Source organism: Lagenorhynchus albirostris, chromosome X (assembly GCF_949774975.1).
Source record: "Lagenorhynchus albirostris chromosome X, mLagAlb1.1, whole genome shotgun sequence".
In the NCBI taxonomy this organism is placed as follows: domain Eukaryota; kingdom Metazoa; phylum Chordata; class Mammalia; order Artiodactyla; family Delphinidae; genus Lagenorhynchus; species Lagenorhynchus albirostris.
Genome location: NC_083116.1, coordinates 116416858 through 116538800, shown reverse-complemented (window position 1 = coordinate 116538800; position 121943 = coordinate 116416858). Strand labels below are relative to the sequence as shown.

At 43.0% G+C, this 121943-nt stretch overlaps 1 protein-coding gene and 1 long non-coding RNA gene across 7 annotated transcripts in view; both read right to left on the bottom strand.

Annotated features, from left to right (window-relative positions):
* Positions 1 to 3342: 3342 nt before the first annotated feature.
* ADGRG2 (adhesion G protein-coupled receptor G2) lies at positions 3343 to 116577 on the bottom strand. 6 transcript variants are annotated; one of them, XM_060137886.1, is made up of 27 exons: positions 116476 to 116577; positions 74837 to 74955; positions 50561 to 50596; positions 47238 to 47276; positions 47107 to 47130; positions 45405 to 45443; positions 40947 to 41000; positions 37475 to 37530; positions 36590 to 36648; positions 33816 to 33855; positions 33305 to 33342; positions 31572 to 31666; positions 30954 to 31020; positions 26669 to 27060; positions 22966 to 23137; positions 22612 to 22768; positions 20979 to 21122; positions 19986 to 20108; positions 19293 to 19338; positions 19067 to 19170; positions 18155 to 18276; positions 16539 to 16807; positions 13272 to 13371; positions 12420 to 12703; positions 9165 to 9266; positions 8015 to 8167; positions 3343 to 5100 (listed from the first exon to the last, which is right to left on the bottom strand). In XM_060137886.1, exons 2-27 carry the CDS (start codon positions 74952 to 74954, stop codon positions 4916 to 4918), a joined length of 3018 nt encoding a protein of 1005 aa, XP_059993869.1. In that variant the 5' UTR covers position 74955; positions 116476 to 116577; the 3' UTR covers positions 3343 to 4915. The 6 variants fall into 6 exon arrangements, with proteins under 6 accessions (XP_059993869.1, XP_059993873.1, XP_059993872.1 ...); XM_060137890.1 differs by having other exon boundaries at positions 9165 to 9236; XM_060137889.1 differs by having other exon boundaries at positions 36590 to 36645.
* A 4348-nt stretch (positions 116578 to 120925) lies between these two features.
* LOC132513860 (uncharacterized) overlaps positions 120926 to 121943 on the bottom strand; it is a 13598-nt gene continuing 12580 nt past the window's right edge. Inside the window, exon 2 of the long non-coding RNA XR_009538557.1 lies at positions 120926 to 121943. This exon is cut by the window's right edge and continues 2608 nt beyond it. This is a non-coding gene — a long non-coding RNA (uncharacterized LOC132513860).

Below are 121943 nucleotides of genomic sequence, written 5' to 3'. Positions count from 1 at the left end.
CACGTGAGGCATGTTTTTCTAACTGCATTGTAAGTTACTCATTGAAACAGTTTTGGTATCTCCTACCGTACCTGGTACAGTGTTGAGCATGTAGTTGTAGCTCAATTGGTACTGAATGAATGAATGAAAGAAAATAAGTCATGTTCAGCTGGGTCCCCTATGTATCATCCTTAACCAAGTTCATTTTCAAAATTCCATAACATGAATCTGTGTCACTCGACTAAAGCACCAAACCCATTATCTCACTTTTTCTTACTATTGGCCCTTAAATAATGCAGCAATCCACGTGATGTGCCTCCATGCAAAATTTGCTATGGTCTAGGGGTAAATAAAACTAGACATTAGGTTATCACCGTTAAATCTCTTGGAATGTGAATATGTACTCTTACAGAACTCTCACATATACTGTAACTAAAAGCTGGGATTATTGCTTCCTTTCATTACTGCCTTTGTTCACAGTGAGTTCTTCTTTAAGGGTCCATTTTGTAGCCATAGGGGAAAATAACTGATGACCTTTACATATTACCTGACATTTCCATCCAGGATAGAAACATTTTCAGTCTCTTGATCTCTTTGTAAATTCTGCTACACACATATACCTCTTTTGGTACATAGCCAGCCTACATTCTTAGGCTTTGGTCTGTGCTTTAATGTATATTATCATATAAGCTATATTTTTCAATAAGCTTGAAATTCAGGAATAAAACCAAAAAGAAGGAAGGCTATTACTTTTTTAGCTTTTAAATCTCCAAGCAAATTTCAGTGATTCTTTTTGGACTACAAGCTCTGCTATATAAAAATCAGACTCATATCTTAGATTTCTATGTCCCTGAGATATAAAACCTCCATATCTTGGTCCCTATATCCATGAAAACGTTCTCTGGTTGTGTCCCAATAGAAACCCATCTCCGAGTCATTTCTCAAATGTTTGTTAAGAATCAGATATGGAATGTGATGGGGTATGCTGTTGTTTCTGAAGCTGATTCATGATCTTTATAAAGATGAAAGTCTGAAACTAGACCCTTAGGTAGCACCATGTATAACTTCTCTGACCCCAACCAGAGGGTCTGCCCCTTGTCCTGCCATGGGGGGCTTCTGCCAAGGAAGTTCCCAGGGAGCCACATGTCACCATCCAAGGTGGAAACCAACAAATGTTTCTCTTGGAGGGTTCAGGTCTTTGACGCTAAAGAAAAGCACGCCATCTTTGACACAGAAGAGAGGGTCCGTTCTGAATTAATTTGCTGAAAATAGCCAATTTGCCAAATAATTTCTATGACAATTTAATTTTAGTTGACTGGAGATCATTTTGTTTTTTATCACAATATTTTAAAGAACACTGAATATATCTCTGCTCCAGCTTCCTGCAGCTAGTTTGAGACTGAGAGGTAAAGAGAGAAACGCCAGGGAGCATAAGATTTCTTCACAGCGAGGTATATATCTATAAATATTTTATTTTTATTTATTTATTTTGGACTGCATTGGGTCTTCGTCGCCGCGCTCAGGCTTTCTCTAGTTGTGGTAAGCGGGGGCTACTCTTCATTGCAGTGCACGGGCTTCTCATTGTGGTGGCTTCTCTTGTTGCAGAGCACGGGCTCTAGGCACTTGGGCTTCAGTAATTGTGGCTCGCGGGCTCTGGAGCGTAGGCTCGGGAGTTGTGGCGCACAGGCTTAGTTGCTCCGCGGCATGTGGGATCTTCCCGGACCAGGGCTCGAACCTGTGTCCCCTGCATTGACAGGCGGATTCTCAACCACTGCGCCACCAGGGAAGTCCTATAAATATATTTAAAAGAACACATTCTGGAAGAATGTATTCAATTTTTGTCCACCCCAACTTTTTTTTTTTGCAGTACGTGGGCCTCTCACTGTTGTGGCCTCTCCCGTTGCGGAGCACAGGCTCCAGACGCGCAGCCTCAGCGGCCATGGCTCACGGGCCCAGCCGCTCAGCGGCATGTGGGATCTTCCCAGACCGGGGCACGAACCTGTGTCCCCTGCATCGGCAGGCGGACTCTCAACCACTGCGTCACCAGGGAAGCCCCACCCCAACTTTTTGATGCTGTACCTAGAGACTAAGGTGAAAAGAAAAAAGAATATACTGCTAAGAATTCTTCCCGTTCAAGATGATGTTCTTATGTCCACTCAGTCTTATCTTTCTCCTGTCCGTCCTTCAGACTCCAACCGCAGTAGCGAGGAGCTGAAGCAGAGAAAAACTCAATAGTCCTTAAAATGCTCTTATGGAGACAAAGTGACAACGCACTAGTCCATTTGATAAATTGCTTGTTCAGTAAATTAGCTCTTTGTGGAAATGACCTTCAACAAACTAACCTGCCTCCTAGGTGACCTCGTTAGACACAACCCAGTATCTCCAATGAAGACATTTCACCCTTTTTACTGAGAACAATCATGATGCTGTTCATTGAAGTTAACAGAGTTACTTTGTGGGATTAATGAATGCAGTGTTTTGGGGGAAAAACAAAACGAAACAAAAAAAATTCTCGAATGTTCTGAGAAAATACTCCTTCAAATACTGGCCACTGTTGTGATACTCCTTGCCTCCTCATATTGCCACCACCTTTGTCTCCTTCAGTAGAGTCTCAGATTGTGGGACCAATTTGAAAGCCAAAGGAGGGTGCTTCTCAGGAACATTCTCTCTGTCCTGCCCCTTATCTGTCTGAAGTAAAAATACAGACGAGAATTTGGCTTAAGGACTGTAGCCAGACACAAAACACAATAGGAAAAATAAGGGGTGGGGGGCAGGACCTAAAGCTTGTCAGACATTGTGTATCCTTTTGTGTACACTTTGTTTACATAATCTGCTTTGGGAGATTTGGTTTCTGATATCTCACCCCCAAATCTAGAGTATCTCGCCACCTCTCTCATCAAATTAGTACTCAACATCTTTGAGGCAACTGAGCATCGTGGAAGGAGAGATTGCTCAGACACCTCTTGTGGAGTTGAGGCCAGCTTTCCCCATTTGTGGCTCCTATATGCTAATCAGCTCCCCAGAAACCCCAATTGCGATCCTCACCTTCTTGAAATCCTACTGTTTGATGATGAGGAAGCAGACACTTGGAGGGGATCCAAATCTGGGGCTTGTGTGAGCCCATGTCAACGTGTGTTAAAGAGATAATCTTGAAAGAGCAAGAGGAAAATGAAAAAGAGACCTCAGAAAGCAATCACGGGAGGCAGGACAATCCTTGCTCCGACTTCACGGTCACAGCATGCCTGCCGCCTGCCAAAGGATGCTACTGTTGAGTTGCCTTCCTCAGGGTGGTCCTACCGCTTCCAAGCTCCACCACCAGGGAAAGAGATCACAAATGTTTTCCTTTTGTGAAAGTTCTCGAACTTAAAGGGCTTAACTGCAAATTTATTTTGGCAATTCTAACATTTTTGTCAATTTTAACGTATAAATACAAGACAATTAAATAAATCGGAGAAGAAATATTGCAAAGACAAATCAGCACTCACAGAAGTGTATTACGTTATTACTGTGGTTAGTCTGGGATACAACATTCACTTGAAATATATGCAAGGGAACCTTGGCGAAAGACCTAACTAAAGGTTTTTGAAATGTTCCTAGTAAGGACATACTTGAGGCACTGCTCAAGCAGTTGTAGGTAGGAAGCAAGATAGACTCGCTATGACTAGGACCAATCAGGGTTTGATACATATGGAAACAATAGCATTGCAGGATAGTTCACTGTTCCCAATAGCTGCTCCCCCTTGTCACTGTACACTCATCAAGACAATTCTTTAAAAAAAAATAATTAAAGCTCTGGCTGGGCCAGAGTGTACCAGTCATAGCAATCAACAAAGTACCATGCAGTTGCTTTTTAAAGAACAGCAATATGATTTTTTTTTAACGTACATCTCTTTTAAAAAGTAATCCTACTCTACTCCCCTTTTCTGAAAGGCTCTGGGGATTTGAGAAGTGGCAGTGTATGTATCGCTTCCACATCATGATTTTTCTACCATATGGTCTAGATTACAGTTCCTTCCCTCTCGGTGACCAAGGCATTCAGCTAAACACCTTGGTGCAGCTTCCATAATCTGATGATTAGGGAAGAGGTCAGGAGACGGGTGTCAGTATCAGATGCTATGTACGGTTGTACAGGTGCCACCCTGAACAACGGTGCATCCAAGAGGGTGAGTGGGGCGAAAATATGGCCCTCATTCTGTTTGCCAAATCACGAGCCCATGGGGCTGTGTCTGCCCAGTGGGGGCACCTTTTTCTAACTCACTCCAAGGCACTATATGAGCTAATTGTGGCACTATCTGCTTACATTTTTCCAGTCTGGCTGGCGTCATTATTTCTTGATTTCAGTGAAGTTCCTGTATTTCACATCCCATATAATCTCCAAAAGGAGCTTTAGAGGTCACTGAATCAGCAAGGATTTTCTGAATTATCACATTAGACACAACAGCACAACCGTGATTCTACAAAGAAAGAAATTTACACAGTAGAAAATAAATACCAAAAATGGAGAAGTAAGATTTTTGACATGTGGGTCACTAGAATTTATCTTATTTACAACAAAGGCATGCACGACGAAACTCACCAACAGGCTGAAGCCAACAGTGGCTTCATATGTTATCAAAGATAACTTAGCATCTTTAACTGGGGCTGGAAATGAACTACTTTGATTTTTTAAAAATGAGTCTTATTCTTAGTGTGTTGTTTAAAACCAGTCTTCTTTTAAAATGAAGGATGAGAAACCAAATCACAAATGTCTAAGAACCATGGTATAACGTCTTGGTTTCCTCTTCCAATAGCAACCATTGCGCTCAATTAGCTTATGCTCCTCCAGAAGTTGCTGAGTATAAAATTAGTTGATTTTCATACAACTCACATTGTGTAAAAAATAAGATTGGACATTTTCACACTGTCAAGCAACATGCTTTGATTTTAGGAAAAGGAATCACATTTGCTCAATAAAGTGTAAGCTTCCCCGCTTTGAAGTCCTTCTTAGAGCGATACGGTTTTTACCATTGCAGGAATCTTCTTTCTCATTAAACATGTGCTGTTTTCCAGTGAAATCATGGAGGCACACGTCTCCATTCTGAAGACTGAAAGAAAAACCATTCTTCTCGGTAGAAGCATTCGCTGTATGAGGAAAAACAAAATCAGCGTCATAAAGTATCCACAGAAAGCATTTTCAGGGGACAGGAGAAGATGGCGGAAGAGTAGGACGCGGAGATCACCTTCCTCCCCACAGATACATCAGAAATACATCTACACGTGGAACTGCTCCTATAGCAAGCATTTTCAAAATAAACAAACGTCACTTTATTCTTAAGTATGCACATGTAGAGCATGTCTTTTTTTAAAAAAAGTCTGATATATTGTCATATTTTATTTACTTTTCATTCCTTTCCTAAGACCACTCAAAGTAAGCAAAACAAATTGGAGAATGATTCAGAAACCAGCTCTCTATGGCAGCTTTTTTTAAATGAAACGGTCAAAATATGAAGCAAAGCAATGCTTTTCATTTTAAAAGGCCCATTTCCTAACTCTGGTTGAACATATATTGCCTTCAAGTAGTAGCGTATGTATAATTTAACTTAAGGTAATATTCTGGTCTCTCCCAAAGGTTAGCAGAGATCCCTCACAAGGTTCTCAGTTCCCTAAGATTCCTATAAAGTAAAACTTTGTACCAGAGAAACCCAGAGTGACAACAGTCCTGGCAAGAAAAAAAATCATCTCTCATACACTAAACCAGCCCCTCTGACTAAATCAGGATAAGACTGATTCCCAGGAGGAAACAACAGAGTCCAACCTCAGAGTCCAGGCCAGGGAGCAGGTGGGCCTCCCCAATCCCAGGCAGGCCCTGAATTGTGTGGGGGGGGGGGGGGGGGCGGGGGGGGGGTGGGCACAGCTGCTGAGATCCTCTAGCTCCTTGGCACCATCTTTTTGACCGTTACACCATTTGAAGACAATGTAGAAAGCTGAATAATAAGCCCAACTGTTAGTTCATGCCATAATTATACTGATAATGACAGTGCTGAGAACTTTATAAGAATTATCTCATTTACTACCCTACGGGATGAGTGCTATTATTATCCCCATTTCACAGACGTATTAAACACGTGGCCATTTTGTTGACCTAAAATGTACCCCGCCCTCACTGTCAGCCATGGAAAATAGCTGTGCGAAATCAGCCACGTCAAACAGCTGTGCAAAATGTGCTGCCTCCATTCAATCGGATTCCCCGAAGGATGGCAACATATTGGTAGGCTAGGCAAGCGAGGCTTCGTCTCTGAGTTCTTTCTAGAATATGGAAAAATATGGCTTTAAGAGCCCCAAACACTTCTATCCAAACCAGTAGGTTTGACTGATACGTTGTGATTCTGAGGGATCTTGATGACTCAGCTCACACCTCTGATTTCTCTACTTTGAACTCGGTTTCTCCCACTAACTTATGAATCAGCCTTGACTGCCACTGCCTCTACTCTGTTTACCTGCACTGAGTCACTCCCGCTATAGCAACTTGGCATAGAGCCCAGCTCTCCCTCTGGTATCTACAATAAAGAGCTAAGGCCCCATGGCAACTGTTTCTCATCTGATACGGCAATGGTTCTCAACAACTGGGGGGTGGGGCGATCTTATTCCCCAGGGAACATTCCACACTACTGGAAGACATTTTTAGTTGTCACAGCTGGGCGGGGCGGTGAGCGGCTGGGTGCTACTGGTACCTGGTGGGTGGAGACCAGGGGTGCTGCTAGACACTCTCAAATGCACAGAACAGGCCCCACAACAGAGAGTTATCTAGCCCCAAATGTTAACTGTGCCGAGGTTGAGAAACCTTGATTTAGAGACCTCCTCTTGTATTTTATTTATTTAAAAACAATTTTTAAAATTAATTAATTAATCTTTGGCTGCGTTGGGTCTCCATTGCTGCACGTGGGCTTTCTCTACTTGTGGCGAGCAGGGGCTGCTCTTCATTGCGATGCTCGTGGGCTCTAGAGCGCAGGCTCAGTAGTTGTGGCACACGGGCTTAGTTGCTCCGCGGCATGTGGGATCTTCCCGGACCAGGGCTCGAACCCGTGTCCCCGGCATTGACAGGTGAATTCTTAACCACTGCGCCACCAGGGAAGTCCCTCCTCTTGTATCTTAAAAGTCTATACAAACCAGTAGGACCTCCCATCTTTGGGAGGCTAGAAAATTATCTGCTAAGTATATGAACCTTCTCACAAATTTATCTGAATTTGTCAAGCAAATAACTAATATTCTAAAATGATAAGTAAAGGCAAATTCTCCAGGAAAGGAGAAAGTATACCAGCAGAATTTAAGTTTTTATAAAAATGCAAAAGACATATTAAGAAGCCAAAGAAGAGAGAAACAGATAAGTTTTTATGAGTAATGAACTGCCCAGTTTTATGAAAGAAAGAAAACGTAATGGAAGTTCTAGCTAGAAATGTCAGAAATAATGAGTAAAGGAGGCACAGCAGCAATGATCTGTATGTATATTGGAGACATATATAGTCACCAATACAGGTCACAATTCATCTTTCAGTATTTGATATATTCATGGGGATTTGGGCACTGTCACAAGGCAGCCACGCTGTGGAAAAGAATGAACAAACATGACAAGCAAAAAATAGGAAGGTTTAAAAGTGTTGAAGATGTGTATAATTATAGATATACTAAAAAATTGATGTAGTCTTACTGAGTATTTTAGGTACTGCTTGCACAGAAACAGCATAGGACTGAAGTCTTTGGGCAATACTTAAGTCAGGATTTGCCACATTAAAACTTTGAGGTCGTCATCAATTCCCATCGTGAAAACTTAAATCTTTAAAAAAAAACAACCCCTAAATCTTAAAAAAAAAAAAAAAACTGCTCTAAAACGAATGAACCTGGATTAATAAACTTTCTCTTTTATAAGGGAACCACATTTTGATCCACTAGTCATACATGTAATTATACACTTTGCTTAGCAAAAATGCCATTAAAGGATAAAAGTGCTTTAATACAACAAACACTAGCTTGAGAAATACTATATTGAGACATAACGTACCGTTTCCGCTCGTGAGTCCTGAGCAATCATTATTCACTAGCAGCGTGGTGGACTGGGTGGAGTTACTGTTTGACTGTAAGGAATTTGAAGAGCTCGAGACTCCTTGGTTCACAGTCTGCTTCTTTAAACCATTAGTAGCAGTTTTACTCCAGTCTACAGTAGGGTAAGCATTACAGAAAAACAGGGCAGAATGTTGAAACTCAGATGCAGGAGACAGATCACAGCATAACTCGTTCTAAGCAACTGATCTCTCGCTTCCAGATCTTACAGAGAATCCCACATTTCACAGGTTGGTGTGATAAAATGTATTTTCATTTAAGACTGTATACATTCGTCCTTTAAATGACTGCCTGGTTAAAAGTAACCTATGTTCTCTGGGAACTAAAGGCCAAGCTAATTTGACTGTGTCTATAAATATCCTCCGAATTAGGTAATATTTCAGAGCCAAGGACTGTCTTCACAAGAACGCAAATCGACCTGCTGTGATGACTAATGGCTCTTCAATCCAGGCAAATGATGGAACTCTACGTACTGCCATTTTCCAATCTTGTGCAACCAGATCTTTGCAATACTGCAAAGTCTGTATTCATGGGTAATATTTATGCAAAAGGAATTTAGATTTTCAAAGAGTACTTCGTTTTTCTTATTTTCTTAAAAATGAGCTATTTGCTCTATAACCCAGGAGGGCATAGCTGAAAATAACTTCAAAATAACCAAATGTATGCTAAGGCTTATATATAAAGTCTGGCCCAATAACAAATAAATGAAGTCACTGACAACCAGGACCTGTGGAAAAAAGGTTGAGTCAAGACTTAAAAAGTTAGGGAGGTAAATATTAAAAATTTCTTTGGACAAATGGAAAGCATGCACTCGAAAGGAAATGAATTCTAAAAATTTCACTGTTGCTTCATTCAGGAAGCAGCCAGGCCACTAATTCTATTGCTCACTAAGTTCCCAGATGTGAGTAATTGGTTTTTAATTCACTAGGTTTTTTCCCCTAATGTTCACAATGGATATTTTGTGTTGAGCAGGCTCCATTCATTGATTTCCAGACCCGATATTCCTTTGGCATTAATTGCTTTGGATCTTAACTTATACAATCTTTTCCTCAAGCTTTAAGGGAAGGAGAAAAAGTAAGGTAAATATGTACCAGAATTTTCAGCCAGTCGTAACTTTCCACAACACAGATACCGTCTCCACTGCTTTCTGACATTCTCTTTTGCTACACAGTAAAAGATGAATATGAAAAATCCTATGGGGAGGGGGGGAAAAACATAACACAATGAATTCCAAACTAAGACTTGAATGTCATGAGCTTACTCTGCACAAAAGATAAAACCTTTGGCAGCCATAGGCAAAATGAAATTTTGCAGATTGAAAATAAAGCCCGAAGTCCTGGGAAAGTTTGCTCTCGAAAGGCACCCTGGGAGGACTCTCTTTGTAAGATTAAAAAAATACTTGTAAAAAGAATATCACTCCATATGTCCAAAATTAAACTCACTGTCTCACCTCTCACATCCTGTCATTGGCCTTCCCTATCTTTGGAATTACGAGCCATCTACCCAGGATGCCAGCTCAGACCTAGGCTCTGCCAACTAAAGAATGTTGCTGGCCATCCAGCTCTACAAGGATCGAGTCATAAGCCACTGCAGTCAGTGACATTCAACACACCCTAAAAGGGTTTCAGGATGGAGATCAGGCATGAGGCGCTCTGTGCTCGGGGAAAACTGGTAGGAAAGGCCTTCGGATGGTTAGGTATTTTCAGGAGAAAATTTTATGAACCCAGTTTCTTGCATCTTCCCACACTTAGAAAAGCACTAAAAGCATTAACTAAGATATCTGTGCCTTGTGACAAGCAGTAACCTTCTGCCGAGATGTGTGCTTGACTGTACATACCCCTTCTCCAAACTCACACATATGCTGATCTCCCCCCTTACCTCTTCGAAGCAGTTCTTCAGAGCTTTCTGAGCAGCTCTCTCCCGGACTCTATTCCCCCAAAGAAAATTGAAACTCACAGCTCTCACATTGTGCTTTTTTTTTTTTTTTTTAATATTTATTTATTTGGCTGTACCAGGGCTTAGTTGCGGCAGGTGGGATCTAGTTCCCTGACCAGGGATTGAACCCAGGGCCCCTGCATCGGGAGTGCAGAGTCTTAACCACCGGGCCACCAGGGAAGTCCCTGTGCTTTTTTAATTTCAGTCCACAGCTCCTACCTCCCCGTCCCTCCATATGCGTAATCGATTTCCAAGTTCTGTCAAATGCCATCTCCTCCTTTGTCTCACACCCCTCCCTCCTTCTCTCCAGTCCACAGCCATATCCCTTCCCTGGGCCTTCCTGCGAAGCCTGGGGCACTGCAGCCATAGCCTTGTCTACCTTCCAGCCTCCCTGTGACAGGCTCAAGGAAATTCTCCAGTGGTGTCCTGGCCACAACACTACAGACGGGAAGAGGCCCTCAGGCTCTGCCTCCACCCCCCACTGCATGCAGGCGCAGGGCTCCCCACACAGCCCCCTCGCTACCACTCCCCAAGGCTTTGAACGCGAACAAATATTAGCAGAATGAATGGGCGAATTGAGTTCTCCCTCTCCCCAGCCCCCAATCTATCTACTTTAAAACCTTCATATTAAAATATCAGGTTTGCCTCTAGTAGGGTACACGTGCCCAGCCTGAAGACTGATATCTCGAGTACTGCACACCTTTGTCCACCTGCCACCCTGGGCAGCTACACTTGGTTGCATTAGGGGAGACATCAAAATGGGGGTACCCAAGGCCCAAATCAGAACCTGTATACATCTCTCCTTTTATCAACCCCAAAGCCCTGTGAATTAGGCTTTAGTTCCCTTTTATAAATGAAACAATATATTCTTTCTGTCCACTCATATTCTAATGAGAAGTCATTCTAGGGAAATGAAAAAGAGGCAGGTTCAGTTTCCACGGTAAATATGCGAGGGGAGGTACCTTGCTTTCATGTTTACGATTAGTGTGATTTGGGCATATATTTTTTCTCTTTAAAATAAGTGTCTCTTACTTTTAGCATGCCATTGTTGGCAAATAAAACTTTTATAAGTTGTCCAACACCTGGATATACCAGTTCAGGAACTGTACATTGTAGGTAAAAATGAACAACTGTATGTACCCAGCAAGCACGTTAACTGGCTTCCTCCGAATAAAATAAGAACCGGTAGCCAAATTAGGCATTTGAATTCAATCTCAGGTTAATGAACTATATTGCCTGAAAGAACTACAGGAGAATGCTCTGGGAGCTAAAAGCCACCAGCAAAAGATGAAAACGAGTGGATGAGAACGCAGTTAAAGGCATCAACACAGAGGATTTGGAGTAAAAGGAAACCAAGGGACACGTAAACTTATTAGCCTGCTCCGCTTTTAATGCCAAAGTGCGTCCATGAAAAATTAATCACAGCTGGGACTTCCCTGGTGGCACAGTGGTTAAGAATCTGCCTGCCAATGCAGGGGACATGGCTTCGATCCCTGGTCTGGGAAGATCCCACATGCTGCAGAGCAACTAAGCCCGTGCGCCACAACTACTGAGCCTGCACTCTAGAGCCCGTGCTCCGCAACAAGACAAGCCACCGCAATGAGAAGCCCGGGCACCACAGCGAAGAGTAGCCCCCGCTCGCCGCAACTAGAGAAAGCCCGTGTGCAGCAACGAGGACGCAACGCAACCAAAAAAAGAAAAAAAATTAATCACCGCTGACAACTCTTTTATAATGCTGATCTAGAAGAATGAGTAATTTGCTTTCCTAAAGAATACAATGAGACCAAAGGAAAAAAAAAGAATACAATGGAAGAGGGCTCCCAAATGACTGCGGCTGGGCTTCATTAACTAAGGGGAAGCTCCGAGGTCAAGGGTCACACACAGAGCCTGCCCTTCCCGCTGCATGTCAGGGCAGAGCAACTGCGTGGGATTAAGCACTGGGCCAGGCTGCTGCCATTGACTTCACATTTATCATTGTCTTCAAATCAAACACAGACCTAGGAGGTCAGAGTGGTGAGACCTCACGGGGACACTTATGGGTATGTGCACTTTTCTGTATGCATGTTCTACTTCAATAAAAAAGTTAAAGGGAAAAAAGGTAAGGAACCAGGTGAAGGAAGAGTGAGTGACTCTCCCAGAAACAGTTCCCTGGTAGGTTCCCCTTGATATGTTTGTTCCCTCCCAGGAGGTAGTGATGGATAAGGAGGAAAAAAGGACCACTTCTTGAATTTAACGAATTTAGCCTTTCTTCCAAGGCTCTCAGAGCACCCTTTCTCAAAGTTAAATCTGTTTTTCCATGATTATATCTTAAGCTACTAAGTAAGCCACTTTGCAGATACTCTAACTTTTAGTAGCAATATTTTTCAGTTCGACTGGGTCATTCAGTGTGTATTTAGTGCTGTAGAGCTTACCTTGTAACGTGTTAAAGATGGCAAAGAGATACATGAAGGTGACATTAACTGGTCCCCAGGCAAAGAAGGCAAAGCCCCAAGTAATTCCTAGTAAAAACGTAAGGCCAGCGACACTCCTGAGATCTTGAATACTGGTTTTTCGCTGGGCTCCCAGTTGCTTCTTCTTTTTAATTCGAAAAAGTTGAACCAGGACCACAATGAACATGCTGACGTTCAGCAAAAATATCACACAGAAATATCCCACAACCGTAATATAGAATACAGCATTGCTGTTGATCCAGCAACTGGAATTGGGGGGGAAAACAGGGAAAACATATTATGGTTTTTTTTTGCTGAAATATGGTTCAAAATGATAACAATGAATCTATATTGTTTTACTGAAACATTTTCCTACAATTACAAGAGAAAAAAGAGATAAAACCTCTGATCTCCACAGCCATTTATAGCTCTAGGGGAAAAACTCCAAGAGGGTTTATTTTAGGACACTTGGTGATTGAAAGTATTTAAAAAATACTCTTTGAAGACATTAAAAGATTTTATCCCCTTTAGATCCTAGTAACTCTATTCCATGAGTCTTTACTAACATAGTGTAGCTGGTATTTTATTTTTATCAGAGGCTTATAAAAGTATTTTTGAAATACTTCCTCCTAATTCATTTTTTTAATACTTACATAGTAGCATGGCTTTTCTAACTAGCTGATCTCATTACATATATAACTGCAAAGCCTGCTGTAAATGTTACTGGATTTTATTAGGGTGAGAGCCAGTTGATATGCTGATTAGAGCCTCCATTTTCTTGGAGAATTCTGCTTTCCAGTTCACTTAACATTCCGAGGGGGGCTTTGTACTCACAAGTCATCAGGTGACCCGTTGGGGAATTTCCCATAGGATCCAAGTCCATAGTTATCTGGAGATATAATCAGGACAATAGTCACAACCACAGCTGGTACCCCTGGAAGATGGGAAACATTGGTCACACACAGTTCTAATAACCAAAGGTGGTGAGAAGAAAGAATAGAGATCACGTTCTATTTTCTTCTGAAAGAGCAGAGACTGGTGAGCTGTTCACCAAACCCAGTTTCTCTTCCTCCCGGCATGTGGCTGGCCATCTCCCAGCCTCTCTTACAGCTAGGTGTATGTGGCTACTTGACTAAGTCTTGGCCAGTGGAACATGGACAGAAGTGATTTGCTCCACCTCTTGGCCTAGCCCATAAAAACCTCCAGTGAGATTCTCTACTCTTTTCTCCCAAATTCAGAGCGACCTTGGAAGCCCTGTCTTGAGGCAGAGTCTCCAGCAGCTTGGCTCCTGAAAAATCACAAGACCAGAGACCCCTCCACTTCTGCTAACTGGACTGCACATGAGTAAGAAATGACCTGCTCCTGACATTTCAGGGTTTGTCTGCTATGGTAGCTAGTGTTAGCCTTAACTTACACCCATCTGGAATGTAATTTTAAGGGTCAGGTGGCAGGCAAAGTGAAGGACTCCAAAATATACACCAAAGAATCAACCTGTTAGGGTTACCAGCAACTTCTGGAAAATCTTTCATTATGAACCCCAAAGTCCTCAACTGATTATCTGGAACCCGTTGATGGACTGAGATGCCTGACCTGATTGATTTGGGGGTGTTGATTGCCACTACACTGGCTCTCTCACTGGCTCTCCCAGGGCGCTTGGGCTAAGAGGAAGCATAATGAAAAGGCTCCTCCCCGCTTAAAGTGACCTTGGGCTGGGCAGGAGTCCGTCTCACCCCTCTACCCCATCACTCCCCACCCCATGCTGACACTTCACACTCTGTGCACACAGACCAGCCTGGCATACAATCTCAAGGCTCTGGTAAATAAAAAACAATTCCTTCTCACAGCCAGGTTGGGCTACCTGGTACCATCTAACATAATATTTCATTTAATTCTTTTGTATTTGTACCTTACGGAGACCCTGACATATGGTGACTTCCTAAGCGAGACACCTTCCTAAAAAGAAAATACTGGGGGTGTGGAGCTTTTCCTTGACAAGGGAATCTGACCATTCAGGATTGTACAAAGAAGACGGAATCCGTGCCCAAGATCAGAGGCAGGGATTTCTTTTTCTGGGAATAAGTGACTTTCTAGAAAGGTGTTGTTCTTCACAAAGATATAATAACAAGCAGGATGACAAGGGAGGAAAAGGGTCTGCAATCCTATTGCATAGGGAATATCTGAAGGAATTTTAATATACATATATTTTAAAATATCTTTTGATGTAGACCATTTTTAAAGTCTTTATTGAATTTGTCACAATATCACTTCTGTTTTTTGGTTTTTTTGGCCCGAGGCATGTGGGATCTTAGCTCCCCAACCAGGGATTGAACCTGCACCCCCTGCATTGGAAGGCGAAGTCTTAGGCACGGGACCGCCAGGGGAAGTCTCTGAAGGAATATTTAGCCTGAAGAAGAGGAGGGAGTCTGGGAGGGATGGCGGCTATAATACAGTGGAAGGGATATGCATAAGAAATTAGAGGGCTTCCCTGGTGGCGCAGTGGTTGGGAGTCCACCTGCCGATGCGGGGGACACGGGTTCGTGCCCCGGTCCGGGAGGATCCCACATGCCGCGGAGCGGCTGGGCCCGTGAGCCATGGCCGCTGAGCCTGCGCGTCCGGAGCCTGTGCGCCGCAACGGGAGAGGCCACAGCAGTGAGAGGCCCGCGTACCGCAAAAAAAAAAAAAGGAAATTAGAAAGCCAGCCTCGGCTGTTCTTGAGCTGTGGAAATTAGGGTAAATTACGTCATCACTTTGAGCCAGGCTCTTCACCTGGTATTAGCAGTAACTGCCTTGCTAACTTCACTGACTTGTCTCTTATGGGGTTACTTGTGTGAAAATACATTGAGAAATAGAGCATTATACATATACATTACATGTAGATTATCTAAAGGACTCTTTGGCAGAAGAGGTATCAGCTTCTTATTTTTTCTCCTGAGAGAGCAAAACCAAGACCGCTGGAGTGCCACCAGAGAGCCAAGTGAACTTAATGGAAAAACAGACCTGCGGAGCTTTAGAAGATGGGCATTGGCTGCCTTGTAAGGTATTAAAAACGAGACAACAGGCCCAAAATGGATTCGCTTATGCTAGCCACAGGTCACCAAACTGAGACTTAACTCCATTACAGAGTTAAGTCTTCGGCTCTCCCAGAAATGGAATCTTAAACCAGTCAATCCGAAATCACCTTATCAGCACTAGCTAGGTAACCTGCCTGATAGACCCCTGCCACCCCTGAAGGAAAGTAACCTTGCAATAACCAACCCGCTTTATTGCCCAGAATGACTTCCTTATTCCTGCTTCCTTCTGCCTATAAAAAGTCTTTCACTTGGTACAGCTCCTCAGAGCTCCTTTCTATCTGCTAGACGGGATGCTACCCGATTCATGAATTGTGAATAAAGCCAGTAAGATCTTTCAAATGTACTCAGCTGAATTTTGTTTTTTAATGAAGGTAATGAGCTCCCCTACAATAGAAAAATTCAAGCAGAGGTTAAATTATCTTTAGTCAAGGGTAAGTCAAGTCCAGGAGGCTCCTACATTTGGTGGGGAGTTGAATGAATAAACCTTCAAGATCTTGGGGGCGTCTAAGACTTTGTGATCCACCACTGACAGGTGGCATGATCTGAAATACCGGGCCGGTGTGGTGATGAAGTTACATTAGGTTTTATCTGTACGTTCTCTCGCTCTGCCCTGCTGAGCACACTGTCGTGCACATGTGTGAATCTGGGAGGTACAGAGCAGAGTGAGGCTGGCTGGGAGCTTGGGGACTGACAGTCTGGCCTCATTATCGCCAAGCTAATATTTTCAATTGATTGAGCACCTTCTGTCTGCCAGCCCCAGTTCTAGTTACTGGAGATACAAAGAGGATTCATAGCCCTAACCTCAGAGTGTTGTGGTCATAACCAATCCAGGGTAAATATACAGGTGTTCTAGAAAGAGACTTGACGAGGTTGTTCTCTGGGCAGTGAAACATGAAAAGGAGAATAAAGCTGTTTTAGAAACCTGCCAAGTATGACCTGCTTCATCAATGTCTCTATCTGATTAAAAATCAAAACACTGGAGAAAAAGCAGAGAAAACCCAGGCACTGTGTGAGCAAAAATTATACATACCCCAACCAACAATGCAGAATTTAAGGATGTATTTTCGGATGTAAGTATTAAACACTTTGACAAGGGCCAGGTACATATGGAATGCTTCCAGGCCCATCCAAGTGAACGAGACCAAGAGAAAATAATGCAGAAATATAGCCACTGAGATGCAGAGGCCTCTTATGTCATACAAAGCAATCCACGAGTCCAAGAGGAACACCAGGTTCAGCAGCAGCAGAGCTGCACACAGCTGGATGAGGATTTTGGAAGGGTAATCCCTCCGGATCTTTCTAAAAGGAAAGGACAAAAAAAGAATTAGCATCACAATCTGCCAACATTTATGTGAACATATCTGTGTTCTAAGCAATTTATTTGTATTTTTTGGTAAATGTCTGTATGTATAAATTTCCTCTCTTTGAGCGTGGGTGTGTATGTGTGTGTGGGGGAGGCATTAAAGCCAACAATAACAACAAAGGGAAAATCGAAACCGAATCATCTGTGATAACCATATGGAAAATTCATGTTTATATTTCAGTGGAACCTTTTAATACATGCCGACTATTGACCCATCCTTTCAAATAGTTTGTAGTGGAATCTTCTGAGCACCCACCTCCACTTCTCCCAAACTACTTCTAGAAGCATTGTGCTGCTTCTCATACAATAGGCTCCTCTATTCAGATCTTCAAAAAGCCAGATTCTCCTCTTATCTTATGTTAGTAGTTAAAATGAGATCACGGAAAGAAGAGTTCAAACTATAGCTAAATGAAACAGCCATAGGAAAATACAGCTAACTGATGACATGTACATGTTTATGCATGTGAAATTAGATCTGGTGAGATCACTCTGAGTAATGGTTGGCCTTATAGTAATTTAGTCTCATTAATCCTATTTCCAAAGGTCCACTAGAAGATCTGTAGTCACAGCTGGACCCTAAGTTTGGCACTAAAAGTAAATTTGTGCATTTCCTGATCAGTGTCCAAAATCTAAATCCCAGAACTTACATATTATTTCATTTAGTTAATGCAATAAAAGTGCCTATATTTCTTTTCCGACAGAATTTATTGGAATCCCCCCCAGAAGTGACCAAAGGGACCCTTCTGATAAGCCAAGAAGGAGATGCTGTCATTTGGAATGTCATTCTTGCTTTGACCTACAAAGCCACACTCACTGAGTATCTGTATTTTTCACTGACACTTGATACACTTTATTCTTCTTCATCCCCACACCCGTTAATGCATTGAATCTTTTGTGTTTGCTCACTATTATTTAGAAACTTAACATATTAAACACAGCTCTTGTGCTGTACATGGAGCTATGGTCTACTTCACATTGTAAGCTCTTGGGTTTCGGGGTCAGCATCCATCTTTCATTTCTCACTTAATGCCAGCTAGGTACCAGGCATCATTTTAGGGTACAAGGATGATTAAGACACAACCCCTGCCTTCAGTGAGTGCACAAGCTAGTGGAAGGAAGGAAGTATATAAACCAAAAAGTCCCATGAAGTTTTACATATAGGTGGCCCCACTAGATGGGTGGACAGGATAAGCTAGGCCAAAGAGCATGCTTAATTAATTAATAGACTTTGGCAATTGAGGTGCTACGTCATATAATCCAAGTTTCCAGTTGTGGATACTCACTCAAAGGCTATGTAGGTTACAAGAGTAACTGACAAAAAAATTGATGAAAGCCCACAACCAATATAGGTGATAAATGTCAGGGCCATTATCTGAGCCGGTGGCAAGGATGTTCGAGACAAGTCCTGGAAAATAAAATATTGCTTTCAAGACCAAATATTTTTAAATAAATAAGAGTCATAATTTACATTTATTGGGTATTCAGGTACCCGTCCATAGTTCGTTCAACAAACCTACAAGATAGGCGCAATTATTATCATCATGTAAAGATAATAAAACTGAGGCCCAGAGAGGATAAGTAATTTGCCAAGGGTCACACAGCTACAAAGTAGAGGAGCCAGGATCCAAATTCAGGTCTGGCCGACTCCAAAGCCCATGTACTTGATCACTGCATTATGGTGCACTGGAAAAGCACCGGGCTAGAAGTCAAAAGACTTGAATTTGGCTTCCGGCTCTTATATTTCTTAGTTCTATGACTGTAGACAATTACCTAACAAGTGAGTCTTGATTCTGACTTCATTAATATGAAAATAACAACTCCCTATTCTACCTATCTTGCTGGATTGTTGGGAAGATTAAATAAAATAATTTATGTCAAATGTTTTATAAAATTTTAAAGTGCATTAAAACTATTTTATTACCCATTTTAATCTGAATTCCCTAGTCCTCTTATAGCTATCTTAAAAAGAAAAACTTAAATGTAAAAATAGAATGCGAAAAAATTCTTCTATGTTCAAGTATTTTCCTTCAAGTACATTTGCTTATTAGAAGAGTCATTTCATTGGTCTATAACTTTGCCACAATATTATGAAACCTGCTGATCTATCAAAGTTATCCATCAGATTAGACATCACGGTATGATCCCCAGCTAACCCTCAGACCCAAATCTAAGGCCAGGTAGAGTGGGGATATTACCAGTAGGACGCCGAAGCTTGTAAGGTGGCTGCAGGTACAGGTGGTTTCATTTAGCCTCCTGTCTTTGACAGAGCAGCCATCAGATGACCAGCCTCCTCTGCCACCTGTTGGCATTGGAAAGAGTGTCTGCCCCGTCAGCAAAGCCACTGCGCCAATCACTGCTCCTCCCTCCTTGCTCCCCCTCCCCTTCCCACTCAAGACTGAAAAAGTTATGTCTGGAACCTACCGTTTCTGCCCAAGTCCCAAAATACACATCTCACTGTTAAGTCATCCTGTAACAGAAAGATAAACTACAAATAATTAATTTACAGAACTGAAAAAACTGGAAAGCGATCAGAAAAAAAACGGTATTTTAAAATTTCAGAATCTCGTTCCTGATTTTAGGAGAGTTCTTATTTTACACTGGTCTCTAGAAGCAAGTGAGTCTCATATACGTCAGCACTTAAACTCAGCAATTGTGCATAGGAATCACCTTGAGACCTTGCTAAAAGGCACATTCTGATTCAGTGGGTCTGGGGTGGGGCCTGAGAGTCTGCATTTCTAGCAAGTTCCCAGGTGATGCTGATGCTGCAGGTCTGCAAACCACACTTTGAGCAGCGAGGTCATAGATGATGCTCAATGTGAACTGAACCAAGATGCTTTCTCTTTGGAGGTGAGAATCAGACCTGTAGCCGCAGATAGAAAGCACTGAAAACTGGCAAGAAGAGCTTGCTTTTTACACTGCTCCTTCTTGGAAATTAGGAAGGCAGTTATTAGGCATGTTAAAACCCAACGGAGTGACTATGTGATTCTAGTCTTACACACTGCCCTAACTGGGTCTAAGGATCTGCTGAATCTACTTTTTTCAGGCAAAGTCTTACAGCCATAGTTTGCATGAGGTGTTTCTGGTCAACGAACAGACCAGACAGGCCCCGCCCACCTGGCTCCGGTGGATGTGCTTTAATGTAACCGTCACGTTTCTGGTCAAATTCTTGACTGTCAGGTTCGCCACACTCGAGGAAATGACATAGCTGATCAGAGAGAGGTTCTCCAAGGCAGGGTCCTAGCACACCAAAGAATCAACAAGATGGCAAGGGAAAATGAAATGTTATCAGAGAATTTTAGAGCTAGACGGGATCCTAAGGACTATTTAGTCCACACTGGTTTATTTTACTACCTAGGTCAGGAATTCAGGGGGCAGGGAGTAAAGTGACTTTCCCAAGGACCATAATGAGAGGCAGAGCTTATTCCACTATACAATGCTCTAAATGCTGAGTTAAATTTCACAGATTGACACAACAAGACCCTCATGAATCTTAAAGGGAACATAACATTAAGCCATTTAAGCTGTGTGTTCCTGAGCAAGTTACTTAACCTCTCTGTGCCTCCACTGCCTCATCTGTAAAACTGGGATATAATTCAATAGTTCCTCCCTCATGATGTTGTTGAGAGGATTACAGTTAACATTTCTAAGTGCTTATGATACTGCACGGCAGGTGATAAATGCTATGTGAGTGTCAGTTATTGTTATTTATCCTCAGCAGCATCATTAGGTCCTGTTTAAAAATAAACTACAGGGTTTCCCTGGTGGCGCAGTAGTTGAGAGTCCGCCTGCCGATGCAGGGGACACGGATTCGTGCCCCGGTCTGGGTAGATCCCACATGCCGCGGAGCGGCTGGGCCCGTGAGCCATGGCCACTGAGCCTGCGCGTCCGGAGCCTGTGCGCCGCAACGGGAGAGGCCACAACAGTGAGGGGCCCGCATACCGCAAAAAAAAAAAAAAAAAAAAAAGAGAGAGAGAAAAAAATAAACTACAGCTTTTCAGCAATTCATGTGACTTATAGCAGGCTTAAGAATATGTGAGGATTAAAAGAAATAAAACTCCCTCAGTCCCCTCCAAAACCGAAACCAAAAGCAATTAGAGGCAACTTTACCTGAAACAGGGCAGGTGTTTCAAAAAAGTTGAACTGCACCCTGGAAGCCAGCTCCACATCATTAGCTGGTAAATTACTCATCAGCGAAGAAGGCAGAGTAATAACACCAATACTATTCTCAGGAGCCTGAGTTTCCAGAGAAACCTGAAAATCAAGTAAAAGATCATAAAGACACCTGGGGCTAGTATAATGAAGAGATGGAAAACACAACACCTAATTAAGATGGAGGATCCTGTAAGGGCATTCATTTGTGGTGTCTCTATGTACAATTGGTTCTTCTTTTTTCTCTGACTGCTATGAAATTAGAGGATGTGTAATAGGGAGATGAGGCCTCGGAGCAGGAAAGGAAACATTTTAAGGATAAAGGATATACAGAAACAGAAAGTGCAGGATACTATATGTCAATTATATCTCAATAAAGCTAGGGTGGGAGGGGAGAAAGTTCAGGATAACTGCAGACCCCAAGGAAACCACAGCAGCAGACACACCAACTTGGTGACCTGTTAGGGCAAAGTCATCATAGAACCACATGCACTAAACTTGTAAAGGGAAGACTAGACAAATTAAGTTTAAAGGCGAGACTTGGTTTTACTTGCATGTTTCCAGTCCCCAATCCCTCTAAAAGAAAACACTAGAAGCAGGATTGATATACAGCACCACTATTCACACCAGTGTAGTCGTAACACTTGTTAAAATATTGAAATGGGGACTTCCCTGGTGGCACAGTGGTTAAGAATCCGCCTGCCGATGCAGGGGACATGGGTTCGAGCCCTGGTCCAGGAAGATCCCACATGTGACGGAGCAACTAAGCCCATGCGCCACGACTACTGAGCCTGCGCTCTAGAGCCTGCAAGCCACAACTACTGAGCCCACGTGCCACAACTACTGAAGCCCGTGCTCCGCAACAAAAGAAGCCACCGCAATGAGAAGCCCGCGCACTGCAACGAAGAGTAGCCCCCACTTGCCGCAACTAGAGAAAGCCCGCACGCAGCAACGAAGACCCAATGCAGCCAAAAATAAATAAATAAATTTATATATTAAAAAAATTACTGAAATGGGTCGAAAAGTAGCTTGTACCAAACGTAAAATAGATAGCTAGTGGGGAAGCAGCCGCATAGCACAGGGAGATCAGTTCGGTGCTTTGTGACCATCTAGAGGGGTGGGATAGGGAGGATGGGAGGGAGACGCAAGAGGGAGGGGATATGGGGATATATGTATACACACAGCTGATTCACTTTGTTATACAGCAGAAACTAACACACCACCGTAAAGCAATTATACTCCAATAAAGATGTTAAAAGAAAAAAAAACGAAAAAGCGAAGTAGCCAGTGTCCCTGCTCTCTCCCAACTGCCTAGAACCCGCTGGACACCTCCCCGACTTGACTGCCCCCCCGCAAACTTCCACAAGCCAGCTGCTGAAGGGTTAACACTGGGCACAACGAGGGCCTCTGAGATCCTGCTCCAGCCAAGACCAATGTCCTTTTTCTTGATTCTGTGGCGCCCCATTGTTCTAGATGTTAAATATTTTGAATATCACCCCTGAGTATAGCAGTAATTGCCTCAATCATGAAGTACACAAGGACTATAATCATATACAAAAAAAGGTCTTTTCCACAATAAATTAGGATGTACCTGAAGATTTGCAGGGTCTTGAGCAGCAAAAGTAGTTGTGTCAAAATTACTGGCATTCACTCTGATCACAGTCAGAGCCAAAGAAGGGGAGGTCAGACTTATGGTCTTGGTTGAAAAATTCAGCTGTAAGCCAATGTCATCCACTACTTTTAGCAATCTGTAAAGAGAAGTAGCCGTTCAAATTCACTCCCACTTTGTTTTCCCCAGTCTAAGCAGAATATTGAGTAGAAACTTAACAAGTCATCATGAACCTCGTACGTGAGAGAAAAATACTTGGCTTTAATTAATCATATAGAAGCATCATTATCATTAGAGGGTCCCCTCTCATGACCACATCAGTTTGCTAAGTCATACCTTCGGGCCAAAGGGGCCAGCAAGGTGGGCGGGGAATGAAGGAGTCTGCTGACTTGGTTTATCATTTGTCCTGCGAGGTTAGGCTCCAAGCTGCCTAAGGAAAGAACTTTCTCCATCCGGGACACTTGGTTCTCAAGCTCAGAAACACTGACGCTGCTGGTGTGAACAATTTCTATAACAGAGAGCCAAATCACTTTCTGAACACATAATGGAAAAAGCACTAATGAAGAAACACACATAGACTCTGTGACCTAGCAAACCCACTCCTAGGTGTTTGCCCCAAGGAGATGAAAACCTGTCTTAAGAAGACATGTTCATAAATGTTGATAGTAGCCTCTTTCATAATAGTCCCAAACTAGAAACAACCCAAATGTCCATCAACTGGAGAATGAGGAAACAAACTGTGGTCCATCCATACAGTGGACTATTACTCAGTAATAAAAAGGAATGAACTGCTGATAAATGCAACAACATGGACAGGTCTCCAACAGTCCAATGTATTATGTTACATGAAAGAAGCCAGACTCAAAAGGCCACATACTGTATGATTCTCTTCATGTGACATTCCAGAAAAACTGAAAGCATAGGGAAACAAAACATATCAGTGGTGCCCAGAGGTTTGGGGTAGTAGGTAGGAGTTGACTACAAAGGGACACGAGGGAACGTTGGGGATAGTGGAAACGTTATATATCATGATGGTGGTTACGTGACTGTGGGCATTTATCCAACCTCACAGAACATCTATAGAACTGGATGAATTTTATTGTAGGTAAATTATACTTCAAGAAACCTAACTAAAAAAAAATGTAAAAGCACATTAGTGTATTTAGTGTATATCTGTATAAGCATAAATATACATGTATTTAATTTGCAGCATGAATACAGAACTTTGTGTGGGTAACTAAAAGCTTAGTTATGTGCTTAGTTATGTGGGTAACTTAGTTATGTGGGTAACTAAAAGCTTAGGAAAGGAGAATATTATGAAATCAACAGCTGGACTACCAGCTGTAAGCCTGATTTTTAGTAATGTTTTTAATTGGGAGACAATGATATAAACCTGTCTAACAACAAAGAAGTCTCTCTTTTAATTTTATTGAAGTATAGTGGATTTACAATGTTGTGTTTATTTCTGCTGTACCGTAAAGGGACTCACTTATACATATATATATTCTTTTTCATATTCTTTTCCATTATGGTTTATCACAGGATATTGAATATAGTTCCCTGTACTATATACAGTATGACGTTGTTTATCCATTCTATATATACTAGTTTGCATCTGCTAATCCCAAACTCCCAATCCTTCCCTCCCCTATCCCTCTCCCCCTTGGCAACCACAAGTCTGTTCTCTATGTCTTGTGAGTCTGTTTCTGTTTTGTAGATAAGTTCATTTGTGTCATATTTTAGATTCCACATATAAATGATATCATATGGCATTTGTCTTTCTCTTTCTGACTTACTTCGCCTAGTATGATAATCTCTAGGTCCATCCACGTCGCTGCAAATGGCATTACTTCATTCTTTTTTTTTTTAATTTTTATTTATTTTTTGGCTGCGTTGGGTCTTTGTTGCTGTGTGTGGGCTTTCTCTAGTTGCGGTGTGTGGGCTCAGTAGTTGTGGCACACGGGCCTTAGAGTGCATGGGCTTCAGTAGTTGCGGCGTGTGGGCTCTAGGGCACGTGGGCTTCAGTAGTTGTGGCACACAGGCTCAGTAGTTGCAGCAGGCAGGCTCTAGAGCGCCGGCTCAGTAGTTGTGGCACATGGGCTTAGTTGCTTGGCGGCATGTGGGATCTTCCCAGTCCAGGGATTGAACCTGTGTCCCCTGCATTGGCAGGAGGATTCTTAACCACTGCACCACCATGGAAGTCCTATTTCATTCTTTTTAATAGCTGAGTAATATTTCATTGTATATATATGTATAAAACACATATATATAAAAAACATATCTTCGGGCTTCCCTGGTGGCGCAGTGGTTGAGAGTCCGCCTGCCGATGCAGGGGACACGGGTTCGTGCCCCGGTCTGGGAGGATCCCACATGCCGTGGAGCGGCTGGGCCTGTGGACCATGGCCACTGAGCCTGCGCGTCCGGGGCCTGTGCTCCGCGGCAGGAGAGGCCACAACAGTGAGAGGCCCGCGTACCGCCAAAAAATATATATATATATCTTCTTTATCCATTCATCTGTCGATGGACATTTAGGTTGTTAACATGTCTTGGCTATTGTAAATAGTGCTATGAACACAGGGGGTGCATGTATCTTTTCAAATTTTAGTTTTGTCTTTGTATATGCCCAGGAGTGGGATTGCTGGATCATATGGCAACTCTATTTTTAGTTTTCTGAGGAACCTCCGTACTGTTCTCAATAGCGGCTGCACCAATTACATCCCCACCAACAGTGTAGGAGGGTTCCCTTTTCTCCACGCCCTCTCCAGCATTTATTATTTGTAGACTTTTTAATGATGGCCATTCTGACCGGTGTGAGGGGATACCTCACTACAGTTTTGATTTGCATTTCCCTAATAATTAGCAATGATGAGCATCTTTTCATGTGCCTATTGGCCACCTGTATGTCTTCTAACAAAGAAGTCTCTTAATTTCACCACCTAACATCCTATTTCTTATTTCGCATATTCCCTTCTAATCTTTATCCACCTGTTATAACTTACTATTACAAACATGGTGTGCAAACTATTTACTGTCGCGTTATTTTCACTTCACTCAAGACTTGAAAAATGCCCCAAGTTTCTGTCTAGCTGTTCTTATGCACAGCTGCGTAATAGACATTTTGTTGAGGTGGCATATCATATTTCATCATTCCTCTCTTGTGGAATTCAAAAATATCTCCAGTCATTTGGCTCCAGATCTCCTGGGGATGCTTGCCCGGGGTAGAGGAGGCAGGACCACAACTCGAGCTCCAATCTCATGTCGCCAAGAAGTTGGCTTTGCCTCCCACCCTCCAAATTCTAGAGGAAGGCCTGCTTCTTACTCACTGGCTTGAAACTCCAGAGAGTAACCAGAGTTCTCTCTGCTTCCTTCCCTCTTCCCTTTATCTTTTTAACCCTAAGCCTACTTGGTGTCCGGGGAGCCCCGTGCAGTTTCCATGGCATTCTCATGTCCGCCACGGTTCCAAACCTATGAGGATAGTGAGATTATTTCCATCTTGAGGCAGAGCAGGCTAAGTTAGGGGGAGCTAAATGGCTTACTCTGGATCCCACCGCCTGTGAGGGCCTGGGCAGACCCACCCCTAGGTCTGCTGAATTCTCTTCTCCTCCTCACGGCTACTGTGGCTCGGCCCCAGCTCTGGCACTCTGTGACTGACTGGTTTTCAGGAACATCAATGTTTTCTTTTGTCTTCTGTCTAAATGGAGTTACTGTGTTTAATAGTTCAAAATCTTTCCCTTCAGAATGTCGAGAACAGTGACCCAACAACCTTTTGTAGGAGAAAGAAACCTATAAAATAACTCATCTTGACAAAATGAGATCTGTGTTTGCCTCAGAGCTATTTCTCTTGGCCAAACAATCAAACACAGCCATATCTATGTTCTAAGAATGCCCAAAGGAAAGCTCTCAAAATCAAGTAGGCATCACAAAAGCAAAGGCTTAACGTGGTTTCATTACAGGTATTTTGATTTGGCAGGCTGGCAGCTGGGTTTCACGTGACCAGAATTACAACAAACGTGGGAGCAGCGTTGCTCCCTGTACTTACCTGTCTTGTCAGGAGGTGTGCTGGTCGTGTTGACATTCACAGGGGCAGACGTGGTGGGAGAGGGAGGTAAGGATTTCACAGGTGGCAGGGTGTGGGAAAGATGAGTTGGAGGCACAGGGGAAGAGATAGTTCCAGACTGGGGGAGCATATCAATGGCAGGGCTGGAAGCTATGGGAGCTGAAGGCTGGGGAGAAGAAAGGGGAATCACCCCTGTTGGAGAGTGAGGGCTCTGGATTACAGATGGATGAGCTAGAAGCTCAGTAAAAGAGAAGGCACTGGAGGTCTGGGACACAATGGTGGCCTGAGGAGCAACTGGGATGGAATTGCTGGAAGAAGAAAATGGTGTACCATGTGGATGACCAGCAAGACACACAACGGGATCCTGCACGTCACTAAAGGAAAGAGTCAGAGAGATGCACGTGAGACACGAATGAGCTACAGAGGCTAACCTCTTCTTCTGGCAACCATCTGACACCACCACTGTGACATGGCTCCACCAGGGACCTGCCACTGCACATCCTCTGTGGACCTGCTACTGGCCTCCTGCCCCTGCCCATTGCCACCACCTTCTCCCTGGGAGGGGAATTAGCCAGGAGGGATGCTCTTTCATGAATTCCCAGTTCTGCTTCACTTGTTCACTGCTGCTCCCTGACTCTATCAGTCAGTTGAGGAGATCTTGTAACATTTCCAGGTGCTTCTTGCGGAGGGGAGCTATTAAACGCCCTGCAACCCAACCGGTAGTTTCCATATACTAGGAATCTGTCTTTTTTGGTGTTTTTTTTGATTTTACAAAATTTACTCTCAAAAAAAATGGAATCACATGCCCAAACTGTTCCCAACATACTTAAAATTTTTCTAAAAACTGAATCAAATGCCAAAATACCATTTTCCTTTAATATTCAAATCCACACTGACAAAACTGGCTCATCATTTTTGGAACAACTGATTTGACTTAGAAGCTAAAGCACACCCATTTCAAAACTATGTCTGTCCATAATAGATCCACTAACTCTTGTGTCAACTCAGTATTAACAATGGCTTCAAAGTGGTATGGCGTAAACTGAAAAGCAGTTCTAAATTTACCAGTAACAACAAAATGTTCTTCAAATTTTTCTTACAGTTTTTGCAACCAAAGTACATAATTCTGTCAATTACAATTACAATCTTCTGCATATTGATTGATAGAAGAAAAAAATATGTAGAAATCACTATTATTAATTTGTAGAATGGAATTTTTAATTCCAGCAAATTCTTGTACTGGTCTTGGTGGGTCACAAATAAGCTTTTCCTTTCCAAGAAACTTCAAATTTAGGTCGTTCACATGCACACTGGTGATACTGGCTAGGAAAGGTAAATCACACTGCCATTTTTTTTTCTTCAACGTATTGAATTTTGTTTCAAGAAAATCTCGAATTGGAGTTAACAATACATAAATTTTTGTGAAACTGATGAGCATAGGAATCTGTCTGGATCAATTTTATACTGCTATAGCCTGCCATGGTCCTAACTAGCACGTAGTATGTGAACAAGAAATGCTTGCTGAATGAAAACATGGATCAAGCTGGGGCCAAAGGGGTGGTCCCCAGCTTGTACATCAGCTACACCCTCAATGTTACTGTAGCCCAGTGGTTCTCAACCTTGGCTGTGCCTGAGAATTACGTAGAGGACTTTTTTAAAAAACAGAGAGATTTCTGTGGCCTTCTCCTAAGTATCTGATTCAGTTGGTCCTGGAGTTGGGGGGGAGGTTCCCAGGCCCATGTATTTTCATGACATGGAAGACTGAGAAGAACTCATCTACCATCTGGCATAAAATCCACCAGTCTTCAGGGGACAAGGCAACAAATTATCACCCAGGGAAGACTCTGGTGGATCCAGTTTTAGATGGTGACTTAGAACACCAGTGAGAATGTATTCTTGGAGCTTCTCTTGGGTTAGAGGAGGGAGGAATATCAGGTTGAGACACCTAAGGAAAGTCACACCCATAAAAAGAAATGCTGGCTCAACCCAGTCTGGGCCAGGCACCCAGCGAGAAGCCTCTCCCCACGGCCTGATGTTCGAGAAGCAGTATGGACAAAGGGGTGCCAGATAGAAAGATGATGAGTCGCGAAGCCTTGGCTGGGGCTCCAGCTCTCACTACTCCTCTGGGCAACCCACCCAACTTCTCTGAGCCTCCATTCCCTAAATTGTATAATGCGGCAACCCATCTGGCCAAACTGTGGCAAAGGTGCTTTGAGAAGTGTAAATTAAATTTCCTTCATATTATCTGGGGGCTGCAGCAGCCAGACCCCTTAGCATGGGGCTCCCATTCGCTGGGCTCAACCATGAAGAGGTTGCCCTGTATTGCTCTCATCACTTCTGCTAATCAGAGCCCTTAACCCACCGGGTGACGTACGTAGTGAGCAGCAGAGCAGTGGCGGGCAACGCCACCTATACGTTAGAAACCTTGGAGCACTTCAGCACCAGTGCCGGGGCTCCCAACCCAAACCAAATGAGCGAGAATCTCCGCGGTGGGTGCAGGCGTCCACATTCATTTTAATGTGCTTCTTTGCCGAGGCAGAGCCTAATACAGTAAACTGTACTAATCTTACATTTAGAGCTTGAAGAATTATAAAAATTGTAATTGTAATATGTATACACCTCTATCATCACCACCCGGATCAAAATATAGAGTATTTCCAGCACCCAGAAGGAGACCTTGACACATCAGTTCTAAAAGAGCCCCATGTGTTTCTAATTGGTTCTTAAGAACCAATTTCCAAATGCATTGGAAAGACACTGGGCCATCATCTCATTCTAGCCTAATTTTTTAAAAATCCAGAAACCTAGGCTGCACCCCAGACCAATGACATCCCTAGCTCTGTGGGTGGGAGGCAGGCATCAGCGCATGTACGTATGTATGCATGTATGTATGTATGTACATGCTGTGCCGCGTGGCTTGTGGGATCTTAGTTCCCTGACCAGGGATTGAACCCAGGCCCCAGCAATGAAAGTGCCAAGTCCTAACCACTGGACCACCAGGGAATTCCCAGCATTGCTGTTTTTAAAACTCCCCAGATGATTCCAACATACAGCCAGGGTTGAGAACCACTGTTCTACAGTCTAGAACTCCACTACTCAAAGTGCGGTCCGTGAACCAGCTTCACCTGGTTCCCCCAATGTTAATATCTAACATTTGGAGTTTCACCCAAACAGCTACCAAAATTTAGCATATGACAAAGGTGGCATCTCAGGTAACTGAGCAAAATGTGGACTTTTTTTTTTTTTTTTTGCTGTACGCGGGCCTCTCACTGTCGCGGCCTCTCCCGCTGCAGAGCACAGGCTCCAGACGCGCAGGCTCAGCGGTCATGGCTCACGGGCCCAGCCGCTCCGCGGCATGTGGGTTCCTCCCAGACCGGGGCACGAACCCGTGTCCCCTGCATCGGCAGGCAGACTCCCAACCACTGCGCCACCAGGGAAGCCCCAAAAGGTGGACTTTTTAATAAATGGTGCTGGGACCACTAGATAGACATTGGAAGAAGATTAAATTAGACCCATACCTCCCACTACATAAGAATAAATTCCAAGTGGATCTAATGTAAAAACAAACAAACAAAAAAAGAAACCATACAAGTACTATAAAAACACAAGGGTAAATTCCTCTATAGCCAGGCGTAGGGAAAGGCTTTCTAATAATGCCTCCAAATTCACGAGCAATAAAATAAAAGATTGGTAAATTTAACTACATAAAAAAATTTCCATTTGCATGACAAAAACATCATAAACAAAGTCAAAAGATAACTGATAAATTGGAGAGAAAATATTTGCAACATATACCACAGACAAAGGGCTAATATCCACAATATAGAAATATATAAATTACTCTTAAAAACTGATTAAATATCTAGTGGGAAAAAGATATGAACACACAATTCACAAAAATACAAAAAAATGGCCCCACATATATGAAAAGAAAATGTTCAAACAGTTTTAATAAGAGAAGTACAAATAACACTAAGACACCATTCCTCATCTACCACACTGGAAAAATTTTTCAGTATGAGGACACGTTCAGTTGGTGAGGCTGTGGGAAGTCAGAATATTGTCAATGCTCCCCAGGTGATTCTAATGTGAGACCAAGATTGCAAACCATTGGTTTAAAGTGAAGGAAACTTCATACAAAAGAAAACTGTGCTTTTTCCCTAAACTTGAAAGCCCTTCTTCACCGTCAAAATTTCAAATTCCTTAGCCAGCATGGCGATTAAGTATTATTATTATTAGGAAAAGGGTCAGCATATTTGCTACATACCACTGCAGTTTTTCTAACTCTTCCGGGGAGGAAGGGCAGGGGATCCTGACAGAACAGCAGCACTGTTCTGCAGGAAACAAAAAGAAAAGAAAGAAGAAAATGCATTGGTCAAGAATAAGGCAAGGTAGAAGCTCAGCTCCGTCAAGTATAACAGTTCTTACACTGATGGGATTTTGAAGAGCATTAGTCTAAAACAGGTGATAAAATAAATTGGATTCCATTATACTGACAATTATATATAAATAGTAGGTGCTCAAAAATATCTATTGAGTGAATAATTTGGGGTTATATGCACACAGTATCAATCGCTCTTCAGCAACTCCTAAGAGAAATTCAGGAGTAAATATATCCCAGCGGCAATCGATCGAGCACTCCAAATAGAATTTTCCCTCTCAGTAGGGTTTGTTTTATCATGATTTGCAATACAGCATACTGAAACTTTACTGAGAAAGCAGGAAAAATCACCTTTTAGAGCTCCTTAAAAACTGCCCAAGGACAAAAGAGTCAAAACAGAAAGCTGTAACATATGTAAATTTATTCATTGTATTTTCAATTTTGAAAAGAACACATCAAAGTCATGTGAAAATGAACACAGCAATAAAGATAGAGACAACTTACCCATCGGTCGAATCTTTACTGTTTGCCAAGCAACCATCACAGTACATATGTTCATTGTCTTATGCAGTTTTATTGTGAATGTACAATTTAATGTGCTATAAAGAGAAATATATATAACCAGAGTATTACTAAACTGGAAACCTACCTACATATTTGTAATTGCTTTTTCAAGCTTAGAGTGAGGAAAGGGGGCACTGATACTGTTAACCTGCAATGTCACCCCAATAAGCTTGTAAACACCCACCTATCAAGGGCTGAACTTTACCCCAAAGACTTTCTAGGATGAAGAATTTATAGAGGTTTACATTCACAGGGACTGCAAACCAGAGACCCTCTGACCACACACAGCTGCTGAGTCGTTTTGCCTGCCCGCATCATGAACATACAGGGGTGAAACCTGGTTGCAAAGACAAGCGTCCTGACATCTACAGTCTTACCACCCACCCACACCACCCGGTGTCTGGAGGCATTTGCGTTTCCATCAGGAGAGCCCTTTCACATACCAGCCTAGCAAGGTCTGAATAGCAAGGTCTCTTAAATCCAAAATCTTTCTGGCAGTTCAATTCAGGTCATCAGATAACCAGGAATTTAAGACATTCTGTTTCTTTTTTACTTTCGTCTTGGTTTAATGTTGCAAATAATGAAAAGTGAAATAACCAAATACATACAGTGAATAGGAATCCTATCTACAATTTCACGGAAGGCTTGCCTTTATTTGTACCAATGAACCGTCTGATGAGTAGAAACTATTTTCTAGGACTTTTACTCTCACAGAATGCTCAAGATTCGGGTAGTGAGATTATCGACCTAAAAGCCATTGGCTTATGCAGCCAGGATAGCCAATGGACATAATTTCAAATGATAATCTGTGTAACCTCAAATAGCTGTCAGGCAATCTCTGATTCATCCTTGCACACACTTTTTTTTTTTTTAAATAAATTTCTTTCTTTCTTTTTGGCTGCACTGGGTCTTTGTTGCTGCACGCGGGCTTTCTCTAGCTGCGGAGAGCGGGGGCTACTCTTCGTTGCGGTGTGCCGGGTTCTCACTGTGATGGCTTCTCTTTTTGCAGAGCATGGGCTCTAGGCGTGTGGGCTTCAGTAGTTGTGGCTCGCAGGCTCCAGAGCACAGGCTCAGTAGTTGTGGCTCACGGGCTCTAGAGTGCAGGCTCAGTAGTTGTGGCCCACGGGCTTAGTTGCTCCGCGGCATGTGGGATCTTCCCAGACCAGGGCTCGAACCCGTGTACCCTGCACTGGAAGGTGGATCCTTAAACACTGCGCCACCAGGGAAGTCCCGACCCTTGCACACACTTTTTGTTTTCTTCTTTTCTCTTTCTTTCCTATCTTTTCCTTCCCCCTCTCTCCTTTTCTCTCCTAGCGCCACATTATGTTCCTTCTTCTCTGTGTGGCCTTCACCCTGACTGGACCACTGGGAGCCATTTATTGTTCCTATTGGTGGCCTTATGGGGCTAAGGGAACTGATGACCCTTAGCTTCATAGAACCAGAGGCAAATGGCCCAACACCACCCACCCCTCTGTGCTTCATAAAGAAATGAGAATATGGATATGACAGTGATATGTGTTTGGAAGGATAAAAAATTATATATCCAAAATGTCACTAATGTGTATTTATTTTAGAGGAATGCTTTTGAATTTGCACCCTAAGACTCCTTGTACTTTATTTCTCATGAGTAGCGAAATAAGGTTATTTATATAAAAGTATTAAAAATGACTGACCTTTGGGCCTCTGCTGTAGCACACACTATAAAATAAGTCTGAAACAAAAGAAAAAAAAATCCATGTTAGTTTGACAGTTGAAAATGTCAGGCAAGATGACCCAGGACTAATCACAGCATCACAGAATCTTAAAACCACAAGAACCCCTAGGAATCATCCAATTCACATTCCTACCAGATTAATGACATATGATCAAAGCTATTCAGGCCAATACAGGCTCTACTTGGATACCTCTAGTGTCAGGAAACTCATTACCACACAAGGGAGCTCATTCTCCTGGAGCCCTTGTTTTAAGAAACTTGGTTTTACTCACAGGAAAATCTACCCCCTTGTAATGTCCATCCGTTGAGCCTAGTTCTGATTTTTGGAGTAATGGAACTAGCCCGTTCATTCTTATACATGACAGATTTGGGGTAATTTGAATACATATCTCCTCAGGAGTACAGAACTCCATGCTCTCCCCCAAATAATAACAATAATTATAAACAAATACAGGATGTACTATGATTACCTCACTTAAAGTTTGCAGGGTTTTGTTGAGTTCTGATCGTCTGTTAATAAAATGAGAAATTGATATGAAGGAGATCATCGGTGATGTTAAGTTCAAAACAAGTTAGATTTTTAGCAATTAAATTAAGCATACGGTATTTATTGCTTGCAGTGCTCACTCTGAAGAAATACTGGGTATAACAAGAGATTCCTAGGTGGGAAAAATTCATTATTTATATGACAAGGGAAACTAACCAGACAGAAGCTGTATCGGTTCTAGCCAACAGCAAGATATAAATTATGGTTGAACAATCTTATTTCATTAGGCTACTGCAACCCCCAGGCAGCTGCTTCTGGCAAAGGGCCAGAGGAAGAGCTGGCCGGAAGCAAAATTTCTGAGAGGGGCCAGCCACTCACCCTGGGGTCTGTCTCTGATTTCTTACTCATTCTCTCTCCAACTGACCCCACCTGCCCTCTAGCACTCCCCAGCCCTGCCTTCCCCTCCTCACAACTCCTCTTTAGGAATTTCCCTCATTCCTTTCCTCCAATCCCACTCCAACAACAGTTTTATTTCTTCAATGTGGCAGAGCTTCACATGAACTTAGGATGAAAGAAATCTAGTTAAAGAACTCACGTGAAGGCAGCGATTCTCAACTGGGGTGACTCTGCCCCCCCCCAGGGACATCTGGCAATATCTGGAGACATTTTTGATTGTCACAATTGGGGGCAGGGTGCTCCCTGCATCTAGTGGGTAGAGGCCAGGGATCTGTTACACATCCTACAATGCTCAGCACAGCCCCACATAACAAAGAATGATCAGGCCCCAAATGTCAACAGTGCCGAGGCTGAGAAATCCTGCTCTAAGGACTGGGCAATAGTTCTTGGCTCCAGGGAAGGTCTGGAGAGAAGAGAAGTATCGTGGCAACAGTAGTCAGCTAGCTTTTCAAGCTGGCAGGAGCTGCTCCTGCAGAACTGTGCTCAGAGGCCACCTTCTTTCTGGGGTTTCCCTGGCCACTCCAGTCATGTCCAACTACTCTGCCTACTCTATATTCAGACACTCAGAACATCCTTTGGTAGCCCGTACGTGTCACCTTCATTGCAGGGATTATACTGTATTGTTATCATTTGTTTGCTTCCTGCTTCTTTCCCATCAGACTCTAGATTCCTGCTTCTCAAAATTGGCCTCGTGCTGGAACCACCTAGGGAGTTTTCAAAAACACCAATGCCTGCAACTCAGGCCCCAAATACCCATTTAATTGTTATGGAGTGTGCCTGGATAGCAGGCATTTTAAAAGCTCCCCAGAAAAAAAAAAAAAAAGCTCCCCAGGTGATTTTAATATACAGTCAGGGTTGAGAACCACTGCTCTAGACCCAGTTTTCCATCTCAGAGAGTTGGGTTTATCCCCATTTGTATCCCCAATGCCTAGCACACAGTAGGTGTTCAACAAATGCTTGGTGGCTTTAAATGAACTCATCTATATTTCAAGTCTAGCAATTAAAACGAATTACTTACAAGTATGCTAGGTTGTGTTCTATTTACGAACTTGTGAGTTTAAAAACATGTTTCCTATCACGTGTGTTTTTTTTATTGATAACTTGGAAAAGTTTTTCTCCAGTGTCATCACAGATACTCCTCAGAGCTTCTGGATTTGGTTCAAAAGTTTACGAAAATCTCTTTTGAAAGATAATAGCAAGGTTGAGAGTGGATGAATTTCACCTGTGACAGTCAAGGTGAGACTGTCTGCTGGCCGACATTTTGACCTATTGTCTAACTAGGAGCATTTATTTGTAATGCATTTCTTACTATCTGTGCTTACCCTTGTAAACTGAGGTCTACTTAACAAAGACCTCTCTCTGACTTTTGAATGACCGATGCCTCATGAAAGCATGAGTAAATGGTATACATGGAGTCCTACCTTGAACTCTTATTTCAACCTGGCTGGCTACCAAATCATATTAAAACCCAAACACCATTTCAGATGGAGCTCTTGAAACCGTGGGTAATTATTAGTCAAATCCATTTCGCCTATAACCTGCCTTCACTAATCAAAGTCCTTTTAAGACCTGCATTTCCTCCAAGCAGCATGTAGCCTAAACAATAAGATGTTTTCCCGAGTTGTTTTCCAGGAACTTGGAGTCAGCTGTATCTAGTTCTAGCTGAACTGGTTAAGACGGGATTAGGACCCGTGACCCTCCAACTGGGCATGCGCGAGTGTCCGATGTCCTTGGCATCAGAGGGCTGAAAACTCCACCCTCAGATGGTGCTAAGCGCCTCCATTTTTGAACATGCAGAGGTCTGTAGCTTAGTAACACCTGCACAGAACAAAGATTACCCACCTTTTTCCAATCACCTTTCCCCATGCTCCCCACGCTCCCCAGCCTCAGACTGCCCTGCCACTTTATTCTTTACCTCATAAATACCCCAAGTCCCTGGCCTTTGGGGAGGCAGATCTGAGACTTGTTCTCCTCATGTGGCTGCCTTGGGAATAAACCCTTCTCTTTGCTGCAAACCTTGGCCTCTCAGTGTTTTGGCTTGCTGTGCATTGGGCAAAACGAATCTGGTTTGGTGACACTCTTACATAATTCGATAGCATCAAGGAGAACAGCCTCACAGGGATATTAGTTGAAGACAGGCAACTATGGTTAGTTTGCAAAGATCTCAAGAACCAATTCCTTATGACCTCTGGGGTCTGTCTCTTTCCTATTCTCAGTTTCCAAAAGTATAGATAGCGCAACAAGTATCTTTCCATAGTTGATGTCTTAAGTTTTAAATGAAACAGCAGATTGATTACTCACTTCAATTCCCTTAGAGACAGGATTCCAGTTGAGGTGCCATTAGCCATAACTTGATTCTGCTAGAAGCACAAAATCATTAAGAATACAACAAATATTGTTTTGTTTTATAACGCTTTCTAAGAAGAAGCTGTTCTTCAGTTTTGTTGGGCGCCCAAAGAACTACACCCCAAAGACTGTGATTCCTAACGGCATGGAATATTGTCTAGCAAACGATCAAATATATATTGGCTGAGTCAGTTTTTGTTTTTATGTTTTCTTTAAAAAAATATTCTGAATCAGCAAGTCTGATGTGCTAATTTCTATCTTTTGTTGTTCCAAGGGGTCCCCCAAAAGAACACTATTAAAGTTCTCTATGTGAATGTAAACAGGGACACGTGGTAGCAACCATCACTGCATTTCTAGCACCTAGCTCATTGCCTGGCACATAGTAGGTGCTCAGGAAATATTTACTGAATTAACAAACCATATTTAGCTGGGATCTTCTGAACCAATCTAGGTTATGGGAAGGCTGATACTACTGTGTCTGAATCCCCCATGGGGTGAACAGGATCAGACTGAGAAGACAATCTTTAGGTTCAATATATTACATTTCTTACTGCTAGGAGTTTCTAATATAATTTTAAATTTTGACTGGCAATAGAACTGTATCATATAAACACTCTATTCAGCATCAAGCCTAGTGAAAACTAAAATATAATTTTTAACAAAATACCATGATTATCATGAAGTCAAGCCCTCTCAACAAAGCTAATGTTTCAACAACACGTACTTTATTTAAATTTGGTGATAAAATATGCTAAATATCAGAAATAACTTGAACCTTAAATCTTTAAATACATGAAAATTCACTTTTTAAATTGCAATTAAAAAATCTTTAAAACCTACCTGGGTAACATTGCTTTCTTCATCATATTGAAACACGATCTCACCTCTAAAAAAGGCTAAAAATAAATTTTCAAAAAGCAATTTGAAACTTGCATCCTTAGAGTTTGAGGATTAATACAATACAGAAAAATATTATCAGATTACTTTATAAACAATTTCATCAAATTCTTTGTTATTCACATTTACTTTCTTTTCTATCACAAACTTACCCAACGATTATCAATCAGTATAATTTTCAGAAAATATCAACTATACATTTTATGTGGGAATGCAGAAAAACAAAAAACTTGTCCCCTCGTCAAGAAATTTTATCCCTATCTATGTGCTTCGCATCAGGACTTTGTTTCCCTTAATGATGTTAACTGGGGAACTGTGGCTCTAACACTGCAAATCTTTTTAAGCTGTTATAGTTGCAGTTATGGGAGACATGGGAGGGAGGGAAAAAGGATTTCTCAGCAGTTACACAGCCTTATGAAAGTCTATTTATTCCTTGCCATTTTGGGTTTTTCTTTTTTGTTTTAAAATACAGCTACCAGATGAAAATAAAAATATATATATAATAATAAAATAAAATACAGCTACCAAATGCACTATCTTTCCTAGGAGCAAAGTTGCGATTTTGCTTTCAAACCTGAACAGAATGCAGAGCAAATCCTTTCTTCAGCTGAAAAACTCACTGTGGCTTTCGTCCCAGAAACACCAGAAAACCCTGTTCTGAAAATGCTCTCCTTGGGAAACACAACTCAATTTCAGTCAATGCCATTTCCTGCAGGGTATACTCGGAAGGGCTTTGGCTCTATCTGGAGACAAAACAGAGACTCCTTAACAGAAGTACACTGTGTGCACTTCATAATCTACAGAGACAAAAAACTGGCCTCCTGATCAGAAGGGCAAGGATATCATATAAACAAGAGCAGGATGCAGCCAACTCTTTTGGTAAGAGATCAGAAAGTAAATATTTGAGGTTTTGTGGGCTATAGGTTCTCTGTCGAAACTACTCAACTTTGCGGTTGTAGCGTAAGAGCAGCCATAGACAGTATATAAATGAATGGCATGGCTGTGTTCCCATGAAACTTTATTTACGAAAACATGTGGCAGGCTATTATCTGGACTATGCGTAGTAGTTTGCCAACTCCTGAGCTAGAGGGTGGAAGGCCACCCCGTCTCATCTTTTATTGCACTACAAAGTACAACTGATTCCCACAGCCAAGGACCCAGTGGTCCACTTCCCCTTAAAATGGCTGACAACGCCACTAGGCCAGTGATTAACATGATTTATCTATTCCAGCAACCTTTCTACTGAGAACCTCAAACTCTGCATATTGATACTGAAATTTCAATTAATGCACTACATAATTATTAAAAGTAAAGATAATTGATGGGGCTTCCCTGGTGGCGCAGTGGTTAAGAATCCACCTGCCGATGCAGGGGACACAGGTTCGAGCCCTGGTCTGGGAAGATCCCACATGCCGCGGAGCAACTAAGCCTGTGTGCCACAACTACTGAGCCTGCGCTCTAGAGCCCACGAGCCACAACTACTGAGCCCGTGTGCCACAACTACTGAGCCCACGTGCCTAGAGCCCGTGCTCCTCAACAAGAGAAGCCACCGCAATGAGAAACCCGCGCACCGCAACGAAGAGCAGCCCCCGCTCGCCACAACTAGAGAAAGCCCGCGCATAGCAACGAAGAACCAACGCGGCCAAAAATCAATTTAAAAAGAAAAGATAATTGATACATGCATAGAATTACTCGTACATTTTTGCAAAAATCTTAGCTTTTAAAAACTTATTTAGTGCCTGTGTGTGTGTGCTGACACCCACAATTTTTCTCCCTCACCTCTCCATTCTCCAAGTTCATCCCTCAGTCTTATTCAGCACATGCTGAGTTTCAAGAATGTGCTGTGCGCACAGGGGTAGCAGAGCAACCAGGAAGCAACCACCTTCTGACCCTCAGCCTAACTCTACCTGGTCAGCTCTCAGTTTTTTCACCAGCCTCCATTTCCCTTAATGAATCCAGATTGGAAACTGCAAGAAGTGAAGGTTTCTAGTTTCTGGGAGGATATCGTGGAATTTCTGGTGACAAAACAGTAGGTCCCCTGAAGAGGCTGTTTTCACCAGACACTAAAACAGATGGTCAATTCAGTAGCTTAACTGGGGAAAACATTACTCTAACCAGCTTCCTGGCATCTGTTACTCAAGATGACCAGGTTTTTTTTTGACTTAATGTTCAATTTTCAGTTATCAAACATCATGTAGACATAACACTAAGCTAGACATTAGTCACCAGTCCAAAACATAGATGAAGCATGAAAATAACGAAATTATGGAGAATTCAGTGAAGAGAAGGGTAAGAGAGGAGGGAGAGGAGAAGGAGGAGAGAAGAGAGTTCCACAATATATAAAAGTGAAATGTATCCAACAAGTTTCTGCTCCCTTTAATCAAAGCCAGCTAACACTTTCCTGCTATATTCGACCTGGAGCATACTATCAGCAGAAAGCTGATGTAAGTAAACCTCACAATCACATAAACAGAAAGTGTCTGTGGAACATTCTTTCAATGGAAGTTTTCTAAACTATCCAACCTTAACTTACTTCACTTGAAATTGTTTCCTATGTTTTTCAAAGAAATTATTAAACTGTTAAAAGGAACAGAATAAAAGGAAAACATTCCTATAATGATTGGCTTTTTTGTATCACTGGAGCTACACTAAGACTTCAGTATTATAAAATACTTTGTTACTTTCCTCTTCTTTCTTCCCATGGTCCAGTTCTGACCTGCCATACCATGTTTTTCTGTTTTTCACATCTCTTTCATTGGTTTTAATAAGGAAGGGACCCGAGAGAGCCAAACTAACGTCAGAAAAGTGGTTGTTCCATTCCTTCTGGCCCATGGCAGAAGGGAAAATATTCCCATTTCAAAAATAGCATGTTCTCAAGCGACTGCCATCTTAATTTTTAAAAATAGTGGGCAGTCTAGTTAGAGATGGCAAAATACACTATGGGCACTACTGCAATTAGCGCCCAATTAAACTAGGTGTACGTAAGATTTGCAACATTCTAGTAGAGTGGTTTGTTTTATTTTTAGCAAAAGACAACATCCTGTTTCTAAGTTATAATACTTAAGGTCCTATGGAGAACCTTGAGGATATTATATATAAGAACTGGCTTTCAATAATTAAGTTCATTATTATGTTCATAAATCAACTCTAAGGGCATTAGCTATGGATTTAAAGCTATGGTGAAAAATATTTGGTGCAGAGCTTCATGTTCTCATATTAAGGAAGTTAACCCATTATCTCACTTTCAGCCTGACCTAAAATTTGCTTTTGTTTTCATTCGAGACTCTTAGTAGCCAGGTGTGATGAAAGGAGATAAATCAGAGGGGCACACATCACATACTCAACGGCAGGAAAACAAACCATTTCTCTGTGGAGCTAATTTACCTGGTAATGTGTAGGGTACACAAGAACTAACCTGAGCCATTGCAAATAGATGACAAATTGCAGATATTTCTCTGGGGTTTGACACCTGCAAAGAAAACACAACACAGCAGGTTAAGCATGTAAACACCTGCACTTACGTACTACATTAAGAGAATTCACAAATTCAAGCATTAAGCGTGTACCCAAAATATTACATGTTGGATGTAATTGGCTGGATGAATTCCACAAAGACTAAAGGAATGAGAATTTTCATTTCTTAGTAGTTCAATTATGGAACTGGACTCTACTATTCTTTAGTATGTCAGTGTCTGATCCCCTACTCCCTAAAATTTCTTTGTCCCATTCCCAATTAATCCCTCTTCTGTCCAATGTAAAAGGAACAGCATGAATACAATCGAGTATAGAGACTTTAAATGAAATAGCCCTTCCTTACTCATAGGTCCTCCTTCCTTTCCTAGGCAGGGGATTCCATGAACACTCTAACGCTGGTCTTAGCTCCTTATGCAAATGTATGTATAAAATAACATCAATGTCATGATGTCATTTCACATGGGCAAAAACCACAAAATTCAAAAAATGTTTGCTGAGCGCCTACCTTATTCTATAGGCTTTGGGAGGTTCCAGATACAGACCCTGCCCTCAACAAGCTTACAATCTAGTGAGTGATACTGGCCAGTAAATAAAAAGTTATAGTGAGGGCAAAATGGAGTGATGGACAGTACAACAGATGACGTAGGCATACGAAGGAGGCAGAGACGAATGGGAGGTGAAATAAGCCATGTTAGAAAAAATACTTCATACATATTAACCTGAGAAATACTTTCTCCTTTGGTGAAAGGAGAGGTACATCTCTTCTTTGATTTGATTTACTCTGCTGAGAATCTTCCCTTCATTAATTTCATCCTTTTGGCAAAGTATAAGAAATCTATAATAAGTGCGAGGGGCAAATGCTGATAATGTATTAGCAGACTGCCAAGGGGAGAAGGTTGTCATATTAAGAAATATTTTGATGTCCCTGTTAGGTCTGGTTTGGTCAGAATTAACGTATGCAATGCCTGATTGCTATTTTATTTCTATAGTACTTTATGAGTGCTTAATTCTTCCCTAAGAGAACTAGTTTGGACACAAACTAAAATTATAATTTGAGTTAGTGCATGCGATGTGGTTCCTGCCAGAATGATTTAGTTGACATTTGGAGTGTAGGCATCACGTTTCAGCTAAGAGTTTTGATTCTGTGAGCGAACTGAATTTAGGTGCCAAAAGTTACCTGCCATGTAGATTTCTATACTGTTGTGCAGCAATGTTACCCACACCAAAAGAGAAAGATTTCATTTTAAATATACTTGCTTATGGATATAACTCACTCTGCAAATACTATAGATTACTATGGATAGTAATGCTTTAATGTTGTTGGTCAAACATTGTTCTATTGCTTACTAAGCTTTTCATTCTCTCATCTCCATCTCTCATCTTTCTCGAAATTTTAGTAGCACCTTTGTTTCCGGTGATGCGTATCTTTTGCTACTCATTCATACTGAGAATTTTCTTTCCTATTGCTAGGGCTGTTATCCATAATTTCCTCCAAGTACATGGCCACAAGTCAGCCTTTAAATCATGAGCGAGAAAACTCTGGCTGTAATGGGCCAACCCTATTGTAAATATTTTAGGCTTTGTGTGTCATATAGTCTCTGTTGCAGCTACTCTACTATTCCTTGTGGCGGGAAAGTAGCCATAGACAATGTGTAAACAAATGGGCATGGCAGTGTTCCAATAAAACTTTATTTACAAGAACAGGTGGTGGGCCATATTTGGCCCACAGGCCATAGTTTGCCAACCCCTGCTTTAAATCAACTGGAAGCCTTTGTTAAGCAAATCATGTATCCTTAATCTTATAATAGGCACTTAATAGTACATCCCTTATTTGATTTAAAAAGAGTTTGAGGTTCACTCCTCTAAGAATCTTGCCTTCATAAATTGCATCTCACTGATAATCATTAGCACCAGCCCTTCTATCTCTCATGATTCTTATCCATGTCAGAATCACTTGTGAAATCATTGCCTTTATCTGCACACATGTTCATGCTGGTTATCTGTTTGCCTTGTCTCTCCTCATAGACTAGAAGATTGTAGAGGGCGGGCATTGTGTCTGATCATTATTATATAACCCCAAACACTTAGTACAATTTAAGGTACCCAGTGCATAAACACCTACACGTGAAGAACAGATTTGATTTTTAAAAGACAGGAAAAAAGAGAAAGAAAACATAAACACCAGCCATTTGTTTAATTTTACTTTAGTTACAAAAAAAGAAAGTCTTGATATTGATAATAAGTCATACCTGATGCATTGAAGGTTTTTACTATAGTGATTTTAGTTTTTTCTGCAAAGAAGCAATTTAAATATTAGAGCAGAATTGTTATTTTTTAAAAACAATTTGCCATAAGTATCATTTTAGTGAACTGCTAAGAAAATCAAACTGTTGACACACTTAAGACACTATTGGTCATCTCAGCAGCAGAATGAATGAGAATTACATACTCAGATCATATAGCATTGGCAGAGGGTGGGTCTGGATTCGGATTCCTACATTTACCCAGTTAGATCATTCCTGTTACCCCACTGCCTGCATAATTCTACTGCAGTTTCCATACACTGCTGCTAGACAAATTAATGTGAACTTACACTTCAGATATGCAGAATTAAGTCACTATCAGGACCTTCGGGTGATAGGTTGTAAGGAGCAGGTAATTCAGAATAAAAATGAATGGAAACAGTAAACACAGGATCTACTATCAAAATATTGCTACTATACCCGAATATCAACAGTGTCCTCCTACCTTCTTTAGGAGTTAATAATAAAACTATAATATTATTGATAGATAAAATTGATAGATAAAATTCTCAGAGAGGTTGAGACTATCCAACTACAGTCATCCAACAAGCTCACAGCAGAACCAGGACAGAATTGTTCCAAGTCAATGACTCACAGGCAAATATTAACACACTCTGAAGAAACGAACCTTAGAAATATCTTCCCGACACGCTTTGGGAACAGAGCCCATGGCTTATTTCCCACATAATAGAGAACCAGGCTCAGAAATCCTTACTGTAAGGATGGCCAGTTAGAAGAGACTGTGTTCCGGGCACAGACTTACAAAGAAGGTCTGTCTCCTAGGGTGAGTAGCAAGTTCTGAAGAAAACACAAAGCTCAGATCTTGGAGAAACACTTAAGAATGATGACGTTATCCTGACAGTTTCAGAAATCTCATGTCTGTATGTGTTATTGACAAGCTTCTGTTTCAGTGTGTGAAAGACCCATGGGCAATGATCGGTGGTAATTATAAAAGCTGACAGCATTTTGCATTACTATTAAGAATCCTTTTAATATATTATTTTGTTTTGCCCTGACACTTTCCTTTCCAGAGCAAACAAAACACAGCTGTGAAATGAACTTCTGATTCCAGTAAAAAAATCTTTGGGGGAAAAATGTTCAACCTCACAAATATGAAAAGATGCAAAATAGAACCTAAGGAATTGAGAGGAAAATCTAATAGTATATGACATAGTCTCAGCTCTAGGCAAAGGTATGGTTACAAAGACATTCTCATCCACTGCAGACAGGAATGTTGTTGGGTGCAACTTTTCTAAAAGGTAATTGGGCAATTGGTATCAAGGGCCTTGAAATATTCAGAATGCTGACCCAAATAAGTCCAATCCTTGAAGAGCATTCTACAAAAATCAGGGAGAAATGCAAAGATGTTGGCACAAGGATGTTCACTGCAACAATTTCTATTTAAAAAGCAGAAACAGGGACTTCCCAGTCCAGTGGTTAAGACTCTGCACTCCCACTGCAGGGGGCACGGGTTCCATCCCTGGTTGGGGAACTAAGATCCCGCATGCTGTGCAGTGCAACAACAACAACAAAAAAACAAGTAGAAACAAATTTAATGTTCACATATGGTACACGACGGAATATTATCAAGTCATTAATACTAAGGGATGCTGGAAAATACTTATAATTTAATATGAAGTCAAAAGGGTAAGATACAAAAATGTATGTAAACTATGACTATTTTGTTATATATATACATAGTGTGATATATATATATGATACTGAATGGAAATATACCAAATTATTAACAGTAATAGTCTTAGGAAAGTAACATTAAAGATGATTGCTATTTTCTTCTTTGCATTTTTCTATATTCCCCATTTTTTATGAGCTAAGATGTATTACTACTGTAATCAAAAAAATTGTAAATGTTATTTTAAATGGAGTGCTATAGCCATAAGAGTTTGGAAGTTCAGGAGTGTGGTGACACCAGAATTATAGTTCAATGTCAAAGTAAAACGAGTAATAAATCAACAGTTGGAGTCATAGGAAATGGGCAAGGAGATAACTTTTACTAACCCAGAAGACCACACAAGTGAGAAACTCAAGAAGTCACAGAAGACAAGTTATTATATTTAGAAATAATTTGACATTACCTGTTTTGTTCAAAGTAGATAATACGCTCGAAGTAGCATCTGAAATAAAATAATAAAAATTAGCACAGCTATTGACATGGTTAACAAATACGTGCATCTTCCTAAGTTCCTTAAACATTTCACTTTTCCCCAAATCCTGGAGAAGTTAGAGACTTTTGCAAAAGCCAACTGGTCCACCCCCTCACGACACTAGCCATTCCCCAACCCGCGCAGGCCATTCCTCAGCAAGTATTCATTCATTTAAAAATGCGTTTCCTGGACACGTTTTACGTGTCTAAAACATAGCAGCACTCCTATAATCATTAGATTTAAATAAACCTATTTATGTTGTTTAATATTCTGTCCCCTTTTTTTCTCTATTATAATGAAAGTCTCTAAGGGATATGACATTTCCGTAGTTAGTAGTAACTTTAATATTATACATAGCCCTATAGATGCTTAATGCATTTGTACCTAAAGGTATACTCTTATAAAACAATCGTTAACAAATTCTAGTTTAAATTTGGAGTTCTTGAACATGATATTCAACGAACTTTTAAGGAAATCTCATTTTGATCGTTTCACTTAAAATCCAATTTAAAATCTACCCTATTGGTATTTCTTTAAATGAAAATCCTTCTAGAATTTATTATTCTGGATGAAACTTTAAGGGGGAAAAAAAGGCCTGTAATATATTATTGCACTTAAAAAAAAAAACCCCACACAAATGGGATCCAAAAACTACTGCCAAGGCTATTTTAAAGATGTTTTTTCACTGTAAAAAGTAATTGCACATAAAAATGATAATGTCTTGGGCTTCCCTGGTGGTGCAGTGGTTGAGAGTCCACCTGCCGATGCAGGGGACACGGGTCCGTGCCCCGGTCCGGGAAGATCCCACATGCCGCGGAGCGGCTAGGCCCATGAGCCATGGCCGTTGAGCCTGTGCGTCTGGAGCCTGTGCTCCCCAACGGGACAGGTCACAACAGTGAGAGGCCTGCGTACCACAAAAAAAAAAAAAAGATAATGTCTTTCCTTCCCACTGGACCAAATGTGAATTTAAACCAGTTTTGATTGGCATGAGTTGCATCTATGATTGTTTAGCTCCTTAACCACCAACTACATGGTGAGATTTCATCTTAACTAAGGGATTGTGAAAAGTGCTGGGTTTTTGACTGCAATAAGATGGAAGGCTGTCTACCCACAGAGAAAGGGAACAGAATGTGCTGCCCTGCCCACCTCCCTCGATTATAGCCCAATTCTTTGCCCTTTTCCCTAGCATGAAGCCAGATTTCTTTTTCATTTCATACTATTTAAAAATTGATAAAATCATCTGTAAAAAAAAGGCTGTCTCTGAACACTTTGTGCCTCTAAATCTAGGGTGAATCACATTAAAGTCACTGGATGTGCTTTTCCCATTTAAACAATCTGTCCTGTAAAGTGTGTTCACATTGTGTTGGAGAGCAAGTAGAGCTCTCAAAATGTGATCGATAATTTCTTTCCTTTCACAGCACAGTTAGAATGGTGTACGGCTGTCCTCCTTCCACAATAAGAATGTTATCATTTAACCAGAAAGTTTAGGTTGCTCTCCAAGGTCGATGGTCTGGGGGATTTTTTGTGTTTGTTTGTGTTTGTTATTTGAATAAGGAAACCTTCAACACCATTCATTATACTTATATTCATATTAAGGGTTATCAATTTTCACTTGCTACAGAAAAATTCTTACCATTTAAGCTTGTAGTTTCAACCCCTTTTGTCCCAAGGAAAAATGACAAGACAGAGGTATGATTAAATCAAAAACTTAACAAATTGGGGTAAATATAGGTTTAAATTTTTTCAAAATCTTGCCTGGAGTACCATTGGAGTAGGGGACAAAACCAACAAGAGATGATTCAGCTGCAGGAGAAAAAAAAATTCCAATTAATACTTGGAAACAATTATTTATTGAGTTTTAAGGAGTTAAACTTTTGAGATATAATTATGAAAAGTAGAAAACAGGCTATCAGACCAATATGTAGTTAAATCTGCAAGTCCCATAATCACTCAGTGAGTATACATTTAATCAGAAAATCATAAAGAAAGAACCCAAGAGATGAAATGAGTACAACTGTTTCATTTTACAGGTAAAGAATATGAGACTCATGACCACGAAGCTTGCTCTGACCTATGGAATATTATGGAAATAACTTTAGGAACCACAACAAAATAGAGACATACTACTTTCAAAATTTTTCAGCCACAGAGTCCTAGAAAACATTTTATAGTTTAATAATTTGTCACACTACAATTATGAAACATATTGGCACATAGGTTCTACTCTGTTTATAATGACACCTGGTAACTTTTCTCACAATGAATTTAAGATTTAAAAAAATGACACTGCTATCACTCAATACTGTACTACCTAACACAACTTCCTGGTAAGTTATTTTAAAATATGGCTGCTGGGACTTCCCTGGTGGTGCACTGGTTAAGAATCCGCCTGCCAATGCAGGGGATACGGGTTCGAGCCCTGGTCCAGGAAGATCCCACATGCTGCGGAGCAACTAAGCCCGTGCGCCACAACTACTGAGCCTGCGCTCTAGAGCCCGTGCGCCACAACTACTGAGCCCGCATGCCACAACTACTAAAGCCCGCATGCCTAGAGCCCGCGCTCCGCAACAAGAGAAGCCACTGCAATGAGAAGCCGGTGCATCTCAATGAAGAGTAGCCCCCGCTCGCCGCAACTAGAGAAAGCCCATGCACAGCAACGAAGACCCAACATAGCTAAAATATTTTTTAATTTAAAAAAAATAATAAAATAAAATATGGCTGCTATTAAGACAATCAGGTTGTAAATTCCCTGTGGAATAACTCTATTTATGCTAAGAGGTCAGTCTACTGCACACACTTTGCATGTTTAAATATTAAAAAGATCCAATGGCTTGACCTCTCCGTATACACAGGACAAGTAAACATTTTACAACTAAACTGAGCTTTGCAATAGGGAGCCTGATATTCAGCTGGTAAGGACAACATTTGGGTGTGTCGAGGCGCTTGGCTGGCCTGTCTGTTTTAGACCAATCATGCGTTGGCTGAAACACACACACCCTGTCTGTCCTACATTATTCCTTCCAAATTTTGTCATTTTTTTAAATTACCAAGTATATTTCTTGAGAAGTAAGACAGTTCCTGAGCAATAAGATTCAAAGCCTGGGTATGGAATCCTTTGCTCTTGGGGCAGAACAATACAATTGGCCAAAGGTGGTTTTTAATCAATGGCTATTCATTTTTCTGATTGGAGAGGAATGGGTGACACCATCCAAAGAGGCCTGCAGGCACAGCCGCCTGTCCATCCCTGGATGTGTGCTGGCTTTCCCCTGGGGCCCTGGGGCTGTGCCTGGCATCATTGTGTGCCTCCAAACCCTCGACCTCATTCCATGCAAACAGAGTTTTGCAAAGATATCACCATGATTAAGTCTGAGAAGGCTACTGCAGCAGAAGAAAACTACAGTGGTTCATTTTATCCTAGAAGTTTAATAACAAGGGGGCAAACTGGCTTAGTTAAAAGAGCTTGGGCTTTGGAGATTTGCAGTCCTGGGTTTGAATCTCTGCCCCATTACTTAATAACTTAATAATAATGATCAGAGACTTCCCTGGTGGCACAGTGGTTAAGAATCTGCCTGCCAATGCAGGGGACACGGGTTTGAGCCCTGTTCTGGGAAGATCCCACATACCGTGCAGCAACTAAGCCCGTGCGCCACAACTACTGAGCCTGTGCTCTAGAGCCCGCAAGCCACAACTACTGAGCCCGCACACCACAACTACTGAAGCCCACACACCTAGAGCCCGTGCTCCACAACGAGAGAAGCCACCGCAATGAGAAGCCAGTGCATTGCAATGAAGAGTAGCCCCTGCTCACCGCAACTAGAGAAAGTCCACGCACGCAGCAACGAAGACCCAACGCAGCCGAAAATAAATAAATAAATAAAATTTTAAATAAGTAAATTTGTAAAACATAATAATAATGATCGTTATTACTTACTGAGGGTTTACTCTGTGCTAGGCACATGTGTTATCTCATTTCATCTTCACAACTTCCCTATGAAGCGAGTACTGTTATTCTCTTCAATTTACAGATGAAAAAACCGAGGCACAGAAAGGTGAAGGAACTTGTCCAAAGCCACACAGATAGCAATGGAGGTGGGGGGGCGGGGGGGGCCAAATTCAAACCCAAGTAGTGCGGCTCCAGAGAATGTGTGAACATGAGCAAGTTTCATCCTCTCTGACCCTCGGTTTCCTCATCTATAACGTGAATATAACGATCCCTATACTGCAAGATTGGAAGCAAAAAGAGATGTCGGAAGACTCCCAGACATTTAGTATGTGCATGAGCAGTAATAGCGATCATTACTAATTTTAGTTAAATGAATTAATAACAGTAGAAGCTCATTTTCACACAACTAAGGACAACGTGAGTTGACTCACTCCTTACCGTAAAAGATTGTTCTGTACTATATGGTATATATATTACAGAATGAAACACAGAAGTAGGAGTTAGAGAAGCCATGTGCTGCCTCTGTGATGTAGGGCAAGAAGCCGTGTGAACTTAGATAAGTTACTCAGCCTCTCCAGGCTGCACCGTGTTATTAACTAAGGGATGGGGTGGGACCACTTTATCCCTGAGGTCCCGTTGTAGCCAGCAGTCTGGAATGCAGGTTCAGCTCCTGGTTCCTGCCAAGACGGGTCCTAGTTATAAATTTCTCTTTATTGATTTGCCTTCCCATTCTCATGAGTGCTAAGCCTTTAGAAGCCTTTTGAAAAATATTAATTCAGTGGGGTGCTGAGGAAGTATATTTAAGAGAACATCTCAGCCCTCAAATATAGAAACATTTAGCATGTTTATGTCCTTGATACTCTTCAGGAGACATGAACTAGAATACTAAAAATAACACTGAAGAACTGAAGCAGTTACCATGATGAAAACCCACAACTTAGTCCCTAGCTTTCTTTAGCAATTGGGGGGGATTGATAGACTATCCTGTTGTCTGTGTCTGCTTTGACTTTTCGGGAGTAGGTTTAATGACAGAATTTAATTAAGCTTCATAGAAGAAAACATTTTTTCTGTATCTGACATTGCATGGAGAACTTTTAGAATATTTTGCTGAAATGCCCCCAAAGTCATGAAATAACAATCTTACCAGAAGGTGACAACAAACTGGAATTATCAGCATGCTCTGTTGACGAAAAAGATGATTTAAAGTTAGTTTAGTTTGTAGATTAAACAACAGGGAACTACTGTATAATACAGGGAATTATTACAGTATCTTGTAATAACCTATAATGGAAAAGAATCTGAAACAGAATATATATATATATATCTGAATCACTGTGCTGTACACCTGAAACTAACACAACATTATTGTAAATCAACTATACTTCAATTTAAAAATGTAAAAGTAAATAAAATTAGTTTGTACATGAATTTGTAGGAGATTAACATCTTTAACGGCAGTGAATGTAAAATGAGTTGCAAATAGCTACCAAAAGAGGGCAGTATGTTAATTTACTATTATTTTCAACAGCCTAATCAGTTCTTTCAATTCTCCACAAAGACATATCTCTGGTGAAAGCAATTCTTCCAATTTAACTGTTGATGGTACTCTACATATTTTGTTATATAATGGTTTAGTACATTTTAAAATAAAAATGATGACTAAGAACTTCGGTTGTTGGCAAATGTTCATTAGAATGTGTAAATGTATACATCCGCATAAATTAAACTTCCCGTAACTGTACTTCTTTTTATACCTATTAGTGCAGACTTTATACCTTTAATTAAGCCAATCAGACACCTCTGGGTATATAAACTACAAGAACTGCTGTGTTATTTATTTTGGGAGGATGCTAGATTCCTTAAAAGAAAAGTAATTCTAGTTTTTTCTCTATGAAAAATAATACACTTATTGGAGAAACTTCAGAAATTACAGATAAACAAAAAGAAGAAAATTAAAACCACCTATAATTTCACCACCCAGACATAAATGACATTAACATTGTGACATATATTCTTTTCTCTTTCTATGTGTTAATGTATATCTACATATGAATATAAATATATGAATGTATGTGTATACATATGTACTTATATGTACGATAAGAAAGATCATGTCACTTAAAACTACTTGTAACCTGGCTTTTCTCATGACACTATATCCTGAACATTGTTCTATATCATTAAATAATTTTCCCCAATACCATTTTGTAATAACTGCATAGCATTTCATTGATTGGCTGTACCATTAATTTATATAACAAATTTCCTTTTGATGGACATTTTAGTGTGCACAGTTTTTCATGATTACAAACAACGCTGCAAGAAATCCTCTTGGTAAATTTTTGCATACATACTTGCTATTTCTTTCAGAAATTCCATGAATTTTGATTGCCAAGATGCCTTACAGAAAACAAACCAATTTATACCACTCTTTGCAGTACATCAGAGTGTTACTTTCGCAAACTCTCACCCAAGGGGGTATTACCTTAGAAATTCTTAAACTGTCTTTAATTACAAAGGAATGGTTATTTCCATAGTGGTATCTTGAGATACAATTAAAAAGAAAGAATAAGTATACTTAGAAACTAAAATTGCACAGTGAAACATACCTGGTAGCTTCCAGGAGCCTATTTTCCTTAAATGGTGGTAGGGTACTGATTATTTTCTGGTATAATTAAAACACAGTTCTTCTTGAAAGCAGGACTGAATGAGTGCTCCAGTGGTTGGCGCAGAGTAGTTAGTGTCTTGATGCCCTAATTTAATTGGCATTGCCTCTTCTTAGTCTCTGTCCTTCAATATATCCCTCATGCTACCTTAAATATCCCACCAATCAAAGAGTCTGTTGAATTAACAGGAGTTTAATTTTGAGAACGCTCCTGGGAGCACTAAGGGGAAATCAGTCATTCACACCTTAGTATGAATTAATTCCAATTGGCTGAAGTCTTCTGATTATGTAGCAAAGACCTACCATACTGGGCCATGTTGAAAATTTCCGGGAAGAATCAACATTCAATATGGGCTACTTGAAAATGACACATCAGTTTAGGCAGGTGAGGTAGAGTGGTGTGGGAGCGTGGCACAGGCAGGGAACAGCATGAAGGCACTGAGGAAGAGTTGAGTACCAGGGAAGAGGGATGGAGAGTGATGTTGAAGGGCAACAGGGGCTAATACTGCTTCCTTTTCAATTTTGCCCAGTGGCTGACCAGAATCACCAATTGTTCAACCTTCTCCATTGCTAAATCCTTTGACAAGAGCTGTATACCCACAGGGAAAGGGGCTCATCTGAGTTTCACCTCTTTCTTAGATGCTAGAGGAAATGGACAACTCAAGGGTAATAGGAGAGCCAGAGTAGAGAAGGAACTTTCCTGGTTGGCCATCTCTGGGTAGACAGGTTTGATAGGCATGGATTCACAATCAAGAGGTAAAACCTTATCAAAATATAGATCAGGGCTCCCCTGGTGGCGCAGTGGTTGAGAGTCCGCCTGCAGATGCAGGGGGCGTGGGTTCGTGCCCCGGTCCGGGAGGATCCCACGTGCCGCGGAGCGGCTGGGCCCGTGAGCCATGGCCCGCGGAGCCTGCGCGTCCGGAGCCTGTGCTCCGCAACGGGAGAGGCCCCAACGGTGAGAGGCCCGCGTACAGCAAAAAAAACAAAAAAAAACAAAACATAGATCAAGGGCCAGCCCAGCCCAGCCTACAGGGCTCCCAGCAGAGACCTACACTGATGAAGGGAGGGAACCCAGTAAATAAAAGTTAAAGGTTTTTAAACTGTTATTGTCCGCTTTTTGTCTTTTGGCATTTTTTTTCTTCTAGGGGCCCGATTACTCAGTGACTAACATTTTATTCACTTTTTCTGTCTCTCATTATAACGCTCCACATCACTCCTCTTGGTGCCACATAGAGACGTCCCATAGGCCTTACATTTTCCTGAGTATCAGCCTCTGTTTTTCTTGGGCTCTCTCCTAACTCACTTCTCATTTGTTAAAACCAAGGAGGTGGTCGGCATTTCCAGTGAGTCATATATTTGAGTTCCATGTCACTCTTAGGAGACAAAACATTTCCATTGTTAAAAAGATTCGCAAAAAAAAGAAAAAAAAAAGATTCGCAAGCAAAGAAAGGAAAAACATTTAAATTTTTCAGATTTTCCTTTGGAAACTTACAAAGAGCAAAATTTAAAGCATTATTCATTTATTGAAGTCTCGATATAAATCCATAAATAAAATTGTGAGCTGTCTATAAAATTTACTCAATATGACCCCCTAGTGATTTTTTTAAAACAAAGTCCGTATATTGCAATTATGATGACCAGGAGTTTGGCATGCCTAAGCTTCGAATGGACGCCAAACAGAGGAACTGGCAACTCAAGAAAGCGGCCCCTCTCGACGGGCTCTCTTTCCCTACATCGCCTCCCTGGCACATTCTTTCAAATTTACTGCTACCACCTCCCCAAATCCAATCCCACATGATCAAGTGTGGTCTGAGCACTGCCATGTGAATGCCTTACTGTCATTGCCTCTCCAACCCCATATATCCAAGACCTTGTCCCCCATCGCCCCACAGCATTTCCATATCATTCTTGAATTTGATGGACCTCTGGTAACACCAGCCAAACAACTGAAACTGGAAAATTCAGTATATTAGTTTCCTGTTGCTGCTGTAACAAATTACCGTGAACTTAGTGGTTTAAGACAATGCAAACTTGTTACGTTAGAGTTCTGTAGGTCATTAGTCCAACATGGGTCTCACCAGACTAAAATCAGGGTGTCAACAGGCTGCACACCTTTCTGGAGGCTCTGGGGCAGAACCTGTGTCCTCCTTATTTGGATAACTGGCAGAATTCAGTTCCTTGCAGTTGGAGGACCTAGGTCCTCATTTTCTTGCTGGCTATAAATTGAGGGCCATTCCTCGATTCTAGAAGCCACCCACATTTCTTGGCCCCATTCCTCCATCTTCAAAGCTAGCAACAGTGGGATGGGGTAGGGGGAGTCCTTCTCATGCAGCATCCGTCTGACTCACTCTTCTGCCTTCCTCTTCCACTTTTAAGAACTCGAGTGATTAGACCGGGAGCACCCAGGCAATCCACGATCACCTCCCCATCTCCCAGTCCTGAGCTTTAATCACATTTGCAAAATCCCTTTTGTCATGTAAGGCAACATAGTTACAGGTTTGAGGCATTAGAAGGGGACATCTTTGGGGAGCCATTATTCTTCCTACATACTCAAAAATCCAGTTTTTTTTTAAATTATGGAGAATATGACTTGCAAGGAACCACACTTTAGGAAGAAAAATCCCACAGGGGTTAAGTGAAGGGCCCAGAAAACTAGAGTCAGTTTCAGCAATACAGCTGAGTCTACAAACCGAAGGCCAACGCTCTGGCCATCGCTCCTGACTCCTCCTGTTCCCCACCTCCCATCCCACCCCCAGATTCCGTCATCCATCCTGTGCATTCTTCTCACCCTAACAGGGAGCTGTTGCAAGGATTAAAGAGAAATGATGTGTGTGATGACAGTAAGAGTGAACACTGATTGATGCTTCCTGTGAGCCAGGCTTAACGCACGAAGAGCTTCCTGCACATTTTATTATTTAAAATCAGCCAACGACTCTGTGAAATATGTGGATTCCTTAGCATCAGTCCTTTTTAGCGCTTGAGAAACTGAGGCTGCGCGAGGTTCCGTGAATTGTTCCAGGCCTCCGTGGGAATTCACTGTAGAGCTGGGATATGAACCCAGGCAGTCTGACTTCAAAGCTTACCCTCTGGGCCTCTATTCTATCCTACCTCCAATGACAAACTGTGTAGACCATAAACTAGTACATAAATGGAGGGTATTAATATTCCCTAATCTCTCTCTTACCTCTCCTTTCTTCCCATGCCCACTGCCCCCTTCTAAGCCCAGATCTTGATCGCCTCACATATAAGTGAAATATTAGAACCCGGAATCTTCTCATTGGCAAGGATCTTAACGTTCTTTGCGTCTGACTTCTCACCCAACTCAGTAAACCATCCCCCGCACGCACACCACTGGCTCCCAATCCCAGCTCAGCTCCCCGACAAGTTCTATCTTGCCCACACGATGGAACTCACACTGAAGTTTTTGAAAGTTTGAATTTCTTACCAACATTTAAGAATTAGGAGATTTCAAATAAAATTCCAAATTCCTACCCTTCCAAAATTGGAAGTTTTAGATGACCCCTTTCTGTCAGCTCTCCAGCCCCCTAAAGCATGCCCTGGCATGAAACTGATGGAGACGGCTCTTTCCTCTTAGTATCTTAAAGTTTATTCATTGGCTACACCATTCACTTGGCATTTGGACATATACTGTTAGGCACTGTTATTTAACTTTTCCACTGTATGTCTTGTTTTCCTAACTAAATGCTAAGCTGCCTGATTCTTTACTATCCTCCAGGAATCCAGTGCAGGGCTTTGCATTTTTGCATTGACTGGTGACATCATTAAGGAGTCTCCAGCAGTCATGAATATATGACAGGTAGTTCAAGAGCAGCAATTTAATGCAAATATTGCAAGGGGTCAGGTCTGTGATACAAAGCACAGCAGGGGAAAGATGGGCAAAAGATCTGAGAGCAATGAGGCAGAGTCCATGAAGGAAAGACTTGAGAATACTTCTTAGATGGCTATGGTTCAGAATCTGTACTTTGGAATCATAGCTATAACTGCCAATCACAGCAGGTAGCTTGCTTAATAGATCTTCTAAACGTATACTAAAATGGCCATTCAACTGCCGTATCACAAACGTTGCCTACAGCAATGATCTCAATACCGTACCCTTTATCAACCTTTCCTCTTCCTAATGCCCTCTCCCTGCTCGCTCACTCCTGATTCCTGGGATCACCTCCCAAATAACCTGCACCCAAGACATACAAGGTCATGTCTGAGGGTTCTGAGGTTTTCATTTTTCTTCTGCTATTTGATATGTGGGAGATGTAAGACTTAAAACGTCAGACAGTTGGTTCTCTTTACACCCAGCACATTCTCCCCGAAGTTGGATGGGAAAGATAAAGGCTTAATCTTCTAGGAGTGGATCTAAAGAGAATACAACTAGCCCCCCTTGCATGAATGTTTTAGAACCAACTAAAATTTGTAATCCGGTGACAGTCCTTCTCTGGATTGAATTACTGTTCCATAGAGAGATGATTCAAAACAAGGTGCCACGCCTAGGCACTCTTATACAGGAACCCCAAACAAAACAAAATTATTATGACAGTGGCTCTCCAGGGCTTGGGACAACAGACACTCTTACAAGAACTGTATTTTTCAGATTTTACTACAGAACCAACAAAATGGCTGAAAACATTTCTACTTCGGCACAGCCAAAATGTGTTTACTTGAGCTGTGACCATCTCACGTCACAGTGCTCAATAAATACTCTGACGCAACGTTTTTATTAAACAATTGATAATGACATCCCTAAAGAAAACTTCACCTCCTAGCTGGTGGAATTTCCCAAAGTGCAAACGATTGGCAATTCTAGGTGGGTCTTGGCCAAAACGGGAAGTGGGTGAAACGTGGCCTTGATTCCCCAGCCCCTGGGTCTTGCTCCTCTCCTGTCCTCACACGGTACCACTCACCCGCCCTCTCGCCCCTTAACCCCTCCAGAACTGATCTGGCCTCTCTCAGAGGTTAACAGACAGTCCCTCCCTTGAGGATCTAGGAGATGCATTTTGGAGTGTCCATAAATGCCCTAGAATAGAATGCAAATTTGTGTGTATTCATATGTATTTTTTTCTGGGAACAGTAGAGTCCCAAAAGGGACTCTTTTAAATTAACAAGCATGTATATAGCATTACTGTGACCAGGCACTTCATAAATATTAACTCATTTAGTCCTCATAATAACAATACGAGGCAAGTTACCCCATTTTACAGATGGGGAAACCGAGGCACAGGGAGGTCAAATAACGTGTGTAGTAAAGGGACAGAGCTAGGATCTGAGCCTAGGCTTTCCAGCCCCACTATACTGGGCTGCTTCTCATCTTGGGCTGTGGTCTAAAACAGTGAAGAGCCACTGACCTGCTGGCCACCCACCCCATTCCACTGGGAGGGATGTATACTTTAGGAAGGAGGAGAGCCTTGAAATAAACTGTTTCTGACAGGTGGGGGTTTTAGGGCATCATCCCCCCTTCCCAGCCCCCCTGAAGTTAGACACATAGACAGTAATCTAGGCTGCCCGTCAAGGCCGGTGCAGATAATGGAGTATTTGGGTTGTGCTTTCCATTATAAAATGCTAGCCACAACTTGGGTTCACTCTACTTCTGAAGGCTGGTAGCCTCTGGAGCTTTTTCAGTCTGAAAGGTAAATACTGCTTAGTGTTTCAGGGGGCAGGGAGGGAGAGAGGCAAACTGGCCTCTATTGAACACTTATTACAGTGGCATCGTACCCATGCTTCTTCATGGAATCTCCCCACATGCCCGTGAAACATGGCCCTCTATCCAGACCTCATCTCCCCCTCCTCTCCCCTCACCCAACCACTCTGGTGTCCCTGCTGTTCCTCCAACACACTGGGCATAGTCCCACCTCAGGGCCTTTGCACTTGCTGCTCCCTCTGCCTGAAATACTTTTCCCACAGAGAACCCCTTGGTTTGCCCTGCTGCCTCTTTCAAATGTTGCTCAAATTTATCACCTTTTCTGAGAGACTGATCCAGACCACTCTATTTAAAATCACAACACTTTCTCCCTTTGCCCGACCCTTTCCATTCCCTTACCCACAACACTCCTTGCCACCCAAACAGTATGTATATATTTATGTATGCGTGTATTTATGTATGTGTACACACACACACACACACACACACACACAGCCCTAAGAGGGGGTGTCTCCTAACATTCTGTGCCCTAGACCCCTCACTTGCCTCATCCAAGTCCCAGGCCTGTGTAATATGTAAGATTTTGGGACTTCCCTCGTGATGCGGTGGTTAAGAATCCACCTGCCAATGCAGGGAACACGGGTTTGAGCCCTGGTCCGGGAAGATCCCACATGCCGCGGAGCAACTAAGCCCATGCGCCACAACTACTGAGCCTGCGCTCTAGAGCCCGTAAGCCACAACTACTGAGCCCGTGTGCCACAACTACTGAAGCCCACGCGCCTAGAGTCCGTGCTACACAACAAGAGAAGCCACCGCAATGAGAATCCCGTGCACCACAACGAAGAGTAGCCCCGGTTCGCCGCAACTAGAGAAAGCCTGCGCGCAGCAATGAAGACCCAACGCAGCCAAAAAAACAAATAAATTTTTTTGGCCCCCAAGAACCAATTTTCATTCCCACGGGGGCGAAGTGGCCCCCATAGAGAATGCACACTCCAGGACTATCTCCGTTTCCTCCCGAAGAGATCCAGCTTAAGGAAAGCAACATTTGCCTGGGTGCCCCTCTCCTCCCGGATGCCCACTAGTGTCTCGGGTGATTCTGCTGTTAGTCAGCTGACATGTTCTTTCACTCCAAAGCACCTGTCATTTATGGGTAGTGAGAGTTCCCTGTGGTAGATGTTTAAGTGCAGAAGCACCTGGAAGTGGGGGGGTGGGGCACCAGTGGGTAGGGTACAGAAACTCTTCCAGTCTCCCTCAGATCACGCCACTCTTTGCCAGCTCACAGGTGAGCAGTGACCCCCTTGGCATCTTAGCTTAGGTCCTCCGGGGGTGCGGAGCCTAAGGTAAGGACTTGGCTGCACAATGGACTCCCCATCCTGCCCAGCCCCTGGCACAGAACAATATTTTTTTTTTATATAGCTATGAAATAAACGAGGAGGGTGATCTATAGTGGGACGGCCAGACAGCAGGCTACTGCAGTAGATTAGCCAAGACATGATGACGACTCGAACCGGTGCTTGGGAAGCTGGCATGAAAAGAGAGGTTCAACAGACACTTCTAAGGTAAGATGAGAGGATGTAGGGGATGTGCGCTGAGGGAGAAGCAGAATAGTTAACCTATCAAACCCCAACAGTGCAGATGACATTGCTCTGAATCCCTCAAGTGCGGCAGGTAGGTTAACAAATAACAAATGTTGGCGAGGATGTAGAGAAAAAGGAACCCTCGTACAGTTGGTGGGAATGTATATTGGTGCAGCCACTGTGGAAAACAGCAGGGAGGTTTCTCAAAAAGCTAAAAATAGAACTACCATATGACCCAGCAATTCCACTCCTGGGTATATATCCAAAAAAACCCCAAAACCACTAATTCAAAATATTTTGAAGCAATTAGAACAAATGGCCTATAGCTGTACTGTTCAATATGGTAGCCACTACCCACGTGTGGCTATTAAAATTTAAAGTTAAATAAAATTTAAAATTCAGTTTCTCAGTCACATTTCAAGTGGTCAATGGCCACATGTGGTTGGTGGCTACCGTACTGGACACATATAGAACACTTCCATTATCACAAAAATTTCTATTAGATCATGCTGGTCTCTAGTGCTGACGGCTATAGTTTTTACAGAGTTCTTACAACGTGTCAAATGCATTTCAGCCATCTGTTTTACATGCATTAACTCATTTAATCTGCATATAACTCTATGAGAGAGATACTGCTACTTTACAGATAAGGAAACTGAAGCACAATGATTAAATACCTTGGTACAGTCAGAGTTAATAAATGGCAGAGGTAAGACTTGACCCCAGGAAGTCCAGAGCCTGTAGTCTTAACCTTATACCACATTGTGGAGGTCCCAGTGGCCTGGGTTGGCACAAAGGGAGTGGGCAGCTCTGGTGGAGTCCCCTGACTACAAATGACTCTCTCCTGATTGGACAGTGATAATCTCGTAGTGCCCAGAATAGCCTCCTCCAGCTTTCTTAGATTGTATGAACCTGGGTTCATACATGATCTCAAGAAAGAAGGGATGCCTAGCCCATCCCACCCCACCTTCCAATGGCAGAATGAATGAGATGTACCAACTACCCTGCCTCATTCGTTAAGGTAAGGCAAGTTGCTACAATAAATAAACGCTGAAATCTCAGACACTTAAAAAAAAAAAGTTAATTTTCCAGGTGTGAAGTCCAATCAGCAGCCTAGAGTGGAGGGTAGGGTGGGACAGAGAGAGCAGCATCTGCTCCATACAATCATTCAGGAACCCAGGCTGACAGAGGCACTGCCATTTTCAACATGAAGATTCCAAGTTTGCTCTGGAGAGCAACATCCAGCCAGGCAAACAGGTGGGAGATTTTTTTTTTTTTTTTTTGCGGTACGCGGGCCTCTCACTGTTGTGGCCTCTCCCGTTGCGGAGCACAGGCTCCGGACGCACAGGCTCAGCGGCCATGGCTCACGGGCCCAGCCGCTCCGCGGCATGTGGGATCTTCCCGGACCGGGGCACGAACCCGTGTCCCCTGCATTGGCAGGCGGACTCTCAACCACTGCGCCACCAGGGAAGCCCCAGGTGGGAGATTTTTAATGGCTAAGCCCGGAAGTGGCAAACATCATTTCTCCCCACACCCACTGGCCAGAACTCAGCCACATGGCCACTTCTAACTGCAAGGGAGGCTGGGAAATGTAGTCTAGCTGAGTGCTAAGGAAGAAAGCTTTGGTGAGCTGCCAGCCAGTCTCTGCCACATCAGACTTAATTTGAGTGTTGTAGAGTAATGATACCCATTAAACTAATGATAGGTCAAAATTAATGCTAAAATCACTCTCCCCAGTCATTTTTTCTCCAGTTCTTTGCCCTCATATTGACTAGGTCAAAAGTCAGGGAATCAATATGAATCAGAGGAGAGGGAGTCCTTCCCACTCTGAGGCTGAATATGAATCCCCCCTTCTTTGTGACTCACCTCCCCAGCTTTGCTCCTAGCTAACATCCATATGATGTTTTTTTCATGACCCCCAACTGTAGAACTCCTATGTGACAAACCAGTTCTGTAAACAGTGACATACTAGTAAAAGCCACAGAGAACGGCTGAATTATGGATATTCTTGCTGCATCCTTAGGTGAAAAAGTTGTATTTTTGAGTTCCCTCTGTTTTGAAGCCATGTAAACCTTAACCTTTGCTGTAGCACTTCTGGGTAGAAGATGCTTAGGAGGCCCTTAGGCCTCTGTATGTTGGCGGCTCCTGTTCTACTGTTTTCCCCTTCTATTGTCTTTGGCTTGTCATGAGCTTTGAAGTCTGATCTGGGACTCCTCACTTTTAATAATGTGTAACTCTTGAGTTAGTAATCTCCATGTGGATAAAAGGCCCATGTCCATATATTTCCAATGGATGAATGAGCATGCCTCCTTAACCAACTTTAAATGTGATTAAGAGACTAGGCTCTTGAGAGAGAGGTCCAAATCCTTGCTCTGCCTTCAGTAAGTTTCTGACATTTCTCTGCTTATATTTCTTCAACTGTAAAAATGGGGGTGCTTGCTTTGAAGGAAATTATATTACATTTACAAAGTATTTTTATCACAGTTCCAACAGTAAGTTGTAATTATTTTTTTTTTAATTTTTAAAATTCATTTATTTATTTATTTTTTGGCTGCACTGGGTCTTTGTTGCTGCACATGGGCTTTCTCTAGTTGCATCGAGCGGGGGCTACTCTTTATTGCGATGCGCAGGCTTCTCATCACGGCGGCTTCTCTTGTTGCAGAGCACGGGCTCTAGGTGTGTGGGCTTCAGTAGTTGTGGCACGCGGGCTCCGTAGTTGTGGCTCGTGGACCCTAGAGCTCAGGCTCAGCAGTTGTGGCGCACGGGCTTAGCTGCTCCACGGCATGTGGGGTCTTCCCAGACCAGGGTTCGAACCCGTGTCCCCTGCACTGGCAGGCGGATTCTTAATCACTGCGCCACCAGGGAAGTCCCTGTAATTATTATTAATTCACTCTGCATGATTCTGTGTCTTTGGATAAAGTTTACCTTTATGCAATAAACTTTTTTTTTCCTTAAAACAACGTGATATCAGTAATCTGCAGAGGGGCATTTTTAAAAAATCATAAAGATAGTTTCTTTCCAAGATTTGCATGTATGTGATTTCCATTCTAACTTTAAAACATTCCTATCTATTCACTAATGCTTGATTAGTGAGAATATCTATTACAAAACTGTGTTCGTCTAATTCAAGTTTCCATGGGTTAGCATCATAGGAAGACATCTCCTAGAAAGACCGTGGGGTTCCATCACTTTGTATTACACATCAGGAAATGGAAGTTCATAGAAATCCATTTCAGAGGCGAAGGAGACTTGAAGATGACCTAGTATAATATTGTAAATCCAGAAAAGTGGCAAAGGTAGTGACTTATACTATATTTCTTTACTTCAAAAATGGTTTATTTACCCACAATAGACTGCATGAGAAAACAGAGTGTGATGTTTGCTTTGTTTGAAATTACATCTCTCCTGGTTCTCTACTACTGATCACAAACACTGGATGCAGTTATCTTTGTTGTCTTTGCTCAGCACAAAAATGGGAGGAAAATTTTACTTAAATAAACCATTTGAAAGATAGTATCTTTTAGGACTTGGAGTTCACTGGAAGAAAAGAATTACAACATAAGCCATAGGTCTGGAAAAGACTAAATACCAAACTAGTCCAAGCCCCTCAGTCTACAAGGGAGGAAAGAAGCTCAGAACATGAAGGGATTTGCCCAAAGCTTATTCACTTATTCCAATTTTTGAAGGCTAATTGTATGCCAGGCACTGGGGTTATAGCAGGAATAAAACCAAACCCCTGGCCTCAAACAGAGTTTACATTTTAGTGATATTATGCAACTCACTTGAAAGTTTTAAAATTCTACTTTGAAAAAAAATCCTATGACTGAAAGTTCTTCACTAATTCAAACTCATCCCTCCTGCCTGTACACCAAAACCCAGAATTGGTTAGCCTTTACTGTGAATCCAAACCAGTAACCAGTGTAATGACAAGGCCTATTTTACATTAGGAGCAAGGCAAAAAAGGCTACAGAGTTGAGACACAAGACAGCTATGTGTTCAGTCCTTGTTTATTCAATTAATCAGATAATTATAAGCAATTCTCATTTATTCACCAAAGCAACAACACCACCCATTTGATAGTTTTCATTTCTCTCGTCCTTAAATTAACAAAATTCTATACTATACTAAATACTAGAGCAACAAGAGAGTAACTTTTACTTTATGCTGTGTGCATTCCTAAAGGGAAAGAAGAGGGAAGGGTATAGGTCAAATAGGACACTGATGTTAAAAACAAACACAACTGGGCTTCCCTGGTGGCACAGTGGTTGGGAGTCCGCCTGCCGATGCAGGGCACACCGGTTTGTGCCCTGGTCCGGGAGGATCCCACATGCCGCGCAGCGGCTGGGCCCGTGAGCCATGGCCGCTGAGCCTGCACGTCCGGAGCCTGTGCTCTGCAGCGGGAGAGGCCACAACAGTGAGAGGCCCGTGTACCGCAAAAAAAAAAAAAAACACACACAAAAAAACAAACACAATTGCCACAGACATTGTTGCAAAAGCACTCTCAATCTATCTTGATGGGTTTCTTTTACAGCGCTGTCATCTTGTGAACATGAGGCTTCTTGCCAAGATCAATCTGTTTCTTGTTATTTCCTTGAAGGAAAGCTGTACCCACATCAAGGTACATTTCAACAGCATGTTCTCTTGGAACAACTTACTTCTTAACAGATTAAATCAGCGGAACTATTGCTTTTATTCCTCAGATCTCTCTTAATCTTTATCTAGTCCTTTGGAGGTACAAACCCATCCCAGGATAAATGAATATGGCAAAGTTTCAGTCAAAGTCGTGTAAAAAAACATTTTCAACTGCTTCAGGGACTAAACACTGAGGAAGTGGTTAAGGACACAAGTTCTAAAATGCCACCACTTCTACTTTCCAGCTGTGTGAACTTGGAAGTGACTCAAACCGTCCAAGCCTCAGTTCCCTCATCTAGAAAATGAAGGATTAACACCTGACCGTAACTATTATCAGGATTCACGGAGGTAACGCACGAAGCATTTAAAACGATGTGACACACAGTAAACCTTTGTAAAGTTAACTTAGATGTGTTAGAATGCTTTCAGAGGCAAGTCGCAGAACATTCAGTTAAAAGTATCACAAACATTAAGGACATTCAATTAAGCCACCTAACAAGAACTCCAAAAGCGGACAGTTCTAAGGCTGGTCCTACAGCTCAGTGATGGCAACAAAGAGCCAGGCCTTTTCCAGCCGTCGGTTCATTCAGCCTCAGGATACAGTTAGTTCAGGGACTCAACCTTTCAAAAACTCAGGTTATCTCCACTTTCTACTTGCACTCCCTAGCTCCTCTCAGTGTTTTTAAGATGGCTACCACTGTTTCAGGCATCAAATCCAAACATGAAAATGTCTAGGCACAGCACTAGCCAATAGAACTTTCTACAACGATGGAAATATTCTATATCTGCACCGTCCAGTACGGCAACCACTAGCCCCATGTGAATACTGAACGCTTGAGATGTGACTTAGTGTGACTGAGGAACTGAATTTTTAATTTCACTTAATTTTAATTAATTTCAATTTAAATAGCCACATGTGCCTAGTGGCTATCATATTGGACAGTGCGTGTCCAGAGTAAGAAGAGAAACTCTTTTTCATTGAGTCTCAGGAGTGGGGATGTTTTCCTAGAAGTCCCCCAGCAGATTTTCCCAGGTGTCTTTTTGGTCAAAAGTCAGTCACAGGGCTTCCCTGGTGGCGCAGTGGTTGAGAGTCCGCCTGCCGATGCAGGGGACACGGGTTCGTGCCCCGGTCCGGGAAGATCCCACACGCCGTGGAGCAGCTGGGCCCGTGAGCCATGGCCCCTGAGCCTGCGCGTCGGGAGCCTGTGCTCCGCAACGGGAGAGGCCACAACAGTGAGAGGCCCGCGTACCGCAAAAAAAAAAAAAAAAAAATTCAGTCACATACCCACTCCTAAATCAAATATTGGCAAGGAACAGCATTTCCACGGGTGGCTTAGAAAAATCAGGATTTACTCCTGAGTGTTGAAAGAGGGGAGCACCCTACGAAGCCAGGCTTAGCCAGCAAGAAGAAAAGCAAGGAATGGGTGTAATATAAATGATCAGTAGTAAGTGCCGCACCACTTCTGCACTGTCTAGATCAGGAAGGAGTCTGTAAACTACAGTCCATGGGCCGAATCCAGCCCACCAACTGTATTTGCAAATAAAGTTCCACTGGCTCAAAGCCACATCTATTCATTTACATATTGTCTAGGGCCGCTTTTGAGCTGCATGGGCAGCGTTGAGTAGTTGTCACAGAGGCCATAAGGATCACAAAGCCAAAATATTTATTATTGGGTTCTTTAAAGAAAAGTTTGCCAACTCCTCATTTAGAGGGACATTCCTCATGGTTAAAGTCACCCTTGTTAAAGATCTTGGCTAAAACGTACTCCTATAACCAAAAGCAAGCACTTCGTGCAGGCTGGTGTACAAGAAAGAGTTCTGGGGGGCTGCTTTCAGCACCTTGATACTGTCTCTTGCTGGGTAACCTGGAAAAGTATCCTTTCCTTTGCGCTTCAGTCTTCTCATCAGCAAAGTGGGGATAATACAAACTTCTCCACCCACCTCAGGGGGACGTGAGGAGATGATGTATGCCAAGGTGCTCTGTAGACCATGAAGACCTACAGAAATGTCCAGATGGGTTGCTACCGCTGTTCTTAATGTTCAGTGCTATGTGCTGTTGCCACTGGATCCTACAAAGAGACACTGGGACTTTTCCATGTACAACAGGGCAAGGATAGCACTGGCAACTGGGAGATTTACCAGTCAGCAAAAGCCATGTCTGGAGCTTTTATCAATATGGAAATCAAGAGATTCACTGGCTTCACTGTAACTTTAAGAGCTTTCGAAATCACGTCAAGTTAAAAAAAGTAGTCTGGAGAAAATAGGACTTTTAAATTGTTTCCAATTTCATATTAGGAACTTTGAATAGGAGAGCAGCCTTAAAATGGGATTGCAGAGATGAGTGGTTCTTAGTTCGAGGCAGACCTCAAGGATCCCAGGTATCCCAGGACAACAAATCAGGAATCCAAAGACTGATCCTACTGGGTAATCGAACTCACAATGTCAAAGTGTGAAGGACTCTTAACAGGCAATCAGCTGAGCCCCTTCATCACATGGAGGAAAGGAAATACATTCCTTAAGGGTAATTGGAGCCAATGTACAGCCACCTCACTGAGGTCTACACAAAAGTTTAGTGGAATATATGTTGTATCAGAACTCATTGGGTTCAGATAAGGATAATGCTGGTGGTGTAAGCTGAGGAGAGCAGTCCATGTTTTAGTGTATCTCTAGGTTTTAGACTAGAGCCACAAATCAAAACCAACCAACCAGCCAGTTTATTGAGCACTTACTATGTGCTAACACTATGGAGGATATAGACAGGACCTGACCAGATATTCCTTCATACCTGCAAAGATAAAACAGGAGGAGGAGCAGAATTCAGGATATCATGATGGCCTTCACCACTGCTAGCAGTGTCCTGACACATCCTAACTGTTCAGCATGGATGTTTTAGAATTAGTATAAAATGTATAGACATACGGGGCTTCCCTGGTGGCGCAGTGGTTGAGAATCTGCCTGCCAATGCAGGGGACACGGGTTCAAGCCCTGGTCTGGGAAGATCCCACATGCCGCGGAGCAACTGGGCCCGTGAGCCACAACTACTGAGCCTGCGCGTCTGGAGCCTGTGCTCCGCAACAAGAGAGGCCGCGACAGTGAAAGCCCCGCGCACCGCGATGAAGAGTGGCCCCCGCTCGCTGCAACTAGAGAAAGCCCTCGCACAGAAACGAAGACCCAACACAGCCAAAACCAAAAATAAATAAATAAAAATTTTTTTAAAAATCTTATAAAATGTATAGACATAATTTAGATGTACAAACAATAGTGACAATAAACAAATTAAAAAGAAATCCTTGAGCTTTCCTTTGATGTCTAGGATGACTCCATCTTGTTTTGGAGCCTCCACTCCAGAGGTACAGGAAAGGGATCCTTAAACCTGATGATTTAAGGTAGCTCTCTCTTCCGCTCTAAAATGGTCTCTAGGTAACTCAATGTCTTCCAGATAAATGCGCAATCTTCGTTTTCCCTCCTCTTCCTTCTGGTAGTCAAGATGGCTTCCAGGTTAGGAATGGGGTGCCAGTGTTCTGCACAGCAGGGAGAAAGGACCTACATCACCTCGTGCTGAGCCCTGGGTTCTCAAGGGTCTCTCCAGGGATCTCCCTCACCCTGCAGGGTTCCTGGGGGTCCAGCTGGCATCCACTGCTGAAGGCTGTGTCCAGTGCGCCCCATGTTCTATTCTCTCAGAATCCCACCCTGGCCTGGAAGGTCCCTCTCTTGCTGACCTAGGTCCTCTCAGCTCTCACCACTGGGTGTCTGTCACATCCTCCATCTGGCCCCTGGTCTCAGCTGTCCACACCGTCATCTCTGCAGCCCTGTCCCTGCCCCTGGCTCTCAACAGAGCTACCCACTAGGAACACGAGGGCAATTTTGAATCCCTTCCCTGTCACACAAGAGATGAGAAAGACCTGGAGAGGACACCACCTCCAGCCTTCACTCTGCCTAAACACACTGTGCCACCATTTCTCATCTCTGCCACTGCCCCATGTTGATTTACAGTCCACTGTGAGGGGTCCTCATCCGGAGTTCTAAGTGGAAAGTGGGACACAATGTCCTCTGCTTTCAGTTTCCCCCTCAACCCATCTAGATTCTCTATCATTCCTTGTCACCACTTCTACCTGCCAGGGAAAGAGTCAGGGCCCAGCAGAAGTGACCTCATGCCTGTGTGGGATTTTGGGGGCTTGGGAAATTGGCTGAGTATCAGATCAGCACTATGGTATTTATAATCGCAATTTTACAGATAGAAAAGTGAGAGACAAGGAGACCACCACTGGGTTTGGAAAGAAGAACAAAGACTTGGATGGACAAAGCATGAGACGGTAAGAGGAGACAAGCCAGTGAGGCCTTGGACAAGGGGAATTAGAGAGAAATCTATCACTAGAAATGCCTTCAGCACAGAAAGATCTAGATCCAGCCCAGAAAGACAGTAAGTTGGGATTATAGCTCATGAGGTCACCAAACTGGCTCAAATGTGTACTTGTTTCCAAATGGGGACGACAACTCTGCAAGAATGAAATTATAACCATCTTCCACTAATATGTCATCTCACGCTCTGGAAAACAGTTGTACCTAAAAGAAGACCTTCTTGGAAGACAAAAAAAAAGCAGTGGAAGAAAGGAAGGAAGGAAGGGAGGGAGGGAGGGAGGGAGGGAGGGAGGAAGAAAAGAAAAGAGGTATTGGCACAGCCCAAGAGAGCTAGAGGCTAGAGGTAAGTTACCTGCCAAAACTTATTTGGGCTTCTGGTAGACCACGAATGACTCCCTCGAACATCACCAAATTACACAACTGGAAGTGTCAAGGTCTAAGGGTTTTCTCTATTGGTCAGTGGCCTAACAAGAGAGTGTCAGTCCGGGGAGAAGATATGGGGATATATGTATATGTATAGCTGATTCACTTTGTTATACAGCAGAAATTAACACACCATTGTAAAGCAATTATACCCCAATAAAGATGTTAAAAAAAAAAAAAGGGAGTGTCAGTCCGATCCCTCCTCACTGTCAAGAGCCACTGAGTCATCTCTCAGGCTTCCAGGGCGAAGCTACTGTGTTTGCAGTCCAGATACCCCAGAGGCAGGGGCAACGGCTGCTCCCTGGCAGTCCTTCAGGCTCCCTCTCCCTCTTCTCTCCGTGCCTCAGTGCCACGTTCATTCAGCCTTCACTTACTGGGCAACCTGGTATAGTATGAACAGTACGGGCTACTGATTCCAGGGGGGGATCCTCCAAGCTGTGTGACTCTGGGCAAACGACTTACTCTCTTTGACACTCAGTTTCTTCATCTGCAAACTGAGACTTAAAATATCTACCATAAAGAGTTTTTGTGAGGATTAAATGAGATGATCTACATCAAGGCCTGCCCCAGAGCAGGCCCTCTGCCTGCTTTCACCCCATTAGTTTCCCACCCACCTTGCCAAACCTTCATTCTCCCTTCTCACCTGGCACAGACCATGTGCTGAAACGACTCATGATGCAAAGGAAGTACATCATGACATGATACAAAGTGACAAGCATAAAAAGACATGGATAAAAAAAAAAAAGACATGGATAAACAGAAAAGGGAGCACTGGCAGAAGAGATTTAATTCTTATGAAGACGTGAGGGGAGGTTTCATAGAGGCAGTAATACTGGGCTAGACTTGGAAAATGAGTGTGTTTCCAAATGGGGATGACCCCAGGAAGCAGAGGGAGGGAGTAGGGGAGTGAGGTAGGGAAGAGAGTAAAGCCAATAATGGGTACATTAGTTAGCACACTGCTACTATGGGCAACTGTGGCCCAATCCAACAATCTCCTAGGTGTATAGAACACACCTTAGCATTGTCCCACCAAGGGACAAGGAAGCTGGCATAGGTAAACACGAACTCCCATTCTTCACTGCTTTGGGGTATTAACTCCCCGGCACTACTAGCTTGTTCCATGTACAGGCCAAGCATGGGTGCATGGGTACAGATCATTCTCAGTCAGGGAGACATGGGAGCCACCAGCATGTGCAGGATCTGCCTCTAGGTGACCTCTGGGTGGGCCAACGGGAGATGGGCAGCGCACCAATAGCATCTGCTACAGGTGGCTTAACATTTAACTAGACTCACCCACGGATTTGGCCGAAGGCCATATGTTAAAGCCCTATAGCACTGACTCACGCTTCAGGATTTCGTTACAGTTTGTACTGTTCTCATGTGTCATAGTCATGTCCCTCCAACTGCAGTGTAAATTTCCTGGAGTCAGAGATGATGTCCTCTCAGCAGGCACTCATTACCACGCAACTGATTATCCAGTGTAGAAGTAGCAGGTCCCCTTGGCCTTCATCAAAGACCAGACCTAAGCCATCCTGAACCGAAAAGAAACCTGCCTCAGTCCAAAGCTGTTCAGAGAGATGATGCCTATAAGCCGTCTGGATGATCCAGTCCAATATCCAGTCCAAAAGTGGATTCCACCTTGATGTTTAACCTACAGCTACACAACCACCAAGCACAGTACACAACCTAGTGTAGCAGAGAGGTTAAGAATGCTGAAGACAGGACAGCGTAGTGGCTAAACACACAAACTTTGGGTCAGATGGCCTGAGTTCGAATTGCAACTCTGCAACCAAAATGTTTAACCTAGGGCAAGTTGCTTACCTTCTTTGTGCCTCGGTTTCCTGTAAGTCTGTAAAACGGAGCCTAATGCTAGTGCCTACTTCAAAGAACAGCGGCTGGTACAGGTAAATATTATCAAAGTGATTATTAAACAACATGACTACTCTTAGTTGGAGTTCTGAAAGACAATAACGAACTCCTATTTAGCCCTTTCCAGATCCCAAAACACTTCACTCAGAAAAACCTTTGCATATGCAATGTTAAATGTTATATGTCAATAAAGCTGGAAAAAGAAACAGAGAAAAGAAAAAGAAAAACCTTTGCCATCATGGAGGTTCTTTTTTTTTTTCTTTTTTTAAAACAAACATTGAGCCTTAACAAGAGCCCAGGGCTTCCCTGGTGGCGCAGTGGTTAAGAATCCACCTGCCAATGCAGGGGACACAGGTTCGAGTCCTGCTCTGGGAAGATCCCACATGCCGCGGAGCAACTAAGCCCATGCGCCACAACTACTGAGCCTGTGCTCTAGAGCCCGTGAGCTGCAACTACTGAGCCCACGTGCCACAACTACTGAAGCCCACACACCTAGAGCCCGTGCTCCACAACAAGAGAAGCCACCACAGTGAGAAGCCTGTGCACCACAAGGAAGAGGAGCCCCCGCTCGCCGCAACCAGAGGAAGCCCGTGCACAGCAACGAAGACCCAACACAGCCAAATATAAATAAATAAAATATTTTTAAAAATAAAAGATAAATAAATAATGTTTAAAAAAACAAGAGCCCACTGGGGGAGCTCAGGATTACACCCATTTTGAAGATGAGGAAATAGAGTCCCATGTCAGTCTACTGGCAAATAGAGATCATACAAATAGCAGGTGGCAGGCACGGGGAGGGCTCTAACTCTAGATCTCACCACCTTTCTACTATATCATGGGGCACAGTAATGTTTCAGCCAATTCTTTAAGACTGTGGCTCTCTGAGAATGCATCAGCATCACCTGGAGGGATGGTTAAAGCAGACTGCTGGACCCCACCCTCAGAGTTTCCAATTCAGCAGGTCTAGGCTGGGCCTGAGAATCTGCACTTCTAAAAAGCTTCCAGGTGATGCTGATGTTGCTTGTCTGGGGGCCACACTCTGAGAACCACTGCCTTAAGAAATCAATTCATCAGAGAGCCAGAGCAAGAAATACATTCAGCGACCTTAGCATCCACACAGGTTTTCCCTACTCAGGCTGGTTTCAGAGCCATGAAACTCTCATGTTTACCTGCCCCATTTTCATAATTTTTTTTTTTTTTTTGCGGTATGCTAGCCTCTCACTGTTGTGGCCTCTCCCGTTGCGGAGCGCAGGCTCAGCGGCCATGGCTCACAGGCCCAGCCGCTCCACGGCATGTGGGATCTTCCCAGACCGGGGCACGAACCCGTGTCCCCCGCATCGGCAGGCGGACTCTCAACCACTGCGCCACCAGGGAAGCCCCCACAGTGGTGTCTTAATGCCCCAAGGAGATGATGTGTCTGAGCACAGCTTACATGAACATCACATGGCCATAAAAGAATTTGTATCCCATGATATATATCTGGAGGAGTTTTCTCTCCCTACTTATGTCTTCTGCCAGTTGTGTAGGTAGTGGTATCATCTCTGAACCAGTCACATCAACATCACCTGAGAACTTGTTAGAACTGTCAATTCTCAGGGCCCGCCCCAGAGCTACTAAATCAAAAACTCTCAGGGAAGGACCCAGGAATCTGGCTTAACAAGCCTTCCAGGTGATTCTGATGCATACTCAAGTTTGAGAACTCTGGTTTTGCGGTTAGGAGCACAAAATTCCAAGTTGGGTACAATTCCCAGCTCGGCCACTCCCTTGAGCAAGTTACTTATCTCTCTGAGCCTCAGTTTCTTGATCTGAGAAATGGTGCTAAGACTAGGATCTCCCCTTAATAGATTTGGTTGAGCAGCTTAAGAGAGTGGATGTATATACAGCACATAGGAACCCAGCACATTGTAAGCAGTCAATACGCATTTAGCTCTTATTTCTTTGTGTAAAGTATCATGGCTTCTTGACAATATGCCCCAGTGCCTACTTTTGAAGGACTGTCAACTGTGTTTTTTTGTTTGTTTGCTTTTTGCGGTACGCGGGCCTCTCACTGCCATGGCCTCTCCCGTTGCGGAGCACAGGCTCCAGACGCCCAGGCTCAGCGGCCATGGCTCACGGGCCCAGCTGCTCCGCGGCATGTGGGATCCTCCCGGACCCGGGCACGAACCCGTGTCCCCTGCATCGGCAGGCAGACTCCCAACCACTGCACCACCAGGGAAGCCCTCAACTGTGTTTTAATCTGTTGCAAGTTTTCCATTTAGTTTGTGTGCATCTGTGTGTCTGTTGTATTTATGCTGTTGTTTGCTGCTAGTAGATATTTGCTTTATCCAACAAAGATTCCTTGGTCTTGCAACTCTCTTCTAAATAAGTAAGGTATTTCTCTGTATGTCCTTAATAATGTCTTCTTAAATACTGATTTTTTATATTTGCATAGCACTGTATTCTTTTGGCAGTTGTACTCAAAGATATTGCAGCCCTGGGGTTTCTGGACTTTTTATCGCCTTCCTCAGGTACGTTTTCCCATTCTCACATAAGCTTCTAAGGATCCTCTTTTCTGAAATGGATGCTGCTTCATTAGGGTGATTCTCTATCTCCCTTAAATTTCCATGCAGAAGTGCCTTCGAGTAGGTACTTTTAAAAACAAATAGGGGCTTCCCTGGTGGTGCAGTGGTTGGGAGTCTGCCTGCCGATGCAGGGGACACGGGTTCGTGCCCCAGTCTAAAACTATAAAGCTCTTAGAAGAAAAATAGGGAAAAATCTTCATGACATTTCTTGGATATGACAGCAAAAACACAGGCAATAAAGTAAAAATAGACAAATTGGACTTCATCAAAATTAAAAACTTTTGTGCATCAAAGAACACTATTAAAAGAGTGAAAAGGGACTCCCTGGTGGCGCAGTGGTTAAGAATCTGCCTGCCAATGCAGGGCACACAGGTTTGATCCCTGGTCCAGGAAGATCCCACATCCTGTGGAGCAACTAAGCCTGTGTGCCACAACTACTGAGCCTATGTGCTGCAACTACTGAAGCCCACGTGCTCTAGGGCCCGTGCTCCACAACAAGAGGAGCCACCACAATGAGAAGCCCGCACACCGCAATGAAGAGTAGCCCCCGCTTGCCACAACTAAAGAAAGCCCATGCACAGCAACGAAGACCCAATGCAGCCAAAAAAAAAAAAGAGTGAAAAGACAACTCACAGAAGGGGGAAAATATTTGCAAATCATATATATAATAAAGGATTAGTATCCTGAATATATAATGAACTCCTAAAACTCAATGAAAACAGAAAACCCCAAACAACCCAATTCAAAAATGGACCAAAGATTCGAATAGTCATTTCTCTAAAGAAGATACACAAATGACTAATAAGCACATGAAAACATGTTCAAAATCACTAATCATTAAGGAAATGCAAATAAAAACCACAATGATACCACTTCACATCCATTATCAAAACAACAGAAAATAACAAGTGTTGGTGAGGATATAGAAAAATTGGAATCCTGTGCCTTGCTGGTAAGAATGTTAAATGGTGCAGCCTCTGTGGGAAACAGTTTGGCAGATCCTCAAAAAGTTAAACACAGAATTACCATATGACCCAGCAATTCTACTCCTAGGTATATATACCCCAAAGAATTGAAAGAAGGGACTCAAACGGATACTTAAACACCAATGTTCACACTAGCATTATTTATAATAGGCAAAAGGTGGAAATAACCCAAATGTCCATCAACATTGAATAGATAAACAAAATATGTACATACAATGGAGCATTATTCAGCCTTAAAAAGGAATGAAATTCTGGATCATGTTACAACATGGATGAACCTTGGAAACATGCTAAGGGAAATAAGCCAGACACAAGAGGATGAATATTGTATGATTCCTTATAATTGCATGAGGTACCTAGAATAGGCAAAATCATAGAGACAGAAATAACAGAGGTTACCAGGGCCTGGGGGGAGGGGGGAAGGGAGGTTATTGCTTAATGGGTGCAGAGTTCCTATTTGAGATGATGAAAGTGTTCTGGAACTGGATAGTGGTGATCGTTGCACAAAACTGTGAATACATTTAATGGCAGTGAATTATATACTTAAAGATGGTGAAAATGGTAAGTTTTATGTTATGTTTTTTTTACCACAGTAAAACAATCCCAAATAAACACACACACACACACACACACACACACACACACACACATACACACAGATAAAATAGGAAAAAGATGAAGGAAAATGGGCACCTTACCTTCCAGGGATGTAACCACAGTGAAACGAAGACAAATGATGACAAGGAATATCTTGAACGTCAGTAAAAGTTCCTCAGGGCTCCCAACATGGCCACACTGCCTGCCAGAGAAAAGCATCCTGGAATAAAATAGGGGGACACATCATCACAGCTTTGCCATAATCACGACACAACAATGCCCAAAAGGCCAGTTCCTCAAGCAAGACAACCTGCAACCTGCTTCCTTTAAATTACTCTAGTCCAGAGAATTGGCAATGCCAGGTGGGCACTGGCTACAAAAAGCAAAACCCATGTTTATTACGGGAGGCCCATCCAGTGGGATATTATAATAAAAATGATAAGCAAGGTAGTCCATGTAGATTTATGGAAAACATCAACACATGCAAAATATCAAGAAAAGAATTTAAAAACACAAAATGCTGCGTATATATAATGATTACCACTACATAAAGGCTGGTTAAAAACTATGCTAAGAATCAGAAGAGGTCACAGAATCTTATAAATGATCTATCCCATTTATGTCATACCGTAAAAGGATGGGTGTGTTGCATTTCCTCTTTATTGTATGTTAATTCATTATCATCGCTTACATTTTTAGTAGTGGGGAGGGCAGAGTCAACGTTTTTCAAAAAGTGAAGTTTATATCAATACTGAATTTTTAAGTCTCATTTACCATTCGTTTATTCATTTCGTTCCAACGAATAATCATCAAGGGCCAATATATACCAGATGAGATGTGTGGGTTAACTAGGCAGCAACTAGATGAAATACACATGGGGGAGGTGGGGCAGAGGCTGAGAGGAGCTCGGCACGTGGAGAAAACTGCAGATGCTAAGGCTGCGTCCGTTCCTCTCCCGATGGAGGAGTTGGCCAACGGAAGCCCGTGACAGGCAGTCAGCACCAGCAGCAGGCGCTGGCGGGGGATACTGAGGGAGGAAGAAGCTAGCGAGGAAATCACACGCCACCCACGGGGCTCGGGCAGTGAGAGCCCACGGAGCAGGCTCCTTCTACATGGCCACAGGGGAAGGGGCCGGGACAGACCAGGCCGCGTGTTCTCAGCTGGCAGAGCTCCTGGCCACAGGGCATCCAAGCACCTAGCCACCACCGCAGCTTCTGTTGGCCGGAGATAGAGTGTGCAGGCACCGCGGTGAAGGCTAAAGAGCATGGGATCAAAGGTCCTGGCTCTGCCACACAATGTCTGAGTGACTCTGGATAAGTTATTTCCGATGGCCAAGATTCCCCATCTAGCGAACTGTGATAATAGCACCAGCCTGATAGTGTCGCTGTGGTGAGTAAACAAGAGATCTGGGCACAGGGGCTGGCACTGTGAAGGCACTATAAATGCTAGCTAGACCCTTCAGTCAGTCAACAAATAGCTTTTTTTTTTTTTGGGCGGTACGCGGGCCTCTCACTGTTGTGGCCTCTCCCGTTGCGGAGCACAGGCTCCGGATGCGCAGGCTCAGCGGCCATGGCTCACGGGCCCAGCCGCTCCGCGGCATGTGGGATCTTCCCAGACGGGGGCACAAACCTGTGTCCCCTGCATCGGCAAGCGGACTCTGAACCACCGTGCCACCAGGGAAGCCCAACAAATAGCTATTTTGTACCTCATATGTGCAGGGTAAGATAGTGCAGGGATTGCAGGGATAAGGACGCAGAAAGGTGGGAATAAATCACGATTTCTCAGTCTCCAGGAAAAGCTGGCAATCTTTAAGAATCCTATAATTTAACAGCCATTGCCGGTACCAGAGGAATGATTCTTTCCTTGGACAAGGCATGATAACGTCTTAGAGCAGGAAGTGAATCCTTCTCCTTCCAAAGAGGACTTCTATTTTTAAAATCAATACTGTAAATTGTATTATATATTAATAACACACTATGTTAATAAATTATAAAGTGCCTCTGGTTTCTCTCCAGCACTTTCATCCTCTCTCTGTTCATAATGGCATATTACCGACCCTCCCGAATGAGTCACTTGAATGATAACGTCGTTGTGCAAAGATAAAGCAACGTCTCTCTGGAGGAAAATTTAAGTGTCTACTACAGCTACACACAATAATAATGATGAATCTCTGAAATACAATGTTAGATAAAGGAGCCAGACATAAAGAAATGCATGTTGTCCATGATCCCATTCAGATGAGGAACAAAAGCAGGCAAAACTAATCGATGGAATGAGGGTCGGAGCATGGTTATCCTTGGAAGCGGGCAGAGGATACAACAATTAGAAGTGGGCTCAGTGCGGCTTCTGAGGTTCAGGTAATATTCTGTGTGCTGGTTACATGGTGTGTTCAGTTTCTGAAATTCATTGAATTATACACTAATATATATGTCATAAAAAGTTTCATATATAGGGCTTCCCTGGTGGCGCAGTGGTTGAGAGTCCGCCTGCCGATGCAGGGCATGCGGGTTCGTGCCCCGGTCCGGGAAGATCCCACATGCCGCAGAGCGGCTGGGCCCGTGAGCCATGGCCGCTGAGCCTGCGCGTCCGGAGGCTGTGCTCCGCAACGGGAGAGGCCACAACGGTGAGAGGCCCGCGTACAGCAAAAAAAACAAAAAACAAAAAAAAAGAAATTTTCATATAAAGTTTAAAAATTAATCTATTTTTAGTTTTTAACTCAGCTCCCCTCCAAAAGTATTCCCCCTTTTCTTTTTAAGCTATATTTAATGAACCTCTACAAAAAAACTCTCCTATACAAATGCCTCAGGTTTGACTCTACCTGGAATTCACAGAGCTGACTTAGAAGATTTACTACACAAGTATCTAATTTTAGTTCTGGAAAGAGTATCAGAGCAGTCTGTTTCTGGAAAGGAATTCAGAATTCACCTAGCTGAGACCCTTATTCTACAGATGTAGAAAGAGGCCCAACGTGTTGTAGGGGATGGGTCAAGGTCATCTGGCTGTTTGGTGGGACTCCTACTCTTTCTACCAGGCCACAATGCTGGCCTCCTGGGAATTGATCTCCTTGGAAGTAAACTGTTTTGAGTTCGTCAGGTGAAATAAATCAACAAACTCAAAATGCTATTATAGAATTTTCAAAATTTCTGCAAACTCATTCTTGAGCTTTGCCAACTTCTAGGGTAGGGCCTAAGTGGTGTATAAGATACGATCAAAGTTAAGTTAGTCATGGCACTGGGTGACTGGTTAATATGTGCTGTGACTTGGGCCTCTGATCAAAATAAACCATGCTTTTCCACTGAAGAGAGCTTGTACTCAGCTCCCAGATGACGGCAGGAAAGGGCACAACGAAGGGTGATTCCAGTAACCATCCTGAAAAGAGAATATGGCTCAGGAAGAACTTACTACAGACCTGGCGCCACTGAAAAGACTGCTTTCCATTGTCCATATTCCAAGCCTGGAATACGTTTCCTCAAGGCTGAATATATATTTCCTAATAGGAGAAGAAGTGTTATGGTATTTAAAATAGTAACCACTCCTACTGCCTTCTGCATAAACTAGAGAACATCCTGCTGGGTCATGACGTCTCTGGGATCACTGATTAAAGAGGGAAATCTATAGATTTTGAAACCCTTACTCATTATATATAAAAGTCATTTTTATCTTTTTCAGCTGGAACTTCTCTTCATCTTCTGGTGCAAGTTGGGTTGCTTCAATGCTATCTACGTCAACAGCAAAGATGAATAGCCACTGGTTCTTAGCAAAATTTCAAGGTGCTAAGGATGGCTTGTGAGATAGCATCCATTACAAAGAAAACTATTTGCTAGCATTTAAACAGTAAAATCTAGACCTTGACACTAGATAACCACTCATTAACGATTACCCCAGGTTCATGTTTTGTGGTTGTAGACTCTGATGTAAATGGCAACCCCTAGGGTTGAACAGTACATAAGCTACATGACTGAATGCCATGGCCCCGCTTGTACCACTCCAAGAAATTATTCTGGATCTCTTCAATTTCATTAAATAGTACAAGTATCATATTTTTTAAAATGTAGACCATCGGTGCAATCTTGAATGGTAATAAATGATAAATCTAACTTCATCTAGGTATAGAATAAAGTTTAAAAGGAGGGAAATAGCTTGATACCACTGCAGAGCAGGTCTGGGTGAGGGTCATTCTGTGCTACCACAGGTTAACTGATGTAATCTGATTATACCATGGCTGCAATGATGTATGCAATTATCAATATTTTAGACCTGAGTAACAAGAGGTGTGATAATTGTTCCCTAAGTGTTTTAGAAAATGTTATGCCTTTGAGATATTCACACTGATTTATAAGTGTTGGTTAACAAGACTAGCACAAGGAGGACTTCCCTGGTGGCGCAGCAGTTAAGAATCTGCCTGCCACTGCAGGGCACATGGGTTCGAGCCCTGGTCCTGGAAGATCCCACATGCCGCGGAGCAACTAAGCCCGTGCGCCACAACTACCGAGCCTGCGCTCTAGAGCCCGCGAGACACAACTACTGAGCCCGCACGCCACAACTACTTAAGCCCGTGCACCTAGAGCCCGTGCTCCGCAACAAGAGAAGCCACTGCAATGAGAAGCCCGCGCACCGCAACAACTCCTAAGGAACTTATTACAAATTGGAAGACAAGCTCAAAGCCCGCTTGGGGGCTGACCTTGTTAATGTTTTAGTAGCATGTATTACTGCTCAGTATCAGGTTTCATTAACTGCAACACAGGGGCACTGGACAATGAAGTGATCAGATCTGAGGAGGGATGGTCTCTTCTAGAGACCATGCTTCATTAGCTATTTCTTCAGTTTTTGTGACTTAACTTCCCTAGAAACTAAACTCCTTGATATCAAGGATTGGGTCATTTATGTCTCTCGCATCCCCAAAGCCAGAGGCAGAATTCTTTCTCCATGGAGGGGCTAAAAAAATAACTCTCTACTGATATGTTTGGCTCAGAAGGGGGAGGCAGAGGCATTGGCAATGACCTGAGTGAGGGACAAGGCAGATGCACGCTGGGGAAAGGAAATTGTGTGCCCACCCAGGACAGAGAGCACTGCTGACAACCTGACTTGTATCTTCAAGAATATTCCATCATGCTTCACTTCAAAACCAAAACATCAGTACAGCTCTTAGCTCAAAGATGACAGTCACTTCACACTATGATATCCCCTCATGTGAAATACAGACATAAGGATAAAGAGGTGCACGAGGTTAACAATCTATAGGGTGATCTTGGAACCAACTGACCTACTCCTGGCTTCAGTCAATGAGCCGTGAAGACAGAAGTTCAATGCTCAGGGAGGATCCAGAATATGAATTCAAAGAGGAAATAAGGAGTCACGGTCAGCTTCTATTGATTATATGCTCTTTAAGAGGAAAAAAGAAGTAGTTTTTAATAAAGCCTAATATGTCAGGAAAACCTCATTAAGCAATATTTAAAGAAGGCAAAAATGAAAGCCGAGCGTGTTGTCCTGTCCTAGGATGAGCAAATTACAAACACATGTACCAATATTCAACGTGGAATGAATGTAGGATCAACAACTGAAAAACATTAAAATAATCAAACAGGGAAACAGATCAACTGTGACTTCAAGTATGGAAATAATTTCACTTCGTATTTGTGCAAATGAGAATTTTCTACATAGGGGTTTTTGATGAAATCTCACAATTCAAGTACATTGCCTCTTCCAAAACCTTATGGATAGCCACGATAAAGCATGCTGAGTGGCTCCTGGTAACCAAGTTTATTAATAAACAACACGAGGCTCTCTTTGCTCCCTTGGAACACTTTCAGGTAGGAAAATAGGGCAAGCAACAGTGAAATCTGTTTTGCCCACTGAATGAAACAATTAAAAAGCCTAACAATACCCAAAGCTGGAGAGCATGTGGGGAAATGAACTCTTGTTTACACTGCTGGTGGCAATGTAAACTTTGAGAGAACAGTTTAGCTATGTTTTGGATTTTTAAATGTGCATACCTTTTGATCCAGAAATTCTAATTCCGGAGATTGTCCCTACAGAAATAGTGACATACATACACAAAAATATACAAACAAATACTGTCATTGCAGCTTTGTGCAAGGGGGAAAAGCCTAAGTCTCCATCAGTAGATGAATAGTTAAAAAATGATGGTCCATCCATATTCTGGAATATTATACAAGGCTTAAAAAAATGAAGTTGATCTATATGTGTTGACACATAGAGATTGTCAATACATATAAGTCATGTGAATAAAATCAAATTTCTTAATAATATAGATACTAGGATATGTTAAGAAACAAACAAAGCTATAAATATGTATGCTTATTTATATAGTGACAAGTATGGCTGCATACAAAAAAGCCTGGAAGGAAACCCACCAAACCTCCACAGAGAGGCATGTGATGGGGGAAAGGACGAAGCCCAAAAGAACACCCGCACATGTTCATGGATTACTTATACAATTACATGTATTTCTTCTAGGAAAATGCATAACAGAGGGAGGCTGGGCCAAGCCATCCAGGTTCTCCAAACAGAACTCGTAAATCAAGCTCGGAGGGAGGCTAACTAGGAGGTAATGGCATCACTTGTTCAGCTGGATACCGCCTCCCCTGGCCCTGCTCTAACACAATTAGAAAGGCCCCACTGAGAGCACAGACTTCTGGTCTCAGAGCCAAGAAACCAGCTTCCCAGCCAGGGAGCAAGAACTCACTTGAGTAAGTTGTGGAAGAGAATGTCAAAAGCTATGATGTGAAAATGGCTGATGGACACAGAGGCCTAAACTTAATTAAAGAACTGTGCATCCGTCGGCCTCTGGATCCCTCTTTGCCACTATCGCCACAGCACGTCCACCGTCCTTTATCTCCGCGAGGAACTGAGCAGGACAGAGTGCCTGCCAATGTCTGGGCTTCTTACATCATTGAAAGGAAAAGGCAAGTCACAAAAGGAGCCATATTGACTTATGTAAGACATGGCACAGGACAGAGAAGTTTCTCAGAGAAGAACAGCAAACTCACCAATTGCTAGGATTAACTGAAACCTCCCACAACTGCAGACTCCACCAAACCATGACATCAGGAAGTCTGGAAAGGCATCCAACTTCCTCTATTTATCAAGCTGGCTAAAACCCAGGGTAATACCAGCATACCCAGAAAAAAAGAAAAAAGCAAGCAGACTGTACAAGTGGTTTGGGTGGGAAGGAAATGATCTCTGTATGTACTTAGAGCCCTGCTCCAGCACAGAGGAAGCTCTCAGAGAGGCTGCATCCAGGAATTAGAACTCCTGTGCTCACAGCCTGCTCAGGGGCCCTGGGTGCTGACCACAGGGCCCACACATCCTGGAACAATCAGCAAAACAACGGGCAAAGGGCACAGGTAACAGCAGCCCCAGACAGTTTCCCACTGTCCTCTTGGGTAATGTGATGCTGGTCCAAGGAGGAACCAAAACAAAACAAAACAAAACAAAACCCAGTGACATGCAGCATCCTGAGGGCTCGGCGCTTCATTTACAACCTAACGATTAATCACTGGCCCAGACTGAGGGGCAGAGAGTGGCTCACACTTCCAGGCAATGACACCAACACCATGGAAGAAAGGACCAGAGGACAAAGGCCTTGATAAATTGAAAATGAGAGTAGAAATAAGCAAGGAGAAGCTTCTCCACACTAGTAGGAAAAGCAAATTGCACAGACGGAGAGAATGGTGAAGGTCAGGCTTGTGGGCATATACAGGAGAAGGTCAGGGATATGCAGGTCTTGGCTGTAGAGTGGTAGGTATGGCCATCGAGGAACAAACAAGAATGGTTCTCAAACCTTGTGGTGGCCCCATTACTGATGGGAGCCCGTCTAAAAGGACCTTTACCTGCACAGACTGGTTTGTTCAGTTCTGGATGCCACCATTCAAGAGGAGTTAAATTGTGAAATGGCTCTGAAAGACTTCAAAGATAATTAATTCAACAAAACTTTACCAAATGCCTACTGTGTGCCAAAGAACAGGGCCGCTCTGTTTGGGTGTGCCAAGGGCACTTGGCCAAGAGGACCATTAGAGGCTGAATGCAGATGGCCAGGCTTTCTGGAAGCGCAGATGAACTGGCAGCGGGCTCTGTCACAGGCACAGCGGGAGCTCCAAGGAAGGGAACCTAACCTGTTGTAGGGAAACGGATCTGGGAGAGTTTCCTCAAGGAGATAACAGTCATGCTGCATCTTAAAGGATGTGCAACGCCCTTTACGTGAAGCGATGGGAATGGGCATTCCAAAGAGAGGAAAGTACCTGAACCAAGACACAGAGTCAAAGACTGGCATGGAGTAGGCAGGGCTTAGAATCTGCTTGACGTTGCTGAAGCATAACAAGCAAATCAGAGAATGGCCAGAAGGGACCTGGAGGAAAGGAGCAGACAACCGATGGAACGTATTAAAATTTTAATCTGTGAATAGACTGGGAACAATCCACATTGCATGTCCAGGTGGAGGTTACGATGGATTATGAATAATATCCACGATGTATACAAGGCCCTCTGAGAAAGAACCATTGCAGCGAGGTGGTTTTCGTCTCTGCCATGGGCACAAGGTGATGTCTAAAAGGTAGCTTGAACCACATTCCAAGGGATTTAAATTAACAAGAGGAAGAACGTCCTGATACGGAGCATTGTTCAACTGTAGAAGTGACGAAGAGAGCTTTTGGAATTGCTTTCCGAAACATCTAAGAAGATGACCTCTTGGTCACCCTGATGAGGCTGCGTCAGAGGTGGAATGAACCAGACCAGGGAAAGGAGCTGGTGGACCTCTTGCAACTGTTGGTCCGATGCTATTTTTCTGCAGCACTGAACACTTTCTTTCCTCTCCTCCCCTCTCTCCAGTCTTCTCGTCCTCTCTTCCCTTCTGCTCTCCTTGATCCCAGTTTCCCTCTTTTCCTTCCCTCCCCTTACCTAGCTTAAGGCTTCCCAAATGTATCCCAGGGGATAGAATACTGCTGGTTACCTCTGCCCAGAGCTGGAGAAGAGGGTATTAAAGAGCACACAGTGAGGGACCCAGTTTCGAAGGACCCTGATCAGCAGACCCAACCCTCTGGGTGAGGCTACCACAGGCCTCAACCCAACATGGTGGAACTAAAGGTGTTTCAAAACTTAGGGCATGCTGGGACGTCCTTGGTGGCACAGTGGTTAAGAATCTGCCTGCCAATGCAGGGGACACGGGTTCAATCCCTGGTCCGGGAAGATCCCATATGCTGCAGAGCAACTAAGCCCGTGCGCCACAACTACTGAGCCTGCGCTCTAGAGCCCACGAGCCACAACTACTCAGCCTGCACGACACAGCTACTGAAGCCAACATGCCTAGAGCCTGCACTCCGCAACAAGAGAAGCCACCACAATGAGAAGCCCGTGCACTGCCCCAACTAGAGGAAGCCCGCATGCAGCAACGAAGACCCAACGCAGCCAAATAAATAAATAAATATACCAATGAATTCTTTCTCAGAACATTAATTTTCTATTTCACAAAAAGAACACCTATTGGGCTTCCCTTGTGGCGCAGTTGTTAAGAATCTGCCTGCCAACACAGGGGACGTGAGTTTGAGCCCTGGTCTGGGAAGATCCCACATGCCGCGGAACAACTAAGCCCGTGTGCCACAACTACTGAGCCTGTGCTCTAGAGCCCATGCGCCACAACTAATGAGCCCACGTGCCACAACTACTGAGCCCACGTGCCTAGAGCCCGTGCTCCGCAACAAGAGAAGCCACCTCAATGAGAAGCCCGCGCGCTGCAACGAAGACCCAACACAGCCATAAGTAAATAAATAAACAATTTTTTAAAAAACAGAACACTTATCTACTGGATTTTCTTAATGACAGTCTTATATTAAGCTGTATTCATACGAAGTTAACTAGAGGTGAACTTTTTTCCTTTGGTATGAAAACATTTCACCAGGAAAACTGAATTTAGATAACTACCACCTCATTAAATCAATCCCGACTGCCAAATCAAAACTACAATGAGTTATCGAGATCACTGAAGAAGTCAAAGAGGAAATCAAAAAATGCCTAGAGACAAATGACAATGAAAACACGACAATCCAAAACCTATGGGATGCAGCAAAAGCAGTTCTAAGAGGGAAGTTTATAGCTATACAAGCTTATCTCAAAAAACAAGAAAAATCTCAAATAAACAATCTAACCTTACACCTAAAGGAACTAGCGAAAGAAGAACAAACAAAACACAAAGTTAGCAGAAGGAAAGAAATCATAAAGATCAGAGCAGAAATAAATAAAATAGAACAAAGAAAACAATAGCAAAGATCAATAAAACTAAAAGTTGGTTCTTTGAGAAGATACACGAAATTCATAAACCATTAGCCAGACTCATCAAGAAAAAGAGGGAGAGGACTCAAATCAATAAAATTAGAAATAAAAACAGAGAAGTTATAACAGACACTGCAGAAATACAAAGCATCCTAAGAGACTACTAGAAGCAACTCTATGCCAATAAAATGGACAACCTGGAAGAAATGGACAAATTCTTAGAAAGGTATAACCTTCCAAGACTGAACCAGGAAGAAATAGAAAATATGAACAGACCAATCACAAGTAATGAAATTGAAACTGTGATTAAAGATCTTCCAACAAACAAAAGTCCAGGCCCAGATGGCTTCACAGGTGAATTCTCCCAAATATTTAGAGAAGAGCTAACACTCATCCTTCTCAAACTCTTCCAAAAAATTGCAGAGGAAGGAACACTCCCAAACTCATTCTATGAGGCCACCATCACCCTGATACCAAAACCAGACAAAGATACTACAAAAAAGAAAATTACAGACCAATATCACTGATGATTGTAGATGCAAAAATCCTCAATAAAATACTAGCAAACAGAATCCAACAACACATTAAAAGGATCATACACCACGATCAAGTGGGATTTATCCCAGGGATGCCAGGATTCTTCAATATACGCAAATCAATCAACGTGATACACCATATTAACAAAGTGAAGAATAAAAACCATAAGATCCTCTCAGTAGATGCAGAAAAAGCTTTTGACAATATTCAACACACATTTATGATAAAAACTCTCCAGAAAGTGGGCATAGTGGGAGCCTACCTCAACATAATAAAGGCCATATATGACAAACCCACAGCAAACATCATTCTCAATAGTGAAAAACTGAAAGCATTTCCTCCAAGATCAGGAACAGGACAAGGATGTCCACTCTCACCACTATTATTCAACATAGTTTTGGAAGTCGTAGCCACAGCAATCAGAGAAAAAAATAAATAAAAGGAATACAAATTGGAAAAGAAGAAGTAAAACTGTCACTCTTTAAAGACGACATGATACTATACATAGAGAATCCTAAAGAGGCCACCAGAAAACTACTAGAGCTAATCAATGAATTTGGTAAAGTTGCAGGATACAAAATTAATGCACAGAAATCTCTTGCATTCCTATACACTAATGATGAAAAATCTGAAAGAGAAATTAAGGAAACACTCCCATTTACCATTGCAACAAAAAGAATAAAATACCTAGGAATAAACCTACCTAGGGAGACAAAAGACCTGTATCCAGAAAACTATAAGACAGTGATGAAAGAAATTAAAGATGACACCAACAGATGGAGAGATATACCATGTTCTTGGATTGGAAGAATCAATATTATGAAAATGACTATACTACCCAAAGCAATCTACAGATTCAATGCAATCCCTATCAAACTACCAATGGCATTTTTTACAGAACTAGAACAAAAAATCTTAAAATTTGTATGGAGACACAAAAGACCTCGAATACCCAAAGCAGACTTGAGGGAGAAAAACGGAGCTGGAGGAATCAGACTCCCTGACTTCAGACTATACTACAGAGCTACAGTAATCAAGACAATATGGTACTGGCACAAAAACAGAAACATAGATCAATGGAACAGGATACAAAGTCCAGAGATAAATCCACGCACCTATGGTCAACTAATCTATGACAAAGGAGGCAAGGATATACAATGGAGAAAAGACAGTCTCTTCAATAAGTGGTGCTGGGAAAACTGGAGAGCTACATGTAAAAGAATGAAATCAGAACACTCCCTAACACCATACACAAAAATAAACTCAAAATGGATTAGAGACCTAAATGTAAGACTGGACACTATAAAACTCTTAGAGGAAAACATAGGAAGAACACTCTCTGACATAAATCACAGCAAGATGTTTTTTGATCCACCTCCTAGAGTAATGGAAATAAAAAAAAATAAAATAAGCAAATGGGACCTAATGAAATTTAAAAGCTTTTGCACAACAAAGGAAACCATAAACAATATGAAAAGACAACCCTCAGAATGGAAGAAAACATTTGCAAATGAATCATCGGACAAAGGATTAATCTCCAAAATATATAAACAGCTCAATATTAAAAAAAAATAAACAACCCAATATAAAAATGGGCAGAAGACCTAAGTAGACATTTCTCCAAAGAAGACATACAGATGGCCAAGAAGCACATGAAAAGCTGCTCAACATCACTAATTATTAGAGAAATGGAAATCAAAACTACAATGAGGTATCACCTCACAGCAGTTAGAATGGGCATCATCAGAAAATCTACAAACAACAAATGCTGGAGAGGGTGTGGAGAAAAGGGAACCCTCTTGCACTGTTGGTGGGAATGTATATTGATACAGCCACTATGGAGAACAGTATGGAGGTTCCTTAAAGAACTAAAAATAGAATTACCATATGATCCAGCAACCCCACTACCGGGCATATACCCAGAGAAAACCATAATTCAAAAAGACACATGCACCCCAATGTTCATTGCAGCACTATTTACAGTACCCAGGTCATGAAAGCAACATAAATGCCCAACGACAGACGAATGGATAAAGAAGGTGTGGTATATATATATGATGGAATATTACTCAGCCATAAAAAGGAACGAAATTGGGTCACTTGTAGAGACATCGTGGATCTAGAGACTGTCATACAGAGTGAAGTGAGTCAGAAAGAGAAAAACAAATATCGTATATTAACACATATACGTGGAACCTAGAAAATGGTACAGATGAACCAGTTTGCAGAGCAGAAATTGAGACACAGAGATAGAGAACAAACGTATGGACACCAAGGGGGGAAAGCAGTGGGGGGCAGGGTGGTGGTGGGATGAATTGGGAGATTGGGATTGACATGTATACACTGATGTGTATAAAATGGATGACTAATAAGAAAATTAATAAATAAACATACACAGGTCATTTGTGAGTAAAAAAATAAAAAAAAAAAATTATTGGGTCTCTTTGAACTCCAGAATTCAACGGACACCTCTTACAGCAATGGATCGTGATTGTTTACTAATAAAGGTCACTTGATATGGAATGCAGAAATTTAAAAAAAAACAAAACTACAATGAGGTATGGAAGCAACCTAAATGTCCATCAACAGATGAATGGATAAAGAAGATGCGGCACATATATACAATGGAATATTACTCAGCCATAAAAAGGAATGAAATTGAGGTGGATAGACCTAGAGTCTGTCATATAGAGTGAAGTAAGTCAGAAAGAGAAAAACAAATACCGTATGCTAACACATATATATGGAATCTAAAAAAAAAAATGGTTCTGAAAAACTTACGGGCAGGACAGGAATAAAGATGCAGACGTAGAGAATGGACTTGAGGACACGGGGAGGGGGAAGGGTGAGCTGGGATGAAGTGAGAGAGTGGCATGGACATATATACACTACCAAACGTAAAATAGATAGCTAGTGGGAAGCAGACGCATAGCACAGGGAGATCAGCTGGGTGCTCTGTGACCACCTAGAGGGGTGGGATAGGGAGGGTGGGAGGGAGATGCAAGAGGGAGGAGATATGGGGATATATGTATACGTATAGCTGATTCACTTTGTTATAAAGCAGAAACTAACACACCATTGTGAAGCAATTATACTCCAATAAAGATGTTAAAAATAAATAAAATAAAATTCAAGGTGAGGGCCTCAAACTCAGCCTCTATACTGTTGTGTCTCTGCCAACCTTGCCAGCAAAAGGAAGTTCTAGCCCTTCCCTTTGTGGGAGATTGCAAAACTGGCCAAAAATTCTCCCTATGCTAATATGCCTGTCCATTTGCAATGTGACCTCAGCTCCTCCTAGCAAAAGGCGGAGTCTACTTCTCAACCCCTTGAATGTGGGCCGGACTTGCACTTGCTCTGCCCAATGGGACATTGGCAAATGTGATACCAGCAGAAGCTCGAAAAGAGCTTGACCGCGGAAGTCTGTACTTTCTTGCTGCTCTTGGAAACTCGAGCCACTCTGTGAACAGGGAAACGAGCCTGAGCTAGCCTGCTGGATGGTGAAAGGCACGTGCCCAGTCACCACCATTGTTCCAACCCCCAGAACAGAGTCATCTAGCTGACTGGCAGGGGACTGAAGGGGTGTGAGTGAGCAAACTGACACCAGCAGGGCCATCCAGCTGAGCCCAGCCCACACTGCACACTCCAGAACTGGGAACAAATGAAATGGCTGTGGCTTTATTTAAACCACCAAATGTTGGGGTGTTTTGTTACACAGAGAAAACTAACTTATGTACCTTCCTTCTTCCTTTCCATCCTCTTCATTCTTTCTCTTCCTCTCTGCCTACCTTTCCTCCCTTTCATTATTCCCCCCACGCTTCTTGCTTTCCTCTTTTCCTTCTGCAAGTACTACAAGTACCCGTTTAAGGACCCACTGGGTACAAAAGACACTGGCCCAGGCTAGTTCAAATTCAAGGCCTCATTTCCTTCTAGCCCACTCCCTCTGAAGCCCGCATAAGCAGAGTCTATAGACACGGTCTCTGGGACTCACTCATAAAGTGATTCAGCAAGATGTTTCTGGGGACTGGCAGGCAAGAGGGTGGACTCCTGGCAGAGTTTGCAGTCCATCTCTGGGCATTTGTTGGTGATCATCTCCCTGGGAGAGTCATTTATCACAGTGACCTGCTGAGTAGACTACTGAAGCATTCTAGCCCTCCGCTCTTGACCGGTCAACTCCTTGCAACCAGACGGGAAGTACAATAAGAAAACAGGCCTTTCATGCCAGACACCCAAGGTTTAAGGGGCACAGCCCCAACCCCCTTCCCTCACCTGGCTGCCCAGCCTAAGCGACTGGAAGATACATTTATAACTACAGGAAACAACGCACTGTGAGTGGTAAAATGGTTAGATTTCCATTTCTTTACTATATGAATAAAAGAAAATCAATAGGATCATCTTGCTAATGACATCAAACCACTCAGTACAACTCAGAAGCCAGAAGGTTATTTCTTAAAACGCTTTCTTTCCTCTTCCACATTTATAGTCTGTACTTTATTCCCACTCTAACTTATTTTTTCCCCTGAATGATGTTTTTTCAGACTTTTTAAAAGCTTACTTTTCCCTGGAGTCCTGGAACCTGTCATTTGTTTGTGGTTACAACATTAATGTTTAGGAAGGGCAAATGAGATGTCAGGGTTGGATAAATGTTCACTTTTTTTTTTTTAATGGTGTTTTAAATGGAACTCTTTTCTCCCTAGGACTCCCTGCACAAGTTCACTTCTTCTCTAGGTGCATGTGTGAACGTATTTTGAAACTGACCACCAACTGTCTGTCAGGTACAGAGATTTTAATGGCTTCCATCAACAAGAATAAATCGAAAGTATACCTCTGGAACACATTTCTAGGATTTTTCTCGATTTCTCAATGCCATCTTCTGGAAGAGCAGAGGAAGACTTTACTGCCTCAACTGTCTTCCAATATCTCCCTTCCCATGTTCCAAAACTGTCTATAGAACCTCCCTGTTTTTCTTTTGTTTTTTAGGTTTTTTTGTGGTACGCGGGCCTCTCACTGTTGTGGGCCTCTCCCCTTGCGGAGCACAGGGTCCAGACGCGCAGGCTCAGCGGCCATGGCTCACGGGCCCAGCCGCTCCGCGGCATGTGGGATCTTCCCGGACCGGGGCACGAACCCGTGTCCCCTGCATTGGCAGGCGGACTCTCAACCACTGCGCCACCAGGGAAGCCCGAACCTCCCTATTTAAAGAGAACTATTTGCCCTCCTTCTCATCTGTTCTTGATAGTAACAATCCCTTCCATTTGTATGGTGATTTATGGTAGACAAAAGGCCAAGAGGTAATCAACCACCAAGACCACAGATGACAAAATGGCATTCTGTAGTCCCCTCCCCACACAAAGGAAAGCAGGTTCAAGGAGAATATAAATTAGAAAAGGAGATCAAAACCAAGGAGGGGAATTAGAAAACAAATAACACGGTCATAAGGCCTTCACATTTGTATTATCAAATATCAAACCACAAGCATGGCTCTCTGGTGCCCAGAGAGAAAAGGAATCACATTCCATGCTGAACTCATCCATGAAGAGGAGAAAACACAATCCTTGAAGGAAGCAAAGTTTTTCCTTGTAACTAGTCTTTAACTGAATCTGCTCAGGGCTTGGCCGTACTCACGATCACCACTTCCTCTCTTCCCAGCCTCTCTCAAACTGATTTCAAATAGGCTTTTGTGCTACTCTTATCAAGGTCGCCCAGGACTCCCACCTCACCTAACCCAGCAGTCACTTCTCAGTCCTAGGCTAAATCCTCCTGTCAGCAGCCTTGGACGTTTGATCACATCATCTACAGGAAGTTGTGGCTCCTAATTAAGACTCTCTTCTAAATGGAGGCTGGTCCATATTTGCACAGGGAAAGGATAAAGGGGTATGTTCTGGGAAGGCAAGAAACATCTTCACTCAACCCCTATGCGCAGATGAACAGTGTTATAAAATGCGTTCTAGTCCTAAGAGCAGTGCTTTGAGGACACAAAGATGGGAGTGACTGACTCTTTTTGTGTTTGGGAAGTGGAAGACAGAGAAATGTGTTCCATATCAAAGGGACTGAAGGAGAGGATGCCCTGTTAAAGCTTGCCTAGAGTAGGACTCCTCTCCTACCCTCAAAGTTCTTAATTTCTGATTAATAACCAAAAGATCACCTCTCAAGGCTTGTTTTTTTTGTAAGGCATTGCAACCCATTAAAGATGCAAATTTCAATGACTGTGGTCATTAACAGACGAGTGTGGCTCCATTGATCAGATCAGCTTTGCTGGTGAGTAGGGATCCCACAGGCAGGGATGACTGGGGAGAGCCCACTGAGGTCAGGCACAGACAACACAGGGGCACTGAGCTGGGAACCTGCTGTTAGCTCAGTGAGGGCAAAGGGAGAGGGATGGGGAAGAGACCCCCAAGGAGGCTTTGCCTACATTATAGGTTTAGGTTTGCTGGGCTGGTCCTTAGAAACCAGAAGTCAGTGCCATTCCAAGCAGCTCTCCTACATCCAGGAAAACCTCCCACTTGCTAGCTGGTCTTCTCATTTTTTTCCCTCCCTCATCAGGATGTTCTCTTAAAGCATCAACACTACCTGTTCCTTTTGTTTACATTGCCTTCAAGTGACTCTACTTGGCTCCACCAGAAGTGGAATTATTTTTTCAGACTGTAAAAACTAATGGTGTAAAGTAGGGTGGGGAAAGCCTCCGATCGTGGAAACTCCTCTCTCACCGGGGAATTTTGCTATGACACCGAGCCCTGGCCTCAAACCAGAGCAGGGCCATGCTCTTTCTTCTTCTCTTTTTAGTGTTCCCCTCTTTGACCCGCCCAGGGCTGCAATTTGTCAGGGTGTTTTTCCAGGTGACCTGGCTAACAACAATATGACAGATTCAATGGCTTTCATTCACAGCCCCAGTGGAGTCCTCCTCCAAAAACTGCAAAACTGGACACACGAACAGCCTATAAAAAAATCCTACCTCCCACAAGTGTCTGGACACTGCCTCTTCCCTAATGACCCTCCAGCAATCATGCAGCCTCGGGGGCTTTGCAGTATTTTTTTTTTTAATGATTTTTCCAAAACCAAGGTGTTCCAAGTGGTGAGAGAGTATTATTTTTTTCCCTTGCAGCAAGAGTCTAACTCCCCGGATATTTTCTGAAAACTGGAGCAGACCACATGAGTGGTCCCAAAGCTACTCACTTGCCACCAGACCTCAAAGTCTCTTTGAACCATGAGGCGCACTGGGCCTGCCTGTTATAAGGTCTGTAACTCTCTAATACACTGCAAGGAAAGCCATGTGATATCATGTGTGGGCCAGTTGGTTTGACCTTGAACTCTATGAGGGGTCAGCAAACTTGATAGTAGAAAGGCCACTCTGCAGAAGCAGCTCCTGTAAGTCCTTCTGCCACCCAGACCTCAAGCAACAGTTGGGGGGGGGAGGGCGGGGACAGCAAGACATTTTTACTGAGTCCTGATGAGAATGAATATGAAATTTTAGCCTACCACAAGCTGCAGGATGAAGTCGTCTCAGATATTTAATGCCTCACCACCTCAGATTCCTTATCCATAAAATGGGAATAATCATCATATTTGTGTCCTAAAATTCTTGCAAAGGAGTAGTAAGTACAGGAAGAGTGCTCAGCATAGAGTATGGCTCACAGTACACGCTCAAAAAATGTAGCTATTGCCTTATTGCCATCATCCACTGCTCAGGTGTGTCAGGCACTCGGTTGATTGCTTCATCGGCCTGGGCGGCACGTGAAACTGAACGAGCTTCTCTAGCAGAGACTAGAGAAGCCTGGGCGGCGGGCACGCTGCCCTTCCTGCGCTCTTTCCTCCCTGGCCATCCCACCTTGCAGGCCCTCTTCCCCCTCCCTGCCCTGTGCTCTTCTCCTCATCCCCACCCTATCACCACTACCCCCTACCCCCCAAGACCGCAGCTAACATCCCTCTTGATCTCCGAGTGTGAAGATCTTAATGAGCTTCCTGTCTCAAAAGGCACTGGTACTTGAAACCAACTCAGATTGTTGAATTGATGACTCTGCCATTTGTTAAAGGAATTGGGGGCCTGAGGGAGAAAGTGAGGATGATATTTGTGGGGCCAAGGCCATCTTTTAGGGCTTCATTCTCTCGCAGCTGAGAACCCGGCACACAGGTCGTCCCCATCCTGGACCCCTGCGTGGTGGGCGAGTGTGCGCCGCCAGGCTCAGTGGACTCCCCATTCAACAAATGTATAGTGAGTAAATACCATGTGCAAGGCACTACGTGAGGCACTAGGAACACAGTGGTGAGCAAGACAGATACAACTGTGCCCTTCTGGTACTTACATGCTGGTGGGGCACTCAAATAAAAATGTAAACGAACAAATATATGAAACAATCACAAGTTTTAAAGAGGGCTGTGGAGCAAACACGGAGCTGAATTATATTCTTGGAGGAGAGAGTGACACACAAAGAATGTGCAACTTGCTCTATATTATAAAGGAAGTCAGCAAATAAAAAGTATGCCACCACATGACCCTTTCTATTAAGGCGTTTACATTGGCAAGAGTCGGACTAACACACTGCCAACACGCCAGGAAACCTTATTTCCAAGTGGGGAAACTTGCCGTCTCACTCAGCTGCTCTGCCATGTTTTTTTCTTTACTTCTGGGGCTGAGACCAGGCTGGACCAGTATTGCTTTGATATTTTCTCTCAGACCAGTTTCAGATGAAAATATGAAGAAAAGTTTATCTTAAAGGAATCAAAATTATGATACTTACAGAACACAGGAAATCTTCATTTGCTTATAAGTTGTTCAGCTAAAGTTCTATGATTAGACTAGAAAATGCATTCCCTCTAGAGCTGGTGTAAAATTGCTTTCTTCTTAATACACCCCAAAATGACAACCCTGGGGGAGGGGTGGGACTATGGGTGGATTATATTTGTTTCACTGTGGTTTTCTGTAATTTCTCAAATTTTAACAATAAAGCTACACTATTTTTAAAAACAGAAAAGTAAATCTCACAGGCATAGTGTATTTGGTTTTTTTTTCTTTCTATCCAACAGCAAAACAAAACTACACTAAAAATACTATTAGCCGCTCAATAAAATCTACATGTTATCAGTAGTAAGTATTAGGTAGAAAACTAGGTAGGTAGAAGCAGGGAAGTAGACACGAAGTGTATGGGAGGGCATGGCAAATTAGAGAAGTGGCCTGTGAAAGCATCATGAGAAGATGACATCTGAGCAAAGACCCGCCAAAGGAGACCAGGGAGTGAGCCAGGAGGCTCGCGGGGGGATGAACACTGCAGATGGAGGGCTCTGTGCCCTAGAAGAAGGATCCTCCATCACCTGTTAACCCAGACAGACAAAGTCGCTTCAGACAGCAACCAGTCTGGACTTAATGGAATCAAAAAATGAGTCAGAAGAAAACTAAGTGATGAGTAGGCACAACATTGAGATAAGAAACCACTGCCACAGACTATGGTCAGGCAGGATTCTAAGTCCTTTATTTGTACTAACTCAATCCCAGTGACAACCCTGGCTAGGGTACGTATATAATTTAATGTCCAGACTGGAGCACCTGAGAGTAAAATGAGACACTATTAATAAACGCAGAGAAAATAGGCATAAACCAGGGTTGCCTCAGGCAAACTGGGATGTATCACCCCCGTACCCAGAGGCATATTATTATAACTGCTTTATAGAAAAGGAAACTGTCACAAGGCACAGAGGTCACAGAGGTAAGTGGCAGAGTGAGGATTTGAACTTGGGCAGCCAAGCTTTACAGCCCACACTCTTGATGCCTACGTAGTATTGCCTTTCTGTGTTGTGTACGCTAGGAAGCTCCCGGTGCTAAAAAGCTGGGTTTTATTTATCATCAGGAGCAGGTGATTAGGCTGGAAAAAGCACCAGCTTTTAGAATTAAACACCATCACTTTACAAGCGCAGCAGCCCTGGACAACCTCAGTAACCTCTCCAGTTCAGTCACCTATAAAACAAAGCTACTTAGACCTCTCCCAACACCTCTACCACACTCCAGTGAGGCAGCGCACCTATAAAACAAAGCTACTTAGACCTCTCCCAACACCTCTACCACACTCCAATGAGGCAGCGTTTGTAAAGATGATTTGGAAGCTGAAAAGTGTGACATGCATATTAATTCTAAAAAGTTATCATATATAAAAATCTGCACTTTCTCTGCAAAGGGCCAAATAGTAAATATTTGCAGCCCATATGGTCTCTGTTCCAACTAATGAACTCCACAGACAACATCTAAATATATGGGTGTGGCTGTGTGCCAATAAAACTTTATTCACAGGAAAAGGTGGAAAGTTACAGGCCAAAGTTATCCAACTCCTGACCTAGAGAAATGCTATTTAAAACTGAAGCCCCTCAATGCTCCCTGTGCCTCTTTTCTGATTCATTTTCCTCTATAGATAGCACTAATCACCATCTAACATAATGTGTATTTTATTTACTTATTATCTGCTTTGCCCACTAGAAAATAAGCTTTGTTGAAGGCTGAGGTTTTGTCCTTTGGGTTCACTGTTGAGTCCCCAGTGACTAGAAGGTTGCCTGGCACATAGTAGGAACTTTAGAAATACTTGTTGAAAGAGTACATGGATGAATGAATGGAGAGATTTTGAAGGAGTTGGACATACTATTGGGGAAGAAGGGAAAATCCATGGCAAGTTAAAAAAGGAAACAGAGAAAAAGGATGATATCTGGAAACCTACGGAAAGAAAAACTACTGCAAATGAACTCAAACTCAACTTTGAGTTCCTTGTAGGCAAAGGGAAAAAGGATTATTTCCAAAACCAATTTTGTGGGTTGTGAACATTTGGAAGAACTAAAGCCTTATAAAACAATTTTCAAAAGAGCTGGTTAAAATCTAAATGAATTATTGGCTTGATTTAAGTTTAGTTAAGAGAATAGCTTGAGGTTTGCTGCAGATCAACTAATTATGAGTGTGTGTGAGTGTGTGTGTGCATGTGTGTGCATGTTTAATCTCTCCTCTTCCACTACCCTGCCAAATGTGGGTTCAGTTTGTTCACTGGGAGTGGTCTGGGGAGTGGTAAGGAATTAATTCAGCAGACTTGGCAGGGAAACATACATATTTGTCCCTAGTTTAGTTCAGGGCTTGGCAAATTGTAGTGTCATTCTTTCTGATTTTTCTTCATAGTTCAACTCAAGCTCAAGGTTAACGTCAAAATATTGATTAACTGAATAAGTACATTTTTAAAGAGAGAAGGGTTCTTCATATACAGTGCTTTATGCTGTCTTTCAAATCAAGATCTATGTAACACAATCAACTGAACAACCTGATGTTTGCTAGAAGAAAATACGACTTCTCTTCTACAAAAGCAAGTTTGCATATCTAATGCACAGCTCACAACCTAAACAATATTCCACTTCCCAGGCACAGTGCTTAGCGAAAGTTTGGCTTAGCATAAACAACACTGGCAAGACTCTTCTAAAGAACTCTGATGCTGAACCCTCTATTCCGGTGCAGTCAGCTCAGTGTTTGAGTGCCTAACGCATGCCAGCAAGGAGTGAGGCTGAAGAACTTCGTTGTTAGGCTCACGCGTAATCATTTCATTTCATCCTTAACTTCTTAAAGAAATGAATTTCCACTTACTGATTGATTTAACATGGTAACTGTAAAAAGAGCACTGGATTTGGAGTCAAAAGACTTGGCTAAAGGACTGAAGAAATGAAGGAAAAGGAATAGAATGAAAAAAGAAAGAACATGAAAATGAAGAAAGGAAATGAACCCAAGAAAAAATGAAGAAGGGGAAGAAAAAGGTATGAAGTTCTGATTCATGACATGGAAGACTCTTGAAAACATGAGGCTAAGTGAAAGAAGCCAGACACAGAAGGCCAAATACTGCACGATTCCATTTACATGAAATCTCCACAACAGGCAAATCCACAGAGACAGAAAGTAGATGGGTGGCTGCCAGCGTCTGTGGGGAGGAGGGGAAAACGGGCAGTGACCGCTAATGAGTGCAGGGCTTCTCTTTCAGGTGATGAAAATGTTCTGGAATTAGATGGTGGTGATGGCTATACAACTTTGTGAATATACTAAAAACCACTGAATTGTACACTTTAAAAGGGTGAATTTTATGGTATGTGAATTATTTCTTAACAAAAAAAAGAAGAGAGGGATATTAAAAACAAAAAATGACCAGGCTCTGCAATCGACTAGCTTTGTGAGCTGTGGACAAGGCATTTAATTTCTTTAATATGTTTCCTCATCTGAGAAATGGGGGTAATATTAACCTACCTCTCAAGTTGTTGCAAGACACAAATGAGATCATCTATATCAAAGTAATTTGGAAAAAAATATATAATGCTACAAATTCAAGGTAATTTCACTCAAAATCTTTTTGTCTGTTGTTTTTGGTTTTTTTTTTTTTTTGCCGTACGCGGGCCTCTCACTGCTGTGGCCTCTCCCATTGCAGAGCACAGGCTCCGACGCGCAGGCTCAACGGCCATGGCTCACGGGCCCAGCCGCTCCGCGGCATGTGGGCTCTTCCCGGACCGGGGCACGAACCCATGTCCCCTGCATCGGCAGGCAGACTCTCAACCACTGCGCCACCAGGGAAGCCCTCACTCAAAATCTTAATGAGGTTCTTTACGGAACTTGATGGTAACTCTAAGGTGTATAGTCGTCCCTTGGCACCCATGGGGGATTGGTTCCAGGAACCCCCACAGGTTCCAAAATCCAAGGATGCTCAACTCCCTTATATAAAGTGGCATAGTATTTGCCTATAACCTACAAAGGATGTATACTTCAAATCATCTTTAGATTACATATACTACCTAATACAATGTAAATGCTATGTAAATAGTTGCCGACTTGCAGAAAATTCAAGTTTTGGTTTTGGGAACATTTTGGAATTTCTCTTTCCAAATATTTTCAATCTGTAGTTGGTTGAATCCTCGGATATGGAACCAATGGATATGGAGGGCAAGATGTGTATGTAAAACAAAGTGGCCAAGACAATTTGACAAAGAATAACAAAGGAGGGCTTGACTTACCAGATACCAAGCCTCTTGAGAAAGTTACAGCAATCAAGGCTGTGTAGTATTCACTCAGGGTTTGAAAAATATACCAGGAAACCAAATTTGAGAGAGCCTGGAAGCAGATTCACACATATATGGGCACTTGATACAGCAAAGGAGGTGCCAGGGTAGATGCAGCTCAGGGAGGGCAACGATCAACTCTTCAATAAATGATCCTGGGACAACTGGTTTTCCACATGGACAAACAATCCACACACAGATTTCCTCCCTCAATTCCAATTAGACTAAAATTATTTCAAAAGCCAACATTTAAAACTTTTAGGAGACAATAGAGAAGAATATCTTTATGTCTTTGGGATAGGAACACAAAGAGTGCAAACCATAGGGCTTCCCTGGTGGCGCAGTGGTTGAGAGTCCGCCTGCCGATGCAGGGTACACGGGTTCGTGACCCGGTCCAGGAAGACCCCACATGCCGCGGAGCGGCTGGGCCAGTGAGCCGTGGCTGCTGAGCCTGAGTGTCCGGAGCCTGTGCTCCGCAATGGGAGAGGCCACAACGGTGAGAGGCCCACGTACCGCAAAAAAAAAAAAAAAAAAGTGCAAACCATAAAAGAAAAAAAGAAGAAATTTGACTACATTGAAAGACCTTTATCAGAAAACACCATAAAAAGTGAAAAATAAGCCAGAGACTGGGAGACATTATCTATAACATATATCACTAAAAATCAGTATCCAGAACATATAAAGAACATCTACAAATCAATTTTTAAAAATACAGATAAACTGATAGAGAAAAATAGGTAAGAAACTTGAACTAGAATTTCACGAAGATGAAACTTAGTCAGTGAACACTAGTACTGAGAGAAATGCAAATCACAACAAAAAGAGATAAATATCATACCTATCATCTTAGCGACATTCAAAAGTCTGACTATGCTAAGTGTTGGCAAGGATGCTGAGCAACAGGAAGTCTCTTACACGGTTGCTTAGGAAAGTAATCTGGCAACAACTAGTACAGTTGAAGAGGCACATACCCTACCACCCAGTACTCCCATTCCTGAATATAATCCCTACAGAAATATTTATATATTAGCACAAGGAAACATGTTCAAGGCTGTTCATAGCAGCTTCATGTTTAACAACAAAATCTGAAGCAATTTAAATGATCATCAATAGAAGAATGTACAAATAGATTATATATTTACACAACGGACTACTACAGAGCAAAGAAAAAGAAATGAGCTAGAGCTACATGTAGCAACGAGGACACATCTCACAAAAAAAAGACACTGAAAATTAAAGTTGCAGAATAATATGAGGGTAAAAAAGACACCAATCATATAAAGTTCAAAAGCATGCAAGTAGCATTTTCTCTTGCTTAGGGACATATTCATATATAAGTATAAAGAAATATATGAGAAAATGAACACCAGTTTCAGGACAGTGCTTACCTCTGTGCACTTTTTTAAAGCTAATGTACGGCCAGGGTTAAAGACTTCTAGATGACACCATTGATGGAGCAGGTCCAAAGGAGATGGAATTCCATGCACTTTCCTTAGCAGAACTGAAACAGCACTGACCCACCCTCTATGGGTCCCCCTAGGAGCAAAGGCCACATGGGGTCAAAACCATATGCCCGACTCATACACAATGTTCTGATTAGCTGAGCTAATTATCCACAAGCAGCCAATCCCAGCAATAAGAAGCCACGAAAAGGGCTCACTTTACCTCAGGTACCATTTTGATGTTAGCGTGGGAGAAGGATGAAGTACTAAAATGGAAATATCCTGGTTGGTAAAGGATTACCATTCAGTAACAAGCAGTAACCAAGACTTTATCAATATCGGGACTTCCCTGGTGGTGCAGTGGTTAAGAATCCACCTGCCAATGCAGGGGACACGGGTTCGAGCCCTGGTCCCGGAAGATCCCACATGCCGCGGAGCAACTAAGTCCATGCACCACAACTACTGAGCCTGTGCTCTAGAGCCCGCGAGCCACAACTACTGAGCCCGCGTGCCACCACTACTGAAGCCCACGTGCCTACAGCCTGTGCTCCGCAACAAGAGAAGCCACTGTAAGGAGAAGCCCGCGCACTGCAACGAAGAGCAGCCCCCGCTCGCCACAACTAGAGAAAGCCCGCACGCAGCGACAAAGACCCAACACAGCCAAAACTAAATTAAATAAATTTTTAAAAAAAGACTTCATCAATATCACAGTTAATATGAAAATTATCCCATACATAACTTAATCTTTGATGATTCAAAAAGTACTTTAGGCTCCAATGACACATAAGAATCTTTACTACAAACAGCTGTTGTCATTACACATAATTTGTTGGCTAATAAAAAGTGTTGAGAGGGGCTTCCCTGGTGGCGCAGTGGTTGAAAGTCTGCCTGCTGATGCAGGGGACACAGGTTCGTGCCCCGGTCCGGGAAGATCCCACATGCCGCGGAGCGGCTGAGCCTGCGCGTCCGGAGCCTGTGCTACGCAACGGGGGAGGCCACAACAGTGAGAGGCCCGCGTACAGCAAAAAAAAAAAAAAAAAAAGTGTTGAGAGAAGGCTGGAAAAACCAGTGAGAGGTTGTACTTCTCATTCTCCCTTTGCAGAGAGACAATAAGACTCCCTCTTTATCATTATTTTAAAATTTTATTTATTATTTATTTATTTTTGGCTGCAACATTTAAACATTCTCTTGTTGCTCTGCAACAAGAGAAGCCACAGCAATGAGAAGCCTGCGCACCGCAACAGAGTAGTCCCCGCTCCCTGCAACTAGAGGAAGCCTGAGAGCAGCAATGAAGACCCAACGCAGCCGAAAATAAATAATATAAATAAAAAATAAATTTATAAATAAATAAATAAAAATAAAAGGCGATGTCTTTCAAATTGTTCATAGATCCAAGAAAGCAACGTTAAGTACTCAGTTCTTTGATCTTAAGGGTTATTTTGCAGGAACTGATAAAATAATTCTGAGGATTTGAACAGGCCTTGGCAAAGTTAACAAAAAGACACTGCTCCGAGAAAACCAACTTTCATTTTAGTACCCTTTCTCTCCTCTAGATGGGGCCCATTCCCAACTTGCAGGTACCCAGTGGCCTCCTACTTTTTGAACCCTACCTGCTCTCAGGAGCCGACCTCATATCAAGACACATCAACCAAATTCTGTGCCCATTTACATTTTAACAACTCTTTAAACCAAAGAAGTGAATCTCAAATTGTGGAATTTCAGGATACAGCTAGATGAATGGAGGGGTTGGGGGGGAAGCTGGGCACAGTTACTGCTATGGACTGGACTGTGTCTCTCCCCCCACAAATTAATATGTTGAAACCTTAACCTCCAGCATGACTGTATCTGGAGACAGGGTCTCTAGGTGATAATTAAGGTTAAATGAGGTCATAAGGGTGGGACCCTAATCTAATAGGGCTGTGGCCTTATAAGAAGAGACAGATTCCCTCCCTCCCTCCTTCCCTCCCTCTTCCCCCCCCCCCCCCGCCCCTCTCTCTCTCAGGGAAGCAGTCACCTAGCCATCCATCCTTGATGTTTTCATGGATGTTTACATTAAAGACAGTCCTACTGATGTCGTGTGTACTCTTAAAATACCAAATCCAAAGGAACAAGGTCTCTAATCAGGAACCCCAAGAGGCCCAAACAAAGACATGGGTGTTCAGCCTGGTGGGCAATGCACCCTGGCAGGGGTACAGCAAGATTGTGAGCAATCCATTCTAGAGTGCCAGGTCAGGCTACCCTCCCAAATATCCCTGCCTGGTGGGGGTTCCCATCATACAAGGAACCACAGAAAGCGGAGCGCTGCATACAAGGTCTTGAGGGGAAAAGGCACACTTCTGAACATATAGAAGGGCTAAGATCCCCCATTTGGGTACAGGCAGTTCTAAAATGCACTCAGAAGTTTAAATTCTGCCAAGGTTTGGATCCATTTCCAGTCTGGGGAAGAAGGCAGGAGGAGGGGGACAAGCTAAAGACACGGCTATGAGAAGCACTGATCATTGGTGCAAAGCTTGGAGGACAGGGGTGGTACGTCCCTGAAACTTAAAGTCAGGAGCCTCCATGCAGTAAACTGAAGGTCCAAGAAAGGACTCCTTGTCCCAAAGGGCTGGGCAGAGAACTCACAACAGAGAACCCCAGGGAAGGAGGCCTACGGAAAGGAGCATGGAAGTAGGAGGCAGCCAGGATGAGGGTTGCAGGGGCCACAGGATGTGCTCAGGGCTCTGAGGCAGAACTCAGAGATACATGCCCCTGGTCAGGAGTCAGAAAGACAAGAATCAGCTCTGCTAGGGACCCCAGATATCAACTCTGTTGACAGTCCAGGAACACGGAAGCACGCTCTCCATGATCGGGCTTATTTCCAGCCATCTGAATGGTTGGTGTCATGCCAACAAAGTAAGTAGACAGTGGTGAAACCCCCCTAGGACAAACCCAAGGGGCTCCTGGGTTTTCTTGTAATGGGGTCTTATTAAAACAAACAAAAGTACTTCCTGACTGTTGGCCTCAAAGAGCCTTGCCATAGTTTGGGTTCCTCCAGAAGGTAACTCCGAGGCAAAGATTCGAGAGCAAGCAATTTATTTAGGATGTGATCCCAGGACACAGGAGAATGGGGAAGAGGGACGGAGGCAGGAAGGCAGCTAATACAGGTGTTACCACTGGGGGCAGCTGAGTCTCAGTCCTGGGGAGCTCTGGGAGCCAGCGCAGACCGTCCATCCATCTCAGTGGTCCTGCTCATGGGCAAAGAACTGGGCTCTTTATCTACCAGCTTTCATCAGGCGCTGGCTGAGGGCTGCTCCCGGGGTGGGCTGGGGATTGTTAATTCCCCAGCCCTCCAGGCTGCCACATGGGTGGGCAGAGAAATGCACAGCTAGTGGCTGGAAGGGGGCTGGTGTGTATCGCAGTGCTCGGCACCGGGATGTTGAAACGGACACCCAGTCTCTGTGGAATGAACAAGGAAGTACAAAGCACTGAAGCCAGGGGAGAAGAGAGCGGCTTCGTGCCTGCCCTGCCCCACTTCTTCCTCCAGGTCAGTACCTGGGATTAAGTGTGCTCGCGCGCGCGTAAGGGCGGGGGTTGGGGTGTGGGTGGGTGTGTATGTTGGTTTGGCGTGCTTTTGAGGAGTGCAGTCGTTTTTCTTCAGGTGTTCGGAATGTTTGAGGAGAGACTAGGTGAGGGGAGATAGAAAGGAGTTGCTACTTGAGATTTAAAGAAACATCCAAAGAGCACTGGGCTTTTGTGGCTCTAACGGGGACTGCACACACCTGGTTCTTCAGCCCGCACTGGGAGGCCAACCCGAGAGGCACTGGGGCAGGGATGACCCCTGAATGGGCAACCGACCAAGGTCTCATGTAAACCCGGCTGTGCTCTAAAGCCTCGCTATTCAAAATGTGGTCCCCAAAAAAGCAGGCATCTTCCAGCCCCATCCCAGAACCCCAGAATCCGCATCTGCATTTCAACAAGATCCCCAGCTGATTGATGTGTACATCTGAAAAGCAGTGCCGTAGATAATAGTGTTCGCTGTGTTCTCTACATAAAGAGTACATTCAGCGGCTGTGACTCCTACCAAAATCAGATGGAAGGTATTTGCTCGATTTCAGGCTATATTTGCTCTATTCAGTTTGTCGAGTTAACTTCAGATTTGCTGAATGGAATAAGTTAATGCAGTCTGGGACAAAGGGAGATAATAATGTCAACCTGCGGACCTGGGTGTAATCACAACACAATAAAGCATACTTTAGTTTTTCAAAACCTCTTTCATTCACTTTGTTCTTCCCTTTCTCCCCCCTTGGCAAAATTAGGAATCAGTGCTTAATAAGCCTGTACCACTCCAGGACTATTCAGGTGGGGTAAACCTTTGCCTCAATATCTGCAAAATACATTTGACAGTTCCAGGAGTGTTTTTCATTTCAAAATAATTACGTGTGTGTGTGTGTGTGTGTGTGTGTGTGTGTGTGTGTGTGTGTGTGTGTGTGTGTGTGTGTGTGTGTGTGTGTGTGTGTGTGTGTGTCTCTCACAGGAAAAGAAAAAGTCAAAATTCTTGAGATACTTAAAAATGACATTTTGATATAGGTAAGCTGGTAAAGTAATAAATGAACATAGAAACACTCTTAGAAAAAAACTGAAGTAGAAAAACAACTGATGCTAAAACAATTCAAGTTATGAATAAAAAGCCTCAACACTGTATATAGATACAGATGTGGAAGTTTATGCAGAGGTTGTTACTAATCCTAATTGCATTCAGAGAAGAAAATAACTGACAACCATGAAAATGAGTAGAAATCTATCTGAAGCGTTCTTTTAGGTATTGAAGGGGAGCACAATATGACACCCCAAAATGTCTCTTTGGCATAAGAATTATCTTGAGGCTGATTATTTTTAAGAATCGGCACACAAAGGAGAAGCTCTGAAAACCGAGTAGAAGTTACCCTTTTGTAAGAGACATTTACATTTATAAGGGAAATCTCCACTTTAAGGGTATCTCCCTTTCTGTACCAGGAAGAGAAGGATGACTCTAAATCTCTAGAAACTCTTGTCAATGGAGAAGGCGTGGACTTAAATCTGCATAACAACCTTACCCTTGTTTACTGTATTTTTCCTGATAATTCCTATAACTGGCCTCCTCCACCACCACCCCCCAAAATCTTCTTTTGTCTTTAGCTGAAGATGGTGTTGAAGGTGGTTCGGCTTGGGCCATTTGGGGGAGTTACTCAGTTTTCGTGGGTCTCTCCTATGTATACAGGAGGTATATATGTTACTAAACGTGCTTGTTTCTCTCCTGTTAATCTGTCTTTTTATTACAGGGGTGTCTCAGCCAAGAACCTAGAAGGGTAGAGGGAATACAGCATTTACCGAGTAGTAATGCACATATGTGTTTATCAAAAGATATGTACAAGGGTGATCCTCACAACACTATTCATAAAAGCCAGAAACTAGAAACAAACCAAAGGCCCATCAAGAGTAGAAAGGATAGGCCTTCCCTGGTGGCACAGTGGTTAAGAATCCGCCTGCCAATGCAGGCGACACAGGTTCGAGCCCTGGTCCAGGAAGATCCCACATGCCGAGGAGCAACTAAGCCCGTGCACCACAACTACTGAGCCTGTGCTCTAGGGCCCGCAAGCCACAACTACTGAGCCCGCGTGTCACAACTACTGAAGCCCGCATGCCTAGAGCGCGTGCTCCGCAACAAGGGAGGCCACTGCAATGAGAAGCCCGTGCACCACAACAAAGAGTAGCCCCCGCTCACAGCAACCAGAGAAAGCCCGTGCGCAGCAACGAGGACCCAACGCTAAGGGAAAAAAGTGGTAATTTTGTCCTAGAGCTAATTGTTTCTGGATGGGAAAGAAAATAAGGGACAGATTAATACGGATACAAAAAGTTGTGGAAGGTTTGTAAAAAAGAAACCCTGAGAAAAGTGTTTTATGCATGGTCAGGGTTGGCTAAGATTAGATTGAATTTAATTAAGTAAATTGATTTTGTTATTAAAAGTAAGCTGGTACAAGACTGGAATTTGGTTTTCCCTCTGTTAAGAAAACAAAGTTTTTTGGACTATTGAGCTGCTTTTGATATCAGATTGTAAATTTTCTTTACCTTTTAAGTAATTTGTTGTTACATTCTGTATTTACTTTTGAAATCTTTTATTGTCACTTTGGTTAAGTGAACAAGTATTGTTTCCCAGTGACCTATGTGTTTGGCCAAGTGTTTTGAAACTTTTCGATATTTTTGACAAACTTCCCAAAGATCGAATTCTAATTAAAGTCCGTTGACCTCTAGCTAACTTCGAGTTTTCCAAAGAGCCCCGAAGGCATATCAAAGAGAAATATTTAAACTAATTAGGCTTGCTTGGTATGTTAAATTACATAGGAAGCATTGTCAAATGAGGGATAAACCTTAAGTTATATTGTATGGGTAAATGTTATTTAATATAGATATACTAGAAATTATATGGAATTCCTAAAATTTGAATACATCCTAGTAAAATGGTATCAGTCATAATTCTAGTTATCATCTTAAAATGTTGTATGTCACAGCAGTAATCAAGTTTCTTTGTCAATGGCATTGTAATCATGTGTTTAACCATGCCTTTTTAAGTTTTTTTTGTCATTCATAGACAGTTATTGTTTTACTCTGATCCTTTTGCAAAAATGTTTCATCTTCAAGATTCATAGAAAGTACTTTTTGACAAGTACAGGTTTCTAATAACTTTCAGACCATACTGCTGAACAAGGTAAGAAATTTAAAGAATCCTAACAGAAAACCTGATGGCTTCCTAAAACTGTTAACAAAAAGGATTCGTTACATTGGACCGAGTGAACTGGTGAATATGATTATAATTTGCATGGTTTTTTTCTGAAATATTACTGGCTTTTAATCTGTGTTTTCCAGATATAAGGAAACTTTTCCCCTCAGGGTAATTATGGCATACAGCAACTTGGTAAATTATACCTTTGTAAGTGGAATCGAAACATTTATATTTTCTCTCTACCAAATCCCTCCAGAAATTGGAAACTCTTAGGTTCCCAGATGCCTTATCAGGTGAATAAGGAAGGTCACCTCCTGACATGTACAAGAATCTCAAGATGTTTGGTGGACCTCAAGAAGAGAGGAATTCACCCAAATCTATACATATCACAGGCGGAATCTGGCTAGCCCTTGCCATGGATTTCCCAGCCTGGAGAGGCCTTTTAAAAGTTCGACCCGAGATTCCTTAGGAAAAGTTCCAGCACAGCCAATTTAAAAGAGCCTATTTGGTCAATTAGCCAGACTTATTCTGCAAACAAATCAGTCTTAATTTGGCTATATTTGGTAGAAATGAGGGTAATTTTAGAGAGAAAAAGATTGTTTCAGTGAGTATTAAATTCTAGGTTTGTTCATTGAGGTCTGTATTTACTGCTTAAGACTCACTTCCCAGATAGCTCCTTGTTGTTAAGTTATATTATTGGAAAGTTTAATTGAATTATTAAAAGAACACTCAAAGTTTGTTTCTGAAGCTTATCACAGCAATCTATCTTTGGATGAAGATCAGATGCCCCGTGACCTGCAACCAGGAGATTATGCATACTGGAAAAGGCATCATTTAAAGGACTGTCTCCAACCTAGATAAAAGGACCCTTATCAGGTGCTATTAACTAGCTCATACACAGAGAAACTGAAGGGAATTGACTCTTGAATTCATATTTCCCACTTAAGAAGGGCCTTTGCATTGGACTGATATATAGAAAGGCCTGCTGACCCCCAAATGATACCCATATCAGGACAAGAAGAAGACAACAGCAGTGATAGGCAGATGACCCAAGAATCTGGATCAGGCTTGTAAGATCCATCCTTCTAATTCAACTGAACTGTTTACCAAATGTTGGTCTCCTTATCAACACTGAAAGTTATTGTTTTACTTCTAACCATAACATTACATGTTTATAAAGATCAGGAATTGTGTATGCTCCTTGTTCCTATGAGTACTGTGGTTGAGAACACAGGCTCTAGGTCCATCCACGGCTGCAAATGGCAGAGTTTTATTCTTTTTCATGGCTGAGTAATATTCCTGTGTGTGTGTGTGTGTGTGTGTGTGTGTGTGTGTGTGTGTGTATGTACACACACACACCACTTCTTTATCTATTCATCTGTTGATGGACAGTGAAATAAGTCAGACAGAGAAAGACAAATACGGTATGATATCACTTATATGTGGAATCTAAAAAATAATACAAATGAATGTATATAGCAAAACAGAAAAGACTCACAGATATAGAAAACAAACTAGTGGTTACAACTGGGGAGAGGGAAGAGGGAGGGGCAAGTTAGGGGTATGGGATTAAAAGATACAAGCTACTACGTATAAAATAGATAAGTAACAAGGATGTAGTGTATAGCACAGGGAATTATAGCCATTACCTTGTAATAACTTTTAATGGAGCATAATCTGTAAAAATACTGAATCGCTATGTTATATACCTGAAACTAATATGATACTGTAAATCAGTTATATTTCAATAAAAAAACAAAAACAAAACACAGGCTCTGAAATCAGATGGTCTGTGTTCAAACCCTGGATCTACTGCTTACCATTTGTATGATCTTGGACAAAGTATTTAACCTCTCCATGCTTCAGTTTCCTCCTCTGTAAAATGATAATAATAGTACGTGCCCCAAGAGGATGGGAGGGTTAAATGAGTTAATATACGTAAATTGAGCACTGCCTGCCCAATAAATATTAGCTGTTAGTTATCATTATTATTATCAGAGTCAGAAATGTAGTTGATACCAGATGTCTGTTGATTAATGACTTACATTAAAATATATTCTAAAAATAAATTAATTAAAAATACAAATAAAATACACTCTATGCTTAACCTAAAGAAATTTCCACACCAAAACTGAATTTGAATTTCTCTTAGGATTAGTGCCTGATTTCTTCTAGATTCTAGGTGCACTCATTCATCCATTCAACAAATATTTATTGAGCACCTACTATGTCCCACTGTTCTAGGTCCTGAAAATACAACGGTGAGCAAGATACACAAAGTCCCTGCCCTCCTGTATTCTAGCAGGGAAAAAAAGGACACGGAATCAGTGAACGAATAACTAAATAATATAATTGCAGATAATAGTGTTACAAGAAAACAAAAGTGGGATGAGGGGTGGACATTTATAGTGGTAGGTGAGGAATGCTGATTTAGAATGAGGGTTAGAGAAGACCCAAATGAAACAGAGGGACAAGTTATGTGATTATCTGGTGAAATGGTGCTCCAGGCAGGTAGCACCACAAATACTAAAGCTGGGAAGCAGGAAAATGCTTGGCTTGGGTGATGAATAGCAAGAAGGCTGGTATATCTGGAGAAGTGTGGGAAGAATGAGATACAAGTCATATAGGGCCTCAGAGGCTACAGGGAGCAGCTGGGGGTTTAGCATAAATGTGGTAGAGGCTGTTAGAGGTTTTGAGCAGTGGATTTACAAGACTGCCTTTACTGGCAATTCTCTGGGGTCAAGACTGGGTGCTGGGAGACTGGGTTAGAGGCTATATCCTAATTCAAGAGAAAAATCTGGGTAGCTACCACTATCTCAGGGTATTAAAAATGAACTCACTTTGTATCATAACAGGATCTGATATAAAATGAATCTGTCCTGGACACAGTTCAGCAGTTTGGGGGCTTAGAACCTAAATGAACAGTTTTATAAAACAGGGTTATATGAAAGAGTGTCAAATCAATGCAGAGGGTCATGATCATCATTTTTAAATGAAGTAGAACAGATGGAAGAGAACTGAAATTTTCAGAATACACTGCACAGAGGAAAAATGCATAATACTTCGTGAGATTCTGTTTCAATTATATACAGGTATGTTCATACTGGGTTGAGATCTATACTTTTCACTGTGAATGGTGGGCAGGAAAGTTTGAAAAACACCACAAAAAGCTATCTTATCTTATTTATACTTAAGATATTTATTTATATATAAACTGTTCCTTTGTTCTCTCCCTTCCTCGCTGTACCTGGCATCCCCCGCAAATGAGAACATTATAAAAAAAAAGCTCCAAAGGTAGTTTCTTCCTAGTCTAAATAAAATGAATTGACTTCTGCTACACTATCTTCTTCTCCAGGGAAGAAGGTCAAAATATGACCTCCCAAAGCTGGGAAGACTGACTCACCTCTAAACTGTTAGGCTTTCAATGAAAAAAAAAAAAAAAAAAAAAAAACCAAGCAGAACAAGAAATTTTAAAATTAAATTTTAGAACATTTCAAAGCTAAAAATGGAAAGAAAACCCCCTGAAGGTACTAATAAGGGTAACTGTCAGAACTCCACAGCGAGCAGAATAGCTAGTGGTAAGCTATGAGAAGCGTTCCCACCTGAGTCAGATACTACTCCTCAACACTGCTCTAACAGGGCAGCCTAGCCACTAAGGAGACCAGACAAACTGAGGAAAAAATATTGGGGGCGGGGAGGGACCCCTATACCACTGCCATTTGCAGCCCGTTTGATTGTCGACCTTGAAAATTCAAGAAAACTGACTGAAAAACTATGAGAACTAATGAAAGTTCAGTAACATGGCTTGAATATGCTAGACCTACAAAAAAATTAAAAAGCCTGTCTATACGATAGTATAGTCACAACAAAATAAAATGGGGGGGGGGCACTTCCCTGATGGCGCAGTGGTTAAGAATCCGCCTGCCAATGCAGGGGACACGGATTCGAGTCCTGGGCCGGGAAGATTCCACAAGCCGTGGAGCAACCAAGCCCGTGCGCCACAACTACTGAGCCTGTGCTCTAGAGCCTGCGAGCCACAACTACTGAAGCCCGTGCACCTAGAGCCCATGCTCCACAATAAGAGAAGCCACCGCACCGCAATGAGAAGCCCACGCACCACAACAAAGGTAGCCCCTGCTCAACGCAACTAAAGAAAGCCCGCACAGCAAGGAAGACCCAAAGCAGCCAATAAATAAATAAATAATAAAAATAAAATGAAATGGGCAAAAAAGGATACAATTTCTAAAAGCAATACAAATTACAAACAAAACAGTCTAGGAATGCACCTAACAAGAATGTGTGGGACTTCCCTGACAGTCCAGTGGTTAAGACTCCGAGCTTCCAATGCAGGGGGCGCAGGATCCATCCCTGGTTGGGGAACTAAGATCCCACATGCCACGCAGCGCGGCCAAAAAATAAAAAAAGAAACAAAAAAAATTTTAAAGAAAACAACAACAAAATACCCTCTTATTAAAAAAAAAAAAGAATGTGTAACACCTACACAGTGTGGTATAGGCATAAGGACAGATGTACAGATCGATGGAACAGAAGAGAGTTCAAAATTAAACCCACACATACTCAGTAAATTCATTTTTGACAAAGGGGCCAAGGGGATGCAATGAGGGAAAAGTATAGTCTTTTCAACAAATAGTGTTGCAACAACTGGCAACTATCTATATGGAAAAGAGTGAACCTTGACGCATACAAAAATTAACTCAAAATGAAGTCATGGGACTTCCCTGGTGGCGCAGTGGTTAAGAATCCGCCTGCCAATACAGGGGACAAAGGTTCGAGCCCTGGTCCAGGAAGATCCCACATGCCACAGAGCCACTCAGCCCGTGCACCGCAACTACTGAGCCTGGGCTCTAGAGCCCACGAGACCCAACTACTGAGCCCACATGCCACAAGTACTGAAGCCTGTGCACCTGGAGCCTGTGCTCCACAAGAGAGGCCACCGCAATGAAGAGTAGCCCCCGCTCACCACAACTAGAGAAAGCCCACGTGCAGCAATGAAGACCCAACGCAGCCAAAAATAAATAAATTAATTAATTTTAGAAAAATGAAGTCATAAACCTACATACAAAAGATAAAACTATAAAATGTCTAGATGGTGGCACAAGAGAAAATCTTGGTAAATGTGAGGTAGACACAGATTTATCAGACAGGTTAACAAAAGTGCTATTCATAGAAGGAAAAAAACCTGATAAATTAGACCTTCTCAAAATTTAAAACTTGTGCTCTTCAAAAAAAAATCATTAATTCCACTTATATGAGGTATGAGTCAACTAAAAGAGTCAAACTCACAGAAACAGAGAGTAGAATGGTGGTTGCCAGGGGCTGGAGGGAGGGGGAAATGGGGAATTGCTGTTCAAAGGGTACAAAGTTTCAGTCATGCAGGATGAAAAAGTTCTAGCTATCTGCTGTACTACACCATGCCTATAGTTCACAATACTGTATTGGACACTTCAAAATTCGTTAAGAGGGTAAACCTCATGTTAGGTATTCCTACCACAATTTTTTTAAAAAATAAAGAAAATGAAAAGGCAAGCCACAGACTAAAAGCAAATGTTTGCAATACATATATCTGACAGAGGACTTGTGTGCAGATGTATGCAGAACTTTTACGATTCAATAATGACACACAATACAATAAAAAAAAAACAGACATTTCATAGAAGATATACAAATGACCAAAAAGCATACAAAAAGATGCTCAACATCATTAGTTATCAGGGAAGCACAAACTAAAACGACAGAGATGCCACCACAAATCTACTGGAATGGCTGGAATAAAATAAGCTGACAATACCAAGGGTTGGCAAGGATGCCAAGCAACAGGACCTCTCATACATCACTGGTGGGAGTGCACGCTGGTGTAGCCACTTCGGAAAAGTTCAGCAGTTTCTTATCGAGTTAAATTTACCACACAATACAGCAATCCTCCTTCTAGGTATTTACTGGAGTGAAATGAAAACTTATGTTCACACAGAAAGCTGTATGTGAACGTTTACACTGGCCCTATTCATAATCACCAAAAGTTAGTAAATGGACAAACTGTGGAATATTACTCAGCAATAAAAAGGAACAAATTACTGATTCACACAACACGGGTGAATCTCAAGTGCATTATGCCAGGTGAAAGAAGCCAGACTCAGAAGGCTACATCGTGTATGAATCCATTCACAGGACATTCTGGAAAAGACAAATTTATAGGGACAGAAAACAAATCAGTGGTTGCCAGGGGCTGAGAGTGGTGGGAGGGGTTGACTACAAAGCGTCAACAAGGAACTTTTTGGAGTGATGGACTTCTTCTATATCTTGACCATGGGGGTGGTTACATGATTACATGTATTTGTCAAAGCCTACAGAACTGTACACTAAAAAGGGTGAATGTTATTGTAAATAAACTGTACTTCAATTTTTTTTAACATCTTAATGGAGTATAATTGCTTTACAATTGTACTTCAATTTTTAAAACATGGAATCGGCTCAAGAGTTAAGCAGATTTATAAAATGAAACACAGGGGCTTCCCTGGTGGCGCAGTGGTTGAGAGTCCGCCTGCCAATGCAGGGGACACGGGTTCGTGCCCTGGTCTGGGAGGATCCCACAGGCCGCGGAGCGGCTGGGCCCGTGAGCCATGGCCGCTGAGCCTGCGCGGCTGGACCCTGTGCTCCGCAACGGGAGAGGCCACAACAGTGAGAGGCCCGCGTACCGCAAAAGAAAAAAATAAAATAATTAAATAAATAAATAAATAAAATGGAACACAGTGTTCACAGACTTTGATTGAGGGGATTTATTTTATGACAATTTTTCCCAAATGTTTACTCCATTTCTTAACGTCCAACATCTCCCACCTCACACCACAACCCCCAGATAATTTCCATGTGGATTAAAGACCATGTATTTTTAACACCATGAACATTTTAGCAGAAAAATTGTTTTCCTCTATCTTGAGGTAGCGAAGGCCTTTCTCAGTGAGGCATAAAAGGCAGCTCCCAGGTTTTTACTAAAGGCAGAATCTCTCCTTTCTATCTTCAGAATTATTACCACCACAGAAGTGCATTCTTCCCCTCCCCCCGACGCCCAGCTCTTTCTTTTCAATGTAATGGTGCTCTTCCCAGTTTGTAGTGTGTATTTGAACTATCTTGGCACTCTCAGGTAACAAAATGGAAAAATACGTTTGTCAGTTTCATGTACGCTGTGAAAGCACTAGGGAACCTCACGGTGATGTCCCCCTCGCTGAGTCCCCAACCAGCCTCAGGCACACCACAGCCACACTGGAGCACCCAGAATGACCACATTAGCCGTGGAAGTGCAGCTTCCTTACTGGCTCTCCCTAACACCTGAGCAAACTCACTTTGCCATTTCTGGAAGGCTGTTCATGGTACCAGAAACACAGCAGCTCTCCTTTGCCTGCCAAACCCGCCAATGAAATGCCATTTCCCAGGCTTTTTCCTCCCTCTGCTGAACAAAATCATATCCATAATTAAAGTTCCATTTTTTTCCTTTTCTCTGTCTCCAACATTTTTTATTTTTTCTCTAGAAAAGTACACACACCTGCAGTCTGTGGGTTTGGGGCAAGAATTATTCACAGAAAACACTAATGCTGGCCCTGCATTTCTTCAGTGTTTTTCAATAGCAAAGTCTGCTCTATCCCCCTTTTAATGAAAGTCACCTTGCAGGGATGTGGGAATGATAAAAGCAGAGGGAATCCGATAGGGGCTGGCGTCGCACTGAGGCCCTGTAAAGCAATACCCCTGAACAGCTTCAAAATTTGGCCACTTTTTATTTTCCAGCTTTGCATTTGAGCTGAAAAAAGCAGCCAATTTAGCAATGTCCAGCTCATTTTAGATCTTAAGTAAGCAAAACTTTGGGACACTAAATAAAAACTCTCCAAATCCTTTGAAAATAGCACACGCCTTTGTCACTCAATTCACAAACTATTACAACATCGAACTTAATTGTATTAATAATTAAGCTCTTAATAGATTATTAATATTATTTTTAAAATAAATATTGTCATACCATGTAGAACTGAAATTATACTCATAGGCTTATCTCTTAAAATAGCTGAAAAGAAGTTGAGAAAGATGGAAGCAACTGCAACATCTAGCTTGTCTTTGCTTAATAAACCTTCACTCTCCATCACCCACCAGCTCTGAACACGGATCAAAGAAATGGGTCCTTGGGCTTCCCTGGTAGCTCAGTGGTTAAGAATCTGCCTGCCAATGCAGGGGACACGGGTTCGAGCCCTGGTCTGGGAAGATCCCACATGCCGCGGGGCAACTGGGCCCGTGAGCCACAACTACTGAGCCTGTGCGTCTGGAGCCTGTGCTCCGCAACAAGAGAGGCTGCGACAGTGAGAGGCCGGCGCACCGCGATGAAGAGTGGCCCCCGCTCTCCACAACTAGAGAAAGCCCTTGCACAGAAACGAAGACCCAACGCAGCCAAAAAAAAAAAAAAGAAAGAAATGGGTCCTTTTTCTGCCTACGGATCAGCTACATAATTTGTGGGGCTTAGTGCAAAATAAAAATGCGAAGTCCCTTGTTCAAAAATTATTCAGAACTTCGACAGCAACAGCAGAACATTAAACCAAATACAGGTTGCATGCCCATGAAGCCAGCTCTACTATCAGATAATGTAGTTGGCTGGTAACCCAGTAAGAAGAGTAAAGCATTTTGCTACTAAATGAGTAGCAATCGTTTAAATGTGTGTATTTGGGGTGGAGGTGGGATTGTAAAGTCTTAGGACCTCCTCTCCCAATGTCCCAGTTTTCCTAAGGTTTTCAGCCTGTTGGACAAAAAGTACTTCTGCAGGGCCTGCGGTGTAAAGTGTGATCCATGGAGCAGCAGCATCTGAGAGCCTGTCAGATATGCAGACTGTCGGGCCCCTCCCCAGCCGGACCTACTGAATCAGAATCTGTACTTTTACAAGATCCCCAGGGAATTCGTGTGGACGGTACATACAAATAAGTGTCACTGTCGAAGCAGCCACGGAAAACCTCTGCTGCCTGCCTCATCTGGCTCTCAGGAGACCGTCAGCGCTCCCTCTCCACACCTGAAACGTATCTAGCTCTGGAGCCTTGAAATGGCAAGTCCCTGTCGAAAAGCGCTCACCCGAGACCTCCAGTCTCCTGTCCCCAGCCTCAGGCTCCTGGCTGCCGCTCCATCCCGCCGCGCCCTTAGCCACCTGCTCTGCGTCCAGCCAGACGCTGCCGCGCCAAGTCTTCTGGGGCCCGGGTCGCGTCCGCGCTCCGCAGGCTCCGCCGCACCCACCGCGCGGCGCGGCAAACTGAGTCCCCACCAGTCGGGTCTCGAAGACCGCCCGCGCGAACAAAGCTCGTGGCTCTTTTTCGCGGAGGGTTGGGGAGAGCTGGAGCCCGTTTTAAGCTTTTGGATACACACGCCCCTCTCCCTCGGAGAACGCGTCGCCAGAGCCCCCTTTCCCACGGCGCGCCCTCTCCCACTGTCGGGGTGCCAGCTCCCGGAGCTCGGCCCTCAGCCTCCGCCTTTTAGGGCGGCCCAGGGCCCCGGCTCAGAGCCGCAGTCGGGCGGAGGGAGCGTTCGCCCCGCCGTCCCGTCGCACTCCAGGTCCAGGCGCTGCGCCCGAGCCGCCCACGCTGGTCGCCAGCTCCGCGGCTCCCCGGCCGGGTCTCAGGAACCCGAGAAAGACAGACCCATCCCGGCGCCGCGCGCTTACCTGCCGGTCCCCGCCGACGGGCTGGCTGTTGGCGCCCTCCAGCCCTCCTTTTTCCCTTTCGCTCGGGCCGCGGCCCTCCTCCTCCCGCCCGCGGGCTGGGCACCGCCCCCGCCGCTCCCGGACGGTTTGCCGGCCTGCTCTTCAGCGGCCCAGCGAGGCATGGCGCGTCCGGCGCGTCCGGCGCGTCCGTCGCTCGGCAGCTGCGAGGCTGGACGCGGAGGTGGGGAGCTAGCGGGGAGCGGGCGGGGCGCGGAGGGGGGAGGGTGTGAGCGAGTAGCTCGGCCGCCCGAAGCCGGGGGGAGTTCCAGGCTGCGGGGCGGGGAGAGAAGTAGGGGCCGCGGGCCGAGCGGCCCACACCACCCTGCAGAGGCCCGCGTGGCGCTTCTGGACTCTCTGGACCGCGAGCACCTCCGCTGCCCCGCGTCCGGTTCGGCGTGCTCCTAGGGGGCCTCCAGTCTCCAGACCCAGCCGCTCACCTTTAGGGGTCGCCCTGTTACCCAAATGCGTGTCCCACCACTTTCAGCACCGTGTACTGTGATGGGTGGGAACCCCGAGGTCGCCCCTTTGCCACAATATTCCTGATGCAGAGGTCAGACCGCTTGGAGGGGGGTTTACAGAGGTCGGTAAAAGGAAAGGGTCCTGAGAACGAATTCGGTTCCATGGTTACCTGGCACACCGGATACCTAGAAACTGGGATCCCCAGCGCTCTGACTGCTGGGGGGTGGGGGGTAGTATATAAAGTGAGCTGTCCCTGGTCCCCTCTACCTTTTCTGTCAGCATCTCCTGCCTCTGCACAGTCTAGAATAAAAACTAGATCCAGATAAGATTTACAGATCACCTAACCAGCTTGTCAAAGTACCCAATGTTACAGATGGGAAAACCGAGGCCCAGGGGAACTTAGCTCGGTTCTACAATAAGAATTGATTGTACAGGCCAGGGGGGAAAGGGCTCTGAATTCCCTCTCTGGCCCCTTTTACACCATCCCCACACTACCCTCTCCAGCCCTCCTCTTTGTAGTCAACTAACTCCAATATTTGCAAGATGCTTTATCACTTTCAAAGCACCATTCTCTTTCTTTCGTTAAAATCTACAGGAGAATATTCCATTTTTCTTTACCAGTAAAACAAAATTCTAGATTCTGAATTGCATTCAGAGCTTTGGAGAGGATGTTTATAAAGTGCAGATCTACAGAGCACACCCCTGTCTGGCTCTGCCATATTAAACACAACACCCGTGAGATATATACTCCGCTTTGCAGGAGGGGGTCGATTTTGTTTTGCAAACACCAGTTTATTAACACTCACAACATTCTAGCTAGATAAATGAATGGAAAGGGTTGGATTAAGGGGAAGTGGACGGCAGGAAGCTCACCCAGGTTACATAACAAGTTGGAGGCAGAATTGTGAAGAAGAGTAAAATAGTATATTTTAATAAATAGATTGAATGCTATTCCAAAGGGTTAAATTGTTTCCATTGGCATTAACTTAACACTTGCATATGTTAGAAAAGACTTCATGTTGTGTAGAGCCACCAGAAATCTCACACACTGCTATTTGGCAGAATCGATTAAAACTGAGCACACAACTACCTGATGTCCCAATTCCCCTCCTAGGTATATACTCAACAGAAATGAGTGCCTATGTCTACCAGAGGAAAGGAACGAGAATGTTCATAGCCATATATTTGTAATAGCCCCAGATTGGAAGCTCCCCAAATGTGCATCAGCAGTAGAATGGATTGAATACATTGCAGTGGTATAGTCTCAAAATGGAATACCAGACAGTGAATGCACAAGCCACTGCCACGCTGAGTGTAGATGGACCTCATAAGCAACACTGAGCGAAGGAAGTCAGGCACAAAGGCATACATACTATGTGGTTCCATTTATACAAAGTATAAAACAGGCACAACCAATCTGTGAAGTTAGAAGTCAGAATGGCGGTCATTGGGGAGTTGATGACTGGAAGCAGTTATAAGGATGATAAGGATTTATGGGGTACAGGTAATGTTTCTTGATCTGGGTGCTACTTCCATGGATCTGTTAAGTTTGTGAAAATTCATTGAGCTGCTCACCTATGATATGTGTACTTTTCTCTATGTATGTTCTACTTCAATAAAAAGTTAATATATGTAGAGCTCATATTAAAAGTTGCTTGACCTAGAGGGGTGGGATAGGGAGGATGGGAGGGAGACGCAAGAGGGAGGAGATATGGGGATATATGTATATGTATAGCTGACTCACTTTGTTATACAGCAGAAACTAACACGCCATTGTAAAGCAATTATACTCCAATAAAGATGTTAAAAAAAAAAGTTGCTTGAAATTCTAAAGAGCAATACCAGAATAAGTATGCTTTTCCTTTAAACAACCTGGCCGTTAAAAAAAACAAAAAAAAAAGGCACTTTGGGGAACTATATCTAAAATACACAAATGAGATACTGCCTAAAACTTAAATTCCTATTTTGATGGACTTCCAGGCAAACTTTCATTCTCCTTGACAAACGCTCAGATCAACAAAACTCTGCCATCAGGATCAACAGAAGAGGCAAGAGGCTGGGGCTGAAGAGGGGCCCCTCCAGCCATGGGGCTCTCTGCCTTTTCCGAGAGAGGGGGCCCTGGTCACACGCTTCCTACACAGGCACTGTCTGGTGACATGAAGGAAGGCCGTGGCCGCTTAGGATTTGCGGTTAAATCATCCACAGCCCGTGGGCTGACGTCCCAGCAATTGGAGAGCGGGCCATTTTGGCTCTTGCCCCACAGGGTCTTTGAACCAGTGATAGAGTTTGATCCCCAGACTTCAGTTGGTCAGGAAACATGGCAGAGACTGAGTGGGGAGGGCATAAGTCCTTGTCTCATTGCCCTCTTCCACTGGTTGGACCCCTTCATGTGGGCAGCAAAGGGAGGTGGCAGAGGAGGACAGCTCGCCAGTGCTCAGGGCCCAGCTCTCTCCTTAGAACTGGAAATGCAACTTTACCTGTGGCTAGTCTAAAAATATACTACACAATGGCCTCAAACAGATTCATTATTTCCCAAGGGAAATGAGCACAAAGAGAACACGGGACTTGGGTGCAAGGCAAAAGAGTGGGATGAGGAACTAGAATGATGATGATGATGATGAACATACTCGGTTTTTACATCTTTTTTTTTTTTTTTTTTTTTTTGCAGTACGCGGGCCTCTCACTGTCGTGGCCTCTCCCATTGTGGAGCACAGGCTCCGGATGCTCAGGCTCAGCGGCCATGGCTCATGGGCCCAGCCGCTCCGCGGCATGTGGGATCCTCCCAGCAGCCATGGCCGCTGAGCCTGCACGTCCGGAGCCTGTGCTCTGCAACAGGAGAGGCCACAACAGTGAGAGGCCCACGTACCGCCAGAAAAAAAAAAAAAAAAATACATAGCTGGTAACAATGTCAATCTAAACTCCAGTGGTGGTGCCAAGAGTTGGCATGGGGTCTTTTAGGCCCCCATAATCTCCATCAACACTCCAACAGCCCAAATAAAAGGCATCTAACAAAAACAGTGTACTACATACACAAAACAAGAAAACTCCCCTAAGCAACATGGCCCCCACTTCCCACAAAACTGTAATCAGCTTACCAAGTTTGAATTTCCCTTTTATAGAAACTCTGGAGCTACCACTGCTCAGAAATCCTTTCTGGTTTAAGTCATTCATTCATTCAACAAACATTTGTTTTTAATGCCTACAGTATCAGTGAGGCTATCCTAGGTTATGCTGCAGTAACAAACAACTCTCAAAATCTCTATGGCTAATGCAACAAAGGTTTATGTCTTACATTGTGTTGTCATTATAGGTTGGAACAGGGAGCTCTACTTCCTCCAGTCACTCAGGGACCCAGGCTGACTGACGAGCCACCTTCTCAAACACGGCTGGTTGCTTAGCTAGAAGGAAAAGAGAGTTCTGGACCGCAAGCATTTCAGTGCTGCAGCCCAGAAGTGATGTGCAACACTTCTGCTCCCAACTCATCAGCTGGAACTGTTCACATAGTTGCACCCAGGCACAGAGGGCCGAGAAATGCAGCCCTACAAGGACCTAGAAGTGGAGAGGTAGTTCCTCATACTTTGATGAACTGCACTGATGACTATCCCATCTACTATGTGCCGGACTCTGGGCAGGATGAAGATGGGCAAGAGGTGATCCCAGCCCTCCAAGGCACTCACTCAGACCAGAGAAGTGTCTGCTGATGTGATCTTATCCTCTGTGGTGTAGGCTTTGGTGGATTTAGGTGAGAAACCAGTCACTGCCGATGTGAGTGAAGTCACCGTGTGATACAACAAAATTTTGCTCCAGAACATTGCGCTAGTTGTGATGGTGGTGAACCTACTGCACAATGGAAGAGTTAAGTAAATCACACACTCTCGTGGGAGGCAAAAAGACTCTCTCTCGTTGAAATACTGAATGAAGACAGTTGGACAGATTGTCATTCTGTTCGATGAAAATTACAAATGGTAGTTTAATGAACGATGAAACTTTGACCTCAACCAAGATGAGAATGGTGGGACCAGCCCTTCCAGAGAATGTGTTCCAGTTTGGGAGGAACTGAGCATGGCCCCCTGCCAACACAAATAACCAACCAGAAAATCCAGAGGAAACTAGATGCATTCCAGTAGATCTGCACACTGGCATTGGCTTGTGCAACTGACCACCACCCTGCCTCCAGAGAGCAGCCTTGGCATTGGGGTAGAGATGCGGGGGGGCGGTGAGGAAGACGAACCCATTGGGTTCGTAGAGAGTAGAACACAGAGGACAACACTTTGGGCCAGGCCTCATCCAGCTCAGTCCTAACTGAAGGTCTCTGATCCCCTTCTTGTTTCTTGGAGGAACCCATGAAGTCCTGGCCATGCAATTTTAAACCAAATCTCTGTTTACCTGTGTCTGAAACCACAGGGCGTATTTCAGGGGAAAACCCTGGACATACACAGCCCTGTGACACCCTAGTTTGTCTTCTATGTGCATTTTCTCCCTTGAGGAAGATACTTTGAGACTATACAAATATCCTGTTTCTCTTCAAACCTTCTTCCATTAATTTTAGCATCCATCAGTGGATCACACTTGCAACAATGATTACCGTGGTGTTCTAACTGCTTTTCCATTTCTTTCATTCATTCCTTCTACATTAATTCATTGGAACTCTTCTATAGGGAAGAGCTATATCTTCTCTCCCATTTCTTTACTTATTCAATTATTTATTTATATCATTACGGACTCATGGGTAATTACTTTAGTCTGGTTTATTATCCAATGCTATCATTATTTATTTTGTTGTCAAATTGTCTTGGCTTCAGTCATTGGGAGTTCTTTCAGGCTGGTTCCTGCATTCCATTCTTTTTTGAGCACTTTCTTACTTTCTGGAACTACAATATATTCTGGGCTCATCTTGTGTATTACTCCATTTTTTTCATTTCACTTAAGAAGATTACTTAAGTCCCCCTCTTTTTAAAAAAATATTAGTT

What these genes read in the sequence shown, in the direction of transcription:
- ADGRG2 (XM_060137886.1), bottom strand. Translation starts at nt 74,954, where the DNA reads ATGCTTTTCTCTGGCAGGCAGTGTGGCCATGTTGGGAGCCCTGAGGAA. An exon ending in AGTAAAGATTCGACCGATGG is followed by an intron (nt 31,021 to 31,571) that starts GTAAGTTGTCTC and finishes TGTTTCCTGCAG; the next exon opens with AACAGTGCTGCTGTTCTGTC. An exon ending in AGCACATCCACCGGAGCCAG is followed by an intron (nt 19,339 to 19,985) that starts GTGGGCGGGGCC and finishes TTTCTGTTACAG; the next exon opens with GATGACTTAACAGTGAGATG.